The sequence below is a fragment of the Eleutherodactylus coqui genome, chromosome 11 (genome assembly GCF_035609145.1).
Source record: "Eleutherodactylus coqui strain aEleCoq1 chromosome 11, aEleCoq1.hap1, whole genome shotgun sequence".
NCBI lineage: Eukaryota > Metazoa > Chordata > Amphibia > Anura > Eleutherodactylidae > Eleutherodactylus > Eleutherodactylus coqui.
The window spans coordinates 4984018-5105913 of record NC_089847.1 but is presented as its reverse complement, the minus strand read 5'-3'; the positions used below and the strand labels follow the sequence as shown (position 1 = coordinate 5105913).

The following is a 121896-nucleotide window of genomic DNA, read 5'->3' as shown; positions in this document are numbered from 1 at the left end:
TCAGATAACGGGGAAGACAAAACCACTGATATCAATGGATTTCAGTGCTCTTGTTTTCACTGGCTCTTTTCTCACCCATTAATTGCCCAATCTTTCCTGCATGCAGTAGTCCCTACAGGGCAGATCTTATCTTCCCGTGGTTATTTGAAAAGAAGGGGAAGGGATTCCCCTTGTTCAGGAGCAACTATGCTCCGTGCCGCGGAGCGTAGCTGCACCCACGCTCGTGGTAATAAGCCCTAAGGCGATCTTCCCAGGGCTGGAAGAGCTGCAGGGGAAAATCCCCAAAAATTGGTGCAGACTTTAATGTGGATTTTGGTGGAATCTCACCCCTCACTTGAAGGGGCAGAATCTGCACTGAAAATGAGCAGCAGAAATGAACAGGCTACAAATTATCGCGGCCGTATAAGGGTAGAAATAATGTGCGTGGGAACCTGCAATTCCCCTGCGATTCCCCTGTGATTGCCATGCGTTTTGTAAGAAAAACATATTGCATTGCTGCAACTTGCAGTCTTCCCACGCTTTGTTTCTCATTTCCTTGCAAGTTTTGTGCGTCTCACAACACAGAGAAATTGCGCCAGAAAATCATCCTTGCAAATGCACCTTAAAGGTGTTTTATGTAGAACACACAGTTATTGCTCAGTGATCCTGTTAATAGTCGCCGACTACACATCTAAGCTGCTAGTATGTGGATCAGACAAGGATATCATCAGTTCAGTCCAATAAATGCTGCTCAAATTCGGGCCTCTTATAGACAGTTTTAAGTCCACGGCTCGCTTGTGTGCTCCTCAGCTAGACTGCACAGAAGTACCGTAGTAGGAGCTTCCTCTGAGCAGCACTCTTCCTGGCTGGGAAGGAAAGTTGTGGCGTCTGTACCGGTGTAACAAATACTAAGTGTAGTGATACAAAATGTACAAACAAAATGTTTCATTCTACTGAGAAAATAAGATGATGACAGGACGATACAATCCATCATAACCCCATATCAGCTCCAATCAGGACCCAGCTGGAAAGGAAGACAACTATTTCCCATATTCATAGAAGCTGGAGGTGTCAGGAAAGATGGGACCCGGCATCATCACTTGTTAGAGCACCAGAATCCTCCAAGCAACATAGAGATTCCAGCTGAGCAGCTACAATAACTGCAGGGCAGACGTTTCCTAGAAGAGCGACTGTGGGACAACTTCTCAAAATGTTCCTGCTGGCAATAATAGAAAGGTATCAGGACATCGCAGTTCATTGTATATGGGGCAGCATAGTCATAGACCAGTCACAATGCCCATGCTGATCCCTGTTCGCCACCGAAAGAGCCAACAAAGGGTATGGTAGCATCAGCACTGGACCATTGAGCAATGGAAGAATGCGGACGTGTTTGAGGTGGATGCCCGTGTGTCACTTACCCAGGGAAGAAATGACAGCAGGATGGGAAGAAGATGTGCCGGCAGGGGAAGTGTGCTGGGCAATGTTCTACTGGATACTTGGATTTTGGCACCATGTAGATGTGGCACGTACCACCTACCTAACACTGTGCAGACAAGTATACAGCGAGATTCCTGACACTTTCTTATATCCATCTTATGTCACGGTTGATGAAATTTCATCTCTGCAGCATGTTGTAAGTCACACTGGTCTCGCTGTAGGAGTCTGACGCTTATGTTTGTGCTGACCTCTAATGGCAAAACAAAAAATTGCAATCTCTCATAATCATCGTCCTGCAGTGAGGTGAAGATGTCCACCTGGGCCATCCGCTGGGTTTTTTATGCATCAAAGAGTCAGCTTATGCTTCATTGCGGACAGTATAAGATCAGATCACTGTTGAGTTACTCGCGATGGAGTCTTCATCACCTTTGGCTCGGTGAACGTCTCCAAGGAGTGATAGCTTCCCGTTCTGATGTCACACAGCTGAATTCAGGACTCACATTGATTAAGATGAGCAATGAGCAGATCTACAATAACTAGAGACAGGAGAAGAGGGTCAGTCCTGGGGGCTTCTCCAAACATACACCTACAGCACCTGAACAGTCAGACCTATAGTGCGCTTATCTGCTACATCATTACATTGCTTTCTGCAGCACTGAGTATTTCAGGAGATAAGTGTATTTATATTCTGGAAGGTATATAGTGCAAGGGGCATTGGTTGGGCAGAGCATAGCTTGGCACTACTTACCTCCTGCAGTTGGGCGACCACTCGGATTGCTTTGCAGGCAGCTTGCAAAAAGTTGATGTAACACAGGAGGACAGGAACCAAGAAGCTCTTCATTTACTTTCTGGCCATCCTCAGCAGCTGGCAGGCCTACAGGAACGAAACAGACTGGTTTATAGTGCCAGGCCTGGTGCTAACATGCCGAATCCTCTGTACGAACCCCAATGGAGAGCAGTCAGCACTTACCCTGATCTGGTAGTCTCCCACTTGCAATCTCGTAAAGCACCACCCCCAAACTGGAAGACACAACAACACGGTTTACAATAGGGTAACGCTGTGCAAAAACCCTCCACATATCCAGTAGTGAATGATCCATCAATTGACAACAATATGGAGCCCCGTGTATACTCTATGTAGACAAAAGTATTGGGACACATAGAAGATGATGAAATTCAATTTTATTCCACATTTTTTAATATAGTGTTCGGCCGCCTTTGTCCTCAATGACTGCAGTAACCCTCCTAGGCTGCTTTCCACCAAATTACCATAGATATGAGGAGGTATTTATATTCGTTCCTCAAGGAGAGCCTCAGATAGTGATATGGGGGTGTTGGCCGTGCATGGATACAACGTTCTAGTTCGTCCTGCTCGATGGGATTGAGATTCGGCCATTGGGCTGGCCAATGAAGTCTGCAGACGTTCTGCTACTCCACACTGTGTGCTGTATGACATGGCGCTCGTCATGTTGGTGGAGACACAGAGCTGTACCAGAGTATTACTACAAGGGAGGTGATGCCATAAAGTTAGGAGAAAAAAAAGCCAGCTTCACGTGAAAAATGCTTTATTGCAAAGAGATCAGAGTAACCAAAGAAGGCTTTTCAGCGTAAACAGGTTTTGTTCACCTTCATGCCATATTGTTTGGAATGTCTCCGTACCCATTGGTGTCGTGGGTGGTCTTCACGATAACCAATGGCCCTAGTCCTTCCCAGCAGAAACCCCATCACCACCATAACAGAACCTCCTCCAAACTTCACTGTTGGGACAATGCCGTCATGTAGAAGCCGCTCTCCAGGCAACCGCCACCCCCAAGTGCCACCATCCGATGGGAAGATGGTGTACTGTGATTCATCCACAACACTTGCTTCTACTCACAGTCCGACGCTCCAAGCCCCATCACAGGCGCCACTATGCATTCACTGCTGCGTTGCATGCAGCCGCTAGTCCATGGTAACCCCTCACATGCTGTTCCCTACAGAGGGTTCTGGTGCTAATGGATGTCCCAATGTCCTGTGAGACCTGAGTGAGGGCAGATGATGTGTATGATGTCTTCACAGCTCGTACAAGGCTTCGTTGTCCACGTTCTGTCAGTTTATGAAGTCTCCCTGAACGCGGTGGCACCGCACACACTGGATGGCTTCCATCTCCCAATAACATGGCCAACAGTGGACTCTGGAAGGTCCAGAAGCTGCGATGTCCGGACTGATTGGTTGGTGACATCCCACCACTAGACCCTCGTTTTCAGCTCTACACCTGGTGATATCCCCCCACCAGACCCAGTTGTCAGCTCTACACCTGGTGACATCACCCCACCAGACCCCGTTGTCAGATCCACAACTGGTGACATCCCAACACCAGACTCAGTTGTCAGCGTTACACCTGGTGACATCCCCCCACCAGACCCTGTTGTCAGCTCTACACCTGGTGACATCCCAACACCAGACCCAGTTGTCGGCTCTACACCTGGTGACATCCCCCCGCCAGACCCCATTGTCGGCTCTACACCTGGTGACATCCACCTGCCAGACCCCATTGTCGGCTCTACACCGGGTGACATCCCCCCGCCAGACCCCATTGTCGGCTCTATACCTGGTGACATCCACCTGCCAGACCCCATTGTCGGCTCTACACCTGGTGACATCCCCCCGCCAGACCCCATTGTCGGCTCTACACCTGGTGACATCCCCCCGCCAGACCCCATTGTCGGCTCTACACCTGGTGACATCCCCCCGCCAGACCCCATTGTCGGCTCTACACCTGGTGACATCCCCCCGCCAGACCCCATTGTCGGCTCTACACCTGGTGACATCCCCCCGCCCGACCCCATTGTCAGCTCTACACCTGGTGACATCCCACCGCCAGACCCCGTTGTCAGCTCTACACCTGATGACATCCCCCCGCCAGACCCCGTTGTCAGTTCTACACTTCATGACATCCCCCCGCCAGACCCCCATTGTCGGCTCTACACCTAGTGACATCCCCCCGCCAGACCCCATTGTCGGCTCTACACCTGGTGATATTTCTCCCACCAGACGCTGTTGTCAGCTGTACACCTGGTGAAATCCCACCACCAGACCCTGTTGTTAGCTCTACACTTGATGGAATCCCACCACCAGACCTCGTTGTTAGCTCTACACCTGGTGACTTCCCACCACCAGACCTCGTTGTTAGCTCTACACCTGGTGACATCCCACCACCAGACCCCGTTGTCAGCTCTACACCTGGTGACATCCCTCCCACCAGACCCCATTGTCAGTTCTACACCTGGTGACATCCCCCCCACCAGACCCCATTGTCAGCTCTACACCTGGTGACATCCCCCCGCCAGACCCCATTGTCGGCTCTACACCTGGTGACATCCCCCCGCCAGACCCCATTGTCGGCTCTACACCTGGTGACATCCCCCCGCCCGACCCCATTGTCAGCTCTACACCTGGTGACATCCCACCGCCAGACCCCGTTGTCAGCTCTACACCTGATGACATCCCCCCGCCAGACCCCGTTGTCAGTTCTACACTTCATGACATCCCCCCGCCAGACCCCCATTGTCGGCTCTACACCTAGTGACATCCCCCCGCCAGACCCCATTGTCGGCTCTACACCTGGTGATATTTCTCCCACCAGACGCTGTTGTCAGCTGTACACCTGGTGAAATCCCACCACCAGACCCTGTTGTTAGCTCTACACTTGATGGAATCCCACCACCAGACCTCGTTGTTAGCTCTACACCTGGTGACTTCCCACCACCAGACCTCGTTGTTAGCTCTACACCTGGTGACATCCCCCCACCAGACCCCGTTGTCAGCTCTACACCTGGTGACATCCCTCCCACCAGACCCCATTGTCAGTTCTACACCTGGTGACATCCCCCCCACCAGACCCCATTGTCAGCTCTACACCTGGTGACATCCCACCACCAGACCCCATTGTCAGCTCTAGACCTGGTGACATCCCCCCCCCCCCACCAGACCCTGTTGTCAGCTCTACACCTGGTGACATCCGCCCACCAGACCCCATTGTTAGTTCTACACCTGGTGACATCCGCCCACCAGACCCCGTTGTTAGCTCTACACCTGGTGACATCCCACCGCCAGACCCCGTTGTTAGCTCTACACCTGGTGACATCCGCCCACCAGACCCCGTTGTTAGCTCTACACCTGGTGGCATCCCTCCACCAGACCCCGTTGTTAGCTCTACACCTGGTGACATCCCACCACCAGACCCCGTTGTCAGCTCTACACCTGGTGACATCTAATGGTTTCTGGGATCTCCTGTGGGATCCTCTCCTTTATGCCTAATGCTCACATATCACCTGACGGTACTGGACTGCTGGGGGGCCAATACTTTTATCAACGTAATGTGGGTAAAAGAAGACTATAGAAAATTGCAGCTGGAGTGTAAACTGGAGCGATTGCACAATCTATCACATCACAAGGTGGCCGTTATGGGAAGTATTTGCAGAAGTGGCTTTTCATAGTAAGCATGGAAAAGTCTTGTTCCGTCAAGAAATGTCCATGAAATGACCCTTTATTTCACCACCCTGAAATGTCTACACAGATCAGCTCATGCGTTCGGCCGAGGCTGCCGCTGCTTAGGGGCAGGATCCGTATGATATAGTGTTACTGACCTGTATATCTCGCTCCGCTTGTCGTAGGTGTTGATGTTCTGCAGGGTCTCGGGCGCGATGTACACCAGCTCCATGCTCCTCTTCCTCAGTTCTGCATTAGACGATCGTCTCAGTGATGATTCTGTTTTTGAAAGCTCAAATCCAGAAAGCTGTAGATGTGATGAAGAAGAAGGATCGCGTAAATATATGAAGTAGTAAGCCGCGGCTGCCGGCACCATATTGTGTATGATAGCAGTATTGTAGTTTGTCACACTGGTGCAAAATGTTCAGCAGGGGCTACTTTATTCGTGGGGCGCATTACACGGATGAGCTGCTTCATACATGAGGCGTATTATGCAGATGAGCTACTTCATACATGGGCGTATTACACGGATGAGCTGCTTCATACATGGGGCGCATTACACGGATGAGCTGCTTCATACATGAGGCACATTACACGGATGAGCTGCTTCATACATGGGCGTATTACACGGATGAGCTGCTTCATACATGGGCGTATTACACGGATGAGCTGCTTCATACATGGGTCGCATTACACGGATGAGCTGCTTCATTCATGAGGTGTATTACACGGATGAGCTGCTTCATACATGGGGCGTATTACACGGATGAGCTGCTTCATACATGAGGCGTATTACACGGATGAGCTGCTTCATACATGAGGCGTATTACACGGATGAGCTGCTTCATACATGAGGCGTATTACACGGATGAGCTGCTTCATACATGAGGCGTATTACACGGATGAGCTGCTTCATACATGGGGCGTATTACACGGATTAGCTGCTTCATACATGAGGCGCATTACACGGATGAGCTGCTTCATACATAGGGCGCATTACACGGATGAGCTGCTTCATACATACGGCGCATTACACGGATGAGCTGCTTCATACATGGGCGTATTACACGGATGAGCTGCTTCATACATGGGCGTATTACACGGATGAGCTGCTTCATACATGGGCGTATTACACGGATGAGCTGCTTCATACATGGGCGTATTACACGGATGAGCTGCTTCATACATGGGGCGTGTTACACGGATGAGCTGCTTCATACATCGGGCGTGTTACATGGATGTGTCCAGCCCTGGGATTATGTGGTAATGCTCCAGGGCTTCCTGATAGCTTCATGTAACCATCCCAGTCCCTATCTTCATGGCGTTTCTTACCTTTACACAGTACGTCCCATCCACCAGGAATTTGGAGCTACTCAGACTCCCATGCAGAATGGCGTTCTTCTCTGTCTGATGTAACCTGCAAGAATATTATTACCCAGTGTAACACCTACAGGGGTGGACAAAAATATGGAAACTGTACGAAATACGTGCCTTAAAATCGGTTTTACTGAAATCTGATTTATAATCTCATGTAATTTAAGTGGAGGTAATATGACAGAGATGCTGCCAGACAGAAGTAAACATCTACCTGATTAACAATGTTCCATTGGCCAGGGGTTTGAGTACTGTTACCAGCCGGCTCCCAAAACCCCTCAGAGCAGGGCAAGAGGTGAAGTAAACACAAATGTGGCAGGAAAGCTCTCAGCCAAGCAGAGATCAAAAGGGCAGCTCATGCTAATGATTAAATTCCCATGCATTTCGTACAGTATTTCCATATTTTTGTCCACCCCTATACATCTGCTGGAGATGGGCAGATGACCTGCAGCCCAGAGCCCCAGGTCACGGAATCCAAGGAGCGAAGTACATACCGGTAGATGGCTCTGGCCGCATCTAGAGCCATGCTAACACGACGCTCCCATGACATGTCGGACTCTCTTTCCAGCAGCTGTCGCAAAGTTCCTTTCTCACAGTATTCCATCACAAGGGAATAGCGGGCGTCTGCGCCTGGACCAAAAGACAGAACGCAGGAGTCAAACATGAGACGGGAGCCAGTGGGTGCATCGGTGACAACCATGGACCCTGCAAGCTACCGTGCAAAGAAAGTGCTATGCTACAAGCGGGTGGAGTGTAATGAGGCCATATTGTCTATATTGTGATAGACATGATAATTATTTAGTATAAAATGTCTATCGCTATTTGTATATAACCCAAATGTATTTTGCTATTGTAATGACTTTCAGCTCTGAGGAGTTTAAAGGACACACACACAATCTAATCATAGTATTTGCTAGACAATGGATGTCTGATCTAATGTTAGTTAAGTACATAGAAGTTACACAAGTTGCACAACCAGCTTCTAAGAGTTAAGGGCCATAGTCTCTGTGTATATCCTTATATCCTGTGTTTAATACTGAGTGTTTGTCTAGCCCCCTTCCACTCCTTATCCTGAAGCTAGGTAAACAATGAGTCATCACTACACGGAGATGACTTCAGCTAGAGGACGAAGTCCATACCACCTCAACACTTGGAGGGGGTGGGCAGAGAGGTGGGGGATTCTATATGAACCGACAAATGAGAATCTTATATGTTACTGATGTAATCTGTTGCACGCCCATTGAAGGGCGGTTGTCATGTGTTATAATAAAAAGCCTGAGCCTCTACACATGGTAGAGACTCTCTCCCGGTTTTAGACCAGCATTTGTGTCTGATTCTGGATCGATGATGTGTGCACACGACACTCAATTCGGAAAGCGACAAAATACCCCAAAGCCTGCTGGAGAAATCATAATCCAGATCAGTGGCGTCTCTGGGTGGACCGAGTTAAGAGATTTTGATTTCTTTCATTCTGGAAAAATACAGAGATCGGCGGATGGCACGCAGAACTCAGGGGCCCGAAAATCTACAGAACACGGTAAGATTGCTTTATGTAAATCTACCGATGTGATCTGGGTTCTGACTGCTTTTCTGCCTGTTCCTGATCCAGAGTGATAAATCAATGAAAGGCAGGTAATATAGTTCTTTCTTACTCGGAAAAGACCACCGTTTTAACCTGCTTAAGGGGTATTTTGTATGCTGTGTCTGTTATGTCTGAGACGGTTAAAAATTGTGTATACAAGACCAAGAGATAAATTCTGTGAGGGTTAATGTGTCGGGAGGGCGGACTCGGCTGTTTAAGTCTGAGGGAACACGCCAGTGACACGTGCTCCTAGGTAAAACTAGTGTGAGGTTAGGAAGATTTATGATACGTATACTTAACTTTATGATTGAGCGTGTTATGTTCTCATATGTGGAAAGGTATATACTGTGAAGTATAGCCGTGCTTTGTGACGGCTGATTTCTCCAGAATATTATTGAGGTTTTGGTCATTGAAAATAATCGTCAGTCTCTGTGTATAGCTAAATGTCCTGTCTAGGACGTGTACAGGAAGTGCTCTTCGGGATTGCTAGTAGACCTTGGGTTGATATAAAGGTAGATGAGATATATACCTTGGGTTGATATAAAGGTGGATGAGATATATATATACCTTGAGCCGTTGTGGGTATTCTCCAGTAATCCCGTCTGTCTGGTATTATAGAAAGAATGTGCAGTGTTTATTGTTGGGGGGAGGGCTGCTGATAAGAGTGAGCTGAAAGCTTTTTCCAATTAACCCTTTCTGTTTACTTTGTCGTTCCCTGTGTTTTGTAGAATTAATGTGCATTATAATTCTGAGTGGGAAAGAGGTTATATGGAAAGGATTTGAAGAAAGCAGATTTTACAAGAGAAACAGTACTGTGTGCAGAAACTTTGAATAGAATAGAATAAGCAGGTAGCATAGAGTTGAGCAAAGTGAGCAAGGACAAAGGTCATAGAGCTTGTGATTTGGTTACTGAACAATGGGAAAGGATCAGGAAAAGTTGCAGAAAGAAATGTGTTTTTAGATTGCTAGAAGGAGGTATAATGTAGTTAAGAGATTGAAGAGGGGAAAGCATGTAGGGGGGGTATGTGTATTGCTTATGAACAATGTAATGTCTTTGTGTTGACTGCGGCCCCTCCCTGTAATGGCGGCCGTGCTTGCAATGTTTACAATCCAACATAGTGTGACTCTGCAGTAAATGTAGTGAGGCCTGCCCCCACCCTGAAGTTACTTCCCCCCATGTGCTCACTTTCAGGGTGTGTGATGTTACTTCCGGTCCCTCCCCATCCGGGACAGGACCTGGCCCCGCCCCTTCCTCCTCCAGCAGCCATCTTGCCTCACCTGGAAGTGCTGCTACTCAGCAGCCATTTTGCCTCACCTGGGAGTGCTGCTGCCCCTGGCCCCGCCCGGTCCTCCGGCAGCCATTTTGCCTCACCTGGGAGATTTGTAGCCCCGCCCCTTTCTGCCTCTGGCAGCCATTTTGCTGCACTTGGGAGGCCTATATTTCCCAATGCCACTGTATCCAGTGCTAACATCATGATTGTCTGAAGTAAGGTTTTGTTTGACCAGACTTTGTTGCACTCCAAGATGTGGCCACTTTGGATGTGTGATAAGTTCAGGGAAACAAACCTTTGTGGAGATGCAGCTTGGGACATAGTAGATGACTAAGCTGGTTTATAGTGCATGGAAGATTGGAGTTGATGCATGGGGGGCAGAGGCCGGGAATACATGACAGGGGACGCTCTCTCATGTTCCCAGGGGCTCTGTTTTCCACTGCCCGCTTCTCCAATGGATACTCAGACAGATGATGTTATGGAAGGCTCCTACAGATGGAATAATTTCACTATAGTCACCCAGCAAACTTTTTCATGCAATTTGGTGAAGTAATTTTACTTTTTATGTGAAGAAAGAGGGACTGAATTGCCCAGAGTAGGATGTTAATTCATCCATATTCTTTAGTTTTTCTTTAAGTCTTTTGTATATTCTAGTGTCAGTCTACACTGAAGCTATAATTATATTCCGACAGGAGAGTAAAAGCTAAACGCTGGCCATACCCTGAAATACTATTACACTGGGTGACGTAAAATTTGAATCGTGTGGCGCCCCCTTGTGTTAAAAATTGCTAACTGCGACCTGAGAGGGAAAAAAAAAAAAAAAAAAAAATTTTTTTTGTAAGGAGATTTTCGCTCAGACTTCGCTGCATACAATGTCACCTTGACCTACAAAGTGCTTGTTTTTGTGCCTCTTGGTTTACTAGTTTGAACGCAATGACTCTTTTTCCATTGAGTATTGCGGTTCAAAAGGGGGGAGGCATAGGTGATCTGGGTCATAGATGATCTAGGTGTTGTAGATCAGCTATTGGGTTTGAAAAAAAATAAATAAATGATTTTGTGCTACAAGATTCCGAGCCATGTGAAATAGAACATTAGCACGATTATTTAGTACTAATTCAGTAAGAAACTGCAGATATGCAAACAGTTACCAGAACCCCTGTTGATAATGCATATGTTGAGCTTTTTGCAGATGGTACCAGGGTGAGGATTGATGACTCCACATCGGATATGCAGTGGTCACACAACAAGATGTCCTAGAAGCAGAAGCTCTGCCTCCGCATGTCACAGTACAATAAGCGGAATGGAAGGCCCTCACTGAGGCGTGTAGAGTGGCGAGAGGTAAGACCGGCAATCCTTTACACTGACTCCTGGTATGCATTTGGCATAGCTCATGATTACGGCCCAATATGGAAGGCCAGACAGTTTTTTACCTTAGCAGGACAACCAATTGAGTATGGTGCAGCGGTGCAGAGTCGCATGGAGGCCCTGCTTCTACCTGACAAAGTTGAGAGTTCGCACCGATTCCTACACTGGAGAGGCGAGAGACGACACACTCGCTGACAGCGCAGCAAAGGCAGCGGCCCTCAAGCCGTGGAAGAAAGAAGAAAGATACTGACAGCATGAGTCAGTGGTAAAAAAAAACTTTGGACATTGACAAAAATTTGGACTTTGATATGCTAAAAGACTTTTACAGTTACAAGCCAGCAAGGAAGAAAAGAATAAATGGACTAATATGGGAGCAGCAGAAACAGGACAGCGTGTGGTGAACGGTCAACAGCACTTGCCCACCACAGTTCCTGTATCCCATGATGGCCCAGCTGATGGACGCAAAGACCCACCTAGTAAAGCAGCACTGACGGCGACGCTTGAAAGAGGTTGGGCGACTTCTGGGTTCTCTGTAGCTGCTGCATCATTTGTCCGGTTTAGCATGATCTATGCCATAGGTGAGTCAGGGCAGAAGTAAATTTGCCACATCACACTTGCCGGGACCACTCTACCCATTTCAGGGATTGCAAATTGACTACGTTCAGCTCCCACTTGTTGGGAAGTATGAATACGTGCTTGTTGTTGTTGATGTCTTTGCAGGTTGGAGGCCGACCCTGTTACCAAGGTAAACAAGTAGGTAACCGCAAAGAAGCTCATGAACGAGGTAAACTGTGAATATGGGGTACCAGAGGTGATTCAGAGTCAGACAGAGGTATAAACTTCGCAGGTGAATGTAACATGTCATGTCTGCTCTGGGTGTATCCCAGGCCTTTTACATACTCTACCATCTTTAGAGTAGTGGAAAGGTGGAGAGATGTAGTGGCACGCTAAAAAGTAAGATACTTAAAAATGACTCCACTTTGGAAAGACTGTCATCCAATAGCCTTATACAGTGTTAGATATGAACCCAGGGGGGATTATACATTATCTCCCTACGAGATTGTTTGGGCTAGCCCCAAGGCTAGGTTGTTACTATCCTCAGTAGTTACAATTACAATCTGATGTGTTGACTGAGTATGTGATTTCCGTTGTTAAAGAACTAACCAAAGCCTATGCACAGGTGTTCTCTTCCAGACTCAGAGGCAGACACTGGGACACATATCTTGCAGCCTGGGGATTGGGTGTGCGTCAAGAAGTTCCCCAGGAAGCACCCTCCTGAGCCCCGATTTGATGGCCCCTACCAGGTGCTTCTGACTACTGCCACAGCTGTGAAACTAGCCGAAAGACTTACATGGATCCATGCTTCATACTGTAAGAAAGCTTCAGATCCGGGAGACCAGTCTTAGTTGTGCCAAAGACATTACTCTGGTTAGGGCTAGTGAGAGAGGAGGGTGGCAACTGGAATCCTTAGTCGGAAGAATATGAGGGTATGGTTACCTTCTAGTATAACTCGTCCAATGCTCAAGTAGCCGCATATTCCTTCGACTATTGTACTGTGGTCCCGTGTCTAGGCGCAAGATCCCACCGCAGGCCAGATTTAGCTCAGTCCAGCTGGTTATATGACTTATATACCCGGGGAATACAATATGTTTGTGCCACTGATAACGTCTGGGGAGAAGACTGCCGTTATTGGGGATTAGTGGGATGGAACGCAGGAACAGACTAGTCCTATAAACCGCGAAGTGCCTTAAATAAGAAAAATAGGAGCGGGAAATCCCTAATTAGTCGTATAACCCTCCTTGAGAATAATAAGGACAGCAGGTATTGGAAGGCTGAACTTAGTATGTTGCTTGGTTTTAATGCGGTTTTTACATTAACCATGGGAGATCCAAGTCCGGGGGACGGGGAGACTTATAGTCTGGGGACATACCGGTACGGGAGGACAGATCCCTTAGGGAAGTTTAAAATAAGGGATATGGTAGATGCAGCCGAATGGAAGCCTTCACTTAGTCCCGTGCCCATAATTAACCCCCTCCGCCGTAAGATAAAGACCTTGACGAACATGATGATCATAGCCGACCCTACCTTTTGAGGACACCTTGACAGTAGCGACTGGCTACTCTGACCAGAATCTCTGGTTGGAGTTGATGAGGTACAATGCTAACAGGAGCAACAAGTCTAACTGTTGCGTGTGCGGTAGTGCCCGACTACACTCGGGGATGGTCCCACTAAATCTCCCTGTAGATGCTGAAGAGTGGTTTATTAGTCTCTTCACGAACATTTCCGCTAATTTCACTGTCCGTGAGAAATGGAAGAAGGAATACTCTATAACTACTTAAGTGTTTTGCACCGGAGAGAGTATTACTGACTACCCTGGAAACTACACCTGCCAGGCAAATAGGCAGGGTGGAGGGAGATTTTTGGGGAACTCACCAACGGGTATTGCTCCTCCTACAGTATGATAGGAGGGGAATAGATGCAGAATCAGGTCCAGTCCTTAGGAGACGTTTACTGGCTTTGTGGAGACATGAGGTAGAGGACCCGCCTGGAGGGCAATTGGACAGGGGAGTGTGCCTTAGTAAAGCCCTTATACTCCTCCACATCCTGTCAGACACCAACGTTTCCCTTGTTTGAAAAAGATGAAGAGCCAGTTCTGATAATGCCAACCACGTACGCTACCAAAGAAAAGGAGAAATGTACTAGTACTGTGCCTGCCCCGATCTCCTAAGATGGATTGTCAGTGGAATTCCCATTTGCCTAGGGATAGTGCAGAAGACCTTAGGTTCCGGCGAGGGCACACCCTGTGGGGTGTTAACTTGTACAGATAGAGGGTATGGATGCCCGGAAATGAGCCCAGGGAATCCATGGCCTCCCTCTGAGGTGAGGTAGGGATCCCCCCCTCCTAGGAGTAGGGACTTACGGGCAGTGGGAAAACCCTGACGCAAGGGTGAGGCGACTTGGACGTGTTCACCATTAGGACTATCTCCAGGAGGGACACTGGTGTGGGTGAAGATTAGGTAGTCCCACGCTGTGCGTACCTGTGTACGCTACTAGTATTGTAACATTATGCTAGAGCGAGAAGAGAGACCCCTGGTGGTAGTTTTGATCTACACGTGTACATTGACATCATAGGATAGCCAAGGGGGGTACCTGACGAGTTTTAAAAATTAGAGACCAAGTTAAAACTAGATTCGAGTCCATTTTCCTGATCATTATGGTAAATAAACGTTGACTGGATTAATTATGTTTATTATAATTAGCAGTGGTTTATAAATTATACTAGAGACGCCTTATAGGGACTAGTCGACCAATAGGACCTACCTCGACTGACTTTTTTAAAAATAGAATGGCCTTAGAGACGACTTTAGCTAAAAAGGGGAGTGTCTGAAAGATGATAGGGGAGACTTGTCATACCTACATCCTAGACGACACGTGACCCGCGGGTAAAGACGCAGTTGCTATTAAGAAGCTGACCACACTAACTAAAAAGAGCTAACTTTTGGGACCAGCACTCGCCATGGATGAGCGGGTGGTAAAGGATCCTGGCACAGACGGGCGTCGCTGTTGTATGTGAACTGATGGTTACCTTTTCTGTTCTAGTCTGCTGTGTTATCCCCTGTGTCAGAGAGACCTGTGAAACTGATGCTGGAAAAGCCGCTCCCACCATGAGTTTGCTGAATGCATCCCCAGAAGGAGTGGACAAGTCCTACACCCCCTTGAAGACCCTAAAACGAACCTTCAATGCGCTCCGGTTATAGGCTCATGCGCAGAAGACTGTGAAAATTAGATAAAGAATTAGAGGATAGACATTTTAAGGGGGGATTGTGATAGACATGATAATTATTTAGTATAAAATGTCTATCGCTATTTGTATATAACCCAAATGTATTTTGCTATTGTAATGACTTTCAGCTCTGAGGAGTTTAAAGGACACACACACAATCTAATCATAGTATTTGCTAGACAATGGATGTCTGATCTAATGTTAGTTAAGTACATAGAAGTTACACAAGTTGCACAACCAGCTTCTAAGAGTTAAGGGCCATAGTCTCTGTGTATATCCTTATATCCTGTGTTTAATACTGAGTGTTTGTCTAGCCCCCTTCCACTCCTTATCCTGAAGCTAGGTAAACAATGAGTCATCACTACACGGAGATGACTTCAGCTAGAGGACGAAGTCCATACCACCTCAACACTTGGAGGGGGTGGGCAGAGAGGTGGGGGATTCTATATGAACCGACAAATGAGAATCTTATATGTTACTGATGTAATCTGTTGCACGCCCATTGAAGGGCGGTTGTCATGTGTTATAATAAAAAGCCTGAGCCTCTACACATGGTAGAGACTCTCTCCCGGTTTTAGACCAGCATTTGTGTCTGATTCTGGATCGATGATGTGTGCACACGACACTCAATTCGGAAAGCGACAAAATACCCCAAAGCCTGCTGGAGAAATCATAATCCAGATCAATATGTACGCTGTATGGACCCCGTACAGCCTGAGGTCAGTGGAGTATCGGGACTTTAGTGCTGAGAGAAGGTACAGGAATTGGGTTGAGGAGCGCAGCAGAATCCGCCAACTTGCCACCGGGGTCTTACCTGAACCGTCCACACAAATGCCGTATAGCCGTAAGATATTCAGACACTCAAATTTCTTCATGGTTTCACTCTCGGACCGGAAGGTTTTTATTATTAAACTGGAAAAGCAAATCACATGTAAGTTTGGAGAACAGGGAGCGGCATCAGAAAGCGCAAATGTGCAGAGGATTTAGGCGAGCGCGATATTGGTCCAAGAAACACAGACCAATATCACACTTGTATCTCTGGGATTGTTGTTTACATTTTTTTCCTGCGAATAAGATGGTTTTGCACAAAAAGCATTAGAGGTCATGTGATCTTCACACATAGGAAAATCGCTTGTTGTTTCAACAGGAAAATATTTTTAAATTGCATTACATGAAAATTGTATCCGTCTGCGAGTGCGATGCAATTTGTTCCCCACCATAGAAATTCAGAGGCGATATCGCCCCAAAAAATAGGACATGCTGCGATTTTCCTATCGCCCATATGAACAGACTCATTGCAAAAGATGGGTTCTATTTTGTGCAAGTTTTCAGCACCTCGCAAAGTACAAAACTCGCGCAATAAGATTGCTGGTGTAAACACGGCCTTAGGCCGGCTTCCCACTTAATTCCGCGGCGGAGCCCGTCACGGCGCCCCCCCAGAGACCCCAATGCTTACCTCCGGATACGGCGTCTTCCGTCCCACATGACGCTTCGGTGTGCATGCGCAATAGAGCGCGTGACACGCCGCAGCGTCATATGACACGCCCACAGCATCACATGACGCGGCTGGCGGTGGGCGGGGAAGTGGTTTCATGCTATCTTCCGCTGTGCTACAGCGGAAGATAGCGTGACGGACGGCTTCCATTGACTGCAATGGAAGGCATCCGCGTGTACACAATAGAGCATGCTGCGGGTGAGGTCGGGTGATGTCACGGTGCGGAATTCCACGATGGAATTCCGCACCGTGAGCATTGAGCTAGTAGGTTCAATAGAACCTAATAGCTGCGGGCAACGCGGTGGATTTTCGCCATATTACGCGGCGGAATCCGTCCATCTATTGAACCTAATAGCTCAATGCTCACGGTGCGGAATTCCATCGTGGAATTCCGCACCGTGAAATTACCCGACCTCACCCGCGGCATGCTCTATTTGCTGCGGGTGTACGCGCGGACGGCTTCCATTGCAGTCAATGGAAGCCGTCCGTCACGCTATCTTCCGCTGTAGCACAGCGGTAGATAGCGTGAAACCGCTTCCCCGCACACCGCCGCCATGTCATATGATGCGGTCGGCGCGTCATGTGATGCTGTGGGCGTGTCATGCGCGCCGAAGCATCATGCGGGACGGAGGACGCCGGAGGTAAGTATTGGGGTCTCTGGGGGCACCGTGACGGGCTCCGCCGCGGGAAGCTGCCCTATAGGCTATCTTTACTCAGACAAGCGTGATATCATTCCAAGGAACGCAGACTGATACTGCGCTTGTAAAATTGCAGTTTTCACCGTGAGTAGCATGCAGATTGTGTGAACATGCATGAGATGTCGCATTAAACATGACAGTCGCATCAAAATCCCATAGACATGCAAGTGCTGACCCTGCAAAATCACAGAAGAATAGAACATACTGCAATTTCTCTATCGTTTAACATGTTCTATTTCCGTGTGAGTTTTGTGCACGGGAAACTCGCCGGTGTCAATACAGCCTCGTTGTAGTGTTATTTAATTTAATGGTGATTGTTATTAGTGAAAAGTGAGGTTGTACTTGTCGTAGTGACCACTAGATGGCAGCACAACTGGATGAATTTCAGATTATTAAAGAACATCATCTCACTTAACAGCCTGCTGCAATGATGAATGTTATGGAGGGGTGATGACAGAGTGACAAGCCTGCTTTCCTGGAGGCAGCTGTCACAATGACAGCACATAGACTGTTGGTTCGTGTACTGTAAATCTGAGCAGTCATCAGCGTCTCATCACCAATCTAGTGACACAGTAACCATAACGTATTCTGGTCTCTTACTCACTCCTGGTTTCTGATCTGTTGCCCTTTGAACACTTTAATAGCCACTGGACTCTTGTGGTATTCGCCGAGATATAAGTCATGGCTGGGCTTCTCCAGTAAAAGGGGTCCAAACTTCAGATCTGTGGCTTGAATCTCAGTGATGTGCCAGGAGGAGCGTTTACCTGTAGGCACAAGAAGTGAGGATTGTTTGACGCCAGGAGACGTGCGGCCGACTGCATTACGGCAGCTTCTACTTTTATAAAACTTCATCATCGTATTGTGAAAAGTGCTGCAACTTTTCTTATAGACTTCAAATCCTGTACATTTTCAAGATCTAAGCTTGCAGTCATTGAACGGAGCTTCGAGGCCTGGATTCCAGACTGATAACTGTTAATTGCGGTGATACATTGTAACAAAGCAGAACGCTCAAAGACAATTGTCTAAACTGTGTATAGCTGTACAAAAAAACTCTCAATATTAAGGTGGGGGGGCTCTATTGGAAGCCTGAATCCACAGAATAGGGGATAAATTGATGACCATTGGGGTCCGACTGTTGGGATCCCCACCAATCCCTAAAATGTGGCTCCAGTGGGTTCTGAAATGTCGGTAGCAGCAGCCAAACATGGAAACCACCATGCCATTTACTTCAAATAAGCAAGATGGAAAATACCTCTGCAGCGCCACCCACTGGATGTCAGCATTCCTGCAAATCAATGTCCGACCATTTATACAGGTATTAACAAAGACTCACGTCGCAGGCCTCTCAGTAGCCAAGCCAGGATCTTACTGCAGACCGATGAGGGGCAAACACCCCGAAACAGCTGTCTGTGGATGGAGTCTGGCTTGGTTTTCAATTCCCAATCTTTGTTAATATCTGTATAAAGGGTCGGACATTGATTTGCAGGAATGCTGCCATCCAACAGGTGGCGCTGCAGGGGTATTATTCCATCTTCCTTTTTTGCATATTTCCTTCTAGGTCTCCTCATTCACCTCCTAGGTGCTCTCCTCAAGGAAAGACAATACCCCTCACCATTCACTTAAAAACGACCCCTGGAGGTAGCCAACCACTTGAACTTAATGGTCTGCAGTATTGTCATTGAAATGATTGGAGCAGCGATGGGCATGTGTGCCACGTCAGAACGCAGTGGACCCCCAGGATCATTAAGTTACCCCTGTCCATGTGGAACAACCCCTTTAAGTCGGTTACATAGGGCCTGCATCAGTTTCTGTCAAATCAGGGAAAATACCCGGGTCCACTGGGTTTGGGGGCCCACAGTGATCTGCATAATCCTGTCCTACTGTTGCCCAGCTGAGGGCTCCTTCACACTGATGCAAGAAAAATCGCATCTTCCCGCAAATTTTGAGCGTCAGCGATGCTTTTTCCTGAGAATAATCTCGCCTTGACCCACGATTTTATTACACGAAAGTCAATAGGAGTTTGTAATGATAAAAACGCATTGCATAAAAAGTGCAAGTCCGTGTGAAGCGATAAAAAGGAGGCTCCATGGGGAACGACGGGAGAGAACAGAGATAAACAAAATCACAAATAGGAGATGCTCTTATCTCCCTCCACATCGCAAACGGGAATAAAACTATTGGAAATCATCGGTTTCATAATTCTGTGTTTTCACTCACTCTTGTATAGCTCAAAAAACGTGTGATTTTCTCGTGTTTAGGCTGGCTAAGCGAGATGCGCAGTAGTCATGAAAAGAACCTGTTACTTTAAATGGGTTGATCTACATGATTCTTTTTTCTCGGGCCAAGCTAAATTGCAGCTTGCTCTATTTTTAAGCGATACATGAGGCACAAAACCTTGCATCCCACCACCACACTTGGGCGCCGTGCGATGTGTCTGCGAGTGTGATGGGATTTTTACCATTACAAATTTTTCATGTTTGTGAGAAATCTGCGTGAAATTCGCACTTACAGAAAAGCAATGCGTTTTTCTTGTAAAATGCGTCGCACTCACAGAAAAATCGCAGCTTTACAAGTGCCATATCAGTCCGTGCTTCTCAGTTCAGTATCACACTCACTCATATGATTACACCCTAAGGCCTCCCTCACACAGGGCGTTTTATACAGCGTTTAGCGCTGCCTTTTTAGCCCAGCGCTAAACGCTGTACAACACTCCCATTCATTTCCATAGGGCTGCTCACACAGGCCTCCCAACGCTGCGCTTTGACAGCAATGCAAGTTCTATTTTGGGGCGTTTTCAGCCCTGCGTCGCCTATTGAAATGAATGGGCAGCGGTTTTAGCACTGCTGAAAACGCGGCAACACTTGGTGCCGCGTTTTTGGCAGCGTTAACCGCTCACCGATTTTCGGGGTGAGGGCTTGCAATAGAAGCCCTACCCCGAAAATCAGTCCCAGTTAGACAAAAAAAAGAAAGTAATACTCACCTAGCCGCTGCAGTCCGGGTCGCTGCTGCTGGTCTCTGCCGCTGATGCGGGCTTCCCCTGCATTCACAAGTCTATTGCCCTAAGCCAGGTTTGAGAACCCCGCCTCTGGCAATAGAGTGCTGTGATTGGTTATCGGCACGCTCGATGCCCAATCACAGCCCTTCATTGACTGTCTCAGCCAATCAGCGCCGGCAAGCTCTGATTGGCTGAGACAGTCAATGAAGGGCTGTGATTGGGCAAGCACCGACAACCAATCACAGCACTCTATTGCCGGAGCCGGGGTTCTCAAACCTGGCCTCCGGCAATAGACTTGGGAGTGCCGAGGAAGCCCGGATCAGCGGCAGAGACCAGCGGCCGCGACCCGGACTGCAGCGGCTAGGTGAGTATTACTTTTTTTTTTTTTTTTTTCCAGCATTCTTGGCTGCGTTTTCAGCCGAGCTGAAGACGCAGCCAAAACGCTGGCATAAAGTATGCCAGCGCTGCTGAAACGGGGCAGAATCTGCAGTAACGCAGATTGTGTGAGGGAGGCCTAAGGCTACATTTACATGGGCTCGAAAATCGTACGAGTTTTGTGTGTTGCGAGATGCACAAAACTTGTGCGAATATGAGCTGCATTCTTTCGAATGGAGTCTTACACATGAGCGATACTGCGAGCTTAAAAAAAAACAAAAAAAACCCGCTGCATGTCCTATTTTTTTCGTCTCCCTCGGAACGCATCGCCTTTTGTTTTCAATGGGACAGTTAAGCACATTATGCGCCGTACGATCGAGTGCGATGTGATGTCTGCCAGTGAAATTAACAGGAAACCCTTGCCGATCCTCCGACACGCGTGAAACAAGCGCTGAAGGATTGGTAGTTCCTAGAGGTGAGGCGAGCTGTTTGTGTATGAACAACGCCTCATATCCACGGGTAAAAGGCACGTAGACAAACGCGATATCGGGAAGAGTTTCTCGCCTGTGTGAATGTAGCCTTAGGGTGAGGTTGGCAGGGGGCTCATTATGGCTTCCTAAGGATTCAGATAGACCTGGAGGCCACTTTCCCTGAATAATTTCATGCTTTGAATGTTTCCAGAGACTGACAACAAACAGAGATCTTGAAAATGTGAGGATTTGGAACGCACCATATATTAGACAGTCACAGAACTTTTCATTATTTGCACCAAATGAGGAGCCCGCGTCATGTGCAAAGAATGTAAAACAGATGAATGTGCTTAATGTAAGATGTTTGCATCAAAACCGCCGCTCCCAGAATGCCCCGGCAGCCCCGGCAGCAGCTGGAGCGCTCACAGATCGGGGAGCTTTGGTCACTCCTGGTAAGTGCACCTCTGTGCCCACCCTCAGGTCAGTACTTACACACTGCTTTTATTGCAGCCATCTCGGAGAGAATTTTATCCATCCCGTCCTCCACATTCTCCATTGTTCGAGAGATGTTTTCTGCATTGGAAAAAAAGGAGACATAAAAAAAAACCACAGCGCCCCAAATCATCCTACGACACCCAGACAGAGGTTGGTGAGAAGTGTAGTGTGAGCATGACTTCCTTGGGAGTGGTTGCAGGCGATGCAGTTATCATCCACTCCCCACATTTGTCCTGTCGGGGGCGCCCACTCAGGCAGGTAGGTTGCACATTTTCCTCAACAGATTTGCATATTACAGAAGCACAAAATTGGATGAGATTTGAACCCATCTCTGCCAGTGCAGATCACTATTGAGAGCAGTCAAGAAATTGGTACCACTAGGACTCATGTAGGGGATTAAACCCCTTTTGAAGTGCCGTCCTTCTGTATGTTCAAGGACCCTCAGAAACAGAGGTCACGTGATTATTTATAGCGATTTTGTGTCTGTGGATTGAAAAGGACTTTTGACCCCGCCCCAGAAAGGTCTTGGAACTGACTAGGACTGTCTCTTTGCTGGGACTGTGAATAAAGACTAAGCAACGCCCCTGGGTGATGTTACTGCAGCAGCCATCTTAGCCATGTAAGTTATTACAACTGCCTCACAAGAAGACACGGGAAGCATCAGCATGTGATGTAAGAACCTGCAGAGTGTGTGTGATGCCACTAAAGGAGACTGAGCAGCAGTGTGTGCCTAGCAGAGGAGAGTGTGCCTAGCAGAGGAGCAGCAGCAGTGTGTGCCTTGAACAGGAGCAGCAGCAGTGTGTGCCTTGAACAGGAGCAGCAGCAGTGTGTGCCTTGCACAGGAGCAGCAGCAGTGTGTGCCTTGCACAGGAGCAGCAGCAGTGTGTGCCTGGCGCAGGAGCAGCAGCAGTGTGTGCCTGGCACAGGAGCAGCAGCAGTGTGTGCCTGGCACAGGAGCAGCAGCAGTGTGTGCCTGGCACAGGAGCAGCAGGAGAGTGTACCTGGCAAAGGAACAGCATGAGAGTGTGCCTAGCAGAGGAGCAGCAGGAGAGTATGCCTAGCATACCACAGTAGCGGGCCAATGACTTAGTAGCAGCCATCGTACAATGTAAGCTGCGCTGTCCCTGAGCTGGGGAACAGCACAGGAGGAGGCCACTTAAGCAGACCTGATGACCAGAGGGCTTATATTGTGGAAACCAAAGGGCCCTGATGAGCATGGGGCCGCTGCTGATAAGCAGTGCGGAAGGAAAAAGAGGCTCCCTTCCTGCTGGAACAGTGCAGTGAAACCGTAACTACAGAACAACACTGCAGGATACGTGAGACCAGCCTGATGCAATCATGTGCACCCTGTAGGGACTGTGACAGACTGATGCGACTGAGGGAGTATCTCCCCAGGAACTGTCATACGGCGAATGCGGGCACTGTGTCGATACAGTGTGATGTTTAGTAGTAGAATAAGAAATGTTATACAAGGCACTGTGTGCAAAGTGATGCCATCTGAAGGTATATGAGACACTGTAACGAGAGAACAAAGCACTGTGAGTAGCGATGTGAGATGTAGTGTACAAGAGAGAGCTTTTTTCACCTATGGTGCGTTGATTTTGCAGTGACGTGGGACTCCTAAATTGGTGATGTACTCTGTAACTTACGGTGCGTGAGGCTGCAATGTTGTCATGCCACGGACCTTCAAGAATATAGTATGGGGTATAAGGCTAAGTATGTAGTACTATGAGGACAGCGGGAGTTCGAATAGCCTTGTCTCCCCGAGGTGTTCCCCTTTTGTGGACATTCATATATCTTATGTGTGACTTCTGGTTAAAAATATGTAACATTTAAGCATGAAATACCCTCCAAATGAGCAAAAACATCTCTTCTTGTGGTTCAGTAACAGTTATAGTTTTGTAATAATGTTTCTTCCATCTGTCACCACCGCGCCCTGCACGCCATCATCTGCCTCCATAGTGCAGGTAAGTGCACCCCAGAGCCAGCAGCTGACCCCCGCAGTAAACTCACCAGTGAGGTATGTCTTCAGCTCCCTCAGGTCTTCGTCTATGTCCTTCTGGTTCTGGCGTTTCCTCGTATGCTCTGTAAAGAAACGGGAGAACTTTTCTCTATGTTCGACCGCCAGCAGCAGGGAGACCTGTGCGGCCGCGTCCCCGAGCCGGTCCGTGATCAGTTCAAACTCCTCTTTGATGCCGTTGGCCTGAAGTATCTGCCTCCACCAAGCCTGGTGTGAATACTTGATGACCCAACACTTGGCATTGTCCAGGGTCACCCGCAGCTCCTTCATCACCATCTTAAGTGGACCAGACTTGTCCTTTTGCCTCTGTAAGGCCTGCGAGGCCATCAGCAGCATCTCTATCCGCTTCTTCAGGCGACGACATTGCTTCTTATTGGAGCTGGCCTGGTCACACAGTCCGTAGATGGTTTGGGAAACCTCCAGGATGTGACCCAGCACGTCCATCACCTACAGACACAGGACACAATGAGGGAAACTTATCTGCCGCCGCATTGCTTCCTACTCAGTTATCTCATGGGATCACATTGAAATGGTTGGGAGAATATGGTTGCTGCATCGGATGTGACACAGCAGCTCCTCTACTTGTCCCGATCGCTGACGGCTGGCGGTCATATCCACATGTATAATGGAGTCTCCCCGAAACTGACCCCAAGATGTCCTCTTCTATTAGGTTACTCTACAGTCCAGAGATGAGAAGGGAAGCTTTTGTCTACAGGGATTTAGTCCCTTAATTGTGTTCCCTTTTTTTTCTGAATGGCTCACCTAAAGTCCTCTTACAAGGACTGACATGCCGCATTGTAAATGAGACAATCATTTAAAAAAGTTGTTTTTGTTTTTTTTTACATGGACATAATAGGCAATATGTTGTATTAGGCTATTCTGTACAGTTTTCTATTAACCCCCCTCTTCTGCTAGGCAGCTAAATGAAGACATTGCTATGGAGATCCATATCCATCTAAGCACATAGCAGAAGCTGGGGCTCCAGCTGTGCCCGCACCGTCTTCTGTAGCGCAGGCACACATTTTTCTATGTAACACGGTGCTAATAAATGTTTGTTTTATACGTTATCAGTTTTTAGACCTAATTTATGCTCCTGTGCCCGCTGCTCTGTCCCCCCACACTGGTGTTATTCATCTCGGGTCTTGGGGGCTCAGTCCCCGATGCTATAAAGAAGAAGAAACCGTCCTGTGCCGCAGACAGCTTCTCCCCTTCACAGCGCCCACGCCCCGCCAGACCCAATACACTGTCTGTGTCTCAGTGCGTTGGGTGTATTGGAGATCAATGATCGTTATAGGGGTTGTAATAAAATTATCTTCTATCCACAGGATGACGGAGATAGCTAAGTTCAAGTGTTCAGGAGTCTCTGGCACTCCGACGGAGATGGATGAAGTGGCATCGCACATGCTCTTGCGAGCGCTCTCTAATAGTTTCTTTCTTCCAATAGGAGTAATGGGCAATTATCACACTCATGAAAATCACAAGTGTAGCGATGCAAGGCGGTTGGCTCACAAAATGCATCACACACATATAAGACATTGCGAGTTTGCAAACATAATATGGGTCCGAGTTTCTCAGACTGATATTGCACCTGGCCGTGTAAAAGCCCCCGTAGGCTCCATTCACACGGGGCAGTTCGGTTGCCATACAAACCGCACCAAAGAGTGCATGTGCAAAACTACATGTGTTTTCTTGCCACATTTTATTACAAACATAGTAAAAACACACGTGGTTTCCCCAATGCACTTTTTGGTACAGTTTTAATGATGAACGAGACTGGCGCTTGTCTACCTGTCCTTTACACGGGCGATTCAGACTACATGCGGGATGAGCGATTGTTCATGCAATGACTTGTCCTGCATGGAGAATCATCGCTGGGAGATTTGCATGCAAAAATGATGATTTTGTTCGACTGCGCAAAAGATGCGATCCGTCGATGAAGGAGCATTTGTTCATTTGTTGGCTGATTGGGTGCAGCTTGACATTGAGCTGACAGTCAGACAAATGAGCGTTCATACGAACATTTGTGCCCAGTTGTCAGCCTGGTGTAAAGAGGTCTCACAGCTCAATCACGGTATAAAGAGAAGTTGTGCAACTCTCCAATAGACGTCACGGCTCAGTTCCTCAAATTCCTTCACATCGAGAGGCTGAAATAACCATCCTGATCGCTGGCGCCGTTCTATCCAGTCTAGGAAGTCTCCAATGAAGTATACAGCCTGCACTGATACATTGTAACAAACTATCAGGACAAGAAAGAATTGTGCTGCTGCTGGGTTTATCTCACAGAGGCTTGTCTGATACATTGCAACAATCCCTCAGCTGGGAGAAGTATTAGGTCAGGATGGGTGCTTCTGATCTAATTTCAGGCTTTTACAGATTCTCAGTTCATTTTTAGCAGAAATATTAGAAAAGCAAAAAAACAAAGAAAATAATGAAATGTGAGATCAGACTGTACCGCGATTGTGCTTCGTGGAGCTTCGCCTGTAGACCGTAAGACGACGTAACATTACGGATTGTTCTGTGGTTGGGATGGGTTTATATGACCGATCTACTAGTCCAGGCTCCGTCTCATCCGCACAAGTCACCACACAAGCTGCACACACACTGTATACTTACTGCTTGTGCAACCCGCTGGCTTCCCTCAGTCTGTGCTCTCGCTCGCTGCTTTGCCGTGTTTTATACCCAGGACTGGAGCCGTCCTCACATCCTTCCGTCCTCCTCACACTTTCATAGGAGTGGATTCTTCCGCAGAGTGTTTATAGTCTCAGCAGCCGACACGTGCGCCAGGAGAGATGATGCAAAGTTACTACAAGAAGCAGAAGTGTGCCTTCACACAGAGCACTTACTGAGAAATGACGCATTTTTTGTGTCGTTTTTCCTGGTATTTTGGTTTTGTGCCATTCGGCTCCCTGAATACGTTGTTACACAGCAGAAATCGCCACCTCTATAGTGACCAGCAGACTTTGTATTTCAGTTTTGGGATTTGTTCCCCTTGTGTCCTATCAGCAGCACTATGACGGAGTTAATTCTTCTCCTGTGTACTGGTAGGAGAGAGGGAACTATTAATGAACCCCTGATTAACTATTTTGTTTGTTTTGCCTCCCAAAAAGCACAATAAAAGGGATTCAAAAAAGCGATACCGATAAAAACTACAGCTCAACACGCAAAGAAATAAGCCCTCATAGAGCTCCATCCACGGAAGAATAAAAAAAGTTATGGGACTTAGAGCTTATTTACACAAGCATATATCGGCCACCATTGTCATGTCTGGACGATATACGCTACCAATTGAGCTGTCTTCCCATTTCCCTCGCTGGCTCTCTGCCCCTCTCCTCCCCTCCGGCTGTTTGCAATGGGAGGTAAGGGGGAAAACGGTGGCCGATATACGCTCCTGTGAATAAGCCCTTAGAATGCAGTAATGTAGGAAAAAACAAATTAAAAAAAAGGTTTTATTGTGCAAAAGCGGAAAATCTAAAAAAATAATAATTTTCGTATCATTGTAATTGTATCGACCAACAGAAAAATGTATCCGGCCATTTATGCTGCACGATTAATGCTGTAAAAAGAAAAACAACGGCAGAATGGTTTCTGCTCTAACAAAAAAATGAATAAAAGTTCTACAATACAGTATAGGCACCCAAAAATGGTGCCAATAAAAACTACACTTCGCAACGCAAAAAACAAGCCCTCGTGCCGCCGTGTCGACGGACAAATAAAACTTATAGGTTTTGAGAAATGGAGATGAAAAACTACAAGAAATTGTTGCATCCTTTGGGCTCCCTCACACTGGTGAGGGCAAATCACATCCCGATATCACACTGGCGAGGGCGAATCACAGCCCTATATCACACTGGCGAGGGCGAATCACAGCCCGATAACACAGTGGCGAGGGCGAATCACAGCCCGATATCACAGTGGCGAGGGCGAATCACAGCCCGATATCACAGTGGCGAGGGCGAATCACAGCCCGATATCAAACAGGCGAGGGTGAATCACAGCCCGGTATCACAGTGGCGAGGGCGAATCACAGCCCGATATCACACTGGCGAGGGCGAATCACAGCCCGATATCCCACTGGCGAGGGTGAATCACAGCCCGATATCACACTGGCGAGGGCGAATCACAGCCCGATATCACAGTGGCGAGGGCGAATCACAGCCCGATATCACAGTGGCGAGGGCGAATCACAGCCCGATATCACACAGGCGAGGGTGAATCACAGCCCGATATCACAGTGGCGAGGGCGAATCACAGCCCGATATCACACTGGCGAGGGCGAATCACAGCCCGATATCCCACTGGCGAGGGTGAATCACAGCCCGATATCACACTGGCGAGGGTGAATCACATCCCGATATCACACTGGCGAGGGTGAATCACAGCCCGATATCACACTGGCGAGGGTGAATCACAGCCCGATATCGCACTGGTGAGGGTGAATCACAGCCCGATATCGCACTGGTGAGGGTGAATCACAGCCCGATATCGCACTGGTGAGGGCGAATCACAGCCCGATACCGCACTGGCGAGGGTGAATCACAGCCCGATATCGCACTGGCGAGGGCGAATTACAGCTCGATATTGCACCCGCGAGGGCGAATCACAGGCCGATACTGCACCCGCGAGGGCGAATCACAGTCTGATATCACACTGGCGAAGGCGAATAACAGCCCGATATCGCACTGGCGAGGGCGAATCACAGCCCGATATCGCACTGGCGAGGGCGAATCACAGCCCGATATCGCACTGGCGAAGGCGAATAACAGCCCGATATCACACTGGCGAGCGCGAATCACATCCCGATATCACACTGGCGAGGGTGAATCACAGCCCGATATCACACTGGCGAGGGTGAATCACAGCCCGATATCGCACTGGTGAGGGTGAATCACAGCCCGATATCGCACTGGTGAGGGTGAATCACAGCCCGATATCGCACTGGTGAGGGCGAATCACAGCCCGATACCGCACTGGCGAGGGTGAATCACAGCCCGATATCGCACTGGCGAGGGCGAATTACAGCTCGATATTGCACCCGCGAGGGCGAATCACAGGCCGATACTGCACCCGCGAGGGCGAATCACAGTCTGATATCACACTGGCGAAGGCGAATAACAGCCCGATATCGCACTGGCGAGGGCGAATCACAGCCCGATATCGCACTGGCGAGGGCGAATCACAGCCCGATATCGCACTGGCGAAGGCGAATAACAGCCCGATATCGCACTGGCGAAGGCGAATAACAGCCCGATATCACACTGGCGAGCGCGAATCACAGCCCGATATCACACAGGCGAGGGTTAATCACAGCCTGATATCGCACTGGTGAGGGTAAATCACAGCCCTATATCACACTGGCGTGGGTGAATTACAGCCCTATATCACACTGGCGAGGGTGAATCACAGCCCTATATCACACTTGCCACCATGTGAACACCGCCTGGATGCGAGGCATCTTCATGTGAAAACAGCCTGGCATCACTGCTGGGATGAAGGGAATCCCCATCGCGGCTGTCACTGCGGTAGAGGATCGCAGAGTTCTCCATTGAGAACAATGGGCGATCTCGCAGGAATATAGAACATGCTGCGATGTGTTTCCCGCATTGTTATCCCATGAAGGAAATCATCACTAATGTATATGAACCGATTCACAAGAACGGGTTTGATATCAGTGCGAGATTTGTGCGTCTCACAACACTGTGAAGTCAGCCTTAGAAATATGTGTTGGACCTCGCCCGACGACAGGGCTGTGCAGGGGAATCTGAATGTCAGATGATGTCCGGCACTGGATTGGAAAGGGTTAATAGAATATCTGTCGCCGGTTTTGAACTTTGCTAATGCAACAAACACTCTGAAAACCCGATTTGACTACAGTCTGTTTTTTCTTCTGTGACGTCATCTGAAAACTTCCCTGATGAGGATATTGAGGAAGGCGAACGGACTGCCCCCTGCTGGCACATGCTCTCCACGTAACATCGCTCCTGAGACCCAGGAAGCGGCAGAGAATCCTGCACAGCCCCCAACTTCTGTGCAAATGCCACACCTTGCTGCAGCAACTCAGCGGGGGCAGCTGAAATTCCCACTCCTGGATTTCAAGCAGACCAAAATTTCCTGGCCTACTTACAATCCAGGAGAGAGGAGGACTAAGCTGACGCACTGCTGCAGTTCGGACCATTCTTTCCGGAAGTTACCACTCCACAAGGTGCAGCGTCCTGTAGGGTGACTATGGACACATGGCGTACACTGAGGAGCTGGGAGGGCAAGATGCTGGCTTGTCACGGTGGCACTTACCACGCTCCCTCCCGGAGGGACGCATGTAGCCAAGGCCAGGGCAGCGCTGGGTCTCTTCCGGACACCCCCGGCATGGGGATGCTCAATAAACTGGGGGACAGGGTTGTAGTTGTCACATGTGACGCCACCGTTCAGGGGAGGGGACAAAGCAATAACGAGGTTAATAATTTGGCAAACTCTTATACAGTGTTAAACAGACTAAAATGAAAATGTTGAAAAAAAAAATGTAATGTGTATTAATTTGCCAGATTATTGTAAGCTCCCCACATCACTCGTCCTCGTTGTGTAGCGAGTCCCTAACTAAACATCTGCCACTAAGTAGCTCGCTAAACAGAAAAATGAAAGCACAGCCGGCTTTAAAAAAATGATGCTGTTTGCAGAGATCAGTTCATCTGGTTCTTCACACATACTATAGTCCATCTGCCATGGAACTGCTACCGGAGGACCCAGAAAGTAGTCCATCAAGATGTCTCTGACTCGGGGAGCTGATGCTGCAGGTCTGCCATGCATCGTGGGGTCATCCCCAACTTCCGCAGAGATAGTTGCAGCTTCAGCCTCTTCTGCATTCCAACAAACATTGTCCCGGCAAAAATACCACAGAACCGCGCCGGCTCCCATTACCGCACACATGTTGTCGGGCTTCAGCTAAAGTGTGTCCACTTGTTGTGAGAATGCCAAAGGCACACTCTACGGGATGCCTTGTGAGTCGGTAATTAAAGACCCTCCTCCTGGTGTCCATGTCCCTGCGAGCAAAGGGACACAGAACATGAGTTGTCAGGCCAAAACCCTTATCCGCCACATTGATGAATGGGCTAAGTGGACCCAAAGAGCCAGGAAGGTTCCTTCATTCTGGCAGGGACAGCTGGTCGGCCATAACTCGTTGACCCATTCTGGAAATGTGAGCATCCGCAGCGCTACAATAGGCCCCAATATCCACAATTATAAACCAATGATTACTATCAGCGAGAGCCAGCAGCATTACCGAGAAGTACTGCTTATAATTGTTATCTCGGGACCAGAGGGTGGCGGCTTCTTCACACGGAAGTGTTTGCTGTCCAGCGTCCCAATGCAGTTCAGAAGCTGCGCAGCGAACCCTCAGCGATGTCCACCCGGTCTTGGCAAGAGGATGGAGCCATCACCAAAGGCACCAGACGCTGCCAAAGCACATCACACGAGTTCCTGATGACCCCACAAATCGTACATTGCCCCAACAGATTCTCGAAATGCAGAAAAGCAAACAAATTCCCGGCGGCCAGGAGCCGGCACAACGAGGACGAATGAAATAGGTTGTAGCTAAAAATGAGTATGTAAAATAAACACAACACAACAGGGAAGAATAAGGCGGCTTCACACGATGGGATTTCAGTAGCGGAATCCGCAATTGTCACCGGCGCAGTCGATACGCGGTATTTTGTGCCTGCTGAAAAGATAGAACATTCGCATGTCTGCTCAGATGAACGGATAGCGATTGTGATTTCCGTGAGCAGATTTTAAATCACAGCATGTTGTATTCTTGCGCAGAATCCGCACGGACGGCTTACAGTGAAGTCAATGGAGGCCGTCTGACCCACAGCCCATCCTCAATTGACATTGCAAATAGGCTGCGAGCACCTGCGTCATCGTATAGAGACGGGGCAGGAAAAACTAACATTTAGGGAAAAAAAAAATCTGTACTGCGCATAATGGATGGTGAGCGATCGCGGTCATCCATAATACAGAGGGAGAAGGTACGCAGGGTCGCCGGCCGGGGACAGAGCTGGAATCTGCTGCGGTAACCTGCGTGTGGAATCTGGCTCTGCCGTGTGCAGCCGGCCTAATGTAAAAGAAACACAGAGATGAGACCGTAGAACAACCCGTGTACTTACCTCCGGGTGACCGGGAGTCATTCCTCATACTTGAGAAAGCCTCTCAGGAGTCGAAACGTTGTAAGTCTTATTGTTTGGAGAAATAAAAGAAATCTTTTTAAAGCTGCACCTTGGATGCTGTCACACTTATCTCTATATGCGGGAGTCCTTCCTCAGCAGATATACACGATACATATTGGTGTCAATGTAAGTCATTCCGTATCGCACCTCCAGGACAGCTGGACCGACAAACCACAGAAGGCGATGAACTTGTCCGGATGGCGCCTCAAGTCAATGTAAAGAATATGGAAATGCCCCTTATACTGCTCTCACACCAGCCGTCTTTTACCGCGATTAGCATGGCGCCCCGAGTGCCAGTCGCTCCGCAACGCTCCCATTGATTTCAATGGGGCCTCCCAGACCTGCGCTCGAATGCCGCTATTTTCGAGCGCTGTTGGTTCTATTTTTGTGCATTTGGTGTTTTTAAAGCATCTCAGCACACTGATGGGGTGCGTTAAAAAGCGCTGTCAAAGTCTGTACCATGCATTCAAAAATCGCAGTAAAATGTTGCGGTTTTGAGCTCCGTTTATCTGAACTCGTGTGAGAGTGGCCTTACACGCACGCTGCGACATAGAACCTCCTCCTCCTTCTAGGCCCGTTCTCCGGCATCTCACGTGACTCTCCAAATCTGTGCCACAGCAACCATGGCAAGAGAACATCCTCATCAGAAGACGTCTCCAACCTCAGCTACTCCCTCACAAACCCAGAAAGTACAAGATGCACTGCAGAATAGCGCGGCGCTGCAAGTGTGACCCACTTATGGTGGATTACAGCATGCGGTCAGTCATGACAACTTCTGGGCTTGTTTGTGTGCTTTTTTTTTGCATGTACAAATGTGCTTGGCTGCTGCCCACAAAAACACTAAACTACTCTGATACACGCAAAAAAACGCGTTCACGGCACAAATACGTTGCACTGAGGAGCGCACATTGTGCATACGCTCATGTGGAGCCGCCCTTAATGACATAGACTCTTCTTTAAAATTTTTGGTTCCTCCTGCCCAACAAATCACAACTCTTTTATTTATCCATCAACATACCGGTAGCTGTCTGAGGGCTTGTTCTTTGCAGGATGAGTTGTATATTTCAATGACATTTTTTCCAGGGGGTCCGGAAAATCGTCAGACCCTCTCACTGTTCCTACATGTTGTTATGCTGTGGTTTTGTGGCCCCCTCATTCTGCACTCAGGACCTCATAATGACAAAGTGACATCAGAACCGGAGAAATCTTTAAAAATAAAAACCTCCCACCCAGCAGTGCCATAAGTATTCACACCCCTGGACTCAGTACTCAGGTGAAGACCCTTTGGCAGTAATTCCAGCCTCCAGTCTTCTTGGGGATGATGCAACAAGGTTTGCACCCCTGGATTTGGGGGGTTTCTGTCCTCCGTCAGGTTGGATGGGGGCCGTCTGTGGACAGCCATTGTCAGGTCTCTCCAGAGATGTCCCATTGGGTTCTGGGCTCTGGCCGGACCACTCAAGAACATTCACAGAGTTGTCTGCACTCCTGGGTGTTCTTGGCTGGGGTCTTAGGGTCTTTGTATTGTTGGAAGGTGACCCATCTGCCCGTCTGAGGTCCCTTGTGTTCTGGATCAGGGTTTCATTATCTCTGTACTTTGTGCTCCATTTAGCTTTTCATCCACCCTGACCGGTCTCCCCTCCCCCAGCATGATGCTCCACCACCAGGCTTCACTGTAGGGATGGTATTGAGCAGGTGATGAGCAGCACCTAGTTTCCATCTACCCTGACCGGTTTCCCCTCCCCCAGCATGATGCTCCACCATAAGGCTTCACTGTAGGGATGGTATTGGGCAGGTGATGAGCAGCGCCTAGTTTCCATTCCCCCTGACCAGTCTCCCCCCCAGCATGATGCTCCACCACCACCAGGCTTCACTGTAGGGATGGTATTGGGCAGCTGATGAGCGGCGCCTGGTTTCCATCTACCCTGACCGTTCTCCCCTCCCCCAGCATGATGCTCCACCACCACAAGGCTTCACTGTAGGGATGGTATTGGGCAGGTGATGAGCAGCGCCTGGTTTCCATTCCCCCTGACCGGTCTCCCCCCAGTATGATGCTCCTCCACAAGGCTTCACTGTAGGGATGGTATTGGGCTGGTGATGAGCGGCGCAATGTTTCCATCCATCCATCCTGACCGGTCTCCCCTCCCACAGCATGATGCTCCACCACCGGGCTTTACTATAGGGATAGTATTGGGTCGGTGATGAGCAGCGCCTGGTTTCCATTCCCCCTGACAGCACTCCCCTCCCCCAGCATGATGCTCCACCACTAGGCCTCACTGTAGGGATGTATTGGGCTCGTGATGAGCGGCGCCTGTTTGCCATCCACCCTGACTGGTCTCCCCTCCCCCAGCATGATGCTTTGCCACCAGGCTTCACTGTAGGGATGGTATTGGGCAGGTGATGAGCGGTGCCTGGTTTCCTCCAGACAGAACACTTAGATGCAAGAATGTTCCATCTTGGTGTCATCAGAGCAGAGAATCTTGTTTCTCGCAGTCTGAGGGTCCTTTAGGGTCTTTTTGGTAACTCCAGGTGGATTTCATATCTCTTATTGAGGAGGCTTCTTTCTGGCCGCTCCGCCATAAAGCCCAGATTGGTGGAGGCTGCAGGGACGGTTGATCTTCTGGAAGTTTCTCCCATCTGCACACAGGATCTTTGGAGCTCAGCCAGTGACCGTTGGGTTCTTGGTCAACTTGGTGACTCCAATCAAGGTGTAGAAACACCTCAAAGATAAGAGAAATGGGAGGCCCTCGCAGCTAATTATCAGGTGTCCTATCAAGGGGGTCAATACTTATGTCATTGCAAAAGGGGAGTTTTTCATTTTTAAAAACTATAAACATTTCCCCGGTTCTGTTGTCACTTTGTCATTATGGGGTCCTGAGTGCAGAATGAGGGGGACACAAAACCACAACATAACAACATGTAAAAAAGGGAAAGAGTCTCAAAACTTCCCAGATCAACTATAATGTACTAAAGTAGTTTTGAAATTCCTAGGGCTGCCTTCACACGGGCGAGAACATCGCACTAATATGAACCCCGCAATGTGATGCAGGAAACAAATGGCGGCATGTTCTACCTTGTGCGTGCTCTTCGCATCGCAGCCCTGGGCGCCTTCACAAGAATGCCACCTCATGATTTTATCGCAGGAATGGCCGTTCGGGACCCTTGAATAAGGATTGGGGCATTTAGATGCCACTCTCAGAATTGACAGCAGCACTTATAGGGTTAACAGCCGCGATCAGCACTCAAGTTGATTACAGGCGAGTGTCTGCAGCGGGATCGGCCTCTGAACAAATCCCACGCCGCCATGTTATGTCCTGGGACGTGAAGCGCTTCTTGGCCATTGCGGGATCTGTCCTGTGTAGAGGTCCATGTGTGTTGGAGTAAAGGGCCCTTCACCATTCACCAGTCCCATACCGTTTACTGACAGAATACAGACCCACTGAATAAACTGGTATATTCAGATCTTCGATTGTTTTACACAGACCAATGTTGCACGTGTAAAAACAATTTGCATGTCCTATTCCGTATTCATGGACCAAAATCGCCTGTTAAAGTCTATGGGTGCGTAAGAAAACTGCAGTGAATCCATCAGCATCAATGTTCGCTGCAGTGAATCCATCGGCATCCGTGTTCGCTGCAGTGAATCCATCGGCGTCCGTGTTCGCTGCAGTGAATCCATCGGCATCCGTGTTCGCTGCAGTGAATCCATCGGCATCCGTGTTCGCTGGAGTGAATCCATCGGCATCCGTGTTCGCTGCAGTGAATCCATCGGCATCCGTGTTCGCTGCAGTGAATCCATCGGCATCCGTGTTCGCTACAGTGAATCCATCGGCATCCGTGTTCGCTGCAGTGAATCCATCGGCATCCGTGTTCGCTACAGTGAATCCATCGGCATCCGTGTTCGCTGCAGTGAATCCATCGGCATCCGTGTTCGCTACAGTGAATCCATCGGCATCCGTGTTCGCTGCAGTGAATCCATCGGCATCCGTGTTCGCTGCAGTGAATCCATCGGCATCCGTGTTCGCTGCAGTGAATCCATCGGCATCCGTGTTCGCTGCAGTGAATCCATCGGCATCCGTGTTCGCTGCAGTGAATCCATCGGCATCCGTGTTCGCTGCAGTGAATCCATCGGCATCCGTGTTCGCTGCAGTGAATCCATCGGCATCCGTGTTCGCTGCAGTGAATCCATCGGCATCCGTGTTCGCTGCAGTGAATCCATCGGCATCCGTGTTCGCTGCAGTGAATCCATCGGCATCCGTGTTCGCTGCAGTGAATCCATTGGCATCCGTGTTCGCTGCAGTGAATCCATCGGCATCCGTGTTCGCTGCAGTGAATCCATTAGCATCCCTGTTCGCTGCAGTGAATCCATCGGCATCCGTGTTCGCTGCAGTGAATCCATCGGCATCCGTGTTCGCTGCAGTGAATCCATCGGCATCCGTGTTCGCTGCAGTGAATCCATCGGCATCCGTGTTCGCTGCAGTGAATCCATTGGCATCCGTGTTCGCTGCAGTGAATCCATCGGCATCCGTGTTCGCTGCAGTGAATCCATTAGCATCCCTGTTCGCTGCAGTGAATCCATCGGCATCCGTGTTCGCTGCAGTGAATCCATCGGCATCCGTGTTCGCTGCAGGGATTGTGCAGCTTGGATTTCATACTATATATTCATCAACTTTTATAGGCTGAAGTTTTGGCGCTCGGGCGGTGGGTGTTGTGTTCCACCACGTAAAAGGACCCTCCCTGTGGGGCGACTTCTTGCCTGATCCCCATCATGGTGCTGCTGATCGGGGTGTATTGATGGATGTTCTATTGATCGGTGCGAGGAAATTAGTCATGTAAGTTTGTGCATTGTCCTGGAATCTCAGAATGTAGCATTATCAGCGGAAGCTTCCGTGCGCCGCCAGAACGCCGCGCTGCTGCTGAGCTGCACTTCTCAGGAGAGCTCGCTGGTCAGGAGGAAGTCCTTCTACTATCATCTGGAAGTTCCATGTTCATGAAGAAAATGTTTGCAAATAGGAAGTTCCCAGCCTGCAGTGAGTCAGCCCAGGCAGGAGGTCACAGCCAGGAGCGCAGCTCTGCCACCCACACTGCTGCAGCACACTGAGCACATTCTAAGAAGCTTTATTGGCATGACCAAATACACATTAACATCACCAAAATAAGTGAGGAGTCAGATTTGTCTCTATGTGCGCATCTGCTGGCGCAATTAACCATTCAGATGCTGATTTTGGTCTGAGGTGTGCGAGAGGTTAACATGGATGGGATCAATCAGGAACCTCCAATAATACGTACAGATTGTGCGCCAATGTTTGTGACCTTGTTTTCATCAGATATTGAGAGAACAAGGATTGGGTGTGTTGGATTTTAACCTCCCCGTCCCTTTGATAAGCAGCATCATAAAGTTGGGCGCCGCTCATCGTTGTCTCCCTTTAGCTATAAACATGCAGCGCAGCTGATCGGACCGTTTGTAGGTGATTTGGGCAGATGCTGTAGGGAGGTGGTTGGGAACTGAAGTGCTGCCGGCTGCCATGCTCTGGTGTCGGAAATCCTGCCGCTCTTAAAGGGGCTTCCAGGGTTACAAATTCATGGCTGCTTTCTTCCAAACGCAGCATCATCCTTGTTCATAGGATTGTGGGGGTGACATTGCAGCTAAGCTCCATTGCAGTCAGTGGGAGCTGAACAACAATACTAGACCCACCTACGGGCAAGGCTGGCGCCGTGTTTAGAATGAAGCAAATAGTGAAGATGGAACAATATGTCTGCAGCGCCACCTACTGGAAGGCAGAATTCCTGCAAATCAATGTCAGACTCTTTAGACAAGCCTTATAACAATGACTGGGAATTGTAAGCTGAGCCAGAGTAAACCTACTGTTTCGGGGTGCAGTAGGTTTCTGGCTTGGCTAGTCCTATGACATGGGTCAGGAAGGGTATTGTTTCTCCTTAAGGAGCACACCCAGAAGGTGAGTGAGGAGACTTATAAGGCCATGCATGCTCCTCTGGGGAATATGCAATTAGGGAAGTTTGAACAATACGTCTGCAGCGCCACCTACTGGAAGGCATTTCTGCAAGTCAGAGTCAGACTCTTTAGATACTGATGAAGGGCAAAAGCCCTGAAACAGCTGTCTGTGTTTGGTTATTCTGGCTTGATTTTCAATTCTCACTCATTGTTCTAAGGCTTGTCTAAAGAGTCTGACATTGACTTACAGTAATGTTGCCTTCCAATAGGTGGCGCTGCAGAGATATTGTTCCATCTTCCCTATTTGCATATTTCCCAGAAGAGCATGAATGGCCTCATAAGTCCCGTTACTCGCCTCCAAGAAGAAAGCAGTCATGTTTCTCTAAGGCCCCATGCAGACAGCCAAGTCGGATCCCGCTGCGAGAATTCTTGCAGCAGGATGGGACCTGTGCCCCGGCATTCACCTTATACTCACCCGTCCGGTGTCTTCTCTCTCTGCACTGCGATGTGCCAGTTGCTGCCCATGCGCAGTGCAGAACCGGACAGATAGGACATACCGCGATTTGTTTACCCCCAAGTTTTCATGTGGTCAAATCGCGGCAGTCTGCATAGCATAAACCAATGCAATCCTGTCGCAGCATGCACGGGCGGAAATCCCACCGCAGAGTTTCCGCCCGTGTGCATTCACCCTAAGACTGCTTTTAAATCGGTTTATTCGTTCACTCATGTGGCCTGTTTATATAAGGAATGAAATCATTCACTTGTTCCCATTCACTGTACCAGTCAATGTGCATAACTGAACAAATGCTCTTCACACGCGACGAACGAACAAGCAAGAGATTATTATGATGCCTCCATAAAATGAATGAGAGACGAATGAATTCTTGTTTGTCATTCAGTCGTTGGCTGTGTTTACACTGAATGATCACAGCGTAGAAGCGCCTGAACCCCACACCGCTTCTTAAAGGGGTTGTCCCGCGGCAGCAAGTGGGTCTATACACTTCTGTGTGGCCATATTAATGCACTTTGTAATGTACATTGTGCATTAATTATGAGCCATACAGAAGTTATTCACTTACCTGCTCCGTTGCTAGCGTCCTCGTCTCCATGGTGCCGTCTAATTTTCAGCGTCTAATCGCCAGATTAGACGCGCTTGCGCAGTCCGGGTCTTCTTCTTTTCTGAATGGGGCCGCTCGTGCCGGAGAGCGGCTCCGTGTAGCTCCGCCCCGTCACGTGCCGATTCCAGCCAATCAGGAGGCTGGAATCGGCAATGGACCGCACAGAAGAGCTGCGGTCCACCGGGGGAGAAGATCCCGGCGGCCATCTTCAACCGGTAAGTCAGAAGTCACCGGAGCGCGGGGATTCAGGTAAGCGCTGTGCGGATTTTTTTTTTAGGTCCCTGCATCGGGTTTGTCTCGCGCCGAACGGGGGGGGCTGTTGAAAAAAAAAAACCCCGTTTCGGCGCGGGACAACCCCTTTAAGGTCTTTATACATGGCCTATTATCGGCCCCAGACATTCCTCCAAGCTCTTGTTTGCCTGACAGTAGATCTGTGTAAAGTGACCAACAATCAGTTTCAGTGAGCAGAAAATACTGATTTATTGAGTGTAATCGGCTCCTGTGAACCGCGATACCGAGAACCGGCCTATGGGGGATGAACAATGGTAACTAACGCTCGGCCTGCATGTTCATTGACGCTTGTTACATCCGGCCAAGAACTTGACTAAAAGGACCCTTTTTAATATATATTTAACATAAAAGACTTTCAGTACTGTTACAAATAAATCCAATAACCCTCTAAATGGTTAATCAGCAGCCCCTAAAGATGGGCAGTCATCTCTGTGTACCCCCTAAAGATGGGCAGTCATCTCTGTGTACCCCCTGCGGGTATTAGATCAGTCCTGGACCTTCAGCGGTCAGTGACTATCCCATTGGAGACACGATTTTCATTCTTCTCTTTTTCTGGATACACAGGAGTGTTGCGCCGATCCCATTGGAGACATCTACAGCTCTGTGTGCTTATTGCTTGGTATCTTCTGGATTTTCTCAGTCCAGAATTCGGTTTTTCCTGGCCTCAGGTCTTTAGCCAATCGCTGCTTTAAATTAATTTCCAAATAACCTTCTTCATGGTCAAACTGTGGCCAGAGCACCAGGCCCGGCCCATTGGGATCCCTGCAGGAAATAACAGTGTTAGTGGGGTGAAAGCCTAATGAGGTCACTTTATAAATGGGGTGTAGGAGGCACTGAGGACTGACCATTCTCCAAATTGTCCATATATATGTTCAGGTCTATTATGTCCTGCACTCCTCATACAAGACGGTGCCTCAGACCTCCCCCGTGCACCGTGCCTCACACCTCCCCTGTGCACCGTGCCTCACACCTCCCCCGTGCACCGTGCCTCACGCCTCCCCCGTGCACCGTGCCTCACGCCTCCCCCGTGCACCGTGCCTCACACCTCCCCCGTGCACCGTGCCTCACGCCTCCCCCGTGCACCGTGCCTCACGCCTCCCCCGTGCACCGTGCCTCACGCCTCCCCCGTGCACCGTGCCTCACGCCTCCCCGTGCACCGTGCCTCACGCCTCCCCCGTGCACCGTGCCTCCCCCGTGCACCGTGCCTCACACCTCCCTTGTGCACCGTGCCTCACGCCTCCCCCGTGCACCGTGCCTCACGCCTCCCTCGTGCACCGTGCCTCACACCTCCCTTGTGCACCGTGCCTCACGCCTCCCTTGTGCACCGTGCCTCACGCCTCCCCCGTGCACCGTGCCTCACACCTCCCTCGTGCACCGTGCCTCACACCTCCCTCGTGCACCGTGCCTCACACCTCCCTCGTGCACCGTGCCTCACGCCTCCCCCGTGCACCGTGCCTCACGCCTCCCCCGTGCACCGTGCCTCACGCCTCCCCCGTGCACCGTGCCTCACACCTCCCCCGTGCACCGTGCCTCACGCCTCCCCCGTGCACCGTGCCTCACGCCTCCCCCGTGCACCGTGCCTCACGCCTCCCCCGTGCACCGTGCCTCACGCCTCCCCGTGCACCGTGCCTCACGCCTCCCCCGTGCACCGTGCCTCACGCCTCCCCCGTGCACCGTGCCTCACGCCTCCCCCGTGCACCGTGCCTCACGCCTCCCCCGTGCACCGTGCCTCCCCCGTGCACCGTGCCTCACACCTCCCTTGTGCACCGTGCCTCACGCCTCCCCCGTGCACCGTGCCTCACGCCTCCCTCGTGCACCGTGCCTCACGCCTCCCCCGTGCACCGTGCCTCACGCCTCCCCCGTGCACCGTGCCTCACGCCTCCCTTGTGCACCGTGCCTCACGCCTCCCCCGTGCACCGTGCCTCACACCTCCCTCGTGCACCGTGCCTCACGCCTCCCCCGTGCACCGTGCCTCACACCTCCCTTGTGCACCGTGCCTCACGCCTCCCTTGTGCACCGTGCCTCACGCCTCCCCCGTGCACCGTGCCTCACACCTCCCTCGTGCACCGTGCCTCACACCTCCCTCGTGCACCGTGCCTCACACCTCCCTCGTGCACCGTGCCTCACGCCTCCCCCGTGCACCGTGCCTCACGCCTCCCCCGTGCACCGTGCCTCACGCCTCCCCCGTGCACCGTGCCTCACGCCTCCCCCGTGCACCGTGCCTCACGCCTCCCTCGTGCACCGTGCCTCACGCCTCCCCCGTGCACCGTGCCTCACGCCTCCCCCGTGCACCGTGCCTCACACCTCCCTCGTGCACCGTGCCTCACGCCTCCCTCGTGCACCGTGCCTCACGCCTCCCCCGTGCACCGTGCCTCACGCCTCCCCCGTGCACCGTGCCTCACGCCTCCCCCGTGCACCGTGCCTCACGCCTCCCCCGTGCACCGTGCCTCTATGGAGTATACTGAAGGTTAGGCCCAGAGTGTACAACAATGTCCAGGGACATTATAATGGCATCTTACCCATTGCGAGCAAAGTTGGCCCAGTATTTCATGACTGTCTTACTGAGGGTTCGCTCTTCATCAGGAGCGTCACCTTGTAAAGAGAAGAGTCATAATATATAGTCATATTATATAGCATGAAGAAATTGCACCCTATGAGCAGCAGCCAAAAAAATTCAACATGGCTGATCTTGTACTTCACTGGATGGAAGAGGTAGGGTTTGTGGATGCCCCCACGATCATTGGCCCACAAGCTTCATTCTCCCTCCTAGGAGTACCGCTTGGTCCTGTATTCTTAGTATTAGGCCAATGCTGGCTGTAAGGTAAGCCACTGGCCATAATGGCTGAAGACCTCTCTGGTCTTATGGCCTAATACTAAGAATAGAGGACCAAGTGGTACTCCTAGAAGGAAGGTGTTCAGCCATTATGGCCAACATTGGCTTACCCATTGAGAAGAATGCACCGTCTCTCAGGAAGGGTCCTCCGAACACAAACATCAGCTCGTCTCCATGGTCAGATTTCACGAAGGCAGATCTCCTATCCTTCAGTACTGACGGGCGATGCTGGAACTCATAGAAGAAGACAGGGGATCCGGAGTCTGTGGGGAAAGAGGATGTGAGCCATAAAATGTTACCTCGAAGCTCATCCATCAAAGACAGGAGTTAGGAAGAGGACGTCAAAGGCTGCGGCGACAGCCGAAACGTTGGCATCAAGCCCGTGTGTGGCTTAAATAAAGATGGAGTTCCTTTAATTCTATGCCTTGACGTATTTGGGCACCCTGCTTTATGGCTCCAACACACCGTTTCTTGCTAGACTTTATAGGGGTCATGGATCCAGACTCCTTTGGGGGCTCGCAACACACACCGAAAGGAGCCTCCCTTATTTGATAAGGCACGCACAAGTGCTGTTGTGTTTACGTTATTTGGGTCTTGGGTGGGTGTTCTGTACGCAGTGATTTATACTGACATATCCAGGTTAAGGGTCCGGCCCCCCGGCTACTCCTGCTCTATTTGCCCCTAGCCCCCCTGTTCTGACACATCCGCCCGTCATTTCCCACAAGCAGGATTACTATGATGCCAATGCAGAGGACGCTACAATAATATCCATGGACATAGCTTGTACCTCGGTGATATCTTGCTGCTCTGAGAGACGGGATAACCAGAGACACATCACCGCACAGATCCAGAAACCTGTTTCTGAGCTCTGCAGGGTCATCTGTCCCCCAAAATACTCATCCACTAGTGAGGGAATCATGTGGGCGGAGACGCCCTGCAATAACAGAACATCAGCTACAGTCAGTCCTACACAACATCAGAGACACCACAGTCTGCAGGGATGAAGGTCTCACCAGGTGCGGAAAGTTCTTCCGGTTCTCTAGAACAGTTTCTTTATCCATCTCCTCCAATATGTCTGAGGCATTAAGGAGCTGATACCAAGAACAAGAATTACCTTAAACATTCACCTCAAGGCGAAGAACATTCGTGGTTAATTAGTATTATACTGCAGAGCTGCACTCACTATTCTGCTGGTGGAGTCACTGTGTATATACATCACATTCTCACCTTTGGGAGTAACCAGCCACATTCCTGGTCATTCACTCCAATGATAAGGGGGGCGCTGTAGACTTGTTTGGTATAGAGGGTCTCTTCAGAAGGCTCGGTTAGGACGACCCCATCCACACACACTGGTAGATTTGGGACGGTCTGCGCAGACAGGACATGACATTTGATTGCAAAGAGACATTTCAAAAGAATATGGCAGGAGCCGAATGAAAGTGTGTGATGATGTGTGATGAGGTTCTCTGGTCGGCGGGTACGGTGCTCTAATGGGGGTTGGATGTGTAAATGCTGGAAAAGGGCAGTTGGAGAAATCTGTAATTAACCTTGTTAACATTTGTAGTCACCTTGTCTACCGTTACCGAGGTGTCTAACTACAAAGTATCATCCTCCAGCTCTACCAGGCTGGAGGCTTCTATCATTCATTACTGTCACTTACTAATTTTTCCTCATCATTTCTTACATGTCAGCCGTCACTTGTCATTCATTACCTGTCACTTATCAGCCATCACTCATCAGTTATCGTTAATTAGCTGTCACTCATAGGGTTTCTCCCAGTTATTATTCACTATCTGTTACTCATCACTCATTAACCATCAGTCATTACTCATCCATTCTCTGTCATCATGTACGACCAGTTACTCATCACTAATTACCTGTCACTCATAAGTTCTTTCTTATCACTCATTATCTGTTACTCATTCATTACCTTTCAGTTATAACTCATCATTAATTACCTGTCAGTCATGAGTTCTCTCTCCTCATTCTTTACCGGTCATTCATCACGCATACTAATCACTCATCACGTATTGTTAATTAGCTTTCACTCAAAGGTATTCTCCCATCATTCACTGCCTGTCAATTACGCATCATCATCAATTACCTGTCACTCATCAGTTCTCACTCAGTGGTCATTTATTACTCATCATTAATTACCTGTCACACATCTGTTCTCTCATCATTCATTACCTATCACTCATCATTTATTACTTGTCTCTTATTATTCATTATCTATTACTCATTACCCATCAGTCATCACTCATCTGTTCTCTCTCATCAGTTACAACCTGTTACCTCCTGTCACTACCAATACCTGGTACTCACTAGTCATCACTCATTCTTAACCATTCACTTATTACTCCTCATTAATTACCTGTCACTCATCAGTTCTCTCTCATTATTCTTTACCTCTCATTGATCAGTCATTACTAATCATTAATTACCTGACGCTTATTTTCATTATCTGTCACTCGTCAGTCATCACTCATTTATCACCTTTCACTTATTACTCATTTTATTCATTAGCCATCATTTATCACTCATTAGTTCTCTCTTATCATTCATTACTCATAACCCATCAGTCATCACTCCTCATTGATTCCTTGTGATGCAGATATAGATGACCCCGTTATAATATACCATATGTGACATAACAGAAAGGAGTTCATCGGTGGTCTTCTTCTTCAGACAGTCAACCAGGCCGGTGGGCTCACAGCCAGAGATGGAGGCTACCACCTGGAAGAGAAGCCCACACCTGTATGACCAGTCATTGTAATGCAACAGGGATGCAGGGGGAGGGGTGTACTTACTTCTCTGAAGTGGAGCAGGTCTGTAGTCTCATTGACTATTACCCCGGGGATGAGGGCGACTCCGCTCTCTACGATGGCTCTGTGGAACAAGTCTTTACTCAAAGGAGACAACATCTACAAAACACAAGGCGGAGTCCGATATTCAGAGAGGAACCGAAGACCGTGATATTCAGAGAAGGGTCTGCATAGACCCCAAGACACAAGGTGTAGTTCACTATATGGAGAGGTATCTGCAAAGGCCCCAAGACACAAGGCGTAGTTCACTATATGGAGAGGTATCTGCAAAGGCCCCAAGACACAAGGTGTAGTTCACTATATAGAAAGGTGTCTGCAAAGGCCCCAAGACACGAGGTGGAGCCCGCTATATAGAGAAATGTTTTCAAAGACCCCAAGACACAAGATGGAGTCAGTCATATGGTGAGGTGTCGGCAAAGACCCCAAGGCACAAGGTGGAGTCTGCTATATAGAAAGGTGTCGGCAAAGACCCGGAGACACAAGGTGGAGTCAGCTATATAGAGAGGTGTTTTCAAAGACCCCAAGACACAAGGTCGAGTCAGTCATATGGAGAGGTGTCGGCAAAGACCCCAAGGCAAAAGGTGGAGTCTGCTATATGGAGAGGTGTTTTCAAAGACCCCAAGACAAAAAATGGAGTCAGACATATGGAGAGGTGTTGGCAAAGACCCCAAGGCTCAAGGTGGAGTCTGCTAAATAGAGAGAAGTCTGCAAAAATCCCAAGACACAAGGTATAGTTCAGTATATGGAGAGGTGTCTGCAGAAACTCCAAGGCACAAAGTGGAGTCTGCTACATAGAGAGGTGTCGGCAAAGACTACGAGACTCAGGGTGGAGTACGCTATAAAGAGATGTCTGCAGAGACCCCAAGACACAAGGTGTAGTTCAGTATATGGAGAGGTGTTCGCAAAGACCCCAAGACACAAGGTGGAGTCAGTCATATGGAGAGGTGTCGGAAAAGACCCCAAGGCAAAAGGTGGAGTCTGCTATATGGAGAGGTGTCTGCAGAGACCTCAAGGCACAAGGTGGAGTCCATTATATAGATAAGTGTCATCAAAGACCCCAAGGCTCAAGGTGGAGTTCGCTATATAGAGAGATATCTGCAGAGACCCCAAGACATAAGATGTAGATCAGTAAATGGAGAGGTGTCTGCAGAGACCCCAAGGCACAAGGTGGAGTCCGCTATATAGAGAGGTGTTTTCAAAGACCCCAAGGCACAAGGTGGAGTCAGTCATATGGAGAGATGTCTGCAGAGACCCCAAGGCAAAAGGTGGAGTCTGCTATATGGAGAGGTGTTTTCAAAGACCCCAAGACAAAAAATGGAGTCAGACATATGGAGAGGTGTTGGCAAAGACCCCAAGGCTCAAGGTGGAGTCCGCTATATGGATGTCTGCAGCTGTTCTGTTCCATACTGAGCAGAAGTCACCAATACTAAAATCCGTTTACAAGATCTCTGCTTGCTGCCTGTAAGGACATTTTTGATTACTGCCAGGGACTGGAAACCTGTCGGACCCTTGCTTTCACAGCTAAGGGTTTGTTATGTCCGGATGCCAGCAGCACACCTCCCTCTTATGTCCTGCTATTTTGTTACAATGTGTCAGTCTGGAGGCCTGCCTGTTTACCTCATGTAGAATAGTCTATACTGGATACAATTGAAACAAATCATCAGCTGTGAGAACTATTAGGATTGTACAAGCTTTCAGTATCTGGGTATAAACAAGAATGTTTCCAGTCACTGACATCAAGCAGAGATCTTGAAAATAGTGAGGAATTGAAACAAAGAGTTTGTTATAAATGCTCAGAAGTTGCAGTCATGGCTGGAGAGATGGGTGGCGCTCACCAGGACGGAGACGCTGACTGCACCAGCCGATTCACCAAATATGGTCACAGCGTCGGGGTCACCTCCGAAATCCGCAATATTCTCCTGAACCCACCGGAGAGCCGCAACCTGATCCAAGAAGCCGTAGTTCCCAGATGCCTGGCCATCACCAGTGCTGGAGGAGAGGGGGCAGTTATCTATGTGCAGGGGTCATCAGACATGACGGGTAAGGGGGTCTCACATCTCAGATGGGGGGGACAGAATGGACGCCTCTATAGAATCTACTAGAAGTCACGTCTAACTGGAGAGTACAAAGGGGGCAGGAAGTCTTGTCACTTACCACAGGAACCCCAGGATTCCCAGCCGGTACTGTACGACCACCAGCACAACATCCTCGTAGGCGCTCAGCGCAGAACCATCGTAAAACGCTGCTCCGCCCACTAACAGCGCTCCGCCATGTATAAAGACCATCACCTGCGCAGAAGGATCAGCTAAACATGAACCGCGCCGGACTGAGTCATATAGACTGCCGACACCACAGGGAGACGCAGTATGGACCCATTACACTAAGTAACATAAGGAAGGCCTCTCACCGGTAGCTTAGCGCGCTGCCCCCTGTCTGCCGGAGTGTAGATGTTCAGGTACAAGCAGTCCTCAGAAAATGGCGGCAACTTTATCTCGGCTCCAGCGCCAAACAACTTGTGTGTCCACTGTAGTAACTCTGAAGACTGCAGACACCTGTGCAAGAGACGGGGGGGTCACCGCGCAGAACATCGGGGTCTGTCAGCCCCCTGTCACTCTACAGACATTGCCATCACTTACATTGGGGGGTCACAGTCTAAGTTTCAAGATAATCTGTATATTTTTTGAGTGTGATTGAAAACCAAAGCATCCAGAGGTGACGCACGCGAACACGGAGAGAACATACAAACTCCATGCATGTGCTGCCCCCAGACGGGACCCCAGCGCTGCAAGGAAACAGTCCTGACCACATTCCTAGATTGCGCTGCTTCGGAGGCTTTCGTGTCTGGAGCGATCTGTCTCTTTACCTTCTTTCTAATGGTCAGTAATTGCAGAAAGTAGGCTTTACCCTAAAGTGGCTGATAACAGAGAGTGACAACTTGTATCCAGGTTTATAGGTCTGATAGGTGAATTACGGTAGGTCAACATGCCTTTGTAAGATGAAGGGGTGCTCTGTGCAGCTGTGCACCCCAACCTTACTTACATGGGGGGATACTCCGCTGCCTCCTTCACCGAGCTCCAGCCCTCGGGGGGCTCCAGGGCTGTGAATCGATATAAACCCATCGGAGGTTTGGCATATGGGACTCCATAGAAGGCGTGGACGGTTCTGTCTGTCTTTACTGGCACCGTTACCCCACGAAGCCGCCCGTATTTAGTGGTTACTGTTGGACGCCCCCTCTCTGCACCTGCAGATAACAGAGAACAATCCGCATTACATAACAGAAGATGCCTTCTACAAATCGCTCAATAGATGGAGCAGTTCGCACGATAATTGCACCTTTAAACGCCATAAACCGCTGGCCGGATCTTTCATGCAGACCATAAAAGCCTCACTGGGCCGTCGCTGCACGGTTCAATGTAAACAGGCGGTACCACCTATGAACGACTGTCCGTTTACTGCGAATGGCGGCGGACGGAAGTATCTCCAGCGCACGCCGTCTACATTCAATAGTGATGATCCCCCTGTGTAAAAGCAGAAGAGCGAGCATCGCCGGGACAGTCGTCCCACTTAAGAGGGGCTTTAACCTCTCCAGCCTGATAGCAGATAGCAGAGAGCAATGGAGAGTATTCAGCCTCTACCCAGCCTGAAACGACTGATAACAGAGAGTAATAGCTGTCATTTACCTGTCCTACAATCACCGTCTCTTCAGCCTGCCATCTGATAACATCCAGCAAAAATACACTTTCCTGCAGCATAAGACGTATTAAAACCAGCTGTGTATTTTTGCTGGATGTGATGCGGGTTTGGATCCTGACCGCTTCTGGCTTTTGCATTTCCCTCCTCACATAAAGAAGGTTCTTAGGGGACAATTTTTGCCTTCATTTGCTGCCGTGTATCTACTCTTCTACACTGACATCTGATAACAGAGAACAACAGCGTGTGTTTATCTGTCCTACAGGTGGTTGTTATGGCCCCTCCCCAGCATTGGTGGGCGGTCATGTGCTCATACTTCTTACCTTACTTGTTATCATAACCCCTCCTCCTCCTCTTCCCGCCAACAACTTCCTTCCACCTCTGAGATTACATCCCCGCCCGGCTGCCAGGACTTATACATACTTACCTGCCTGGAGGGCCCCTGGGGTCACACAGCACAGGATCAGCATCCAGCTCTGGGGCCTCATGGCTGGGTGATGCTGTAGCCTGTTTGGTGGACTTTGACCCAATCTGTCCCCAGCAGCCTGTGAACTCCCTGCCCACACATTGTGTAAGCTGAATGTGTGCCAGTGGGCAGCGGGCCAAGAGAGGGGAGATGGCGGCATCAACCTTCTGCCTGTCCTAGAATTGTATCTATGGAGACAGCAGAGGGTGAGGAAGACTGCAAAACGTTCCCTACCCAAAGAAGAGAAATCTGCACAGGAGAGGCACCCAGGACCCCCTGAGTACAGCAGTGGGGGTCATGTGGGCAGACTAGGCATGTCCCCCTTAGCTGATTGTGTGGGGGCACCAGAGCTTACCACTAGGGTATGCCAGCATCGACTGCTGTGACCCCGCTGCTTCCTCTCTGGTCAGCTCCAACTTTTACAGAGCTTGAATGAGCCAACTCTGAGAGCTCTAGGGACAGCAGGGGCAAAGTGGTGCCATCCAGCAATGACGAGCAGGAGGGCACATTCATACTCTCATCATGCAGTACCTGCCATCTAGATGTCTCTCCCTTAAGAATAAGAGGGTTAATACTTTTTGGCAGTAAGCTCACTTTGCTTGGTGGAGGATGCAGGTGCAATTGCCCATCAGCGGCCGTGCAGAGATTACTGCATACTGCGGGGCTGACTCCAGGGGGATAAGAGTCACAGCCCACTTACGCCTCCGTTATTCATCCCTCCATCCCGTATATTAGACACCAGTTATGGCACCAGTGACATTATTTTTGCAAATATGACAAACTAGCTCATATACCCAGCTTCGCCCAAGTTAATTTGATATAGCAATGATCTATGAAGTCAAGGTTACCTTAGAGTAACTGAGGAATAAAATATGTATACACATAGAGGAGCGTTAGATTGTGCTCAGGCTGCATGTACCGATGTCCCTCTGCAGAATGTACAGCCCCTCCCACTCTCCTCATTTAGTACCTAAAGTATGCTTGCGGCAAATTTCACGCATGTACAACACTGGGAAGTTATATTACATAGGGGTGCACTTAATTTTGCACTTAGCATTGAATAATCGAGTTGTGACCCCTTTACTTTTCCTATTTAGGACCTAAAGAATGATCTGCCAAATTTCATATTTGTACAACATCGGGAAGTTAGGGAATTAGTGGCGAGTCATTCAGTCAGTCAGTGAGTGAGAGCTTTCACCTTCATATATATAAATATATTTTCTGTTATATCTCCCTGAAGACAAGTGTGATAGAAATCTCAGAAAATCCCGCCTTTACTGCACTTGTAAATGTGTGATTTTCAGGCTTCTGCAATGACCTTCCACCTTAGAAATCGGATTTCACATCGCTGTACCGTCGCTATTTACCCTCATGAAAAAAACGGAATGTTCCAATAGCTAAAATGGGAAAAATTGCATCGCAGTCGCATGTAAATCACATGACCTACAAGTGTGATGCCGCCTCTTCATGCTCTTACAGGGAAGAGTCGGTGATTCTCGCAGCAGAAGACATGCTGCAGTTTTTTGATCTTCTGCAAGAGAGCCGGCCTTACGGCAGCATGTTTGGCATTTAACTCTTTACTGATGGAAAGATGGCCGCCAGAATTGTTCAGAGATGCAGAAGGTTTTTATTACTTGCACTCTTTTTACGCTGTTAGGTTTTATATGTTCATCATTGCACTCCGAGGAATCCTCAATGCAGTTCATATGACACGGATTTGTAATCGGTAATGGGAAAAATAAGAAGTAGGTTACGTTCTTCATACGGTTTCTACATAGAAGCGGCGTTGGGTGTCGCACCTGGATCTCCCCCATTGAATGGGGTTATATTCACTTGTGGATACACGACAGTTTTGGATTACATGAACGCAGGCAGCTGATGCCCACAATGTACCAGGCTGCTCCCAGACCCACAGCGCCAGCCCAACCGTTACTGATACATAACGGTGATGAGAATGGCGCCGTATCAGCTCTTAATGGATCCGTTATAAAACTAAGGGCTCACACCCACTTAAGTTTTTTTTCTCTTGCGCTGTGAGAGCAAGTGAAAACACTCGCCTCGCAGTACAAGAAAAACTCTGTGATATCGCCAGTGCTGTCAATGGGGCCGACGGCAGCAGCGCTGGCCCTGTTGAAAACATAGGGAGAATGTCGCGGACGTCTGCCACAGCAGGAGCTTCCTTCATCCCCGTGGGGACTGCGAATAGCCGTCAGTAATGGAGTGACTCGTACACACTTCATAACAGGATGCTTATATGCATGCGGAAATCCAGAAGTGCTTAAGATCTTAGTGTCCATTTTAAATGGAAAAACGGGAATTTCCCTTACCGATAATTCCCTTTCTTGAAGGCATCATGATGGCGTACGCTGGAGGTCGCTCACCTGCTGACCTGAAGGGACAGGGAGAGGTAGAGCATAAAAGGCACCTCCCCTCCACCAACACCTGTGCGTTCCAAACAACCACAGTGACAGAATACTTAACCAGAAGGGGTGTTTTTATTGGCGTCACACACCTCAGACACGAAAATCATAAGCGTACACATTACCTCATGTGTTAGACAAAACGAGGGTAACCATGTTGGTAGGGGGGGGGGGGGGGGGGATGCTGTCATGATGCCTTCAAGAAAGGGAATTATTGGTAAGAAAAATTTCCCTTTTCCCTCCGATATCATGACAGCATACGCTGGAGGAATACCAGATAACTGGCATGGGCTTTTTAAGGGAGGGATTACTGCTTGAAGCACCTTCCTCCCGAAGGTTGCATCCTGACTAGTCCAGCCTGAAGTGTTTAATAAATGTATGACTAGAAGTCCACGTGGCTGCGTTACAGATCTGTTCGATCGAGGCATGCGCTCTTTCTGCCCAGGAAGATGCCACCGCTCGCATAGAGTGGGCCTTCAATCCTTCTGGGGGAGGGATGCTCTTGGCCTTGTAAGCCTCCCGGACGGCTCTCCTGAGCCACCGGGCGATCGCATCTCTAGAAGCGGCCCTTCCTTTGGCCTGCCCCTGAAATTGAACGAAAAGTTTATCAGTTTTCCTGAAACTTTCCATCGCTTCAAGTTACGCTGGTACCGCTCTTAACGTCAAGATTATGGAGGCTCTGCTCCTTTTCGTTTTTAAAGTTTTGGCAGAAGGCTGGAATGACTATTGGCTGGCCTCTGTGGAAGTCTGACAAGACTTTAGGTTGGAAAGAAGGGTCTGAAGAGAATACAATCTTGTCTGGGTGAATAGTCATATATGGGGGTCTCTGTGAAAGAGCCTGGATTTCACCCACGCGCCTAGCTGACGTGACCGGCACAACGAGGGCTACCTTATACGTCAGAAGGTGATGGATAGGTCACTAATTGGTTCAAACGGAGGATCGCAGAAGGCCTTAAGGACTATGGTCAGATCCCAGGGGGGGCGCTGTACGCCTTGTAAATGGATGCAATCTAGTCGCCCCGCTAAGAAACCTTCTAATCCACCTATGCTCAGCAAGCGCAAGATCAAAAAATGCCCCCAAAGCCGCCACTTGGGCTTTGAGGGTATTTGGACTCAACCCTTTATCCAGGCCCGCCTGGAGGAAATCTAAAATTTTCCGGATGTCTGGCTGGTCTAACTGCTGGATGGCCTGACCTATCCATTCCGAAAATTTTTTCCAGACTTTGGAATAAATCTTTTTCGTTGAGGGCTTAAAGGAGATGTCTCGAGGAAGCAGTGAATTTTTTTTTTTGCCCAGTCCCCCCCATTAAGCATACATTACTAAGCCCCCCTGTAAATGACTTTTCTAGCTGGTTTGTACTTACCGTTCCAGCGTTTCAGCAACTTATAAAAGTTTCCCCAAGATGGCCGCCGACTCTTTTCCCGTCGCTTGCTGCAGCCCGACGTGCGCGCTCCCGAGACGCTACCAGCTGTGTCTCCCTGACAACCAGACGCCCCGCAGCCGCCGACCGGACCCACCGCAGCCGCCGACCAGTCACCCACCGCCAGGCAGCAGGTAACCGGCGCTAGCCGGCTCCCCAGCGCTACGCTCCCGGCTCCCCAGCGCTACGCTCCCGGCTCCCCAGCGCTAGACCCTCAGCCCAGGTGAAGGCCCCGGAGCCCAGCGCTAGGCCCCGGAGCCCAGCGCTAGGCCCCAGAGCCCAGGTGAAGGCCCCGGAGCCCAGCGCTAGGTTCCGGAGCCCAGCGCTAGGTTCCGGAGCCCAGGTGAAGGCCCCGGAGCCCAGCGCTAGGTTCCGGAGCCCAGGTGAAGGCCCCGGAGCCCAGCGCTAGGTTCCGGAGCCCAGGTGAAGGCCCCGGAGCCCAGCGCTAGGTTCCGGAGCCCAGGTGAAGGCCCCGGAGCCCAGCGCTAGGTTCCGGAGCCCAGCGCTGGGCTCCGGGGCCTTCACCTGTCAGTGAACATCACCCCCGACCCATCACTTACCTGGGCGGCTTCTCGGGACAGCTGGACACCTGGGCGGCTTCTCGGGACGGCAGCTCCAGTTTCTGCACCTTCCTCTAACAGAGGATGGTACAGAATGGCCGCTCCAGCGCGCTCCCGAACAGTGACAGCTCGTCTGCGCATGCACAGAAGAGCTGTAGCGGGGAGCACACTGAAGCGGCTCGTGCTGAAAGGAGAAGACCGGACTGCGCAAGCGCGTCTAAAAAAGCAAGCTGCCAGCGAATTTAGACGGAACCATGGAGACGGGGACGCTAGCAACGGAGCAGGTAAGTGAATAACTTCTGTATGGCTCATATTTAATGCACAATGTATATTACAAAGTACATTAATATGGCCATACGGAAGTGTATACCCCCACTTGGTTTCGCGAGACAACCCCTTTAAGGCTCTCACAAATAGTGGCAATCACATTGGACAATAGACCCTTTCCTAAAAATTTTACCCATTCAAGATCCAGGCTGTAAGGGGTCAGAGCGGAGGTTGCTGCTCCAACCTGTGTTGTGGCCGGCGCTTGTAATTGCAGGCACAGCTGCCATTGATTTAATAGAGAACTGCACGTGCAATTACAAGCACTGGCCACTACACCGGGCTCGGAGAAACAGCTTCCAGTCTGTAGCAGCGCTGACAGCAGCCGCCCACTCAGGTGATCAGCCAGGGTCCAAAGCAGCAGATCCCGGCTGATCGACTATTGATGACCCATCCTGAGAGAGTCCGCAGTACTTTTTTGCATGGAAACCAGTTTAAAAATCTCTGCAGTTACAAGTGTCGATCACTACACAAAGCTCGCAGCAGCAGCTTCCATGCCAACCCCTGTGTATCGTGGCACTGACAGCAGGCATCGCAAGTGGCAGACCCTGCCGATCAACTACTGATGACCTAACTTGAGGCTAGAGATGCAGAATAGAAAAGTGGGTGGAGCAAAACCCGCATGGCAGGAGTGGCCCAAAGAAAGAGGTTTAAAGGGTACATGTTATTACGGAGGTGTTGCCCACCAGATACTGCTCCACATAAGTGGGTGAACGGAGAGGGAAAAAAAAAACTAGTGGCGCGGCGCTCCAGAAGCAATCATATTACTATAGTGATTAGGCTCAACTTCTCCTTTATTGGGTGATATAGACAACAAGCATTAATACACGTTTCATCAGTTCAGCAGTCAGGGAGATGATAAACATGAGGTACCAACCGCCGGGAAAGAATAAGGGGATGGAGGGTGCAGAGGTCAGAACTAAAGTTGTCACACCGATCCAAACTGTAGCCGGAGCAGAGCCCGCCGCTGCACTACTAATGTTGGAGAGTGACTACCAGGTCAGAAGAGTCGCTGCTGAGCACAACTAACATGGAATGCAGCTACAGTAACCGTTGATCCCGGGAGTACAGCCTGCATTGTACTCCAGAGCAGCAATCACTATTCTGCGGCTTCTCAGCTGAAATCTGTGAGTTTGCTTTGGTGATTTGCATTTTGGGAAATGTCAGGTTTTGAAAGTCATCTGAGGGAATAAAAAAAGGAACCTATTATCACCATCTGCATTATAGGCACTCAGCCAAGCTGTTGGGGGGCATCTGTGCACACAGGCTTGCTGACTGTTTTCAACAGCTGTAGTCTATGGCGAGTGGATTTGTGGTGGCACAACTACCTATGGTCTGTTAGAGCGGTCAGTATCCTCAAAGTATTTCTGTCCAATGGTTGTTTGCCCCCAAGTAGAAGGGAGTTGATTTCATTGGGGGAAACCCTTCCACCCCCCCTTACCCTCCCCTCCCCTTCCCTTTACTGCCCAACCCTTGGCTGTTGCATTTCAGGGGAGACAAGTCAATCCCTCTTCCAGTTTTGTACGCTGGAGACATCTACAGCTCGGTGTGCGCCTCCTTCTCTGCCTGCATCTTCTGAGGAAGAACCTCGGTCCAGAAGTCGTACTTCCGGGCCTTCAGCTGTTTTGCCGCTCTGTGCTCCAGGTTAATCTGCAGGTAATCTTCATCGTGGTCGTACTGCGGCCAGAACACCAGGCCCTCCCCATTGGGATTACTGCGGAAGAGGAGAAGGTGGAAACGTGGTCAGCTTCATCCTAAACCCGGACAACGTACAGTAAGGCCAGGTTCACACAAGCGTATGCCTGTTTGCACGTGTGGAATTAATGTTTTTTTTACGCATGCAAGAAATGTGCATTTGTGTGCTCAAAAAAAAAAATATGAGCAGTCATTGAAATTAACAATTAGTCTAATGAGTATTTTTTCCTGCACAATGATGCATCTCCTAGCGCATTTTCCGCCTTTCCATTAACCTCTTTGGAGACTTTTGGTGCACAAATGTGCAGGAAAATAGAGCCTGCTGGTTATATTTGCACAACTCCAAACGTAAGAAAAATACATACATGTGAATGAGCCCATTAAAATCAATGCATTCTATTCACTGCATATTGCATGCACAAATACGCTTATGTAAAGCCGGCCAAATGGATTTACTAATATGGCTATGTCAGGCTAGATGTCTTGCGAGGGTCCTTGGAAGAGTCAATGAACATGGGGGTTTTAGCGCGAGTCATCCTGAATATAGAACACCATACAAAAGCCATATCTGATCACCCAGCAAGTATCAGCCACCTGCCTATCCGCCCGTCTGTCATCATGCGCTCCAGTCTCTTACCCAGTGCGGGCAAAGTTGGCCCAGTAATTCATAACTTCCTTACTCAAAGTCTTCTCTTCTTCCTTACAGGCTCCTGTAAGAGCGATGAAAACACATCAGGAAACAGAGAACAAGTTCCTGTAGACATGAGAGAACACCTGTGGGGCCCCTGCTGCGATCAGCAATAGAAGGATTTACATACTGCGTCACAAAGTGAGAAGCTTAAAGTGTTACATTGTTGCAGAAGTTTACTTTGCTACAAAGTTGCATTCTGCATCACAGGCTGAGAGGAAACTTTATAGCTGAAGGGCTGTCACAGTGCAGAGGGATCAGCCCTATTCTCATCTGTACAAGGAAAGACTAGAAGCAATGGGATGAAACTGAAAGGGAGGAGACACAGATTAGATATCAGACAGTGAGGGGGATCAATGAGTGGAACAGGTTACCACGGGAGGTGGGGAGTTCTCTTTCAATGGAAGTGTTCAGAGGCCGGACAGACATCTATCTGGGATGCTTTAGTGATTCTGCACTGAGCATGGGGTTGAACCCGTTGACCCTGGAGGTCCCTTCCAACTCTACCATTCTAGAATGCTACATATTTGAATCTGAGACTTATTGAGACTTGTCTGAAGTGACACAGTAATAGTGGCCCCAATACTAAGTGTCTCCCTTAATGGCCCTAGTAGTAATAGTGACCCCCAGCCAAAGCTTACTCTGTAGATCCATGTGCCGCAGCTGTGAACCCTGCTGCTGCTGAACCGAAACTACAGAGCAACTGAGTTAAATGCTTGTCAGCTTGCTGGCAGCAATTTATCAGCCATTAAATGGTTGGTAAAAAATAAATACTGACCGGGCAGCAACCCGCCACCCGTCTGAGGTCCTGCAGTTTCAGGTCACCTCATGGTAGGGGTGCCCCTAGATCTGAGAAGCAAAAGTAACAACCTCCGACTAATGTCCAAAATGTTCCATCCTCTAAGTCACCTGTAAACAGAACGTCGCCCTTCAAAAATGGACCTCCTATGACAAAGAAGATCTCGTCTCCATGATCGGCCTTCACAAAGTCTGGCTTATTGTCCGCAAAGAACGAGGGGCGATGCTGGAACTCATAGAAGTAGGTGGGATGGCCGGAATCTGGAATGGAAGAAGAAGTCGTGTTACAGGAAGAGGAGCAACGTTCTGCAGAAGAGGGGAAGATCCCCAACATCACAGGGGTCCATGTAATTCCACACAATCTCGGGACATTGCCTCCTGGGGATGGGGGACACTCCTACTGATGGAGGTTATTCAGCATCTTGTGTCTCGTACCTCTGTGATATTTGGCTACTGTCAGTGCCGGGATGACAAATATGTGGTCTCCAAGCAGATCTGTGAAGCCGTTTCGGATTTCAGCAGGATCAGTCTCCTCTCCGATATACTCGTCTAGCAGGAAATCAATGGTGCTGGAGAACGAACCCTGAAATACACCAAGATATAATGAGATGTGACAGAAGCGACAAGAAGCTTCAAGACGGAAACACTGAAGGCTCTCTGCTTCCAACACTCAGCTTTGTGACCTCCACCAGCAGCAGTGGGGGGACATCAGGACCGGTTCCAGCAATCATGCAAGGTGGGCAGAGGAGCATAACTACAGGAGGTGCCAACATCTCTTGGTAGGTTCCGCTGGCTGGCACACGCTGTTAGGAAACACCTCTGTGGGTGCTGTGGTACCCATCTTTACATTAAGGGCTTGCAGTCATGTGGATTTCTGCATTGCATTACAGACCAGCCATGACATTAATGGTTATACATTGACAGTGTGTTCTCATGTGCTGAAATACCCAAGTAGCACTTGGCCTCTGAGATGCTCCCCCTAAGTGGCCCACAATCCGCCCTGGTTAAGTGCCTCGAGCCAGCAGCGCTCCTACCAGAACGGGCAGCTTCTTCAGCATTTCTTCCGCAGTCTCCCTATTCATTCCTTCCTGTAATCCTGTAATGTTCATCGCCTGAGGATGAAAGGAGTGTAAGCATCATCATCATCATCAGGATTATCTGACCACTTCTCTCATCAGTCTTACCAGTGGGAGCATCCAGCCAAACTCCTGGTTGTTGACTCCAATTATAAACGGGACACTGTTGGCCTCATTATTGGCCAAAATCTGTTCCACGGGTTTAGGGAAGAAGACCCCATCGATGCTTGCAGGCAGAGGAAATTTCTGCAAGTGGAGAAAAGTGGCAGGTGAACAGCGCACCCCAAACCCATGAATATTACTCATCCTTCTGCATACAAGAAGGACCTCGCACTTTACACTGGCAACTTTATTAGAGCCCCTGATTTAGTAACACATTCCTCTAGCCTTCAAATTAAAGCAATTCACCAATCCTTCCATCCACAGGTATAAGGAATGTTACTGCACCTCCACCAGCTGACAGGAAAGTCATCAGTTCATGCTGCTTACACCAAATTCCGACCTCCCATCAGCAACAGAAATCTGGATCCATCTGACCAGGAGATGTTTTTCTGCTGCTTAATGATACAGGTTTTGCCTTTTTTTTTCTTCTCCCCTGAAGTCGCGCTTTTTAAGCATAATGGCACTGGAATTCTTATAGCCCATCTGTGCTAAGAACCGGCAAGTTGTTTCGGAGAGGTTAGTTGGAGCGCCAGCATTGTTTTTTGCTGACTGTGCAGCCTGTTGGGCAAAAGTATTCCTGACATCCTCCTCTGACCCCTTTCAGTGAGGAGTTGTTTCCGTCCACAGGAAACTTTCGCTGGATATTTTTCCTTGATCATGCCATTCTCGGTATACCCTCCACACCGTTACATGAGAAACACCCCCCCCTCCCTCTACTGTGGTTGGCGGTGAGACCCCGGCTAGTCTGGCACCGACGACCCACCCTCGCTCGATGTCGCTCAGATCACAAGATTTTTCTCATCTAATGTGGATTCACCCTAAAACTGATCCACAGAAAACTTGTCACGACTTTTTATGCTGCTCTCCAGAGTCACATTGATCATTTCCACACACTGAAGTGACAGAGGAGTTAGTGTTTTTTTTTTGTTCAAGTAGTTTATTACTCCAGGATGATCTCAGCTCTTCTACTCCAGTACCATCCAAAGCTGCATCTACAAGTCTGTTGTAAACAAACTGCAGTTTATCTATGCTCCACAGATGCTCATTATTCAGATCAGCTCTGAGAGCGTTCCTGTCACTTGAGCTCCCACAATGCACTGCTCTCTGGTAACAGTAAAACTGTAATTACAGCTTTAGTTGTGATTGGAGAAGAATAAGGATAATTTACAATGTGGCTCCAGACTGTACAGAAATCTAAAGGTGTTACTATGAATTACACGTCTTGGGAGAGTTGCCCTAAATGATCATGTTGGATGGATCATACCATAGATGCTGCGATAGCCAGGATCTCATCTTCCGATTTTGCCATCAGACATTCCACCAGCGTGTCCTCACTGCATCCCGAAATATTGGCCACAACCTGCAAGAGGGAATCATAAGATCTGCTTACAAGAGAAGCTTTCTTAGCTCCAGACATGTATACCAGAATTCATACTTACATTACTGACAAACACAACCTCTTCTGTAGACTTTGCCACCAGACCCGGCAAAACGGCCACCCCACTCTCTGCAATAGCTCTGTGGAATAAGCCCTTGGCCAATGGAGACGCCACCTGGTTATATCAAACACAGCAAGAGAGGAAGGGTGATCAGGGGTTCTCATTCACCCGCAGCTGCTGATCACTATAATGGCCTCCCAGTCAGAAGAAGTGATTTTCAATGACCAGAACCAATCACGATAACCCAAATATCAGCCTACCAGTGCAGAGACGCTGAGTCCCCCGGCAGACTCCCCAAATATGGTCACAATGTCAGGGTCACCTCCAAAATCTGCAATGTTCTCAGAAACCCACTTAAGGGCTGCAACCTGATCCAAGAAGCCGTAATTCCCAGGAGCTCGATCATCTCCAGTGCTGAACAGGGAAACAGAAATAACTCATTTTTATGACGACTGGTGACATATTGGACCGACATTCATAGCTCATGGTACAAAATAACTTCAAACCAATCACACTAACGGTGTACATTACCTTAAGAAGCCCATGAGCCCCAGCCGGTACTGGATGGACACAACTACAACGTTCTCATGGGCACCCAATGCAGAACCCTCAAACATCATGGATCCCCCCATCACCAGAGCGCCTCCATGTATGAACACCATAACCTGGACAAGGTGAGGAAGTGTCTGTTAATGACCTGTACTGCTAATCAGAATCATTAGGGAACTGCCATGGGCACCACGTCAGTCCCACCTGATAGAAACCCTGAGCTGTGAGTCTACACACAGAAGTCATTTATGTAGACTCACTAATTACATAGATACATACAAGAAACGTACCGGCAGCTTCTTGTCCTTCATTCTATCTGCTGGTGTGAAGATATTCAAGTACAGGCAGTCTTCAGACACCGGGGGAAATGAGAACTTGGCTTTAACCGCCTTGAACAACATCTCCATCATTTTAGTATCCTGCAGACACCTGTAACATATAATTATATATACACCCACTTCATGGTGATACAATATGGCTGTGCACTGAACTCCACCCTAACAACCTCTGCATATACTTACATTGGGGTGTAGTCTAGGGCCTCCCTGATTGAGCTCCATGCCGTGGGGGGTTCTGGGGCTGCAAATCTTAGTGAGCCAACTGGAGGTTTGGCGAAGGGGACTCCATAGAAGGCGTGGACAGTCCTGTCTGTTTCCTTAGCGGACAGAGTCTTACCCCGCAGTTTCCCGTACTTCGTTTCCACCTGTGGGTGATCATCGTCCTGTCCTAAAGTCGGAGAAACCAACAGATTATTGTGAAGGTGGCTGCATGGAGTCTCATGATGGAACTAGCAGACACCTAAAACAGCCTCCATCAGACGCGCTCAAATTCCCTTCGATCTTTATCATGTGATTGTGGCATGTCGTCGGAATATTTAATGAGTCACAAAGAAACGCTCTCCATTCTGCATCCGAGCTTCAGAGACCTCCCAGCATTCCCTGCTGGTTCAGTGTCTGCACAAAGTGCTTGGAGAGTGGTGGATGCATGGGACATGTGAAAATGGTCGGTAAAGAGCATGAACGGCTGGTTGTGAGCTTTTACACAGAGTGATAGTTTTGAAGCCACAATCACTGAACGACTTGTTGGAAGCATTTACTCTGGCTGAAATATCATTTGTTGGCTAGTTAGGGGGCGTGAGGTTGAAATCATGACCCTGCCCAACACCTCATCAGTTTCAGAGAGTCTACGGAATGCACATAAATATGTGCAATCAGTGTTCCTCTGAACACCCACTGCTGCGATTGAGGATCACCCGCACGTATTTGTGTCTTTGGGAACCAATGAGAGTTAAGTGGGAAGGCAAAATGTTCAAGAAAAGTCGGGGACCAATTTGCGTTCAGTGGGAGGCATATGCCAAACAAGCGCTCACCTCCCTGCAAGGTTGTTGGCTACTTGTTAAAAAAGACTGTAAGGCAGCCATATGCTTAATGAAGCTGCCATGGACTGGGGGGGGGGGGGGGGGGGGCGCGGTTTAAATAGAAACGCAGGGACAGGGGTGGGGGAGCTCCGGAGCTGAAAGCAGAGAGCGAATAATGTGCAGTGCAGAAGGAGAGTCAGCCAGTAAGGCAGCTTCACACCAAGGGGGAATAGTTGGAGGGGGGTTTAGACTGGACAGCTGCGCAGGAGGTGCAGGGGAAGGCGGAGATGTTGGACGCAGGGTACAGGCGGATAGGGCGGTAATGGCGTTAGCTGCATCAAGAAAGAGGGTGAGGGGGTCCCTAGGAATGGGGGGGGGGGGGGTGTTGAGCGACTGGGGAAGCAGGAGGTAGGAAGGAGGATGACTGGAGTTCGTCCCGCACGGGTAGAGAAAGGGAGCATGGCCGCCAGTACGGGGATTCTGGTTCCTCTTCGTCATTTACTAAAGATGAAAGGACAGAGCGGTGAAAGAGGATGGAACAGCCTGAGGTGGGTAACGGTGGCAGCCAGAGCAGGTGTCTGGGATAGCCTTACAGTACATGGCGCCATCTTTCACCAACGGCCCATTCATCAAGATCGTCAAGCGATGGTTTGTCGGGCAGTGGCGAGAAAGTAGCCGGGGTACTTTTTCAGGTTAGAGCAAGAAGCAGCAATCGGAGCATCAGCCGAGCAGACGGCAGCTGGCGGCATCGGTGCAGATTCCACTCTTGGCAGAACCAGGGGATGGAAGGGCCGGTGAGTTGGCATGCCGTGATGCTTGCAAAAACGTTATGGTTGTTGACAATTCTGGTGATGGTGATTTTGCGGTAGTGTTGAAAACACTGGTGAAATAATTTGAACATGAAAGAGGCCTTTCAGTGTCCTGTGTTTGCCTGGGGGGCTTGGGCCCGCTCGACGGAAAATATGGTTCTCCTACGCCCAGTGGTTCTCCAAGGGAGGGCAGTCCGCCGGGCGGGGAATCCGTGTCCGATGCTTTGAGGTTCACTGATTCAATGTTTTGCCTTCATATAGCATCTTACAGCAGGAGCTGTACAGTCATCTCATGTAGGGAAAACCACATTATAAGGGGATGTCAGTCTTGCTGACTGTTTCTAAAACCAACCAGCAGTATTGTGAATGCATTGCTGTACTTTATATGGATATAATATACAGGACAGTAGAACAATCACTGGAGGGTGTATTATAGCACCTGCTGTACATTATAAGTCATCCCCCAAGACACAGATTATGTACAGAAGGGTGCGGCATGATGTACGGGATCAGAGAACAAGGTACAGCTCCTTCACCCAGTGCCCTCAGTCACATGACCAGCGAGTGCTGTGTAATACAATATAACGCTTGTCACCCAACCCGGCTGCAGCACAACAAAGAGAAGATCACGTTTTCTCTGTAACACCCCAAGGATCCAGGAGACGATCACTGATCTCAGTCCTGGACTTTTTGGAACAGTAGGTGGGGCTTGAGAGGAGGGGCAGACCGCCCCAGATCAGCATGTGTAATTAACATCAGAAACGGTCGTAAATTATACCAGAAATCTACACTAGTTTAGACTTGGTGTACATTACTCTAAAGGCGCAAGGAGGTGCCGGAAATGTGCTTAATGCATGAAAATCAAGACAGAGAGGACCTCGCTGACCATAAGAGCTAACACTCTGTCCATGTGCAGCGCGGAGCATTTACACTCAGCAAGAATCCCGTGATCCAGTGATTTTTATGCTGAATGAAATTAACCAGAAGTGAACGAATAGTAAGCAATTGTTTAAAATTTACACGAGACAATTATTGCTAAATTTAGCTTTTTTGAAGAGCTGACACTCCACAGGAGACACAGAGAGGTCCCCACTGAGCAGAAGAGCTGACACTCCACAGGAGACACAGAGAGGTCCCCACTGAGCAGAAGAGCTGACACTCTACAGGAGAGAGAGAGAAAGAGAGAGGATCCCGCTGAGCAGAAGAGCTGACACTCCACAGGAGACACAGAGAGGTCCCCGCTGAGCAGAAGAGCTGACACTCTACAGGAGAGAGAGAGAAAGAGAGAGGATCCCGCTGAGCAGAAGAGCTGACACTCCACAGGAGACACAGAGAGGTCCCCGCTGAGCAGAAGAGCTGACACTCTACAGGAGAGAGAGAGGATCCCGCTGAGCAGAAGAGCTGAGACTCTACAGGAGAGAGAGAGAGGATCCCGCTGAGCAGAAGAGCTGACACTCTACAGGAGAGAGAGAGAGAGAGGATCCCGCTGAGCAGAAGAGCTGACACTCTACAGGAGACACATAGAGGTCCCCGCTGAGCAGAAGAGCTGACACTCTACAGGAGAGAGAGAGAGAGGATCCCGCTGAGCAGAAGAGCTGACACTCTACAGGAGAGAGAGAGGGAGAGAGGATCCCGCTGAGCAGAAGAGCTGACACTCTACAGGAGGGAGAGAGAGGATCCCGCTGAGCAGAAGAGCTGACACTCTACAGGAGAGAGAGAGAGGATTCCGCTGAACAGAAGAGCTGACACTCTACAGGAGAGAGAGAGAGGATTCCGCTGAACAGAAGAGCTGACACTCTACAGGAGAGAGAGAGAGGGAGAGAGAATCCTGCTGAGCAGAAGGGCTGACACTCTACAGGAGAGAGAGAGAGGATCCCGCTGAGCAGAAGAGCTGACACTCTACAGGAGAAAGAGAGAGGATCCCGCTGAGCAGAAGAGCTGACATCTCTACAGGAGAGAGACAGAGAGAGGATCCCGCTGAGCAGAAGAGCTGACATCTCTACAGGAGAGAGACAGAGAGAGGATCCTGCTGAGCAGAAGAGCTGACACTCTACAGGAGAGAGAGAGAGAGGATCCCGCTGAGCAGAAGAGCTGACACTCTACAGGAGAGAGAGAGGATCCCACTGAGCAGAAGAGCCGACACTCTACAGGAGAGAGAGAGAAAGGATCCCGCTGAGCAGAAGAGCTGACACTCTACAGGAGACACAGAGGATCCCGCTGAGCAGAAGAGCTGACACTCTACAGGAGACACAGAGAGGTCCCCGCTAAGCAGAAGAGCTGACACTCTACAGGACACACAGAGGTCCCCGCTGAGCAGAAGAGCTTACACTCCACAGGAGACACAGAGAGGTCCCCGCTAAGCAGAAGAGCTTACACTCCACAGGAGGGAGAATCCGGCTGAGCAGAAGAGCTTACACTCTACAGGAGAGAGAGGCCCCCGCTGAGCAGAAGAGCTGACACTCTACAGGAGAGAGAGAATCCCGCTGAGCAGAAGAGCTGACACTCTACAGGAGAGAAAGAGGATCCTGCTGAGCAGAAGAGCTTACACTCTACAGGAGAGAGAGAGGAACCCTCTGAGCAGAAGAGCTGACACTCTACAGGAGAGAGAGGTCCCTGCTGAGCGGACAGCCCCGTACACGCTCCTAGAGTGCTGGCTGCAGGCTGTTCGTGTTCGCGCTCCTCCTGTCACTGTGACGTTGCACAATAAACCTCCTGTGTTGCCCTCTGTGTAATGTTCTGCACCCACAGCACCCCCTCACCTGATGCCAGGACCCCCAGAGCCAGGGTGCACAGGACAACTACCCTCATCAGAGCCCCCATCAGTGTGGGATGTGCAGCGATGATCTCCTGGACTCCTAGTGAGGCGGCTGCTGCGGGCTGAGACTTCTCATGCGCTGTCTGGACTTGTGATTGGCTGATGAGGCTGTCAGACTTTACATGATAGCCCGCCTCCGCCGGGACAGGTAGGTCAGTGTCACCTTTGATGGTAAGACGTACACTATAAGAAGTCTCCACCCCGCAGTTAGAATGCCAGGTTTTTGTCATGCTAATGAATGAATCATTTCAGATTTATCTCTGCCTTCCATGTGATCCCTTATCTGTCCAATCCCGTCAGAGAACAAACGGAACACTTTTAGGGCTCCTTCAGACGGATGTATTCGCGTGTGCGTTACACAGAGAATAAATCCATTAATTTCAATGAGTTCCTTCTCATTTTCCTTTTTGCGCCCCCTGTAGAAGTCTATTGGAGGTGCGCAAACGCTCGATACGCTGCTCAATTCGGGGGAAAGAAAGAACACATCTGGACCTCGTTAGGCTATATAGCCCTTTAAATCACGGCGGGGGGAGGGGCTGGCCCTGCATGCGCAAAAAGTACAGTAAAACGCACCAAAATGTATGTAAAGGCGCCTCATTTACAACTGCACAAACGTCCGTCTGAGAGTGCCCTTAGGGAGGCTTCACGTGACCGTATGCGCCAAAATATTTGCAGTAGCGCAAAGTATTTGTGCCTGAACGATGTTGGATAATGTAGGTTTGCGCACATTTCTGCGGATATTACTGTACTTTTTGCGCACGCAGGGTCCGTTCACACGAGTGAGGCACCCCCTGTCCATGGATTAAAAGGGTGCATCCAGATGTGTTCTCTTGCCCGTGGTTTTGAGCAGTGTTTCACGCGGCCCCCTGCATGTATGAGCACCTTCCATTGACTGCAAAACGCAGGAAAAAGGCGCAGGTCCTACTTTTTTCTGTACACACTAAACACACTCGAATTGAAATCAATGGGTTCAATGGGTTTTTGCGCGCACGGATTTTGCATGCCGACACACGGTTGTTTGAAGCGCCCTTCGGGCTTTTACCCACTTGCGTTTTTTTAACGCTGCGATATCGCTGCTTTTTTTTACGTGATTGTCAATGGGACTTTCTAATGTAAAAACACATCGCAGTTTGCGCTCTGCGATTTTTGTGCGATGCGTTTTTAACATTAGAAAGTCCCATCGACAATCACATTAAAAAAACGCAAGTGTGCAGGAGACCCAAGGGTGTGAAACGTAAACTAAAATAATGTGGTTGCATAAGTGTTCACACCCTCTTATACTAGGGGATGCGGTTGTGTTCAGCATTAGCCGATCACATGTAACCTCCTGATAGATAGTAGTCTGCACTCTGCTGCCATTAGTTACAATAAATCTGGGTCCTCCCATGTAAGGTTCGGCTTTTCTGGAAGGATAGGAGTTTCTGGCAGTCCTGGTTGTGTAGTCATGTGACAACAATCTCTCATGTTCTTCATATATCTGGGCTGGGGGGAAGGGGGGCGCGATGGAAGCCTCCTCTAAGAAGAACATCCAAGCCCGGCCATGTTCTGCCAGAACCTCCATCCCGTCCGCCAGGAGTTTGTGGGGGACGTGTTCTGTCTGAGGGGGACGTGTTCTGTCTGATTAGACCGAGGGGGAACTTGTTGGCCAGAATTCCAGAAGGGATGTTTGGTGTAAAGCCAACCCTGCTATCACCAGAAGACTCCCAGACCGCAGTGAGGATGGTGGGGGCAGCGTTATGTGGGGCTTTAGTCAAGGAGGAGGGGATTATGAACCATCCCAAATCTCAGTCCATGTTGGCCTAAAACCTTCAGGCCTGGGCTGAAAAGATAAAGAGGAATTTCTTCCTTCAGCACAACAACAACCCAAAGCAGACGGACAAATCACCCAGAGAACGGCTTCCCCAGAAGATCAAAGGTTTGGAATGGCCCAGCCAGAGCCCAGACCTGTACCCCATTGAGGATCTGTGGGTGACCTGAAGAGGGCGCTACACATGAGATGCCCTCGCAGTCTGACAGATTTGGAGTTTCTGCAAGGAAGAGCGGGCATAGATTGCCGAGTTAAGATGGAAATTAATTAATTCCACCCTAAAAGATTGGTCCAGATAACGGGTCACACGGAGGGGAAGAAACCTGCAATGATTGATCTTTGTTGGGTTTTTAACATGACAAACCTCTGTGATTCTAACGGGCGTGGAGACTTCTTCTATCCACTGTAGGTGCCAGCGACGATACCAGGATTGTGTGGAGCGACCGGTAAGCTGGCACTACATGGTGACTTTAGTTCCTCTGTCACTTGCTGTTGCATAGAAGTTGTACGATCCGCCGTCACAAGTGAGAATCAGTGACTTACTGCAAGTAACTTCCACAGAACTCCGTGATCTTGTGGTGACCCGAGTCACCGTGGGGCCCTTAAACAGCCGTTGTGAAAAGTTTTGAGACACACATTCTGGTTCTCACACAGTTTGCTGTTTTAGCCCTTTAGGCTAAATTCACGTGGGTAAGCGCAATAAGTTTCTCGCGCTTGCCAACGTGCGTTTTTTACGTGAATGCAAGTAGCTTTTCATTCAAAAACGCCTGGCATCACTTCAGTGAAATAGCGGTTCTCAGGCACGTCACACACGTCAGCGGATGGCAAGAGTTTCCCATTGATTTTAATGGGAAAAAACATTGCACTCGCATGCACATCGCACGGGACGTCAGCGCCATGGGAAGTCTCAATGGGTGAGCAGTTCCAGGAGAACGCCAAAAGATAGAAAATCGCTCATGTGATTAAGTCCATTTAGGAGAGTGGGGCACATGTGGGCAGACTGGGCACATCCCCTCAACTGACTGTGTGGGGGCACCAGAGCTTACCACTAGGGTATGCCAGCATCGACTGCTGTGACCCCACTGCTTCCTCTCCGGTCAGCTCCAACTTTTACAGAGCTTGTAATGAGCCAACTCTGAGAGCTCTAGGGACAGTGGAGGCACAGCCACAGGGGCAAAGTGATGCCATCCAGCAATGACGGGCAGGAGGGCACATTCATACTCTCACCATTTAGGATCTGCCATCTAGGTGTCTCTCCTTTAAAAATAAGGGGGTTAATTCTTTTCACTTTGCATGGTGGAGGATGCAGATACCACCGACCATCAGAGGCTGTGCAGAGATTACTGAATACTGTGGGGCTGACTCCAGGGGGAGGGATTCAAAAATCCTGCCTCCAGGAAGAGAGGGTTGTGATTGGTTCATCCAGCTCTGCAGAGTTTAAAGCAGAGTTTAAAGAACCAATCACAGCCCTCACATTGACTGAGTAGCGCTGGATGAACCAATCAGAGCCATCGCTTCATGGAGGGAGGATTTCTGAATCCCACAACCAGGAAGTGATCTGTGGGTGAGTGAGGCATGCAGGACGCACGGCGGAGCTACGGAAAGCGGCAGGAGGCCCCCGTCCAAGACTGCGAGGTGAGTCTTCCCCTTTTTTTCTGGGAATGCAGCTATGGCTTATTTTAGGGGTAGGGCTTAACCTTCTCACTATAAAAATCGCACAAGTTTATCGCAGGCAGCAGCGATGAGATGCACGATTTTCCACAGGAAAACGTTTCGCTGTCGCTATAAAGTCACGTGGACAAACCTGCGATATCGCTGTCGTCCCTGTGAAAGAGGCCCAAGTCTAAAACACTACATCTGCTTTGATTATCCAGCGCTATCCACATGAGTCGCGTCGGCCAATCAGATCAGCAGAGTCTTAGTGACCTTTGACACAGGAAGGAATATTCCAGGACAAAGATGCAGAACGTGTTCTCCTGCGGAATATTCAGCAATAATATCCCCACTGGGTATTGCAGTATATAGCAATTTTTGATGAAGGACTTGATGGGCATCTATGTGTGGCTGCCATGCTCGGCCATCAGTAGCCCAGATTGCACTACAGGGGGTGCTGATGGGGGCACAGGAAGGGGTCCCCTTCCTTATTCCACTGTTTATAGATACAAGGTCAGCTTTGATCACGGCATCTAAACCGCTTACTACCACGATCACAACTAACTCTGATCGCGGCTGTCAGAAACCACGAATAGCCGTCGGGTACGGAGTGCCCCGTACACACGTCATAACAGCAGGACGTTTATATGCATGCGGAAATCCTGGAGTGCCTAAGATCTCTGTCCATTTTAAATGAAAAAGTGTGATTATACTTTGTCTTCACGCGGCGTTGAGGAAAACGGATCCGTTCATAAACAACTGATAGAAACTATTCCATTTGCTTCCGATTCTCATTGACTTTAACCTGAAAAAACAAACCAACAAACACACCAGAGAGTCGGCCGCTGATCGCGGCTCCGTTATATTAAACCGAAGAACCTGCGCTGCAGACTGAAAAAAATGGAATCGTGACAGAACAGAAGCAAACTGATGCGAATGGAAGAGTCTTAATCCCCCATTAACATCAATGAGGCTTTTAACATCAGTTTTATTTTTATTTTTCTGGTCCGAGAAGGAACAGCATACATAACACTGCAGTGAATTGGGCCCAATTTGCAGATAATAAGGGGTTTTTCATACTGAATACCATCTTCAGGTTAGGTCATCAATAGTTGATCGGCAGGGGTCAGCTGCTTGTGATACCGACCAATCATCTGAGCGGGCTCTAGTTGTCATCTCCGCTACACACAGGGGTCAGAGCGGAGGTTGCTGCGCCAACCTGTGTTGTGGCCGGTGCTTGTAATTGCAGGCACAGCTGCCATTGATTTAACAGAGAACTGCACCTGTAATTACAAGCACTGGCCACTACAGCGGGCTCGGAGCAGCAACCTCTAGTCTGTAGCAGCGCTGACAGCAGCCGCCCACTCAGCTGATCAGCCAGGGTCCAAAGCAGCAGATCCCGGCTGATCGACTATTGATGACCCATCCTGAGAGAGTCCGCAGTACTATTTTGCCTGGAAAAGCAGTTTAAAAATCTCTGCAGTTACAAGTGTCGATCACTACACAAAGCTCGCAGCAGCAGCTTCCATGCCAACCCCTGTGTATCGTGGCACTGACAGCAGGCATCGCAAGTGGCAGACCCTGCTGATCAACTACTGATGACCGAACCTGAGTCTAGAAATGCAGAATAGAAAAGTGGGTGGAGCAAAACCCGCATGGCAGGAGGGACCCAAAGAAAGGGGTTTAAAGGGTACAAGTTATTACGGAGGTGTTGCCCACCAGATACTGCTCCACATAAGTGGGTGAACGGAGAGGGGAAAAAAAACTGGTGGCGCGGCGCTCCAGAAGCAATCATATTACTATAGTGATTAGGCTCAACTTCTCCTTTATTGGGTGATATAGACAACAAGCATTGATACATGTTTCATCAGTTCAGCAGTCAGGGAGATGATAAACATGAGGTACCAACCGCCGGGAAAGAATAAGGGGATGGAGGGTGCAGAGGTCAGAACTAAAGTTGTCACACCCATCCTAACTGTAGCCGGAGCCAGAGGCGTAACTTGAAGCTCCCGGGCCCCGATGCAAAACCTGTAACAGAGCCCCCAACTATAATGCTTTATTCATAGTACTGGGCTTTTTATATAGAGAATAGAGACCTTATGGGCCCTGAGGCTCCTGGGCCCGGGTGCAACCGCAACCCCCGCATCCTCTATAGTTACGCCCCTGGCTGGAGCACAAACCGACACTGTACTACTAATGTTGGAGAGTGACTACGAAATCAGAAGAGTCGCTGCTGAGCACAACTAACATAGAATGCAGCTACAGTAACCGTAGATCCCGGGGTACAGCCTGCATTGTACTCCAGAGCAGCAATCACTATTCTGTGGCTTCTCAGCTGAAATCTGTGAGTTTGCTCTGGTGATTTGGATTTTGGGAAATGTCAGGTTTTGAAAGTCATCTGAGGGAATAAAAAAAGAAAAGGAAGCTATTATCACCATCTGCATTATAGGCACTACGCCAAGCTGTTGGGGGGCGTCTGTGCACACAGGCTCGCTGGCTGTTTTCAACGATAGTGACCTGGGATCTGTAGTGATAATGTAGATTACCGCTGTAGTCACACTAAATGTCACAACGGTCTCCGATCTGGTAGAGCGGTCAGTGTCCGCCAAGTATTTCTGTCCCACAGGTTGTTTGCTTCAAAGATAGAGGGGAGTTGGTGGTGGAAATAGAGGGGGGGGGGGGGGGGGGCAGTCATCTCTTCCCCTCCTTACTGCCTCACTCTTGGCTGTTGGATTTCAGGGGAGACAAGTCAGTCCCTTTCCCAGTTTGGTTCGCTGGAGACGTCTACAGCTCGGTGTGCGCCTCCTTCTCTGCCTGCAGCCTCTGAGGAAGAACCTCGGTCCAGAAGTCGTACTTCCGGGCCTTCAGCTGTTTTGCCGCTCTGTGCTCCAGGTTAATCTGCAGGTAATCTTCATCGTGGTCGTACTGCGGCCAGAACACCAGGCCCTCCCCATTGGGATTACTGCGGAAGAGAGCAGAGGAGAAGGTGGAAACGTGGTCAGCTTCATCCTAAACCCGGACAACGTACAGTAAGGCCAGGTTCACACAAGCGTATGCCTGTTTGCACGTGTGGAATGAATGTTTTTTTTACGCATGCAAGCAATGAGCATTTGCGCACATAAAAAAAAATACTAGCAGTCATTGAAACTACCAATTAGTCTAATGAGTATTTTTTCATGCACAATGATGCATCTCTCAGCGTATTTTCCGCCTTTCCATTAACCTCTTTGGAGACTTTTAGTACACAAATGTGCAGGAAAATAGAGCCTGCTGGTTATATTTGCACAACTCCAAACATGTAAGAAAAATACATACATGTGAATGAGCCCATTAAAATCAATGCATTCTATTAACTGCATATTGCATGCACAAATACGCCTATGTAAAACCGGCCAAATGGATTTACTAATATGGCTATGTCAGGCTAGTTGTCTTGCGAGGGTCCTTGGAAGAGTCAATGAACATGGGGGTTTTAGCGCGAGTCATCCTGAATATAGAACACCATACAAAAGCCATATCTGATCACCCAGCAAGTATCAGCCACACGCCTATCCGCCCGTCTGTCATCATGCGCTCCAGTCTCTTACCCAGTGCGGGCAAAGTTGGCCCAGTAATTCATAACTTCCTTACTCAAAGTCTTCTCTTCTTCCTTACAGGCTCCTGTAAGAGCGATGAAAACACATCAGGAAACAGAGAACAAGTTCCTGTAGACATGAGAGAACACCTGTGGGGCCCCTGCTGCGATCAGCAATAGAAGGATTTACATACTGCGTCACAAAGGGAGAAGCTTAAAGTGTTACATTGTTGCAGAAGTTTACTTTGCTACAAAGTTGCATTCTGCATCACAGAAATGTATTGTTACACAATGGAAAAACACCCCATAATGTACAAGTTGCAGGACATTTGACGATAGAATGAAGCAACTGATCTGAGCAGGGAGACCCCAAGCCTAAAGCTGCCTGAGGCCAAGTGTGAAAATGGCGCCCTCTCCAGTAAGATGAAAAACGCATTTTACAGGCATTGAAAATGCCAATACCCAACACAGGATGATGAGCGGTCTGCAAATCATGTCCTATGAGGAACAGTTAAAGGATCTGGGAATGTTTAGCAGAAGAGAAGGCTGAGAGGAGACTTAATAGCCGTCTACAAATATCTGAAGGGCTGTCACAGTGCAGAGGGATCAGCCCTATTCTCATCTGTACAAGGAAAGACTAGAAGCAATGAGATGAAACTGAAAGGGAGGAGACACATTAGATATTAGACAGTGAGGGGGATCAATGAGTGGAACAGGTTGCCATGGGAGGTGGGGAGTTCTCTTTCAATAGAAGTATTCAGAGGTTGGGCAGATATCTGTCTGGGATGATTTAGTGAATCCTGCACTAAGGGGGTTGGACCCGATGACCCCGGAGGTCTCTTCCAACTCTACCATTCTAAGATCCTACATATTTGAACCAGTGAGACTTCTCTGAAGTGACACAGTAATAGTGGCCCCAATAGTAAGTGTCCCCCTTAGTGGCCCTAGTAGTAACAGTGACTCTATTAGTTGCTCTAATAGTAAAGTGACCCCTATTAGTAGCCCCAGTAGTAATAGTGACCCCTCAGCCAACCAGCAAGCCCACAAGAATTGAACTCACTTGCTCTGTAGATCCGTGTGCCACAGCTGTGATCAGAGTGTGAACCCTGCTGCTGCCGGACCGAAACTACAGAGCAACTGAGTTTAATGCTTGTCAGCTTGCTGGCGGCAATTTATCAGCCATTAAATAGTTGGTAAAAAATACTGACGGGGAAGCAACCCGCCACCCGTCTGAGGTCCTGCAATTTCAGGTCGCCTCATGATAGGGGTGCCCCTAGATCTGAGAAGCAAAAGTAACAACCTCCGACTAATGTCCAAAATGTTTCATCCTCCAAGTGAGTCACCTGTAAACAGAACGTCGCCCTTCAAAAATGGACCTCCTATGACAAAGAAGATCTCGTCTCCATGATCGGCCTTCACAAAGTCTGGCTTATTATCCGCAAAGACCGAGGGGCGATGCTGAAACTCGTACAAGTAGGTGGGATGGCCGGAATCTGGAATAGAAGAAGAAGTCGTGTTACAGGAAGAGGAGCAACGCTCTGCAGAAGAGGGGAAGATCCCCAACATCACAGGGGTCCATGTAATTCCACACAATCTCGGGACATTGCCTCCTGGGGACGGGGGACACTCCTACTGATGGAGGTTATTCAGCATCTTGTGTCTCGTACCTCTGTGATATTTGGCCACACTCAGCGCCGGGATGACAAAGATGTGGTCTCCAAGCAGATGTGTGAAGCCGTTTCGGATTTCAGCAGGATCAGTCTCATCTCCGATATACTCGTCTAGCAGGAGATCAATGGTGCTGGGGAAAGAACCCTGAAATACACCAAGATATAATGAGATGTGACAGAAGGGACAAGAAGCTTCAAGGTGGAAACGCTGAAGGCTCTCTGCTTCCAACACTCAGCTTTGTGACCTCCACCAGCAGCAGTGGGGGGACATCAGGACCTACAGGAGGTGCCAACATCTCTTGGTAAGTTCCTCTGGCTGGCACACAGTTTTAAGGCAACACCTGTGACTTACATCCTCTGTGGGTGCTGTGGTACCAATCTTTACATGAAGGATATGCAGTCGTGGATTTCTGCATTGCACTACAGACCAGCCATGACATTAATGGTTATACATTGACAGTGTGTTCCCATGTGCTGAAATACCCAAGTAGCACTTGGCCTCTGAGATGCGCCCTCTAAGTGACCCACAATCTGCCCTGAGTAAGTGGAGCCTCCAGTTAGCAGCACTCCTACCAGAGTGGGCAGCTTCTTCAGAACTTCTTCCGCAGTCTCCCTCTTCATCCCTTCCTGTAATCCTGTAATGTTCATCGCCTGAGGATGAAAAGAGTGTAATCATTATCATCATCATCATCATCATCAGGATTATCTGACCACGGCTTTCATCAGTCTTACCAGTAGGAGCCTCAAGCCACACTCATGGTTGTTGACTCCAATTATAAACGGGACACTGTTGGCCTCATTATTGGCCAAAATCTGTTCCACGGGTTTAGGGAAGAAGACCCCATCGATGCTTGCAGGTGGAGGAGATTTCTACAAGTAGAGAAAAGTGGCAGGTGAACAGCGCACCCCAAACCCATGAATATTACTCATCCTTCTGTATACAAGAAGTACCTCGCACTTTACACTGGCAACTTTATTAGAGCCCCTGATTTAGTAACACATTCCTCTAGCCTTCAAATTAAAGCAGTTCACCAATCCTTCCATCCACAGGTATAAGGAATGTTACTGCACCTCCACCAGCTGACAGGAAGGGGTCATCGATTCATGCTACTTACACCAAATTCCGACCTCCCATCAGCAACAGAAATCTGGATCCATCTGACCAGGAGATGTTTTTCTGCTGCTTAATGATACAGGTTTTGCGCTTGTTTTTTTGCCCCCCCTGAAGTCTTGCCTTTTAAACATAATGGCGTTGGAACTGGTAATCTGCTCTTATAGCCCATCTGTGCTAAGAGCCGACAAGTTGTATTGGTGAGGTTAGTTGAAATGCCAGCGTTGTATTCAGCTGACTGTGCAGCCTGTTGGACAGAACAATTCCTGACATCCTCCTCTGACCCCTTTCAGTGAGGAGTTGTTTCTATCCACAGGAAACCCTTTCACTGGATATTTTTTCTTGATCGTGCCATTCTTGGTACACTCTCCACACCATTACACGAGACCCCCCCACCCCTTTCCCCCCCCCATCGTGGTTGTCAGTGCGACCCCGGCTAGTCTGGCACCGACGACCCACCCTAGCAGGAAGCTGCTCAAATCACAAGATTTTCCCATCTAATGTGGATTCACCCTAAAACTGATCTATGGAAAACTTGTCCCAACTTTTTATGCTGCTCTCCGAGGTCATGGAGATCGTTTCCACACACTGAAGTGAGAGGGGAGCTAGTTTATTTTTGTTGTTCAAGTAGTTTATTACTCTAGGATTGTCTCAACTTTTATACTCCAGTACCATCCAAAGCTGCATCTACAAGTCTGTTGTAAACAAACTGCAGTTTATCTATGCTCCACAGACGCTCATTACTCAGATCAGCTCTGACAGCGTTCCTGTCACTTGAGCTCCCACAATGCACTGCTCTCTGGTAACAGTAAAACTGTAATTACAGCTTTAGTTGTGATTGGAGAAGAATAAGGACAATTTACAATGTGGCTCCAGACTGTACAGAAATCTAAAGGTGTTACTATGAATTACACGTCTTGGGAGAGTTGCCCTAAATGATCATGTTGGATGGATCATACCATAGATGCTGCGATAGCCAGGATCTCATCTTCCGATTTTGCCATCAGACATTCCACCAGCGTGTCCTCACTGCATCCCGAAATATTGGCCACAACCTGCAAGAGGGAATCATAAGATCTGCTTTCAAGAGAAGCTTTCTTAGCTCCAGACATGTATACCAGAATTCATACTTACATTACTGACAAACACAACCTCTTCTGTAGACTTTGCCACCAGACCCGGCAAAACGGCCACCCCACTCTCTGCAATAGCTCTGTGGAATAAGCCCTTGGCCAATGGAGACGCCACCTGGTTATATCAAACACAGCAAGAGAGGAAGGGTGATCAGGGGTTCTCATTCACCCGCAGCTGCTGATCACTATAATGGCCTCCCAGTCAGAAGACGTGATTTTCCATGGCCAGAACCAATCACGATAACCCAAATATCAGCCTACCAGTGCAGAGACGCTGAGTCCCCCGGCAGACACCCCAAATATGGTCACAATGTCACCTCCGAAATCTCCAATGTTCTCAGAAACCCACTTAAGGGCTGCAACCTGATCCAAGAAGCCGTAATTCCCAGGAGCTCGATCATCTCCAGTGCTGAACAGGGAAACAGAAATAACTCATTTTTATGACGACTGGTGACATATTGGACCGACATTCATAGCTCAGGGTACAAAATAACTTCAAACCAATCACACTAACGGTGTACATTACCTTAAGAAGCCCATGAGCCCCAGCCGGTACTGGATGGACACAACTACAACGTTCTCATGGGCACCCAATGCAGAACCCTCAAACATCATGGATCCCCCCATCACCAGAGCGCCTCCATGTATGAACACCATAACCTGGACAAGGTGAGGAAGTGTCTGTTAATGACCTTTACTGCTAATCAGAATCATTAGGGAACTGCCATGGGCACCACGTCAGTCCCACCTGTTTTCTGTCTGCGGGGGACGTGTGCTGTCTGATAAAACCCAGGGGGAACTTGTTGGCTAGAATTCCAGAAGGGATGTTTGGTGTAAAGCCAGCACTGCCGTCATCAAAAGGCCCACCATACCGCAGTGAGGATGGTGGGGGCAGCATTATGTGGGGGGCTGTTCTGCTAATTTGGCAATATATGCCCGCTCTTCCTTGCAGAAACAAGGGCATCTCGTGTGTAGCGCCCTCTTCAGGTCCCTACAGATCCTCAATGGGGTACAGGCGTTCCAGGAGAACCCCAAAAGATAGAAAATCGCTCATGTGATTAAGTCCATTTTAGAAGAATGGAGTTCATATTCGTCTCGTAACCCACAACAGTCGCGCGAGATTCTTGCCCATGTGAATTAAAGGGGTTGTCCCACGAAACAAAGTTGGGGTATACACTTCTGTATGGCCATATTAATGCACTTTGTAATGTACATCGTGCATTAATTATGAGCCATACAGAAGTTATTCACTTACCTGCTCCGTTGCTGGCGTCCTCGTCTCCATGGTGCCGTCTAATTTTCAGCGTCTAATCGCCCGATTAGACGCGCTTGCGCAGTCCGGTCTTCTCCCTTCTGAATGGGGCCGCTCGTGCCAGAGAGCTGCTCCTCGTAGCTCCGCCCCGTCACGTGTGCCGATTCCAGCCAATCAGGAGGCTGGAATCGGCAATGGACCGCACAGAAGACCTGCGGTCCACCAAGGGTGAAGATCCCGGTGGCCATCTTCTCAAGGTAAGTAAGAAGTCACCGGAGCGCGGGGATTCGGGTAAGTACTATCCGTTTGTTTTTTTTAAACCCCTGCATCGGGTTTGTCTCGCGCCGAACGGGGGGGCTATTGAAAAAAAAAAACCCGTTTCGGCGCGGGACAACCCCTTTAAGCCCTTAACACATGTTTCTATGGTCACTGAAATACAGTTAGAAGCATTTCATACGTTTTTACACTTTTATGGACAAATACATCAAGTTTCGGTAAAGACTCCATATTTACATGTTCCTCCTTATTTTTCCAGCCTTCTGCCATTCGCCGCAGTATGCTGGATATCAGCTTCGGGGCCAAATCCTGATGATGGCGACTCGTGCTTCCTAATCGGTGCTTGGAGTTTATCACAATTTCTGTGTTTTTGTTTGCCCACCAGTTTTTGAAGGTTGACCACAGGTTCTCAGTGGGATTGAGATCTGGGGAGTTTCCTGGCCATGGACCCCAAATTTCAGTGTTCTGATCACTGAGCCACATAGTTATCATTTTTGCCTTGTGACCTGGTGCTCCATCATGCTGGAAGAAGCATTGTTCATCACCAGATTGCTCCTGGATGGTTGGGAGGGTGTTTAGTTCCCATTTCTTATTCATAGCAGTGGTCTTAGGCTGTGATTGATCCCACTCCCTTGGATGAAAAGTGACCCACATGTGAACGGTCTCAGGATGCCTTACTGCTGGCATGACATAGGACTCAGGGTACCGCTCACCTTCTCTTCGCCAGACACTTATTCTTCCAGATGTCCAAAATTGTCTAAAGGAGTCTTCATCATAAAAAATACTCTACTGGGACTGGGCTGCAGAGGATAGTGGTAGTTATATTCTCTGATGAAGCCCCTTCAGACTATTTGGGACTTCTGAAGTCACAAGTGAAAATCATGAACTTGTTGCAAGTAACTTCTATACAACTCTCCTAAAATCTTCTGTTGTGTGACTAAAGTCACCGTGTAACCTTATAGAGTGACCATAACTCAGGCATTTACCCTGCACACCATGTGCTGGTGAGCATGTGACAGACCTGCTGCACTACAAGTAGCAGCATGTCTCAGTTACTGGGAGTATGCAGGACTATTGCTCTAAGTCTGTTATACCCAGTAAGAGACATTTAGGCCACATGCCCACAGCTGGGTTGGATTCTAACTGCTAAATCTCACAGCGGAATCAGACCCAGCGACCCCCAGAGAACCTATACTCACCTGCCTGGATCCACTGCGAGTATCTCGCCCGGGAACCAGCGTAGTGCAGGGTATGCCGTGCCAGCGCTGGGCTATGATGCAGATTCGCGCAATTGACTACAATGGAAGCCGTCCGTGCGATATCCTGTAAGTAAGGGTGACTTGTAATCTTCATACAACCCCTTTAGGGGGAATAATAACGCTTTGCAACTGTCAGCAAAATACAGATTACTGAATTATAAGAGATAGTTCATCTTTATGGTTACCACTTTACTACTACCAATCCAGTCTTATCAGAAATAGAACGTGCTAAACACACTTGAAGTGTCCCTGCAGTTCAGGGATCGCACCCTGCCCCCTGTAATATCTTAATCCATAAACAAAGGCCCCAGAAATAGGAATTTGCTGAATAGTCCAAGTCCTTTGGCATATTGTCTCCTTATTCAACCGGCCTGTTGATTAACTATTTGTGTCACTGTTATGCTGGAATAAACTCGACTGTCAACCCAAGCTTGTCTGAGGTTAAGAGCTCGACCTTACCGCTGTTCGCCTTGGTCTCTGCCACAATCCAGATGGCACACCAGGCTGGAGGCGTAGTGTGGATCCTCTCGCCCTTTTGGTTCCAGGCAATAGGTAGTCTTCAGTTTCTCCGTCCAGCATCCACTGTCCTTTCTGCTGCTTCACCCCTCTCTCTGATGCTGCTCCCTGCTCTCCTTGTGCTGCACCGCTATTACTCTTCCACTCGCCAGCAGCAGCTCCTCTTCCTCAGATGTGGTCCCCGCGCTCTCCTAGCGGCGCAGCAAAAATTACCTCTTACATGGAAGAGCTTCAAGCAATCCAAAAGTGCCCCTTGAGCATGCTCAGTTCTACTGGGCTGAAATTTAGCGCAAACTTTGGCCAGCTGTAATTTTGGTGCAGTTTTAGGCACATTTACAGTCTCTTTCGATATCAACATTTTAACCCTTATTGTTGCACTGGCATTTTGTTGATGGAGTAGGAAGTGTGCGCACCTTGAATGTGTTGTAAAATAAATCTAAGTTGATGAGCATACGTATCGGGTTCTGGTGTACTGTAATCAGCGGTTTACGTGCAAGGACATTCAGGTCAGCTATGGCTGTCATAACGGACCTGGCTACTGTAACCAATAAGAAGGTGCTAATTCACCCCATTAATATTGAAAATGTCCCTGCTCAATTAAACAAGTGTACCGCCCTGGCACAGGTGACCCTGCTTGCTCCTGATGACCTATTTGAGAGTGAGACTAACAGTGTGCTGCGAGGAGCACAGTCTGTACAGGCAGGTTCACTCAGTCTCCCTCCTGGCTCTCTGAGGGACACATTGGAGATGCCCAGACATCCCTTGATCAGGTGCAGGGAATAAAATATGTGGCTATTGAAAAGAAATGCTTTTAGCCAACATAGTCTTGATTTTGGCCGGGTCAAGGACCTCTGCCATTCTATCCCCACCAACAGTACACGTGCCAATTAAGGAGAGATACAGGCCTATCTTACCTTCCTCATATCAACAAGTCAAAAATATGATCCACGAAATGGACAATCAAATTAACGCATTCTCTCTGCATTACATAGCGCTAATTGGGTGCTATGTAACGTGTAAAGGAGAAGGCAGAAAGAGTTAAAAACCCTTTCTGCCCTCTCCTCGGGGGTCCTCGATGAGGACCACGAGTGCATCTGCACCCGATGTGTCTGATGGGCGGGTGCAGAAGCACTCCTGCACTGCAGTGACGGGCCTGTTCCGATATCAGAGCTATAGAGAAATCTCATGATGTCAGAAAAGGTCAGTCATTGGAGTGGAAAGGGTTAATAGCGTGACACATAAAGATACCTACCCTCTGCCTTGCATTGAGAAGACTCTGACGGCTTTGGGTTCTGCCAAGTATTTTTTCACTCTGGATGTGACCAGTGGATATTGGCAGGTGCCCATGAGTGAGGCAGATAGAGAGAAAACTGCTTTCACCTCACCTACGGGGTTGTTTGAGTTTATTTGCATGCACTTCGGTGTCTGCAACGCCCCAGGTACTTTACAACGTCTCATGGAAAGGTGTCTAGGCCATAAGAATTTTTAATCTGTTCTACTATACCTAGATGATGTGGTTATATACTCTAAAACCTATGAGGAACATACCCGAAACCTCAGGGAAGTGTTTCAGACCCTCATTGATTTCGGCTTAAAAATTAAAACCATCTAAATGTCACCTGCTGCAAACTGAAATGCGCTGTGTCAGATAAATCGTCAGTGCCGAGGGGGTATAGCCAGACCCCAATAAGGTGAATGCTGTTAAAAATTGACCTACTCCTAAGACCTGAAAAGATATCAGTAGCTTTCTAGAATTTGTAGGATATTACAGGCGTTTTATCCCCATGTTTGAGCAGATTGCGGCCCCACTACAAGAAGTTTTGCATGGGCACCCAAAACAGACTTTCAAGCGACCTATTACCTGCATGTTTTGTACCAGAATATACATGCCAAACTTTGCACAGGACTCCAAAGTAATGTGGTGCCTTGATTGTTGCCTAACCTTAAATTCCCTTCCTCACAGGTTGTCTACCATACAGTACATTTCTCTTATGTTTTTATTGCATTGAATGTTTATGCATTTTTCTCTGTGCCTTTGGGGAGAAGAGCTATGTAAGTGCCCCATAGCAAGCTGGGAGCTAGGATTCTGTCTCAACCCAACCAAACTACTAAAACTCTCAGGTATGACAAAATCTCAACTTATGTATTGTCACACATGCCTGGTAGGCACACCTTTCCACACCACGCAGCTCAGTACAGCCGAGAGCGGCTGTGTTTTTAAGTAAGGGGGAGCTGTAGTGGCCCAACGGGTCCTATGGAACACTTACAGCACACTTGTCCTGTCACACCTGTCTATATGCCATCCATGGATATAGAAGGTGCCGTCTGTAGGAGAGACCCTATTTCTCATCTTCTCTTCTAAGCCTAGAGCTTAACATCAGCTGATGTCAGCTGGTCTCTCATTGACTGACAGTCAGGTTCAATTTCAATGGTGCAGAGCCCAAGGGCGGAACAGCCAGAACACAAGTCCCTATGTAAGAGTGGAAGGAGTCCAAAAAGTGTGAGAAAGGAGCAGAGGAGATAAAAGGGAGTGACAATAAGCAATTAGACAGACTCAGCTAGGTGTGAGAGAGGAGAGGTTGCAGTTCTGTCATGTCAGAGAGGAGGAGTTACTTGTATCAAAGAAAGCCAGCAATTCAGCATGTTTTCTTCCAAGGTTGAATGGGGTGCAAACCCGCTCCCTTGTCACCCCCATAGTGGAGGAAAGGAGAACCTTTCTGAGGTCGGCCTTCTACAGTGAGTTATAGCTACCCAGTGAAGTGAAAGCCAGGATTAGCCTTACAGTCACTTGTCCCTCTGCTTCATTCACACCACTAAAATCCAAATCAATCCTTCATCTAAAGCAGCTAGTGGAGAAATTGTCTAATCAAACCAGTTCAGTAAGAAAGGAGAGAGAGAGCGTTGAAGTCAGGTCTCAATCCAAATCAATAACTTTGTACCTTCTCATCGTGTTCAATTGCCTGCCTAGCACTGCATCTTTGTGTATTTGTTTCAAGTGCTTATCCACAGTATATTAAATCAGATTGCACTTCAAATACCAAAGTTACATAATCCGTACACTCCCAGATTTCCAAACTATTGCTGGACTCGACTCTGTTATTTCTTCAGCATACCACCCCGATGGTCCAGACGGAGTGTTGGCATCACCGTGACAAAACTAGGCCTCTAGCCATATGTGCTACAGTAAGTTCTTAAGTACAACCCTGCTTACAATAAGCCGACTCTTCAACCAAAATGCCACAAACAGGCCCTCTATCTGGTTCAGACTGCCATGAAGACTTGTTCCAACCCTGACTTTACTCTGCGCATCTCCTTATCTTGCTGCTACCCCTAATGCTCCTCTCTGTGCCTCAGTTAGTAATAGTGCCCTCACAACAAAATAATAATGTCCTCTGTGGCCCCACTGTACTGAGCCCCCTCTGTGATCCCTTCTACACCCCCATAGTAATAATCCTCCTCTGTGGCACCCCTTATTTACTGACTGGCATGTTATTACTTTTAATGATCTCCTTCCTGGCAGTTATTACTTCAGGGATCTGCAATGTCAGACATGGCTGCACACGACAACGCTCATTTTGTATCCCGAGGAAGAGACGGGGGAAGGACTAAAGATACGTACTGCCGGGAAGGAGATGATAAAAAGTAGTAATGACACAGTAGCACCTCTCATGCTCCCCTGTAACCCCAGGTTCTCAACTGTATTCGTATCCAAAGGACGCAGACGTTTGATAATAGCGCCGCTGCGAGCGAGGCCTGATACATATACGCAGTTTGTTCTATGCCTGGCTGTTGCCACTGACTTGCAGTTATAATGACAGCACTGGCTGTCGCATACATTATAGAGCTTCAAGACAATAAAGTCGATCGCTCAACACGTTTGGTGTTCACTATAGCAGTGGGCTCATACGTTTACTAGGTGTCTGCTGTAATAGACATTGGCGGGACATTAATGCTGTACATTAAGCTGACATGTCCATTTTAGAAGGGGGAGAATTTTCTGCCACTTGAACTAGAAACTGCAAGTGAAAGGAAACGCCGTACGTAGAGACGCTCGCCCTTCATGCGCTCGGCCTTCTTGGGATGCCATCAGGGTTTTCTTGGACCAGAATTCATATTTTCGAGCTTTACAGGGTTGCATCCAGCGCCACATAACATCACCAGTGGGAATATGTAGCAACAACAGAAATACTCCTGTCCTTCCTCCCAGACCCCCTGGAAGGCGCTCATATGGTCACATTCTTAAACAGCCAGCACACCTCTCAAATTCCTCCCCTGCCCATCGTTTGACCTCTGGCTATATTAGACATCCTCCCCCTCATGGATGGTAGCCAAGTATTGTGGTCGTTTGTTCTCACTCAAGGCGCTACTTGTTTGTCCCGATTTTCTGGTTCTTGACTTTCGCTATTCCTGGTTGTATTCTCACCACGGGCCCCCGCTCATTATACTGACTACACTTCTGGTTTGCTGAACCTGTTCTCCATGTCCCGACCTCTGGCTTGTTCTATGTATGTTATGCTGCCCGTCTTGACATGCGTTGTCTGACTATGTTCCCATTGACATCCTCAAGTACTACATGGTGGTCTAAAGCAGTGTCAGCTGCCGCATTACTGGAAGGTTCACTTCCTAAGGGCTCTTCCACACTGGCAATAGATTTTCCTGCGATGTGAGAGTGAATGAAAACACATGATTTTAAAACCAATGATTTTCAATGGTTTCATTCTCATTTGCAATGTTTTCACTCACTCCAAGTTGCAATTAAAAAAAATCTGTGATATCGCCCATTGTTTTTAATCATTGAAATCAGTTGGAGAAGACCACGAAAGAGCTGTGGAATCCTCTATAGTGAGGAGAGAGAGGGGGTGGAGCTACAGGGGATCTGTTAGATATCTCCCTATATTTAGAGAGATAGGGGTGGAGCTAGAGGGCTTTCCCAGGGCTTCCCCCGAGAGCGGGGGCAGGGCTACAGGGGCTCTCATGGTGATTCTTCTCTAACCAAGAGAGGGGGCAAGATTGGAGGGATCCACCCGTCGCCCTGTTTTTCCCTGGAAAAGCCCTCTAGCCCTGCCTTCTATCTTTCCAAATATAGGTGTAGTGTTCCAGAACAAAATCCTGTCCCCTCCATAAATGTCATACATGTTCTGTCTTATGTGGATGCACTGTGCAAATCTGTCATGTCAATTTTTTTGTATGTGTGTTGCACAGCTGCAGCATCTGAAGGGTTAACTGCCATAAAATCTTTGCCTGTCAGCTCGGCTGCTGAATATATTTTTCCTGCTGTGTTATGTGGTACAAGTGAGGTTATAAAAGTGTCTGAGAGCGGGAGAGGTTGTTGATGATCATCCATCTGCCCATGCTGAGACATCCCTACCGCTTGTGAAACGCATGAGAAAACGAGTGAGTTACTAAATCCCCCAGAATGAGAGAAACCCCCAAATAATTCTGTATAGAGTGACTCACCCTACCAGGAACCCATTCACATCACAGCCATCGTCTTCCTTTCTGGCCATCTGCCATTAGGATCACCGCACAGAGGTACATGATTGTGACACCCACGCGGATATTGTGCGAGGTGCTTCTAGGCTAAGCCGTTCTTCTAGAGTTATTTTCTGTCTGCCAGAGTGTTTGTGGAGTGACCCCTACCCTTTACTTTCTCTGGAGTATACCCAATTTCCAGTATCTGTAACTGCCTGTTATTTCAAGTTTATTTAAGTAAAGTTATACCAGGCCTCAACCGCTCCTGAAGACCCGAGGTATGATACAGAAGTCTCTGTGTTTATTACTCCGCCGTATAGAATAGCGGTGTGTGGGAACGGTGGCGTCACGAGTGATATCTACTACTACCCCCTTCATCTCCTTATTGGCACTCCTAGCCAGAGGATTGTCGAAGCTCGGCAGGCAATCCACACTGGCCTTGGCAGCGTGTCATCCCTCCAGGACCAGAGTATGGTGAGTGCCACCGTGACACGTCAGCACTTCACCCTTCCAGCTCTTCACATTAACCAGGTGCCCAGGGTCACCCTTCTGGGGTGTTGTATTAGGAAGACACGGAAGAGATCTCCTGTATTTCCTCCCCTCTCTCTCTCTCTCCTCACTATGGGGATTCCACGGCTCTTTCGTGGTCTTCTCCCACTGATTTCAATGGCACTGGCCGATATCGCACTGTTTTTTAATTGGAGTGAAAACATCGCAAATGAGAATGAAACCATTGAAAATCATTGGTTTCAAAGTCATGGGTCTTTTTACTCACTCTCACATCACAAGAAAATCTATCGCCAGTGTGGAAGAGCCCTAAGTAACAAACACTCCTCAGCACTCATACACATTTAACCCCTTAGTGACCAGCCATTCGTGTTTTCACATCCTGAGTATCCGAGCTTTATTCTATGGGGCCGTACAAAACACGCTGGCCCCATAGAATAAAGCCCCGGGGTTGGGGAGTGTGACAGCTTCTGGCTATTGGAGGTAGCAGAGAGCCTGGAACTGCGAACAAAGTCTGCAGTGTGCGGTCCCCGGTCACGTGATCGCTGTTATCCAATGGTATAAAAGAGGTAGCTATCTACCTTAGACCAGTCTGACACGACCGGATAGGAATTGTGGATTCCACATTTGTTTGATCAGCAATAATATGCAGATCAATCAGATGCATTGGATTACACAATTCCGCTTCTATTAACCCCTTAACGACCAGCCCATAGTGTTTTTACGTCCTCCCGAAGTGGGCTCTATTCTCTGAGGACGTAAAAACATGCTTCCTGCAGAGAATAGTGCCCCTCGGGCTGTGGACGTGACAGCTCCATGCTGTCGGTGTCCGCAGGTAGCTGACAGCATGGAGCTGTCATCCCGGGCTGTTCGGAGCCCCCCCCGGCATTGCGATCGGCGCTATGCAATGGATAGCGCCGATCGCAAAAAAAGTAAATAAAAGTACATAAAAGTTAAAGATTCAGCTGCTCCGATGGATCGGATCCATCGGAGCAGCTGAAATTTCTCACCGAGGTCTGGCACGCTGCTCCCCGCTCTCCTGCCGCTCCGGGGCCCGAAGCCGGTCTTCTGCGCATGCGCGCCAGGCAGCATTACGTCAGCCGCATGCGCAGAAGGCCCGGCGGCGCGGGAGATTTAAAATCTCCTGGCTCCCGGCTCCTGTAGGTAGCCGGGAGGCAGGAGATGTCAGCGGGGACTGCGGTGAGCGGTCCCCGGTACCGCGATCGCCGTTATCCAATGGTTAGCGGCGATCGCGAAAAAGTTAAAAAAAAGTTTTAAAAAAGTCAGTTTCACCTCCCCTCATGGATCGGATCCATGAGGGGAGGTGAAAATACTCACCCCCAGTCCTCAGCGGTGTCCCGATGTCCCGGGACCCGAATCCCCGTCTGCGCATGCGCGCCCGATGATTGACATCGGGCGCGTGCACAGACGGGCTCGAGCCCCGGGGAATTTAAAATCCCTCTGCTCCTGGCTGCCATGTGTAGCTAGGAGCAGAGAGATTATACCGGGGACATGATCACTGTCATCCAATGGATGACAGTGATCATGTAAAGTGAAAAAAAAGTGTAAAAAAGTAAAAAAAAAAAAAAGTAAAAAAAAGTTTTTAAAAGTTTAAAAAGCGTACGTTTCATCTCCCCTCATGGATCATATCCGTGAGGGAGGATGAAAGTACGTACCTAAGGCCCCCAGATTTATCCGCGGACCTTACCACAGCTTCTGCACACGCGCCCGTCGCCAAAATGGCGGGCGCATGCGCAAAAGCTGTGGATTGCCAGGATAATTTAAATTCTCCCTGCTCCTGGCTACAAAACGTAGCCAAGAGCATGGAGATTTAATGGGGGTCCGCAGTGAGCGGTTCCTGGTCACGTGTTCGCCATTATCCAATAATGGCGATCACGTAAAAGTAAAAAAAAAAATTTGAAGTTTCATCTCCCCTCACTGATGCGATCGGTGAGAGGAGATGAATCTTTTTACCGGAGGCCTCCGTATTTGAATCCCGACGCGATCTTCCTCCGTGGACCTTCCAGGATTCTGCACATGCGATTGCCGGCAAAAAGCCGGACACATGCGCAGGAGTCGGGGAGCCCAGGAAACTTAAAATCTCCTTGCTCCCAGCGACCAACGGTCACAGAGAGCCTGGAGCAGTGACGGGTGGCCTCGTTGAGCGGTCCCCGGTCACGTGATAAAAAGGTAGCGATCTACCTTAGGCCGGTCTCACATGACCGCATAGGAATTACGGGTTCCGCATGCGTCTGATCCGCGGTATTACGCAGATCAATCGCATTGGATTACACAATTCCGCTCACATTAGCGGGTCAGAATTGCGTAATCCACTCGCAGAAAAGAGAACGCAGCAGGTTCTATTTTACTGCGGATATCGGCAACATAGAGCCCATTGTGCTCCATGGTCGCGGATATACCCGCAGTCCATACGCAACCACATTGTATACGGGCTGCGGGTACCCGCGTCATCGCTAAGCGATGGTGCGGGAAATACAAACAAAGGTGTACTGTGCATGACCGCCTGTGTGAGTAGGCAGTTATGCGCAGTACATTACGCAGCCGTACGCAGGGTCACAGCCGGGCTCACAGATGGGATCCGCTGTGGGCCTCCGCAAGCAGATTCCGCCTGCACCCGCGTGAGCCCGGCGTTATTCAGACCGCTACCTGTGATACGTATTTTACAAGAAGCCCCGGGAACGCTCGCCTTCCTGCAGTTCCAGGAGCAGCTTGTTGAGTGCCTTCTGTGTGAGACCGCCGCACCTCATCAAGCTTACGGAGACTCACGGAACGCCACTTTTTACACCCCATACCCGCCACTGAGGTCATGAAATACCCCCAAAAAGCATGAGAGGAGGGGGGGGGGGATACCCGGTTTTATTGCCCCATGGGCCCATTCCAACCAGCCTCCGTAATTACCCCTGTCTTCGGAAATACTACACAGTTCACATTTTTACTTTTATCTAAGATTTGCGAACGCCAAAAAGGGCGTGGAGGGGGAGGGGGGGAATTTTTAGGGAGTCAATCTTTATTCTGTACAAATAAGCAATGGGGCCTGGAATTTATTCAGTTGTGCCCTAAAATCCAACAGGTGTTCCGTCCTTTATAGGCCTTGCCATGCGTCCTGTAAGTAGATTAGGGCCACAATGGGTATGTTTCTGAACTCGGGACAAACGGGGGTATCCATTTTGGGGTGAACGTCTTCATTCCTATGTGCACTGTACAAAAAAACCGTTTTTAAATTGAAAAAATTGCCAAAAAAATTGAAAATCATAACTTTTTCCTTCTGCTTTGCTTAGATTCATTCAAATACTGTGGGGTCAAAATACGCAGTACACCCCTAGATGAATTCGTTAAGGGGTCTAGTTTTCAAAATGGGGTCATTTGAGGGGGTTCTTTATAGTTTTGGCCGCTCAATGGCTCTATAAGTGGGCAATGGGGCCTGAAATTTATTCAGTGGTACCCTGAAATCCAACGGGTATTCCTTTCATTGTAGGCCTAGCCATGGGTCCTGTAAGTCTATTAGGGCCACAATGGGTATGTTTCTGAACACGGGACAAACAGGGGTATCCATTTTGGGGTGAAAGCCTTCATTTATATGTGTGCTGTACAAAAAAAACTGTTTTTAAATTGACACAATAGCCCAAAAAATGAAAATCCTATTTTTTTCCTTTTGCTTTGCTTGAATTTATTCAAAAACTGTGGGGTCAAAATATGCAGTACATCCCTAGATAAATTCGTTAAGGGGTCTAGTTTTCAAAATGGGGTCATTTGTGGGGGTTCTATATGGTTTTGGGCGCTCAAGAACTCTACAAGTGGGCAATGGGGCCTAAAAGGACTTCAAGCAAAATCTATGTTCTGAAAGCCACCGATTACTCCTTTTATTTTGGGCCCCGTTGTGCATGCGGACATAAGATTAGGGCCACAATGGGTATATTTCTGAAAACAGCACAAACAGGGGTATCCATTTTGGGGTGTAAGTCTTCCTTCATATGTGTGCTGTACAAAAAAAGCTGTTTTTAAAATGACAGAATTGCCAAAAAAACAAAAATCCAAATTTTTTCCTTTTGCTTTGCTTGAATTTATTCAAAAACTGTGGGGTCAAAATGCCCAGTACACCCCTAGATAAATTCGTTAAGGAGTCTAGTTTTCAAAATGGGGTCATTTGTGGGGGTTCTCTATGGTTTTGGGCGCTCAAGAACTCTACAAGTGGGCAATGGGGCCTAAAAGGACTTCAAGCAAAATTTGTGTTCCGAAAGCCACCGATTACTCCTTTCATTTTGGGCTCCGTTGTGTATCCAGACATAAGATTAGGGCCACAATGGGTATGTCTCTGAACACGGGACAAACAGGGGTATCCATTTTTGGGTGCAAGTCTTCCTTCATATGTGTGCTGTACAAAAAAAGCTGTTTTTAAAACGACAGAATTGCCGAAAAAACGAAAATCACAATTTTTTCCTTTTGCTTGGTTTGAATTCATTCAAAAACTGTGGGGTCAAAATATGCAGTACACCCCTAGATAAATTCCTTAAGGGGTCTAGTTTTCAAAATGGGGTCATTTGTGGGGGTTTTCTATGGTTTTGGGCGCTCAAGAACTCTACATGTGTGCTATGGGGCCTAAAAGGACTTCAAGCAAAATTTCTGTTTTGAAAGACACTGACTACTCCTTTCATTTTGGGCCCCGTTGTGGACTCAGATATAACAATAGGGCCACAATGGGTATATTTCTGAACACGGGAGAAATAGGGGTATCCATTTTGGGGTGTAAATCCTGATTTTCATGTAAACTATAGGAAAAAAATATGTCTTTAAAATGACAGATTTGCAAAAATATGAAATTTTACTTTTTCTCCTCTAAATTGAATTAATTCCTGAAAAAAAACTGTGGGGTCAAAATACTCATGACACCCCTCAGTGAATACATTAAGGGGTGTAGTTTTTAAAATGAGGTCATTTGGGGGGGTATCTATTATTCTGACACTCATGAGCCTTTCCAATCTCGGCTTGGTATAGGAAAACAAAGTGTTCCTCAAAATGCTAAAAAGTAATGTTAAATTTGTACGTCTCCTAAATAGTAAAAAAAAAACGAAAGTTTTTCCAATGTGCGCCCAAAATAAAGTAAACGGGTGGAAATATAAATCTTAGCAAAAATTTCTATATTATGTTTGCACATATTTAAGATATTGCAGTTGGAAATGTGAAAAAATGACGATTTTTTCAAAATTTTCCCAATTTTGGCGCTTTTAATAAATAAACACAATTTCTATCGGTCTATTTTTTTTTCGCCTAAATGAAGCACAACATGTGGCGAAAAAACAATGTCAGAATCGCTTGGATATGCAAAACCTTTCTGGTGTTTTTCCATGTTAAAGTGACACATGTCAGATTTGCAAAATTTGGCCTGGTCATTAAGGCGCAAACAGGCTTGGTCACTAAGGGGTTAATGGGTCGGAATGCGTAATCCGCAAATAGAATGTTATATTTTACGTGGATAACCGCAACATAGAGAACAATGGGCTCTATGGTCACTGATATATCTGCAGTGCATACACAATTATATTGCGTACCGGCTGCGGGTACCTGCGTCATCATTAAGCGATGGCGGAGGAAATAGAAACTAAACAAAAAAAAAGGCACTGCGCGTGTCCGCCAGTGTAAGTACGCAGATATGCGCAGTATATAACAAAGCTGACCTCACAGCTGGAATCCGCTGCCGCTTCCGCAAGCAGATTGCACATACAGCCGTGTGAGCCCGGCGTTATTCAGAGCGCTGCCTGTAATACGTAATTTACAAGGAGCCCCGGGAACGCTCGCCTTCCTGCAGTTCCAGGAGCAGCTTGTTGAGTGCCTTTTGTTTGAGGCCGCTGCACCTCAGCAAGATTACAAAGCCTCACAGAGCGCCACTTTTTACACCACATCCCTGCTAATGAGGTCAAGAAATACCCCCAAAAAGTGCCACTGAGTTGGAGGGATACCCAGTTTTATTGCCCCATGTGCCCATCCCAACCAGCCTCTGTAATTACCCGTTTTTGAACATATCACACAGTTTACATTATTACTTTTAGAGTCAATTTTTTTATTTTTTTTGCTGCACAAGTGTACGATGGGGCCGGAGATTTATTCAGTTGTACCCTGGAATCCAATGGGCGTTCCCTCCATTATAGGCCTAGACATTTATCCTGTAAGTAGATGGGGGCTACAATGGGGGTATTGCTGACACACTACAAAATTTGGGGTGATTCTCCCCAGTTTCCGTGCTTGAAACAAAGAAAACGCATGAAAGTAACATATTTGTGAAACAAAAATTACATTTCTTGCTCGTGTCATTGGGGGACACAGCCAAGACCGTGGGTATAGCTACTGCCACTAGGAGGCGACACTTAGCGCAAAAAAGTGTTAACTCCTCCCGCAGGCTATATCCCCGCCTGCCGACATGAGGCTAATCCGTTTTTAGTTTAGTGTCGTAGGAGGCAGACGGTCTCGTCTGCGGAGATTTAAAAAAAAAATCTTTTAGATTTTTTTTGTTTAAATGACCAGGGAATAATGGGGAGGCAAGACTCTCCACGTTAACCCACCGAGGACGGTGAACAGACGTGCACTCAACCCTCTGTTGTCTGCCGGGTCCCTCAGAAGGCAAGGAGGCACACTCGGCCACCAAACTGAGTGTGACCCGCCAGCCATAGAGCCCCCCGATATCCACAGTCCAACATCCCCTTCCCCTAAAGGGAAGGCGATGGCGGGCAGGATGCTCTGCTGGAGCCGGGCGACCATCCTACGCACATCAGGAGGTAAGTACAGTATGTAGATTTGTTGTGTTCCTCCTGCTATCCCCTCTGCAGCTCCTGCGCTCTGGGCGTTCTTCCCTATTTCTCGGCTCAGAGGCCGCAGCTGCCTGAACTGCAGCCACTATGGTGGGGCCCCAGGATACACTCCCCCCCCCCCCCCCCCACACTCCCTCACACCGGCCTGTGTATCACGGCCTTCCGCGGGCCCGGCTTTTCTCCTGGATGCGGCCCGGCAACGACAGGCCACGGCCTCTCTTCTGCGGACCGCTGACTTCTCCCCGCGGGCCGTGGCCTTGCATTCCACGTGGCCCTGTGGTACTCCCGGGCTTCCCCAGGCCATGGACCATCTCGACGGTACCCTGCAACGGCGGTCCGCGGCCCCGCATCAGAGGTCTGCAACTCTGCATACGATCCCCAGCGGCGCAGCATCCCCGGGGGAAGCGCCACCGGGCCTACGTAACCACGCTCCTCCTGATGACATCATGGGTGGGCGGAGACGGGGTTCGAGCGGGCTCTCCTGGGCAATTCTCAGCCAGCTCGCCAAGGGGACTGGGACTTCAGTGGCCCAGTGCTTGGCTCCGCCCATTCCTTCCCTCAGAACGGCCATCTACTCCGCGCTAGGACTTGTGGTTCGACAGACTGCCTGCAGCGAGGGTGGACGCAGCCCTGACAGCCCAGAACCCCTGTTGGACCAGGTAGGCTCTGCCCTGGTGGCAGCTCCCCTGCACTATTCTTTTCCTGCATACTTCACCAGCAGAGGCCGGTTGCAACGTGCCATTATACAGCACTATGTCCGACTCCAGAACCCAAAAGTCCGGACAGGGAGCAGCAAGAGCAACGCACTATGCTTGCTCTCGCAATAACGCAAAATTTTCATGCGGACAGGTCGAGCCTTGCTGTGCTGACTGTATCGCCCCGAGGCAGGTGCCCGTGCAACCATATTACAGGCCCTCCGCCCATGCAGCCCTCATTCTCGACAGAACCAGAGTGGGCTCACTCCCTGGTGCAAGCGGTCTCAAACCTTACCCTTGCGTCTACCGTGATTTCGGACAGGCTGGACCAAGCGCCCCCCCCCCCCCACCCCCGGTTCCAGATCTGTCCAGGGAAAATGACACAGGAGAGATTCCTCCTGCATTAGACCGCGGAAGCGCATTAGACGACCCGGCTCACGGGACTCCTCCAGATCGCTGGCATCGCCGAACCGTGCTGACTCTCCCAGGACGACTTCTCTACCGTCCTCCAGAGAGAAGAGCTGCGCTGAGGCAGAGCTTTCAGAGTCACCCTCTGACCCTGACATCGAAGACGAGCAGTTGCCTAACCTCTCCGAGATGGTAGACAGCCTGATCATGGCAGTGAGGGACACTTTCCAGCTACTGGAACAGCCACCCCTCATGCCTGCACCGTGCCTTTCCTTTCGGCGGCCTCGGCGGTTCCAGAAGACATTTCCGCCACATGAGAATTTTGAGGCGGTTTTGGACAAGGAGTGGAAGTTGCCGGACAGACACTTTGTAAAACCGAAGAGCCTTGACATCCTGTACCCCTTTCCTGGAAGACTTGACTAAAAAGTGGGCGACGCTGACAGTCGACCCGCCGATTTCTCGCCTGGTGAAGCACACTACTCTCCTCATGGCGGATGCCTCATCCCTACGGGATACACGCGTCAGGAAGATTGATGCTTTGGCTAAATCATTCTTTGAAGCAGTGGGATCAGTACTTATACCGACTTTCGCCTCTATCTGGGTTAGCAGGGCTACCACCGAATAGGCTAAACAGCTGCGCAGAGGCATACTAGCGGGCTCCCCACTAAAAGAACTGGCCGACATCGCGCGCCAGATAGAGCAGGGAGGCAGATTCATCTGCGAGGCTTCCTTGGATGCGGCGAGGTTCATGGCTCGAGCATCTGTATCGTCGGTAGCCACATGTCGATTCTTGTGGTTGAAATCTTGGGACGCGGATGCATCCTCCAAGGGATCCCTGACTAACATCCCCTTCGTAGGACTGTGCCTCTTTGGAGCCAGGTTGGACAAGATCATTTCAGAAATCACAGGAGGTAAGAGCTCGCACCTACTGCAAAACCGTTGTAGACAACTGGCGGCTCCTCGACAGTCCAGCTTCCAAGTTTGTTCCTTTCGCCGGAGTAGTCCCCGTGCGCCAGAGAATAAAAGGAACCCCCAGGACCAGGGACAAAAGAGAGGACCATCATTCAAGCCTAGGTCCACATGGCACAATAAGGCTCAGCCCCCTAAGGCCAGGGGGGACAGCTCCTGCACAAAGTCATCCACATGAAGGTCAGCCCCCCACCCACTGTAGGCAGGATGGAGGTCGGCTTTCCCGGTTCGCTACGGTCTGGCTGGCACAGACACCTGGGTACGGGAAGTCAACTTGGAGGACTATGCGTTAGAGTTTGCCGAGTATCTTCCCGATCACTTATTCAGCTCCAGGATACCGGGATTACCGGTAAAAGCCTCCGCACTTCTAGAGGCGGTCCACGAGTTACTCATTCAAGGAGTTATAGTGCGGGTCCCTGCTTCACAGCGGTTGACAGTTTTTAATCCAAAGCTCTTCGTTGTACCGAAAAAGGATGGATCCACCAGGCCAGTCCTAGACATGAAGAGGTTGAACCGATATGTGAGGGTGCGTCGTTTTTTCAGGGAGTCCATTCAGGCAGTAATCGCATCAATGGAATCGGTGGAGTTTCTGTCGTCAATTGATATAAAGGATGCGTACCTCCATGTTCCTATCCGACCGCCACACCAGAGATTCCTTCAGTTCACGGTTCAAGCCGAACACTTCCAGTTCACTGCGCTGCCATTCGGCCTGACGACAACTCCCAGGGTGTTTACAAAGATCTTGGCGGCAGTGATGTCCCTCCTCCATTCCAGAGGAATTGTCACAATACCATATCTGGACGACATCATGTTAAAGGCCCCGATGTGGCAAGCCAACATGGAGAGCCTGCATATTACAATGGACACGATGAACAGATTCGGCTGGATTGTCAATCGGCAGACGTTGTCGCTATCACCGTCACAGAGCATGAAGTTCTTAGGTATTCACTGCAACACTGCCCTGAATCGAGCTCTGCTACCAGCACCGAAGCAGCGCCTGCTTCAGAGGCAGGTTCGCTCCTTGCGCACACATCACGCAATGACTATCTGTCAGTGCATGAGAGTGCTGGGACTAATGGTAGCCGCCTTCAAGGAAGTCCCATTTGCTCAGTTCCACTCCCAGGCCCTGCAATGGACTATCTTGTCGAGGTGGGGCAGGTCAGTGACGTCACTGGATCAGAGGATCAGGATACCGCCGAAAATGCAACATGCCCTACGGTGGTGGCTAGAATCCCCCCAGATCCATCTCGGCCGATCCTTTCTACCTTTTCAGTGGCAGCAGATGCCAGCCTCTCCGGCTGGGGAGGGACCCTACGGAATCTGGTGGCCCAGGGAACCTGGACCCATCAGGGAGCTTTACTACCAATCAACGTCCTGGAACTTTGGGCCATATTCCGGTCGCTTCTCTCCGCAGCTGAAGGGTCACCCAGTCCGGATCCAGATGGACAACGCGACGGCTGCCGCCTATGTAAACCATCAGGGCGCGACCCGCAGCAGGAGGGTCATGGAGGAAGTCGAAGGAATCTTGGCTTGGGCCGAAAAACATGTTTCCGCATTGTCGGCAGTCCACATACTGGGGGTGGACAATTGGATAGCCGACTATCTCAGCAGGGAAACTGTCGATCCAGGCGAGTGAGAGCTACACCCCAAGGTCTTTCAGGAGGTGTGCAAGCGGTGGGGACCACCAGATGTCGATCTCATGGCATCCAGGTTCAACCGCAATCTTCCGAACTTCGTGGCAAGATCAAAGGATCCCAGAACATGACCTGCTGACGCCCTGCTAACTCCGTGGATGGAATTCCAGTTTCTGTATGGGTTTCCACATTTCCTACTTATTCCCAGGGTCGTCAGGCGAATCAGCAGGGAAGAACATCCGGTAATTCTCATAGCTCTGGACTGGCCCCGTCGAACGTGGTACGCGGAACTCATTGCCTTACTGGCAGAAGCCCCGTGGCCTCTTCCTCTGCGGGAGGACCTTCTCTTACAGGAACCCCTCTTCCACCACAATTTATCCACGCTACATTTGACGGCGTGGCTATTGAGGCCGCGGTCCTGAGAACTAGGGGATTTTCAGAACCGGTGATCTGGACCATGATCAAGGCCAAAAAACCGTCTTCTGCCAAGGTATATTATCGTGTGTGGAAAGGCTTCCTCCTATGGTGTGAACAACAGGGCTTCAACCCTATGCGTTTTTCACGCCTTTTGTCCTTTCTCCAGGACGGACTGGAGATGGGGCTCAGTCTGACTTCCCTCAAGGGTCAAATATCAGCATTGTCCATTAAGCGACCATTGGCGGCTAGGTCAGCAGTGCGCACCTTCTTACAGGGAGTCGCGCACACCGCTCCGCCTTACCGATCTACGGTCCCGCCCTAGGACTTGAACCTAGTGCTCGATGCGCTGCAGTCCCAACTGTTCGAGCCGCTGAGGGAAGTTTTGGCATGCGTACTGACCTGGAAGGAGGCTCTGCTTGTAGCGATTACCTCCATTCGCCGAGTATCAGAAATTGCTGCCTTGTTGGTAAAACCACCATTCACAGTCTTTCATCAGGATAAGGTGGTATTGCGCCCGATCCCTTTGTTTCTGCCCAAGGTGGTCTCGGATTTTCATCTCCACGAGGATATCGTTCTTCCGTAGTTTTGCCCTTCCGCGGTCCACCCTAGAGAAAAGACTCTACACAGGTTGGACTTGGTAAGAGCCTTGCGAATCTACCTGGAGCGGACAGCGTAGTTCTGACGATCTGACTCCTTGTTAGTCATTCCTGACGGCCCAAGATGTGGTATGGCGGCCTCTAAGGTGGTCATATCCCGCTGGATACGTTTGGCAGTGGTGAAGGCTTACCGCTCCAAGGACAAGTCGCCAGCATTTCGGGTGACAGCACACTCTGCAAGGGCAGTGGGAGCTTCATGGGCAGTACACAATGGGGCATCTGCTTCCCAAGTGTGCAAGGCGGCTACGTGGATGTCTTTACATATGTTTTCAAGATTTATCGAGTGCATACCTTTGCCTTGTCGGACGCCTCTGTCGGTTGAAGAGTCTTACAGACGGCTATAAACTAACCACGTGGCTCATATTCTCCCACCCCAAGAGGGACTGCTCTAGAACGTCCCATGGTCTTAGCTGTTTCCCCCAATGACATGAGCAAGTAAAGAGGATTTTTGGTACTTACCGTAAAATCTCTTTCTCGTCTTGTTCATTAGGGGGGACAGCACCCACCCAGATACTTAGAGGTTACATCCGGTTCGGATACTTGGTTCTGGTAAGCTGCACATGGTGCAGTTGTGGTTTACAGTTATAACCGTTATGCCTATTGTGTTCTTGTTCAGATCCTGCGTGGCTGCTCCTACTGCTGGCAGACAAACTGATTAACCTCATGTCGGCAGAAGGGGATATAGCCTGCAGGAGGAGTTAACACTTTTTTGTGCTTAGTGTCGCCTCCTAGTGGCAGTAGCTATACCCACACCCACGGTCTTGGCTGTGTCCCCCAATGAACAAGACGAGAAAGAGATTTTACAGAAAGTATCAAAAATCCTCTTTTTATTTAGTTTTCACCTGCTTTATAATAAAAGGCCAGAATGCTCAGTACACGCCTAGATAAATGGGCTAAAGGAGTCTACATATCACAATGGGGGGGAAGGGAGGGGGGGTCACTTGTGGGAGCGTTCTATCGTTTTGGCAGCTTGATAGCTCCACAAAGTGGGCAATGGGGCCTGGAATTTATTCAGTTGTGTTATAAAATCCAACGGGTGTTCCTCCATTGTAGGCAGAGCCGTCGGTCCTGTAAGCAGATTGGGGCTACAAGGGGTATGTTTCTGAACATGGGACAAACAGGGGATCCACTTCGGGGTACAAGTCTTCATTCCTATGTGTGCTGTACAAAAAACGGTTTTTAAAATGACACAATTGCCAAAAAAATGAAAATCATATTTTTTTCCTTCTGCTTTTCTTAGATTCATTCAAACGTTGTAGGGTCAAAATGCGCAGTACACCCCTAGATGAATTCGTTAAGGGGTCTGGTTTTCAAAATGGGGTCATTTGTGGGGGTTCTCCATAGGTTTGGCGGCTCAAGGGCTCTACAAGGGGGCAATGGGGCCTAAAACACCTTCAAGCAAAATGTCTGTTCTGAAAGCCACCGGCTGCTCCTCACCGTTTGGGCCCCGTTGTGCATTCAGCATAAGATTAGGGCTAGAGATGAGCGAATATACTCATTTCGAGTAATGACTCGATCGAGCACCGCGATTTTCGAGTACTTCTGTACTTGGGTGAAAAGATTCGGGGGGCGGGGGGAGGCGTGGCAGAGCAGGGGGGGTAGCAGCGGGGAACAGGGGGGAGCCCTCTCTCTCCCCCTCTCCCCCCCACTCCCCGCTGCAACCTCCCACTCACCCACGGCGCCCCCCGAATCTTTTCACCCGAGTACGGAAGTACTCGAAAATGGCGGTGCTCGGGCAAAAAAGGGGCGTGGCCGAGTAGGTTCGCTCATCTAATTAGGACCACATTGGGTAGATTTCTGAACACAACACAAACAGGGGTATGTATTTTGGGCTGCAAATCCTTATTTTCATGTGCACTATAGAAAAATTCCTGTCTTTAAAATGACATATTTGCAAATATAATAAGTTTTATTATTTTCTCCTCTAAATTGAATTAACTCCCGAAAAGAAACTGTGGGGTCAAAATACTCCTGACCCCCTCAGTGCATATATTAAGGGTTGTATTGATTAAAATGGGGTATCTGTAAGGGCTGCTGCACACTTGCGTTTTCCTTGCGTGCTTTTTTTTTTTGCGATTCCCAATGGGACTTTCTAATGTTAAAAACGCATTGTAGAAAAATTGTAAAGCACCGACTTGAGATATGTTTAACATTAGAAAGTCCCATTGACAATCTCGTGAAAAAAAAAGCGCGCAAGAAAAACCCAAGTGTGCCGGAGCCTTTATTCTGACACCTATGAGCCTTTTCAAGCTTGGCTTGGTGCAGGAAAACAAAGTGTTCCTCAAAATTTTAATAACTATTGTTACATTTCTACGTCTCCTAAATGGTTAAAAAAAAACATTAAAGTTTTTCAAGTGTGCTTCCTGAATAAAGTTAAAAGATGGAAATATAGATCTCATTTATCATTTCTACGGTAGGTTTGCTCCTGTTTGACAATTGTCGCGCTTTTAATAAATATCCACAAATTCTATCGGTCTATTGTTACCACCTAAATGAAGTGCAAGATGTGGTGAAAACACAACCTCAGAATCACTTGGATATGCAAAACTTTTACGGAGTTATTCTATGTTAAAGTGACACGTCAGATTTCCAAAATTTGTCCTGGTCATTAAAGCACAAAAAGGCTTGGTCACTGAAGGGTTAATATCTGAATAAAACGGTACAACTGTTCACTGCATAAAAAAGGAAAGGTTCTTAGCACACATTTTGATCACAACATGCGGGCCCATCCATTACGGCCAGGTGAACCTTATTGGATGGTTCCTACCTCTAATTTAGTTAGTATACTACATTGTACAGTCTTCTCCATGTAGTACGTGTGTATGAAGGCTGAGGCATGTGTTTCTGTTACTGTATTTGTTGCAGTCATGTCTTACATCTTCACATTTAATTTATTTCTTGGGAGTGCGGACTTTGATTTTTGTTGCACTGGTTGAGTATCACACTGGAGCCCCAGATCATGAATGGTGAGGTTTAAGGGGGAAGACTGGGATACCTCAACTGTCACCCCAAAGCCAACCAGAGTGTTACATAGTGGATCTACGGCCACTGATCCTGACCATCATAAACACTAAGACCACAAGAGACGGGGTAACTTCTGGGGTCCCACACAAATCAAATATAACCTACATGCTGTACAATACTATGCCATATAATAACTCATATCAGCACTGAAGTCAGGACTGGAGAATCACTTTAATGGGTCATCAGGAAATTCACTTACAGTATCAAAACACCAGAAATGTTCTATTCATCAGTCATCCATAGAACGTTCCGGATCAGTGGTTGGCAGCTGGAGAGCCATTCATGTAGATGGTACAGACCAGAATCTGTAGCCGGAACAGAGACCGTCGCTGTACTACTAATGTTTGAGAGGACGACTATCAGATGAGTCGCTGCTGACCATGTTATACAACATAGAATTCAGCTACAGTAACCATAGATCCCGGGGTACAGCCTGTATTGTACTCCAGAGCAGCAATCACTAAGCTGCAGCTTCTTAGCTGAAATCTGTGAGTTTGCTCTGGTGATTTGCATTTTGGGAAATGTCAGGTTTTGCAAGTCATCTGAGGGGGAAAAAAGGAAGCTATAATTGCCCTCTGCATTATAGGCACTCAGCCAAGCTGTTGGGGGGCATCTGTGCACACAGGCTTGCTGACTGTTTTTAATTACAGTGACCCAGGATCAGTACTGATAATGTAGTCTATGGGGAGTGGATGTGTGGAACACAGTAAATGTCACAACGGTCTCCGATCTGGTAGAGCGGTCAGTGTCCGCCAAGTATTTCTGTCCAACAGTTGTTTGCTTCGAAAATAGAAGGGAGTTGGTGGTGGAAATAGAGGGGGGGGGGGGGGGGGGGAGAGTAATCTTCTCCCCTCCTTACTGCCCAACCTTTGGCTGTTGGATTTCAGGGGAGACAAGTCAGTCCCTTTCCCAGTTTGGTTCGCTGGAGACATCTACAGCTCGGTGTGCGCCTCCTTCTGTGCCTGCAGCTTCTGAGGAAGAACCTCGGTCCAGAAGTCGTACTTCCCGGCCTTCAGCTGTTTTGCCGCTCTGTGCTCCAGGTTAATCTGCAGGTAATCTTCATCGTGGTCGTACTGCGGCCAGAACACCAGGCCCTCCCCATTGGGATTACTGCGGAAGAGGAGAAGGTGGAAACGTGGTCAGTGGCTTCCTAAATACAGAGAACGTACAGTGATAGTGTTTACTGATGTGTGCGTCAGGGAACATGGCAGCTACAGCCGGGTCATCCTGCATCTACAGCACATTGGAAATTCCACTTCAGCAGATACACTCAACAAGTACCAGTCATACGCCTTTCCGCCCCCGTCTGATATCATGTGCTCCAGTCTCTTACCCAGTGCGGGCAAAGTTGGCCCAGTAATTCATAACTTCCTTACTCAAAGTCTTCTCTTCTTCATTACAGGCCCCTGTGAGATTAATAAATACAGATCAGGAAACAGAGAACAAGTTCCTGTACACAGAAGCGAATACCCATGGGGCACCGACTAATCAGTACATTCTGTACTAAAAGGATTTACATTCTGTTAAAGGGGTTGTCCAGTATTTTCACTATTGATGACCCATTTTGAAGATTAGTCAACAGTAGAAGTCCCAGACAACCCCTCAAAAATGGGAAAATGTAACAACCACTTTCTGTGCCAGTGCTGGTATACACAATATTACATTGTTACAAAAATTCAATTTGCTACAAAGTTGCGTTCGGCATCACAGAAAGTTATTGTTTCACAAAATGGAAAAAAATACCCCAAACAATAGAGTGAAGAAGACGATCTGAGAAGCAAAAGTAACAACCTCCAACTAATATCTGCAATGTTCCATCCTCTGGGTGAGTCACCTGTAAACAGAACGTCGCCCTTCAAAAATGGACCTCCTATCACAAAGAAGATCTCGTCTCCATGATCAGCCTTCACAAAGTCTGGCTTAGAGTCTGCAAAGAACGAGGGGCGATGCTGGAACTCGTAGAAGTAGGTGGGATGGCCGGAATCTGGAATGGAAGAAGTTGTGTTACAGGAAGAGGAGCAACGTTCTGTAGAAGAGGGGAAGATCCCCATCATAGGGGTCCGTATAATTCCACACAATCTTGGTACATTGCCTCCTGGGTACGGGGGACACTCCTACTGATGTAGGTTGTTCGGCATCTTGTGCCTCATACCTCTGTGATATTTGGCCGCTCTCAGTGCCGGGATGACAAAGATGTGGTCCCCAACCATATCTGTGAAGCCATTTCGGATTTCAGCAGGATCAGTCTCCTCTCCGATATACTCTTCTAGCAGGAGATCAATGGCGCTGGAGAACGAACCCTGAAATATACCACGATATAACGAGATGTGACAGAAGGGACCAGAAGCTTCAAGGTGGAAACACTGAAGATAAATCACGGTTGCATCCCACAACCCACAGCACACGCTCTGCCGCACAATCGATAAAAAATAATAGGTCAGTACGCAAAGCCTGCATAAAAAAAAAAAAAACTTTAGATTTTATTCATCACAAGTAAAAAGATGTTACAATACAACAGAGATGAGTCTCCAATGTGCAGCAGACAAGCAGAAGGAAGGCATACAACTAAGGATGAACGAGTATACTCGCTAAGGCACTACTCGTCCGAGTAATGTGCCTTAGACGAGTATCTCCCTGCTCGTCCATAAAGATTCGGGGACTGCTGCTGCTGACAGGTGAGTCACGGCGGGGAGCAGGGGAGAGCGGGCGGGAGAGAGGGAGAGAGAGATCTCCCCTCCGTTCCTTCCGCTCTCCCTCGCAGCTCCTCGCCCCGCGGCGGCCCCCGAATCTTTAAGGACAAGCAGGGAGATACTCGTCTAAGGCACATTACTCGGACGAGTAGTGCCTTAGCGAGTATACTCGCTCATCCTTACATACAACATATCAAGTTCATAGAATTATACATATGCTCCAAAAAAATGCACGTATGCAAAATTATAGATCAACAAACATTTAATCGTATAAAATGACACATCAAGCATATAAAGCATTGAATCTCCACATATAAGCAGCAGTACATAATGTATAAAGCCCACCTTACCACCTGCACCCCACCTGGGTAAGGTGGGCTTTATATATTTTGTACTGCTGCCTATATGTACATAAGCACTCTAGTATAGACTGTGCATACATGCATTTTTGAGCATATGTATAATTCTATGAACTAGATATGTTGTATGCCTTTCTTTCGCCTGTCTGCTGCACATTGAAGACTCATCTCTGTTGTATTGTAAGATCTTTTTACTTGTAATGAAGAAAATATAGAAAAGGTTTTTTTATGGAAGCTTTCAGTATTCAGCTTTGTGACCTCCACCAGCAGTATTGGGGGGACATCAGGACCGGCTCCAGCGATCATGCAAGGTGGGCAGAGGAGCAGAACTACAGGAGGTGCCAACATCTCTTGGTAGGTTCCTCTGGCTGGCACACGCTGTTAGGAAACACCTCTGTGGGTGCTGTGTTACCCATCTTTACATTAAGGGCTTGCAGTCATGTAGATTTCTGCATTGCACTACAGACCGGCCATGACATTAATGGTTATGCAGGAAAGGCAAAACGTTGCACCTGCAGCACCACACAAACACACTCTGGACAGGACAGATAAATATGCAGAGCCAAGTCAGGGATCCAAAACCAAGTCTCCGTAAACAATACAAGGAAAAACAAATACTTGGCAGCATAGATTGGTGCAAGGCAGCAAAAGAAGCTTTATTCCTCCATAACACGATGACGCCACACCACACGCATGCGTCAGATCGCATCTCGCGCTAGCAACCGCGTCAAGTGCTCTAGTGTAGACTGCGCAAGTGTAGAGCTAATAGCACAGTGGGAATATCAAATGCGGAAAATACATATACATGTACATTGCTGCATAATAAGCTGGACGGACGGCACTTCAAAGTTGTCCAATAAATCAGGTTTTAAAAAGAGGAAAAAGAAAGATCGATATGACTGATAGTATATAGTTAGATGTCCAGAGCTGGGTAAACATACTGTTTAGTTCCAACATATGGGGAGGGACATATGTATGTTCTAAATTGAACGTGTTATCAGCTGTCTTGGACCCATGTATACAGTTCGTACCTATCAAGTATCAACAGGCCCATTCAAGCGTGCTGTGCCATTAGCATGCACAGTGACCACAGAGGGCGCTGCGGGATATGATGGTTGGAGTGGCCCAGGATACAATACATCTGTATGTGCAAATTGAATGTACAGTATATATAATGCAATATGGTTTTATAGTTAAGTATAATATGTATATGATGTTAATTAGAAACAAGGCGTTGATCTGCACTCTGATTGGCTATGAGGTTCACTGGGTGTAATATATATAGAGCACTGTGTATTGTATTGTTTTAAGCTTGAAAGACTGTGGAGGCCGAAACGTAGCTTGCCATCATGTTATGGGAGAATACAGCTTCTTTTGCTGCCTTGCACCAATCTTTGCTGCCAAGTATTTGTTTTTCCATTAATGGTTATGCATTGACAGTGTGTTCTCATGTGCTGAAATACCCAAGTAGCACATGGGCTCTAAGACGCTCCCTCTAAATGGCCAAGCAATCCGAACTGAGCAAGTGACGCCTCCAGTCAGCAGCACTCCTACCAGAATGGGCAGCTTCTTCAGCAGTTCTTCCACCGTCTCCCTCTTCATTCCTTCTTGGAATCCTGTGAAGTTCATCGCCTGAGGATGAAATGTGTATAAGCATCATCATCCATCATCCATCCTCATCCAACCACGTCCTTCATCAGTCTTACCAGTGGGAGGATCCAGCCAAACTCATGGTTGTTGGCTCCAATTATAAATGGGACATCGTTTGCCTCCTTATTAGCCAAAATCTGTTCCACAGGTTTAGGGAAGAAGACACCATCGATGGTTGCAGGCAGAAGAAGAAATTTCTGCAAGTGGAGAAAAGTGGCAGGTGAACAGCGCACCCCAAACCCATGAATATTAGGCATTGTCCTGTGTACAATTACCCAGCATTGTATACAATCAGCTAAAGGAAATGTGGAGCCCTGTGCCAAAGCTGAACTGCCAGAGCAGAGGGCAGGAGGGTTGATCATGGGGATCCCAGAGCAGAGAGTAGGAAGGTTGGTCATGGGGATCCCAGAGCAGAGGGCAGGAGGGTTGGTCATGGGGATGCCAGAGCAGAGGGCAGGAGGGTTGGTCATGGGGATGCCAGAGCAGAGAGCAGGAGGGTTGGTCATGGAGATCCCAGAGCAGAGGGCAGGAGGGTTGATAATGGACATCCCAGAGCAGAGGGCAGGAGGGTTGATAATGGACATCCCAGAGCAGAGGGCAGGAGGGTTGATAATGGACATCCCAGAGCAGAGGGCAGGAGGGTTGATAATGGACATCCCAGAGCAGAGGGCAGGAGGGTTGGTCATGGGGATGCCAGAGCAGAGAGCAGGAGGGTTGGTCATGGAGATCCCAGAGCAGAGGGCAGGAGGGTTGATAATGGACATCCCAGAGCAGAGGGCAGGAGGGTTGATAATGGACATCCCAGAGCAGAGGGCAGGAGGGTTGATAATGGGGATCCCAGAGCAGAGGGCAGGAGGGTTGGTCATAGGGACCCCGGAGCAGAGGGCGGCAAGGGGGCATCTCCAGAGTCAACCAGAGACCTCAGAGGGGTGAAGGACCTCAGAGGGCAGCAGGTTGCCACTTGGCTGGTAGTTATTTACAGACCATTAATGGGCGCAATTTTACACTTTGCCTTCAGCAACATAAAGGCTTGGGGCACCCCTGGACAAGAGGGGTGATCATGGGGATCCTGGAGTAGAGGACAGGAGAAGACGTGTAATATGGTATACAAATAGTTTACAAATGGAGACCAAATGTGTTAATATTAATTATGGAGCTTGGCTGTAGGGATAATTGTCCTAAATGTGATCGTGGTGGGTTGATCATACCGCAGACACTGTGATAGCCAGGATTTCATCTTCTGACTTTGCCTTCAGACACTCCACCATTGTCTCCTCTCTACATCCCGAAAATATTGGCCAAAATCTGCAAAAGGGAAACAATCTGAATATTGGTTCCAGACATGGACTTCGTTATATATGGGATATCTGCACCTCTATCATTCATCCACTACTAGGTACACAGACTGAAAGTGGGCTGGAATATAACAAGTCTTGGCCAGTTATGTCATCAGTACAGAATAGATCAGGATAGGAGTATGTTGATCTGGGCCCCCTCATGTGAAGATAATGAGGATTGTGAAAAACAGGACTATATCAGGTGTATTCATACTTACATTTCTGACAAACACAACCTCTTCTGTAGACCTGGCCACCAGACTCGGCATAACGGCCACCCCGCTCTCAGCAATAGCTCTGTGGAATAAGCCTTGGCCAATGGAGACGCCACCTGGAAGGATCAGATATGCAGCAGGAGATGGAATGGTCAGGTGTTCTCATTCACCTGCAGCTACTCATCAATATAGAATGGTTAGCAGATCTGAAGATGTGATTATCTAATACCAGAACCAATCATAATACCCTAAGTATTGGCCTACCAGTGCAGAGACGCTGACTCCTCCTGCAGACACCCCAAATAGGGTTACAACATCAGGGTCACCTCCGAAATCCACAATATTTTCCTGAACCCAACGCAGGGCCGCGACCTGATCCAAGAAGCCGTAGTTCCCAGGAAGCTCGATAATCTGCAGTGCTGGACGGGGAAACAGTAATTTATATTGTCTTTATTGGGGCAACATTAGTAGCTCACATGGTAAAACAATTGATGATTACCTAAAGAAGCCGGGGATTCCAAGTCGGTACTGGATGGCGACAACAATAACATTCTCATAGGCAGCCAACGCTGAACCCTCAAACATTATGCTTCCCCCCATCACCAGGCCTCCTCCATGTATGAAAACCATGACCTGCACAAGGAAAGGAAGCATCCATTACCGGTGACCACAGATCTGTAAGTCATCTGCACTCCTAATCAGAACCATAAGGGAACTGCCATGGGCACCATGACAGCCCCACATGACAGGAAACCCTAAGGTGCGAGTCCATACACAGCAGTAATTTACATAGATACACACAGGACACTTACTGGCAGCTTTTTATCCTTCACTCGATCTGCTGGTGTGAAGACATTCAGGTATAGGCAATCCTCAGACACCGGGGGTAATGAGAACTTGACTTTAACCTGCCTCCAATAACTGCTCCATCATGTGAGCATCCTGCAAACACCTGTAAAAGATATATATTATACATTGCACACACTCACTAGTCACATAATACAATATGGCACTGAACGCCACCCTAACAACCTCTGTATGTACTTACATTGGGGCGTAATCTAGAGCCTCCCTGATTGAGCTCCATGCCGTGGGGGGTTCTGGGCTGCAAATCTCAGTGAGCCAACAGGAGGTTTGGCGAAGGGGACTCATAGAAGGCGTGGACAGTCCTGTCTGTTCCCTTAGCGGACAGAGTCTTCCCCCGCAGTTTCCCGTACTTAGTTTCCACCTGTGGGTGATCATCCTCCTGTCCTAAAGTCAGAGAAACCAACAGATCATTGTGAAGACGGCTTCTTGGAGTCTCATGATGGAACTAGCTCTTTATCGTGCGATTGTGGTGCAGGTTTGAAGATCTGAGAAGTTATATGTAAAATGATGAATATAATTCTTTATAACTGCAGGTTCAGAGACCTCTGGCAGTCCCTGCTGGTTCAGATGCTCAGAATGAACAACCAGCAGATGTGGTTGGAGAATCCACAGTAAGTGGCTGTAAACCCTATAGCCATCCTAAGAAGAAAGGGCAGAAGGGATAAGAAAAAGCATTCACTATGTGTGCTACTCCTGCTATCCTATCATATTCTATGTCATTATATCAGGGTGATCTATTCAGAGATGTCTAGAGACATCTACTGGGTCTAATTGAACCAAATGGGGTAATAATTCTATCCAGGCCATGTGGAAGACAAGGAGAGTAAGAGAAGGGGGAGGAGGAAGAAGAGGAAGGGGGAGGAGGAGGCCGAAGAGAAGGAAGGAGGAGGGGGAAGAAGAGAAGGAAGGAGGAGGGGGAAGAAGAGAAGGAAGGAGGAGGGGGAAGAAGAGAAGGAAGGAGGAGGGGGAAGAAGAGAAGGAAGGAGGAGGGGGAAGAAGAGAAGGAAGGAGGAGGGGGAAGAAGAGAAGGAAGGAGGAGGGGGAAGAAGAGAAGGAAGGAGGAGGGGGAAGAAGAGAAGGAAGGAGGAGGGGGAAGAAGAGAAGGAAGGAGGAGGGGGAAGAAGAGAAGGAAGGAGGAGGGGGAAGAAGAGAAGGAAGGAGGAGGAGGAAGAAGAGAAGGAGGAGGAAGAAGAGAAGGAGGAGGAAGAAGAGAAGGAGGAGGGAGAAGAGAAGGAGGAGGGAGAAGAGAAGGAGGAGGCCGGAGAGAAGGAGGAGGCCGGAGAGAAGGAGGAGGCCGGAGAGAAGGAGGAGGCCGGAGAGAAGGAGGAGGCCGGAGAGAAGGAGGAGGCCGGAGAGAAGGAGGGGGAAGGAGAGAAGGAGGGGGAAGGAGAGAAGGAGGGGGAAGGAGAGAAGGAGGGGGAAGGAGGGAAGGAGACGGGGGGGGGAGAAGGAGACGGGGGGGGGAAGAAGGAGACGGGGGGGGAAGAAGGAGACGGGGGGGGAAGAAGGAGACGGGGGGGGGGAAGAAGGAGACGGGGGGGGGAAGAAGGAGACGGGGGGGGGGGGAGAAGGAGACGGGGGGGGGGAGAAGGAGACGGGGGGGGGGGAGAAGGAGACGGGGGGGGGGAAGAAGGAGACGGGGGGGGGAAGAAGGAGACGGGGGGGGGGAAGAAGGAGACGGGGGGGGGAGAAGGAGACGGGGGGGGGGAGAAGGAGACGGGGGGGGGAGAAGGAGACGGGGGGGGGGGGAGAAGGAGACGGGGGGGGGGGGAGAAGGAGACGGGGGGGGGGGAGAAGGAGACGGGGGGGGGGGAGAAGGAGACGGGGGGAGGGGAGAAGGAGACGGGGGGGGGAGAAGGAGACGGGGGGGGGAAGAAGGAGACGGGGGGGGGGGAAGAAGGAGACGGGGGGGGGAGAAGGAGACGGGGGGGGAGAAGGAGACGGGGGGGGGAGTAGGAGACGGGGGGGGGGGAGTAGGAGACGGGGGGGGGGAAGAAGGAGAAGGGGGGGAAGAAGGAGACGGGGGGGGAAGAAGGAGACGGGGGCGAAGAAGGAGACGGGGGGGGGGGGAGAAGGAGACGGGGGCGAAGAAGGAGACGGGGGGGGGGGAGAAGGAGATGGGGGGGGGAGAAGGAGACGGGGGGGGAGAAGGAGACGGGGGGGGGAAGAAGGAGACGGGGGGGAAGAAGGAGATGGGGGGGGGGAAGAAGGAGGGGGGGGGAAGAAGGAGGGGGGGGGAAGAAGGAGGGGGGGGAAGAAGGAGGGGGGGGAAGAAGGAGGGGGGGGGAAGAAGGAGACGGGGGGGGGAAGAAGGAGACGGGGGGGGGAAGAAGGAGACGGGGGGGGGGGAGAAGGAGACGGGGGGGAAGAAGGAGACGGGGGGGGGAAGAAGGAGACGGGGGGGGGAAGAAGGAGACGGGGGGGGGAAGAAGGAGACGGGGGGGGGAGAAGGAGACGGGGGGGGGGAGAAGGAGACGGGGGGGGGAGAAGGAGACGGGGAGAAGGAGACGGGGAGAAGGAGACGGGGAGAAGGAGACGGGGGGGGGGAGAAGGAGACGGGGGGGGGGGAGAAGGAGACGGGGGGGGGGAGAAGGAGACGGGGGGGGAAGAAGGAGACGGGGGGGGGGGAAGAAGGAGACGGGGGCGAAGAAGGAGACGGGGGGGGGGAGAAGGAGACGGGGGGGGGGGAGAAGGAGACGGGGGGGGGGGGAGAAGGAGACGGGGGGGAGAAGGAGACGGGGGGGGGGAAGAAGGAGACGGGGGGCGGAAGAAGGAGACGGGGGGAGAAGGAGACGGGGGGGAGAAGGAGACGGGGGGGGGGGGAGAAGGAGACGGGGGGGAAGAAGGAGACGGGGGGGGGGGGGAGAAGGAGACGGGGGCGAAGAAGGAGACGGGGGGGGGGGAAGAAGGAGACGGGGGCGGAGAAGGAGACGGGGGGGGGAGAAGGAGACGGGGGGGAAGAAGGAGGGGGGGGAAGAAGGAGGGGGGGGAAGAAGGAGGGGGGGGAAGAAGGAGACGGGGGGAAGAAGGAGGGGGGGGAAGAAGGAGGGGGGGGGGAAGAAGGAGGGGGGGGGAAGAAGGAGACGGGGGGGGGAAGAAGGAGACGGGGGGGGGGAAGAAGGAGACGGGGGGGGGGGAAGAAGGAGACGGGGGGGGGAAGAAGGAGACGGGGGGGGGGGAAGAAGGAGACGGGGGGGGGGGGAGAAGGAGACGGGGGGGGGGAGAAGGAGACGGGGGGGGGGAGAAGGAGACGGGGGGGGGAGAAGGAGACGGGGGGGGGGGAGAAGGAGACGGGGGGGGGGGAGAAGGAGACGGGGGGGGGGAGAAGGAGACGGGGGGGGAAGAAGGAGAAGGGGGGGAAGAAGGAGACGGGGGGGGGGGAAGAAGGAGACGGGGGGGGGGGAAGAAGGAGACGGGGGCGAAGAAGGAGACGGGGGGGGGAAGAAGGAGACGGGGGGGGGGGAAGAAGGAGACGGGGGGGGGGAGAAGGAGACGGGGGGGGGGAGAAGGAGACGGGGGGGGGAGAAGGAGACGGGGGGGGGGGAGAAGGAGACGGGGGGGGGGGAGAAGGAGACGGGGGGGGGGAGAAGGAGACGGGGGGGGAAGAAGGAGAAGGGGGGGAAGAAGGAGACGGGGGGGGGGGAAGAAGGAGACGGGGGGGGGGGAAGAAGGAGACGGGGGCGAAGAAGGAGACGGGGGGGGGGAGAAGGAGACGGGGGGGAGAAGGAGACGGGGGGGGGAGAAGGAGACGGGGGGGGAGAAGGAGACGGGGGGGGAGAAGGAGACGGGGGGGGGAAGAAGGAGACGGGGGGGGGAAGAAGGAGACGGGGGGGAAGAAGGAGATGGGGGGGGGGAAGAAGGAGGGGGGGGGGAGAAGGAGGGGGGGGAAGAAGGAGGGGGAACAAGGAGACGGGAGGGGAACAAGGAGACGGGAGGGGAACAAGGAGACGGGAGGGGAACAAGGAGACGGGGGGGGAAAGAACAAGGAGACGGGGGGGGAACAAGGAGACGGGGGGGAAGGAGTTGGAGGAGATGGGGGGGGGGGGAGGGGTAGAAGGAGGAAACAGGGGGTGGGAAGGAGTAGACCAGGTGGGGGAAGGAGTAGACCGGGGGGGGGGGGGAGGAGAGGAGGGGATCCTGCTGACCACAAGAGCTGACACTCTACAGGAAAGAGAGGATCGTGCTCATCAGAAGAGCTGACACTCCATAGGAGAGAGGACCACGCTGAGCAGAAGAGCTTACACTCTACAGGAGAGAGGACCCTGATGAGCAGAAGAGCTTACACTCTACAGGAGGGAGAGAGAGAGGACCCTGCTGAGCAAAAGAGCTTACACTCTACAGGAGAGAGAGGCCCCCACTAAGCAAACAGCCCCATACACACCCCTGGGGTGCCGGCTGCAGGAAGTTCGCGTTCGCGCTCCTTCACCCAGTGCCCTCAGTCACATGACCAGCGAGTGCTGTGTAATACAATATAACTCTTGACACCCAAACCATCTGCAGCACAACACAGAAGATCACGTTTTCTCCGTAACACCCCAAGGATCCAGGAGAAGACCACTGATCTCAATCCTGGACAGAGATATTATAAGGGGAGCTCTGGCAGAGAAGGGGTTAAGTACATTGTCAGTAATAAAGGTTATATTACATCTAACAATCGTCACATGGAGAGGCCAGGAACATGGCAAGTGACAGATGAGGCCCTTTACCAGCAACCTCCAGAATAACCCCATAAAGTGTAGCTGTAGCAGCCGCTGAACCTTCATAAAACACCAACATAGACCACAAAGCTGTAGAGCCAGAGAGATGAATACTGCATGTCAAATATCTGATGGGGAGGACAGAGGATCCCGCTGAGCAGAAGAGCTGACACTCTATAGGAGAGAGAGGATCCCGCTGAGCAGAAGAACTGACACTCTACAGTAGAGAGAGGATCCTGCTGAGCAGAAGAGCTGACACTCTATAGGAGAGAGAGAGGAACCCTCTGAGCAGAAGAGCTGACACTGCAGGAGAGAGAGGATCCTGCTGAGCAGAAGAGCTGACACTCTACAGGAGAGAGAGGAACCTGCTGAGCAGAAGAGCTGACACTCTACAGGAGAGAGAGGAACCTGCTGAGCAGAAGAGCTGACACTCTACAGGAGAGAGAGAGAGGAACCCTCTGAGCAGAAGAGCTGACACTCTACAGGAGAGAGAGGAACCTGCTGAGCAGAAGAGCTTACACTCTACAGGAGAGAGAGGAACCTGCTGAGCAGAAGAGCTGACACTCTACAGGAGAGAGAGAGAGGAACCCTCTGAGCAGAAGAGCTGACACTCTACAGGAGAGAGAGGTCCCTGCTGAGCGGACAGCCCCGTACACGCTCCTAGAGTGTCGGCTGCAGGCTGTTCGTGTTCGCGCTCCTCCTGTCACTGTGACGTTGCACAATAAACCTCCTGTGTTGCCCTCTGTGTAATGTTCTGCACCCACAGCGCCCCCTCACCTGATGCCAGGACCCCCAGAGCCAGGGTGCACAGGACAACTACCCTCATCAGAGCCCCCATCAGTGTGGGATGTGCAGCGATGATCTCCTGGACTCCTAGTGAGGCGGCTGCTGCGGGCTGAGACTTCTCATGCGCTGCTCGGACTTGTGATTGGCTGATGAGGCTGTCAGTCTTTATATGATAGCCCGCCTCCGCCGGGACAGGTAGGTCAGTGTCACCTGTGATGTGACTTGTTGCAGCTGCTGAAGATCTTCTCACACGGCACAAATCGCGCGTTTATATGAAGGACGGACGGTTACTGTGGATGGAGGCGGGGGGCTCGGTTACTGTGGATGGAGGCGGGGGGCTCGGTTACTGTGGATGGAGGTAGGGGGGGCGGTTACTGTGGATGGAGGCAGGGGGGCAGTTACTGTGGATGGAGGTAGGGGGGGGGCGGTTACTGTGGATGGAGGCGGGGGGCCCGGTTACTGTGGATGGAGGCGGGGGGCCCGGTTACCGCGGATGGAGGCGGGGGGGCCCGGTTACTGTGGATGGAGGCGGGGGGCCGGTTACCGTGGATGGAGGCGGGGGGGCGGGTACTGTGGACGGAGGCGGGGGGGGGGGCGGGGGCGGTTATTGTGGATGAAGGCAAGGGACCGGTTACTGTGGATTGAGGCGGGGGCGGTTACTGTGGCTGGAGGCGGGGGGGCGGTTACTGTGGACGGAGGTGGGGGGGGGGGGGGCGGGGGCGGTTATTGTGGATGAAGGCGAGGGCGGTTACTGTGGCTGGAGGCGGGGGGGCGGTTACTGTAGATGGAGGTGGGGGGCCGGTTATTGTGGATGAAGGCGGGGGCCCGATTACTGCGGATGGAGGCGGGGGGCCGGTTACTGTGGATGGAAACGAGGGGGCGGTTATTGTGGATGAAGGCGGGGGGCAGGTTACTGTGGATGAAGGCGGGGGGCCGGTTATTGTGGATGGAGGCGGGGGGCCGGTTACTGTGGATGGAGGTTGGGGGGGCCGGTTATTGTCGATGGAGGCGGGGGGCAGGTTACTGTGGATGGAGGTTGGGGGGGCGGGTTACTGAGGATGGAGGCAGGGGCCCGATTACTGCTGATGGAGGCGGGGGCCCGATTACTGTGGATGGAGGCGAAGGGCCTGATTACTGTGGATGGAGGCAGTGGGGCCGGTTACTGTGGATGGAGGCGGGGGGGCCCGTTACTGTGGATGGAGGCGGGGGCCGGATACTGTGGATGGAGGTGGGGTGCCAGTTACTGTGGATGGAGGGGGGGGGGCCTGTTACTGTAGATGGAGGCGGTAGGATCGGTTACTGTGGATGGAGGCGGGGGGCCGGTTACTGTGGATGGAGGCGGGGGGGCCGGTTACTGTGGATGGAGGCGGGGGGGATGGTTACTGTGGATGGAGGCGGGGGGCCGGTTACTGTGGATGGAGGCGGGGGGGGCGGTTACTGTAGATGGAGGCGGGGGGATGGTTACTGTGGATGGAGGCGGGGGTCCGGTCACTGTGGATGGAGGCGGGGGTCCGGTTAGATATCCGGGCCCCTCCACCTCCACTGGAAGGACTTGTCAGCTGCTCCAGGCCCCCAATCACAGGACTGCTGCTCTAATCTGTTACACCCTGGAGAGAGTGGTTATCTTGAGAGACCCCCCTCTTGTGAATCTCCCCGGTCTATTTTAAGCAGGAAGGCGGCTGTGTGTGTCAGTCTTTACTGCAGTACTGGCATTTCATTCATGAACTAGGTCTGTACTAAATGTAGGGACAGGTGCATTCAGTTCAGCTACAGCCATCGCTCAGGAGTGCGGCGGTGCAGGACCTTCCATCTCATTTGTGTGCAGTTCAGGCTGGGTTGTGTCCGCAGTCTCACCCTGCAGCAGAGCCAATGGGATTGAGGAGTGAATGATGATGTCATCCATAATCGGCAAAGAAGCTGCGACTGGGGAGAAACATGTCAGCGGAATCCGGGTTTCATCTTAATTGCCTGTTTATAGGGAACCCGTTATGAGCTGTGAGCCCCATATATTAAATTACATGGGGTCCGGGGGGAACCCGTTCCTGCGCTGTGGCCCCCCGAAGTCTGTGCATGCCAGCAGCATGACTCTTTTCAGTCCGCTCTGTGCGACGTATAGGAGAGCGAGCATAGAGCGGACTGACAAGAGCGTTGACCATTGAGACCCATTACATAGTTTATGGGGCTCAAAGGTCATGACAGATTCCCTTTAACTCCGGTGGGCTGCTTCCTCCATGCTGCGCACTGCCCCGACGCTGCACACTGTCGCGCCCTTCTGTTGCTGCGCTCTCCTGGTGAACCTTGACACTACTGCGCCGTGTCGCTGATGAAGCCACTCTGCTACTCACAGGACCCCCTAACGTCATTCTTCCCATCGAGCCGACCCTTCACTGCAGCACTCTAAACAGGCTCCTCACTATATAGTCCAGACCGCCATGACGACTTCTTCTAACCCTAACTTGGCTCTGCATAGCCTCCATATCTTGCAGCTACCCATAATGCTCCTCTCAGTGTCCCCTACATACGAATAGTGCCCTCAATGTGCCAACCATAAGATAATGATGCCCTCTGTGCTCCCATGATAATAAATCCTCTGTGGCCCCATATAATAAGCTTGCTCCGTGGCCCCACTTATAAAACAGCAGAGTCTCTTACGCGCCCCTCCTGCCTCCATGTTTACAACTGTGAATGGCGCGGCTGCCAGGGGGCCTGATACATGTACACAGTTTGTCCTGCGCCTGGCTGTTGACACTGACAGTCGTAGTGACAGCGATGGCCGCCGCGTCTGATGGGGCTTCAAGACAATATAAAACGCGATCGCCGAATGTGTTTGGCGTTCACTTTAGTGACGGCTCATTTTACGTTTACAAGGCGTCTGCTGTATTTAATATAGTAAACATTGGCGCAACATTAACATGACGTCAACATTAACAAGCGGTTACATTATTACACTCGCAGTTATCAGCCACGTGTTACTACGGCAGCACATCGTGACATTTGCGGTTTTTCGTCTCGCCCTCTGAGTGCGCTCGGCTTTTCCGGGACGCTTGCCACAGCTGATATTTCTTCTCTTTCAGTTTGTGGGCGGCGCTCTGCGTTATATTGATCTGCAGATAAGCTTCACTTTCGTCGTATCTCGGCCACTGGACCAGGCCGTGCCCGTTGGGGTCTCTGCAAAAAAAGGTAAAGGCGGTATTCAGTGGGGCGGGATTTTTTTTTTTTACAAAGAGTGTATTTGCGCCATTTTCTGGCTTTAGTATAAAATCTGTCTAAAATCCCAGGACCACGCCTCCCAGCAAGCCACGCCCACTTTTCTAAACCAGCGAGCGGTGAGAAGAGTCATTTGTAGCACCATAACGTCCTGCGCCTCATTTGGGAATTTATTCATTTTTACACAACGGCGCGAACGAAGAGATTATGAACAAGGGCGATAAAATCACGCGAGTTCTGTGCATTGGCGCAACTCACAGAACGGGTGTGATGTATTATCGCATGGTTCCTAATGGGTTAATTTAGATCGGTGCGTTTCCTCTCGCACTAATAGAGCAAGATGGTGGAACTGAGCCGCGTTCCATTTTTTGCTGATTGCGGCTGAGAATCGCCCATTAATCGCTATATGGGAGGTCAAAATTCGCATCGCACTCGCCCGCGCAAATCCAGCCTGATTGGTTGAGGGTCAGTTTTGTATTTTATTTTCCAACTGTTTACACATCTGGGCTTGCTGTCAGTGAATTGAAGCACTCCGGTTTCTACACGTTCCTCAGCTTTGGGTTCTTTCACGCGGGATGGAATTGGCAGCTACAATCCATGTCTAACGGGGGTTTTGATGCGGATTCACAAACGGCCGTCAGTTCTGCATCCAAACCCCCCTATTTTCAGGCAGATTTCTGCAGCTGTGAGTTCTGCTCTGTGTAAACGGACCCGAAAACTTCCCACAGCTGAGGGTTCGGTACAGGATCGGTCCAATCCTATGTGAGATGAACAGGCTGGACGCCTGGATGTAACTCTGTGGCTCTGATCCTCCTCAGAGATCTCTTAGTCGTGTCACTATGACTGCAGCCCGGACAGGCAGTCTGTCTTTCAATGTAGATGACTTCCCATTCACTGAAAGCAAGCAGAGGTGTAAGAGGTGGCGAGGAACAGAATCAAATAGCTGTTAGAAAGTTGCAGAAGTCTTCATTCCACAAGATTTGGGCAGCGACTTCTGTGGAGACGTCTCATCACCTCCTGGGAGGGTCTCATCACTCTGGGCGCACGCTTGCTGGAAGTTACCACATCGCGGCGAGCGCTACACGTGACAACCGGAAAGATTTCTTAGCTTCGCGCTAATCGTAGGAATGTTCCATGTAGGTTTGAGGGGGTTATCACCGTCGCCGCATCTCCCAGCAATAAACTACATGAAACACTGACAGCTCACCCATTCCGGGCAAAGTTGGCCCAATACTTCATGACGTTTTTACTCAATGTCTTCTCCTCCTCTGTAGACGGACCTTTATGGGGTAAGACAAGAGAAATAAGAAAAAGTATCTGACCCCCCTCCCCATACAGAAAGACTCACTGAAAGCAGCAGTGTCACTCATTACATTACTTATCCTGTATTATACTCCAGAGCTGCACTCACTATTCTGCTGGTGGAGTCACTGTGTACATACATTACTTATCCTGTATTATACTCCAGAGCTGCACTTACTATTCTGCTGGTGGAGTCACTGTGTACATATATTACTTATCCTGCACTGATCCTGAGTTACATCCTGTATTATACCCCAGAGCTGCGCTCATTATTCTGCTGGTGGAGTCACTGTGTACATACATTACTTATCCTGTACTGCTCCTGAGTTACATCCTGTATTATACTCCAGAGCTGCACTCACTGTTCTGCTGGTGGAGTCACTGTGTACATACATTACTTATCCTGTACTGATGCTGAGTTACATCCTGTATTATACCCCAGAGCTGCACTCACTATTCTGCTGGTGGAGTCACTGTGTACATACATTACTTATCCTGTTGTGATCCTGAGTTACATCCTGTATTATACTCCAGAGCTGCACTCACTATTCTGCTGGTGGAGTCACTGTGTACATACATTACTTATCCTGTACTGATCCTGAGTTACATCGTGTATTATACTCCAGAGCTGCACTCACTATTCTGCTGGTAGAGTCACTATGTATATACATTACTTATCCTGCACTGATCCTGAGTTACATCCTGTATTATACCCCAGAGCTGCGCTCATTATTCTGCTGGTGGAGTCACTGTGTACATACATTACTTATCCTGTACTGATCCTGAGTTACATCCTGTATTATACTCCAGAGCTGCACTCACTATTCTGCTGGTGGAGTCACTGTGTATATACATTACTTATCCTGTACTGATCCTGAGTTACATCCTGTATTAAACCTCAGAGCTGCACTCAATAATCTGCTGGTGGAGTCACTGAGGTGCTGATCGGTCACATTGACTATAAATGACATGTAGTGTTGAGCCTTTTCTCCGGACCCCCTGAGTCGGCCCGTCTGCACTGCGGGAGGAGATTTTCTTGCCATCAGTTATGTTCATTTAAAACTGTCCAGTCACGGTGACAACACAGCGGGGTGGGGGATGGGGGATGGGGGGATGGGGGAGGGAGAGGGGGCAAAACTGGTTATTGCTGCAACAAACCTAGAAGTCACTGCAACAGTCCTATGAATCTAAAAGAAGGTGGAGACCAAACCTGTTAGACTGGGTGTATGTCATCATGCCTGCCAGTATCACATCTTGTATCCAAGCTAGAGTCGGTACAGGATGTAAGTCAGTGTCAGTACAGGATAAGTAATGTATGTATACAGTGACTCCACCAGCAGAATAGTGAGTGCAGCTCTGGGGTATAATACAGGATGTAACTCCGGGTCAGTACAGGATAAGTAATGTATGTATACAGTTACTCCACCAGCAGAATAGTGAGTGCAGCTCTGGGGTATAATACAGGATGTAACTCAGGATCAGTACAGGATAAGTAATGTATGTACACAGTGACTCCACCAGCAGAATAGTGAGTGCAGCTCTGGAGTATAATACTGGATAAGTAATGTATGTACACAGTGACTCCACCAGCAGAATAGTGAGTGCAGCTCTGGGGTATAATACTGGATAAGTAATGTATGTACACAGTGACTCCACCAGCAGAATATAGAGAACGCAGAAGCATCAATGAGTGTAAAAAATAGCAGAAAATGTATTCTCCCATATTACAGAGAAGTCGACGTTTGGGTCCCCAATTGGACCTTTGTCTAGCAAGAACTGCGCAGAAAACTCAGGGACCGGGACTGGTTGCTATGGTAACTGCACTTCTCCCTGCCGTGGCTCATTGTACTTTATCTGCATGGAGAAGTGGGAGAGACCTACCAGCATACAGGACGCCTTCCTCTAGAAACGGCCCTCCTACCACAGAGAAGACCTCGTCTCCATGATCGGACTTCACATAGTCGGGCTTCCGGCCGTTAAAGAACGACGGCCGGTGCTGGAATTGATAGAAGTAGATGGAGGCGCCAGCATCTGTGGAGATAAACCAGTGACACTGCATGTATTCATCCATGTGGGACCCCAGAGACCCCCGCGGCCCCTGCTCCTTGTCACAGTCTGGCCCCCGGGGACATTGTGCGCACAAGTTATGGAAACTGCGGGCTCTATTGTCAGCACAGCACATCCCTGAACAGCAGGGGGCGCTGTTGTTCATCCGAGTTTGCAGCCATCTTTCCCACCTCGTCCGCCCACTGCGCACATCTGTAATCATTCCAGCACCAGTTAAAGTGGAACCGCACTTTCTAAAAACTTTTGATGTGCCATTTTTTTAAACTTGTCATCGATACAAGTCAAAAGCTTTGATTGCTGGGGGTCCGGCGGCCGAGACCCTCACTGATCGCTAGAGCGAGCCCCCTACTACATGTCAAAGGCTTTTAGAGAGCGCAGTTACACTTTAAAGTGGCATCTCAACATCTAAAGTTCTCCCCAATCCACATGTCATCCACGGGATAGGGGATAACTTTATGGTAGGTGGGGGTCTCATCGCGGAGACCCTCATTGATCCAGAGAAGGGTGATTCCAAGTCTTCCATCATCCTCGTTGCGGGCTTACTGCCCCCCACAGTGAGAAGGAGATTGAATGGAGCAATGGCTGAGCATCTCTTGCGTGGCTCCCTTCACTTTCAATGGGACTGCTGGAGAGAGCCGAGGTACAAGCACTCTGCAATGTCCACCAGTCCCACGAAGCTGCCCATGCTTGACCCTCACGCCATTCAATGTGACATCACTGCGGGTGGGAGAAGCGTCCCTGCAATTACGAGAAGGCGAGGAAACGGGCCCCCTAATCTCAGGATCACTTGGGAATACTCCTTTAAAGCGGCCATAAACAAGACACTATCAGCACCTTTTTTGCAATGTGGACCAACGGGGAAGAAGGCCAACTGATGGCAGATAAAGGGGATTTGCTGCGTTACATTCTTACGGTTGTTGTTGGTGCTGTAGTTGAAAAGATGTTCATATCAAACGACAGATCTATATCCAATCAGTAGGAGAGCAAACCACAGATCACAGCAGGGACCGACAATGGACGGCAGATCTCCATCCAATCAGTAGGAGACCAGACCACAGATCACAGCAGGGACGGAACATGGACGACAGATCTCCATCCAATCAGTAGGAGGCCAAACCCCAGATCACGACATGGACCAACCATGGACGACAGATCTCCATCCAATCAGTAGGGGACCAGACTACAGATCACGGCATGGACCGACCATGGACGACAGATCTCCATCCAATCAGTAGAAGACCAGACCACGGATCCCGGCAGGGACCAACCATGGACAATAGATCTGCACCCACCAATGGAAGGTCAGACCACAGATCACATCATTTTGTCCAAACTGTTGTTTTACCTTATGGCGTGATCATTCAAGATGACTGCAGATCAACCATGAATGACCGGTCACCGAGACAACATCCCTGTGTGTCCAGCTGTAGAGCGGTGCAGTAGACTCCCTGCGACACCATGACATCATCTATGTGCTACGGCGATTGTGCCTCACTACATGCTTGTATTTAAAGCTCCACTATCCGGATTACCGCGGCCGGCGCCGGTCTCCTCTCACCGCAAATGGAGCGAGCAATCTGCTGCTCAAGAACTCCGCAGTTACTTTGATTGTCACTCTTCTCTCCATCCAGCGGACTCTTGTATCCGCACTGCGGACCCCAAGAGCCTCCACTCCGCACATGTGTGAACTCTCTCCTACCACGGACTTCTACCTCCTCGGTCACCGACTAGTCTGGTGGCATTGTGGCTTTGTATTATGAAGCGGTCCTTGCACGGACTGTCATGTGCGTACTGCCTGTTCTTCTGTGCCCGATGAAGGGTTGGCCATAGCCGACTTGTTGCCGTCTACTAACACATCGTCACCCACCGGCGCCATTGTGTGGATCCAACCCTTTAGGGACGCAGACCTTTTTTGTTTTTTTCGGTTTTAGTTTTTTCATGGCCACTTTCAGAACATCATAACTCTTTTATTCATCCGTTGCCGTCGCAGTCCGAGGGTTGCTGTATCTCACGGGACGAGTTGTGGTTTTCAGCAGTACTATGTGATGTACCATATGATGTACTGAAAAACTTAAAAAAACCTCTTATGTGGAGTAAAGTGGAAAGAGAACACAAATCCGCCATTTTTGGAGGGCGGGGGGAGGAGGGGGTCTTGTTTTTGCGTTGCACACACTGCAGCAAGAAGGATATTATAACTTTAATCTATGAATCGGTACAATTATAATGATACCAAACCATATACACTTTTTTTGCTGCACTACTTTAAAAATAAAATATATATAAAAAACTATATCTGACCACCAGAACATTTTTTTACTTTCCATACGGGGACTTGAACTTGTGATTGGTTGATTGCTCATACAGTATAATGCAATACCGCAGTATTGCATTGTACCGCATTTTGACAGCCAGTCTATCAAGATGTTTATCTTGATAGGCATTCGTTCATGGCAGTCCTGAGGAATACCCCAGGAATACCCCAGGCTTACATGGCAACCGAATGGCACACTGCAATCTCATTGGGGGAGGTGGGGGGAGAGGTTGGGATCCTAGAAC

At 49.5% G+C, this 121896-nt stretch overlaps 4 protein-coding genes and 2 pseudogenes across 4 annotated transcripts in view; all 6 read right to left on the bottom strand.

Moving 5' to 3' along the window:
- Nucleotides 1-582: 582 nt before the first annotated feature.
- LOC136582196 (mixed lineage kinase domain-like protein) lies at nt 583-26556 on the bottom strand. Its single transcript, XM_066583046.1, has 11 exons — nt 26424-26556; nt 23804-24257; nt 21788-21868; nt 18060-18219; nt 16077-16174; nt 7755-7890; nt 7219-7303; nt 6045-6193; nt 2387-2436; nt 2165-2290; nt 583-1952 (listed from the first exon to the last, which is right to left on the bottom strand). The coding sequence occupies exons 2-11, from the start codon at nt 24252-24254 to the stop codon at nt 1906-1908; spliced, it is 1383 nt and encodes a 460-aa protein (XP_066439143.1). The 5' UTR covers nt 24255-24257; nt 26424-26556; the 3' UTR covers nt 583-1905.
- Nucleotides 26557-39536: 12980 nt separating this feature from the next.
- LOC136582753 (liver carboxylesterase-like) lies at nt 39537-53289 on the bottom strand (annotated as a pseudogene).
- Nucleotides 53290-54697: 1408 nt separating this feature from the next.
- Nucleotides 54698-65410, bottom strand: LOC136582066 (fatty acyl-CoA hydrolase precursor, medium chain-like). Its single transcript, XM_066582839.1, has 13 exons — nt 65254-65410; nt 60850-61054; nt 60619-60757; nt 60311-60444; nt 60040-60193; nt 59780-59893; nt 59605-59700; nt 58287-58424; nt 58137-58214; nt 57538-57685; nt 57214-57363; nt 56254-56326; nt 54698-55635 (listed from the first exon to the last, which is right to left on the bottom strand). The coding sequence occupies exons 1-13, from the start codon at nt 65312-65314 to the stop codon at nt 55458-55460; spliced, it is 1668 nt and encodes a 555-aa protein (XP_066438936.1). The 5' UTR covers nt 65315-65410; the 3' UTR covers nt 54698-55457.
- A 5167-nt stretch (nt 65411-70577) lies between these two features.
- LOC136582067 (fatty acyl-CoA hydrolase precursor, medium chain-like) lies at nt 70578-76941 on the bottom strand. Its single transcript, XM_066582840.1, has 10 exons — nt 76784-76941; nt 76519-76666; nt 76259-76372; nt 76084-76179; nt 74746-74883; nt 74587-74664; nt 74011-74158; nt 73687-73836; nt 72357-72429; nt 70578-71731 (listed from the first exon to the last, which is right to left on the bottom strand). The coding sequence occupies exons 1-10, from the start codon at nt 76912-76914 to the stop codon at nt 71554-71556; spliced, it is 1254 nt and encodes a 417-aa protein (XP_066438937.1). The 5' UTR covers nt 76915-76941; the 3' UTR covers nt 70578-71553.
- Nucleotides 76942-100315: 23374 nt separating this feature from the next.
- On the bottom strand, nt 100316-114667 carry LOC136582664 (fatty acyl-CoA hydrolase precursor, medium chain-like; annotated as a pseudogene).
- A 950-nt stretch (nt 114668-115617) lies between these two features.
- The window catches only part of LOC136582065 (fatty acyl-CoA hydrolase precursor, medium chain-like), a 13318-nt gene continuing 7039 nt past the window's right edge, over nt 115618-121896 (bottom strand). Inside the window, exons 11-13 of the mRNA XM_066582837.1 lie at nt 119155-119304; nt 117179-117251; nt 115618-115932 (exon numbers count right to left, since the gene is read on the bottom strand). Coding sequence (XP_066438934.1) covers nt 115737-115932; nt 117179-117251; nt 119155-119304 — 419 coding nt within the window. The 3' untranslated portion in view covers nt 115618-115736. The remainder of the gene's footprint in view (nt 115933-117178; nt 117252-119154; nt 119305-121896) is intronic.

Excerpts from the sequence above, each read along its gene's own strand:
- LOC136582196 (XM_066583046.1), bottom strand. The coding sequence starts at position 24,254 with ATGGACGTGCTGGGTCACATCCTGGAGGTTTCCCAAACCATCTACGGA. Across the intron at positions 16,175-18,059 it reads CAACAGATCAGAAACCAGGA|TTTAATAATAAAAACCTTCC; the intron begins GTGAGTAAGAGA and ends TTGCTTTTCCAG. Across the intron at positions 7,304-7,754 it reads GCGGCCAGAGCCATCTACCG|GTTACATCAGACAGAGAAGA; the intron begins GTATGTACTTCG and ends ATATTCTTGCAG.
- LOC136582066 (XM_066582839.1), bottom strand. The coding sequence starts at position 65,314 with ATGGGGGCTCTGATGAGGGTAGTTGTCCTGTGCACCCTGGCTCTGGGG. Across the intron at positions 58,425-59,604 it reads TGGCTATCGCAGCATCTATG|AAATTTCCTCTGCCTGCAAG; the intron begins GTATGATCCATC and ends CTCCACTTGCAG. Across the intron at positions 56,327-57,213 it reads GGGCGACGTTCTGTTTACAG|GAGCCTGTAAGGAAGAAGAG; the intron begins GTGACTTAGAGG and ends TCGCTCTTACAG.
- LOC136582067 (XM_066582840.1), bottom strand. The coding sequence starts at position 76,914 with ATGGTGTTCATACATGGAGGCGCTCTGGTGATGGGGGGATCCATGATG. Across the intron at positions 76,667-76,783 it reads GGGCTCATGGGCTTCTTAAG|CACTGGAGATGATCGAGCTC; the intron begins GTAATGTACACC and ends TTCCCTGTTCAG. Across the intron at positions 76,373-76,518 it reads GACTCAGCGTCTCTGCACTG|GTGGCGTCTCCATTGGCCAA; the intron begins GTAGGCTGATAT and ends TGATATAACCAG.